Source organism: Gopherus evgoodei, chromosome 2 (assembly GCF_007399415.2).
Source record: "Gopherus evgoodei ecotype Sinaloan lineage chromosome 2, rGopEvg1_v1.p, whole genome shotgun sequence".
Classification (NCBI taxonomy): Eukaryota; Metazoa; Chordata; order Testudines; family Testudinidae; genus Gopherus; species Gopherus evgoodei.
Window position 1 is genome coordinate 78,551,085 of NC_044323.1, and position 144,179 is coordinate 78,695,263.

Genomic DNA, 144,179 nt, shown 5'->3' on the forward strand with positions numbered 1-144,179 from the left:
CCATGATCTGAGATGGAAAATCAGGAGGTCCACTGACTGAAAGCATCCCTCACAATCCCCTGATCTACCTTAGCTGGTGGAATTTCTGTGGAGCAAATGGATGTTAAAGTTGCCCTCACTTTGGAGGAATTTCAAGGGAGAAAAGGTGGCAATACCACTGTCCGAGACAAATCAGGTTCGACTAATTATTTAATTGAGTGAGGAACGACTAGATACACCCAGGTAAAGTTCAAAACCAGGCAGCTGTTTATTAACCAGACAAGCAACAAGGATAAATTGCAACTTGGATCAGAAAAAGAGGCAATTTAACAACCACAGAAGCTGTCAGAACAAAAACACACTCGCAATCTACCAGGCAACAAGAACAAGAAAAAATACCCAGACTGAACCATAAACAGGAGTAAATTACAATTCAAATTGAACAAGGCAATATTTCAATCACAAACAATGTCAGCAATTATATACACAGCTTTATACACAACTCTATACAACTTCATACAAAGCAAGGGAGGAAAACAAAGGAAGGTAACTAGGCAAAGATGGATTACAAACAAAAAAAATTAAACTGTTCTTACCACACTCCAGATGCAGCTGACCAGCAGTACAGACACCGAGAGCATGACGAATTGGGGTGAAATAATCCAAAAAACCAAAACGAAATGATACGACACGAGCTGGCAAAATCCAGAGGAGACCCTGGCTGAAAGGGTGATCAGGTCTTTCAGCTAACACGCGGATACTCCTGCCTTTTTTGGCCCGAGACTTAGTTTTATTCGAAGACTCTTATTCTTGTCAGGTCTGATTGGTCCCTAGCTCCTTCACCAACCAGGTTCCGAGCTAGTGCCCTCTACGTTAACAGGATCTGCACCCGGCACACTAAGGGCTGCACACGGCACACTTGTAGCACACGGCCCTGCAGTAGCACGTGGCATACAGGTGGCACAGCCCACTAGTAGCACACGGCCCTATACTGACCTTTTGACCAGACAGAAGGTTCGACAATAGGCACATGGCACTATAATGTTGCACATCACTCCATAAAATAGCACACAACACTACAGTGTTGCACGCAGTACCAATGTGACCTTTTGACTGACAATTGACCATGCAGACGCCATGTTTGAGCATAGGTTTAGGGTTGCGACAACCACATTTTACCCTCCTTAGAGGTAAATCATCCTTCTGGGACAAGGGGCTAGGCTGGCCCAGTGAGTGCAATGTACATCTCCATGCACCAGCAATAATTCATCTGGTCCATAGCATCTAAACCAGTCAAGAAATGACTCAGAAATGGGAATTAAAATGCTACAGCTAGACTAGCTGACTCACATACAGCCTTGATCAAACACTTTGTCAAACCATTGGTAATGGTACAGGGTATCTAAACAGGAGACTTCTCTTTTTACAGCAAGTTGTCACTGTAGTGTTATTTTTATCTATAGAAATGTTGTTATGGAAATCTTAGTGTGATTTTTAAAGGCTAAGAACTAGCACGCTGCTTTTAACTAGGCACTACCAATAAAAAGATATTTAGCAAGAGATATTACCTGGTGTAAACTTGAAGGACTGTTTGTTTTTTAAAGGTTTGTGATTGTGTAATACAAGGTTGAGGACATTGATTCCCAAAATAAAGGACTTTTGGTGAGTGAGAGGAGTCGGGGATGGAAGAAGGACTCCTCATCCACTGGGGAGAGTGTTGTTAAGTGGTTAGATCAGAGTATAAGGAATGACTCCTGAGTTATGTCCTCAGTTTTGCTAATGACTTGCTGCAGTCATCTAACCTCTTTGTAAAAGCAACGAAGAGTCCTTGTAGACTAACAAATTTATTTGGGCATAAGCTTTTGTGGGCTATGCCTAAAATAAAGCTTATGCTCAAATAAATTTGTTAGGCTCTTAGGTGTCACAAGGACTCCTCATTGCTTTTATAGACTAACCCGGCTACCCCTCTGAAACAAATCTTTTTGTGCTTCAGCTGATCCATCTCCAAAATGGGGACAATAATATATCTTTGTTCTCTGTTCTAATCTAGCACAAGGCTTCTCAATGTCCCTTTACTGTTGCCACTGTTATTATGTGAACTTTCTCCTCTGCAGCTCCTGCCGTCTTGAACAGCCCTACTCCAGGGATGCATTAAAACTACCTAGGTCTTAGATCCAACAAAAATTTGCCTTTCCTCAAATTTTCAGTTGTATCCCCAAATTAATACTTTGTTCTTGCAGAACCTATTGACATTTCTTTGTCTCCTATCCTTGAGTCCTTTGTCCCTCCCCTTTGGCTTCTCCACTGTCCTCTCCACTCACATGTCACTATGGGAAGCCATTAGGGGCCCTATCTCCTCATTCCTCAAAGTGCCTGTCATAAACAGATAGTTAAGGGTTAATGTCTCTTTTACCTGTAAAGGGTTAAGAAGCTCAGTAAACCTGGCTGACACCTGACCAGAGGACCAATAGGGGGACAAGATACTTTCAAATCTTGATGGAGGGAAGTCTTTTGTTTGTGCTCTTTGTTTTGGGCGTTGTTCGCTCTTGGGACTAAGAGGGACCAGACATCAATCCAGGCTCTCCAAATCTTTCTGAATCAGTCTCTCATGTTTCAAACTTGTAAGTAACAGCCAGGCAAGGCGTGTTAGTCTTATTTTTGTTTTCACAACTTGTAAATGTTTCTTTTTTGCTGAGAGGATTTTACCTCTGTTTGCTGTAACTTTGAACCTAAGGCTAGAGGGGGTTCCTCTGGGCTATATGAATCTGATTACCCTGTAAAGTATTTTCCGTCCTGATTTTACAGAGATGATTTTTACTTTTCTTTCTTTAATTAAAAGCTTTCGTTTTAAGAACATGATTGATTTTTCCTTGTTTTAAGATCCAAGGGGATTGGATCTGAACTCACCAGCGACTGGTAGGAGGAAAGGAGGAGGATGGTTAATTTCTCCTTGTTTTAAGATCCAAGAGGTTTGGATCTATGTTCACCAGGGAATTGGTGAAGTCCATCAAGGCAACCCAGGGAGGGGAAAGTTTTGGAGGGACAGAAAGTGCTCCAGACACTAAAATTCTGGATGGTGGCAGTGTACCATATCTAAGCTAGTAATTAAGCTTAGACGTGTCCGTGCAGGTCCCACATTTGTACCCTAAAGTTCAGAGTGGGGACAGAACCTTGACAGGGTCCCATATAGCTTCTCAGCTGTGTTCAGGGGTTATTTTTTCTATTCTTTTTTATAAACCTGCTCTTTGGACTTCCTTCTGGTAGGCAATACTGAGCTGTGCATTCCTGTCTCTCCCTTTCTGACTGCTTCCTCAAGCCTCAGCCAGTAACTTTATGTATCCCTCTGCAAAGCTGGGATTCTAGAGTGTAAATGAAGGCGTAAGAGACAAAGGGCTGGATGAGTCTGGGGGAGGTGCTGAGGGACTGGAGGTGTATTGCTGAAGTGTGGGGGATGAAGGTCAAAATGGAGTCTGGTGTGTACACGTTGGGTGCAGGGCTGAAAGGCTAGAGGTGCATCAGGCAGAAGAGCTGATGGGTTCTCTGTGGAGGATTGGTGGTGGAAGGGCTGCTGGGTGCTTTATCTTTTGTTTTGTGAGAGGGTGGATGAAAGGCACCTAGAAGACTGGCGGCTCAAGAGGAGAAGACCCCATGGTGGAGAACTGAGAGAAACTCTTACTCAGCAGCAAGATGAAAGAGCAAGAGATCCCTGGGGAGCAGAGTGGGAAGGGTGAGAGGTGGGCAGGGCCAGCGCTTCCATTTAGGCGACATAGGCAGTCACCTAGGATGCCAGGATTTGGGAGGGCGGCATTTTGCTGCCCTTGGTGGCAATTCGGCGGCGGGGGGTCCTTCTGCGCTCTGAGTCTATGGCAGCAATTCTGCGGTGGGTCCTTCACTCACTCCGGGACCCGCCTCCGAAGTGCCCCGAAGACTGGGAGAGTGGAAGGACCCCCCGCCGCTGCAGAATTGCCGCCAATGACCAGTAGCACGGAAGGACCCCCGTCTAGGGCGCCAAAAACCCTGGCGCCGCTCCTGGAGGTGAGAGACCCAAAGGAAGGAGTAAAAGGAAGAGAGACTGGATAAAAAGCATCCCATGCCATCAAAAAAGGAGGGTTGGCTAAGACCTGGAAAATGAGGAGATGGTGGGACTTCAGTGGAGAGAACTCCAAAGGGGCAGGGAAGAGAACTGAGCAGCAAGCAACGGAGATAAGGAAGAAGAGAGGATGGGATAGGAGTCAGAGGGTAGACTGGGAGAATCGAAGGGCTAATGGGGAGAGGGAGGCGACAGTAGAAAGAAGTACAAAAACCAAGGCAGATAATGTTATTCCTTATAGTGTTATAAAGGTTAGGTGCCAAAACACTGCAACCCTTCCCACACACACAATGTGTTTGATTTTATATAACAGGCAGCATTAGGGAATGTGATTCTGTCAAACTGAGGGTGGAATGGTGACTGGTTGTTAATGGGAGGTGACCATAGGAGTGTCCCTACATATGGTGTGAGTTTTTTTCTGACTGCTGTTTCTAGATATATCTGATGAGAGATCCGCAACAATGCTCAGAGGGGGCCCTTTGAGTTTGGTGGATGGTTGTCAAAATCTAACAAACCCTTACTTGCCGAACTGGCAAGCTGTGCTAATACAGAAATCTAGATAAATACCAGGAGAGTTTGTTTTTTTTGCACAAGGGATACAGGCCCTATTCTGCCTGGTCCTGTGCTAGAAGGAGGAGGAGGGCACAAGGAGCTCTCCCCATCTCTTGTGCTCCTGCCCAGGGACCAGCCAAATATGGTTAGGAAGCAGAAGCATTGTGCAAAGACCTTTATAATGCCTTTCCACTGAGGCTTGACTAGCTAAGAGACTGCCCCCACCTCAGTGCCTCCCTGCTGCTTCCTTGTTAACTGCTAGGCTGGCTGTGTGCTTTGGAGGCAGGTGTTCCTGTGTGTTTGCCATTCCACACTTTGTCCCTGGGCATAGATCCACTCTTTCTCTTCATCTTTATGTTGTACTCACCACAACAATGATATCTGCATCCCCTAATCTGTGCTTGCCTCTCTGTATCTTTCCTGTTTTGAAAGCATGTCTTTCTCAGTGTCTTTCTGTGCTCTTTTATATTTTAACTATCTGACTTCATTGTTTAACCCTGTAAATCATTTAAGGATACTGAAGTAGGAACAATGCTGCAAAACAAAGTACAAACCACACTGGGTTATTCTATGACTTAATGAATTAATGTTTGTAAGTCCTTTGAGATCCTCAGATGGAAAAAGCTAAAGAGATGTGACAGGGTGTTGTTGGCAGCTATAAATATAGTCCCTTTTGGGGGGCCAGCACCCTGGTCACTTAGAGCAGGCAAAGCACTGGGTGTTGCTAGAGTAGGAGGAAATTAAGTAGTCTGACTGGGTTTGGAAGCTTAGTGGGGTATCTTGTACACCAGAAGGGAGACTGATGAACTCATTAGCTCACCAGCAGGATAGCTAGGAGAAGAAACAAAGCAATGTAAAAGGCTGAGCCAGGAAGCGGGAGGGGGCCCCTTCTATCTGCTGCAATATTGTGTTGTACCTGGAGCATAAAGCAAGAACCAATAATAAAGACACTTCACGAAGGTACCCAGGTAGAATAAGTATGCTGTTTAAGCAACAGAAGGGTTTACTGGGTAGGGTTGGAGGAGGAGCCCACTTACAAGAAGCACAAATTATCACCTCATGTTATGATCTTAACCTAAGTGATTGGTGAATTTCCTGTCTGGTAGGGAGGCCACTGAGTAAATAGTGCAATTTGTGTGTCAAATAGCTCTTAAGCCTTTAAATTTCAAGCACTTGATTGTGTAGGGTCTTGCTTTCCCAGACCAACTTCATAACATTTCTGCTCCTCTATGTAAAGAGGTACGTTTAGAACACTGCGGTCAATCACTTCCAAGATATCGGGGGTGTTCTAGGCATCAATGGGCAGAACTCTACTGATTTGGGTTAAACTGGAAAAGCCTGATTCAGAGGAGCTTCAGAGGATTCAGCCAGCTGCTGGCTACACATATCCCAGGCAGCAGTTTAACTTGCTGTGTGGGGAAATAGACTCAAGGCTACAGACAAACTGAAATCAGGAGCCTTAGTGGGAAAGTTTTTAGGGGGAAGTGGGGATCTGGGTGGGAGGGGAAAAGTGGACTGGAAGGGGGAAGAAAGCAACAGGGACCAGGGGATGGGGAAGTGGTGATGGGAGAAGAGGGAAAAATAGCAGACGAGGGGCAGGTTAACAAGTAACTAGAAGGTAAAGGACAAAGCAGCTCTGTGCAGAGACTAGGCGGTGTCAGTAACCACCTATGACCCTCTGCTCTGGTCCTCCCACTTCTGGTCTTCATTGTCTCCACTGCCACCACATTGCAGCAGACAGAGGAATATTTCTGATGCCCTTGCTGCTGCCTGTACATCACAGACAACTGCTTCATGTGTAGCTCTCTCACTGAGTGTACAGCTCAGCCTACAGAAGGAGCAAAGCGTGACCCTCTACTTTTAAACACTTTAAAAAACAAATGTCCAAGATTAAAAGTGAAATAAGTGTAGCCTCAGGTGAATACTGTGAGGGGAACTCACTAGTTCATAAGGGGGTTCTTGTATGAACTAGACACTTTTGCTCCAATCCTGCAAACACTAAAGCCCATGTCTAACTTTACCCACTTGACTAGTCTTATGGATGTCAATGTGATTCCTGTGAATGAAGTTTTGCAAAGTCCTTAAGGATTTGCAAAACTGAGGCCTCTGAATGTTTAAAGGTGTTTGCAGATGTTAATGTTAATTAATGTTTGCAGCTGTAAAGAGCTCCTTTCTGGTAAATTGGAAGAACTATTCTGTCCCTGAATCCAAGTAATATTAACACAGGAGGTTTCAATAAAAAGAAGTATAGGACCTTATTTTTAGGATTGTTGAACATCCACAGCTCCCATTGAAGTCATCTTGCTTTATGGGTGCTCATTACTTCTTGAAAATCAGGCCTGTTTACGGTTTATCTGGAATTTGTTGTTTGTAATTAAAAGTGTGCAATCCCCCTCACCCCCCACACTTTCACACTTACCTGTCTTATTATTATGTTCTATTGAGTGTCAAATTATTTTGGGTCAGGTGACCCATGAGTAGTGAAGGGAGGGGAAAGGGAGTTTTCTGTATTGAACTGCAGCGGTCTTTCTCTTGCTACTGAAACATCACTGAATTCTCAGACTGGGGAGGAAAGAAGGGCTGTTAGGACTCAGCTGCTCACGTGACAACACTGCTTCTAAGAGACATTGCTGGGGGCAGGGCCAGCTTTAGGAAGTGCCAGGCCCAATTCGAACATTTTTGGCTGGGCCCCGGCAGGGATGACTTAAAAGAAAAAAATTGTAAAAAAAAAGCCTTTCATTTCTTAGCAGCTGGTTCCCTATAAAAAGTTGATTTGTACGTATTTTTTGTACCAATACGGTTACCATATGTCCGTATTTTCCAAGGAGGAATTTTTAAAATTTTTAAAATCCCTGATGGCAATTTAAGAACCAAAAAGCCTGACATATCTGGGAAAATATGGATGTATGTTAACCCTACCTAAAGTTCTTTCTTAAAAAGATGGGCCTGAACTAGAAATGAGCTCTGTTTCACATGTCTGGGTCCCTGCCACTCCTTGGGGGTGTGTGTGCACGTGTGGGTCCCAGCTGCTCCCTGCCGTCCTCATTGAAGCAGGTTTGCAGGGTTACTGCCCTGGGAACTGCAGGGTACTAGTGGACATGGGGCTGGCTGGAGGCAGGGCAGGGGCTGACTGGAAGTAGGATCTGGCTGCAAGCAGGACAAGGGGTGCGGGGCAGGTGTGGGCAGGGCAGGGGGTGTGGCAGGGGCTGGCTGGAGACGGGTTGGCTGCTGGCAATGGGTGTGGGGCTGGCTGCAGGCAGGGGCTGGTGGAGGCAGGGCAGGGGGTGCGGGGCTAGTGTGGGCAGAGGGTGCAGGTACAGGGGGTACAGCCCACCCTGTACAATGAGTGCCCCCTCTTCCTCCTTCCCCCACCGGGATAGCAGCAGCAGCCCAGGGCTTGGCGGCTATTTAAAGGGCCCAGGGCTCCTCTGCTTTCACCGCCCTGGCCCTGTAAATAGCTGCAGAAGCCCTGGGGAAGCGGCAGGGCTCCCACAGCTATTTAAAGGAGTGGAGCGACAGAGGCAGCTGGAGCCCAGGCCCTTTAAATAACCCCCGGAACCCCCCGCTACCATAGGGCTCTGGGGACTATATAAAGGGCCCGGGGCTCCTCTGCTTCTACTGCCCTGGCCCTTTAAATAGCCACGGGAGCCCTGGCAAAGCAGCGGGGCTCCTCAGTTATTTAAAGGGCTGGGAGCCCCAGACTTTTTAAATAGCTCCCAGAGCCCAGCAGCCCTATCCCAGGGCTTCAGCAGTGCAGCTCTGGTGGCAATTTAAAGGGCCTGGGGCTCCAGCCCCTGCTGGTAGCCCCAGGCCTTTTAAATTGCCCCCTGGGGAAGCCAGGCCACCCTGGTACAGCGCAGCAGCTCTTGACAGTATGCCGTACTGGGGCTTGGCCGCTGGGCCCTCTTAGGGGCAGGGCCCGATTCAGGGGAATTAGTCTAAAGCCGGCCCTCGCTGGGGGCACATTAATACCTTTCGGTTTGATCTTCTATTGAAATTGGTGGGAGATTTGCCATTGATCAGACAAGCAGCGGGATTGGGTGCTTAAGAGGTAGCTCAGGATTCTGGATATACTTATTATTCACAATGTTTTTAATAGTTTTCCCCCATCTACTATAATTAATAACAGGGAAGGGAATGGTTGATTTCCCTGTGGCTACTAGCCAAGGCTGTTAAACAGGAGATCTGAAGAGTCCCTTAGCCTAGTCTCTCATTCCATGAATTCAACAGAGGTAGTACATTCTACCCTTTGGGGGAGGGACAGAGAGACAGTGATCCATAGTTAGTGATCCCTGTGACAGAACTAAGACTCCTGTGGTTTTCCAAAGGGAAATTCCATACAGTCCTCCATGCCTAAGGAGGAGATTTCAAAATTCTTATTGTGGTTATTGGAACAGATGGACATAGGTGTGCCCAAAATTAAAGGCCCACTGAAGGTAGGGTGACCAGACAGCTAGAGTGAAAAATTGGGATGGTGGTGAGGGGTAATAGGAGCCTATATAAGAAAAAGACTCAAAAATTGGGACTGTCCCTATAAAATCGGGACATCTGGGACATCTAACCCAAGGGGACTTGAGAGTGAAGAAGGAAAGTCCCTGTGAAGACCAACAAACAGGAACCAGGGAAAGTCCATAAAACTGTTAATTCAACAGTGTGAAACCCCATATACTAAAAATAACCACTGGTTTCAAAATAATGAGATAGTTAGCTAATGAGCTTGCTTAAATTATTGTCATCAAGGGCTTCATATTCAAGCAATAAGATTTGCCAATGTATGTGTTGTTCTGGGGGGATTGCAAGCAACACTTTTTGTACCTGGGAGGTTACAAGGCTAGATCAGAGTTTGTTTCTGGACTCACAAGAAGTTGTGCTATTTCTCTCTGAATATAATGTGCCTGGAAATGTGTCTACAGGCTATTAGATAATGGCTCAATCTAATTAGAAATTGCAGGAAAAAAGTAAAAATCTCTCTTTTTACAGGTTGAAAAATGTTCCCCTAAAAGAGTGATATAAACCATAATCCAATATATGTGATTTCCAGTTCAATCTAAAAGATGCATGAAAATGTAAGACACAGTTAAAGTCAGCCTAGCAAACAATTTGGCTAGTAATGCTAATTGTTTTCTTTTAAAATGAAGAATATTAAACATCTTGAACTTTAGTGCTAGAAAATAGCATGATATCTCTTTAAATCAGCCCATTTGTAGCTCTGTAAAGCCCAGGTGGTATATGTTTTTAATCACCCTTAAATGTTGCTTGTTAAACAGAAGTGAAACAAAGGGGCTTTTTGGAGTAATATTTATTCTCTTATCTCACTCTTTTTTTTTTTTTTTTTTTTTACACACTCTAATTAAAATGCAGCGGAGGTGGGGAAATCCTGGGATGATCTGTCCCTAGAATACATGCTCATTCCCACCAATGAATGTGTATATGTTTTTTTTTAATCTGGGGGCAGAGGGGGCCACTTATATGCATGTTTATATGGATGTGACATTTCCTAGATTATGTTTATAAATAAGAGTAATCTAGAGAACTCAAAGCTTCCTGAAGTGTAGCACACAGAGTATAATTATTATGAACATACATAAACCAGGAGTACTACAGGAATTTGACTACTTTAAACAAATGTTTTTAATGTCATATATAAGCTTCCAACGAACTTCAAACACTCCATCATCTTCAAGCCTATGGGCAAGATCCTGCTTTGTGTTTAAAATATACTTTTATATATCATATAATATGCCTTCCTGGCTTCCAAAAGTATAAGTGCTTTGAAAGTTAGTTATTAGAGCAACAACTCCACTGCAGTTTAAAAGAAACAGATCATGTTTGTTTTACAAGGGCAATTCTGTGGGCCAAATTCATGTTTGGTGCACAAAAGTCAGTTGAGTTACTGCTTGCGGACTTTTGCTCCACAGGTTTATCTAGAGGATTTTATCCCCGCATATTTGTGTATTTAAGAATTTATGGGTCCAAATTCTAGTTTCTCAAATGTCTATTTTTCTTAGAAATTGTACTGTCTTTCCAGTATTTGGTTCAACGGTAAGAGTAATTTTAAAACTGATTTGTAATGCTATTTGAATATTATAAAACATTTAATATATATTGTTTGAAAATGCTTTGGGCTGATGTGAATAATAAGCAGGAGACATAGGATTTTTCAAGACAAGGATATTATTTTCATGCAAATTGCCCTTCAGGAAGAGAAACATAGAATTCTATAAGCAGAATTGTCTCTAAATCAGTTTTTCCACAGTTTTCCATCAACTGCACATGGGTCTTTAGTAACCAAATATTAATTAATCAGTCCAGAAAATGCCTGTATAATACTAGTGCTTATATACATTCAGAGGCTGTGATGCATCTTTGTTTTGTATGCTAATTTTATTTTTCAAGTACTTTGGTTGAATTGAGCTCTTAGAAGCATGAAGAGAGATATCAATGTTAGTGTAGATTTTTTTTAAATTTTGTAATTTACCACTTGCAAAATCTGTACAAAATCCACAATCGCTATATATATAACAATTACTCAATTTGAATGAAAAAGCCAAAAATTAAGCACAAGTCATTATTGTGTTTCACTGAACTGTTTCAGGCAGGCTTGGATTAACCAGTGAGCACTGTTCAACAGGGAGAAAAAAACAAAAAGACTATGATTGGTGCTGCAACTCCACGCACAGGTTGCAACGTCAGTCACTCAAAATTGTCCTGGCCATGCCCCCCATCCCCCATAATGTGATGGAGGGGTGGCCAGGACAAACCTGGGGAAAAGAACTGGACCTAGGCTGGAAGGGCATCTAGCCTGTGAAGATTATTAGAACCACATTTAGGGTGAGAACTTACACTAAAGAAACTGGTTACAAGTATTAAGCTTAATTTGCATGCTCTGTTTTATTTTCTTATTTTCTTTATTTTCTGCCTTGTTTTGTCTACTTCCTCTGTAACTACTTAAAATACACCTGCTGTAGTTAATAAATTTATTTCTGCTTTACAATATAACCGTTTGTGATTTCTAATGTGAGGGAGGAGGGGCGAGAAGTTGTGCATACCCCTCTCCACATTGAGGGAAAAGGCGAATTTCATATAATTTAGGATTTGTACTCCAAGGGTGGGTTGGACATCTGGGTGCTGTGGCAAGCCCCTTAAGCTGAGCCTCTTCAGAGTGGATCTCTGTCTCTCTGTGCAGCTGGGGGTGGCCCTGCCCGTGTGCTTGGCTGGAAAAGGCTGGGGAGTCTAGCCGAGCAAGACCAGGTAAAAGGGAGTCCAGGCTGGCAGAATAGTGTGCCTCAGTGGTGTCCCATTACACCAGCTGACATCCCAGGGAATCCAACCCATCACAGGCACTACATACTTAAATCAGTAACAAGCATAATTTAGTAATAAAGGGGCAACTTATCTTTCCCATTGTATTTTTTTTCTTTGTATTCTGTTTAGGATTCTGTTCTGTGGGCAGCTTTGATAGGGATGACAGGAGCAGAGACCTCACTCAAATGGCCTAAAATCTGTTCATGAGAGGAGAATGAAGCTTAAGCAGTGATTTTCCTCCATCCTTAACCTTGTAGAAGCCTGTCCTTACATATTCAATCTAAGTGGTTGGAGCTATGCAAGTTGTAGGTGGGGATGGCAAAGCTGAGGAAGATCCATGTTACATAGCAACAGTTTCCAGAAAACCCATGGGAAAACGGTAGTGGGAATTCTGGGTTTGTCAGCATTAACTCTCTTTTTCTGCTCTGGGATTTGAGACAGTGGGCTAGCATGGCTTCATAGGGAGCCAGATTGCCATGGGAATGAGAGGGCTTGATGATTGTCATGAAGGATATCTGACACAGATGTCCTGAAATATGTGGGGTTTTTCTCTGTAGATTTCCTTAATTTGCTTCAGTAGGAGTTGTGGGTGCTCAGCCCTTCTTAGGATCAGGCCATAACTGTTTTTCTTTAACAAAATAGTTTAAAAAAAGTACCAACACAGCCTTTTGTGGTGCAAAGCTGTCTTAGCAGCCTCAAACAGACCCACTATGATTTGTAGCTGTGTTCTCTTTCTGCTTTTATGCAGCACCTCCTGTCCTTCTCATTGTTTTAAGCTGTTGGTGTCATTTCAAAGGTGTATGGCCTCTCCTTTTTTTGCTGCTTTAGGTCATATAAAAAAGGCTCAAACATTATTTGTAATTTGTCTACTTTTTCACCTTATAAATCTCAGGAATATTATTTTTCATCTTTCCTTGATTTGCTGGAAGAGCAAAGAATGGGAGTGGGAGCTTTTTCAGCCCTCAATTGTAGGAGTGGTGAATCTCTCGCAAAGAAAGCAAATTTTACAAATGGTCACTCATTTTTAAGACTCTTACAGGCTATAAGACAAATAGGAAGTTAAAGAATTAGTTACCTTAAGTTTGGTTAAGGAAATATGATTGCATGTGTAAAAAAAGGTCCTTATTAGCAAACAGAAGGAAGGCCTTGAAAATAATAAGAGCCTGTCTTCACATACAGTGCTATAGGGTCACAGCTGTACTACTGCTGTGCTTTAGCGAAGATGCTACTATGCTGCCCAGAGAGCTTTTGTTAGTTAATCCACCTCCCAAAGAAGCAGTAGCGATATCAGCGAGAGAAACTCTCCTGTCAACACAGTACTATCTATGGGGGGCAGCTAAGTCAGTATAGCTCCATTACTCAGGAGTGTGAAAAATCCACACTCCTGAGCAATGTAGTTATCACAATATAGGTCTGTTGTGTAGACCTGGCCCAAGTTTTAAGGCCAGAAGGAATAGGGGAGGGAGGATGTCTAGCTCAAATAACTAATGAGATAAGGGGAAGATTCTAAAAAGATCTCTGATCGATAGAGATGACTGCAGATAGCTTTAAATTCAGTCCTCCAGAAAAAGGGTTAAATCAAGAGCTGATACTTCTAGCTAGAGGTGGAGAACCTCCTTACTCATCTAAAGGAGGATTGCTTTTTAAAATCTCTCACAAAAAAGGAAAAAAAGGCACAACAAGCCTTTTCTGTACCACATCACTTTTAAATGATCAGATATAGGGTTGCTAGGTGCCCAGTTTTCGACCAGAACTCCTGGTCAAAAAGGCACCCCACCTGCTCCTCTCAGCACAACTGACTGGGCTCCTAAAAGTCTGGGTGGCTGTAGTACCAGCGGGGTGGGCAGGCAGGCACGCTCTGTGCGGCTCCTGGGAAGCAGCCATCATGTTCCTCCGGCTCTTAGGCCACGTCCAGACTAGGTATTAAAATCGATTTTAGATACGCAACTTCAGCTACGGGAATAACGTAGCTGAAGTCGAATTTCTAAAATCGAGGTACTCACCAGTCTGGACGGCGCGGCATCGATGTCCGCGGCTCTCCGTGTCGATTCCGGAACTCCGTTCGGGTTGATGGAGTTCTGGAATCGATGTAAGCGCGCTTGGGGATCGATACACCGCGTCCAGACTAGACGCGATATATCGATCCCCGAGCAATCGATTTTAACCCGCCGATGCCGCGGGTTAGTCTGGACGTGGGCTTAGGCCATGTCCAGACTAGGTATTAAAATCGATTTTAGATACGCAACTTCAGCTACGGGAATAACGTAGCTGAAGTCGAATTTCTAAAATCGAGGTACTCACCAGTCTGGACGGCGCAGCATCGATGTCCGCGGCTCTCCGTGTCGATTCCGGAACTCCGTTCGGGTTGATGGAGTTCTGGAATCGATGTAAGCGCGCTCGGTGATCGATACACCGCGTCCAGACTAGACGCGATATATCGACCCCGAGCAATCGATTTTAACCCGCCGATGCCGCGGGTTAGTCTGGACGTGGGCTTAGGTTCCACAGTACCTGCAGATGCTGTCCTGAGCACTAGCTCCCCAGCTCCCATTGGTCATGGTTCCCAGCCTATGCGAGCTGCGGGGTCAGTGCCTGCAGCCTGGGGCTGTGTGTCGAATCCCCTGGCCCTCCTCTCTATTTAGGAGGTGGGGGGCCATGCTGCCACTTCCCAAGAGCTGCTTGAGATCAGAGTCACCTGGAGTCCACACCCCCTCACGTGCTCCAGCTCAGAACCCGCTCCTGCACCCAAACTCCCTCCAGAAGCCTGTACACTCTTCTGCACCCCAACTCCCTGCCCCAGCCTGCTCCCATACTCTGAACCCTCCGCTCTAGCCAAGCCTCCTAGTGCACTCCAAATCCCTCATCCCCAGCCCCACGCTGGTGAAAATGAGCAAGTGAGGGGGATGAAGAGAGTGGGGGTGGGGCTTTGGGGCAACGGTGTTCCCTATTCTGCAATTAGAAAGTTGGCAACCATAATCAGAGACCAAGACTCTCCCTTGTTTTTAATCTCCTTGGTGTGGAACCTTTGATTTTACTTCTCCTACTATCAAAAACTGACGGTAAGAGGAACAAGAGCCAGAATTCCTGCTGCAGCTTCCCATTTCTATGCCTGAGCTAAGAAGAGGGGTTATCTCTACTATCTTCTCACTAGGGTTGAGGTGCTAATCCTGTAATAAAACCCAGGACTAACGGAGTACTATAACAAAAAGAGCTCTGCACTATGTGTGCTTTGCTTTGGCTACATTAGCCACTTAGCCAGTAGCCTTATTTTTACACACCACCAAGGGTTCTAGGACGAGGTTCCTTTTTGCTGACACAAAAATGACGAGGTTTGTATTTTTTTGGGGTGGAGTTTGTTTATTTTTTTGCGCGTGCACAGATACAAAATGTGTTGGCTCAGCTGCCTCACGCCAGAAGACCACGTTCGGATTGAATTTCCAAGGCTCCTAAAAGTGCTTTCCAAAAACATTTCAAGCCGCGGAACCTCACCAGCAAACTGCTTGAAAAAAAACCCCACCCCTCTGATGAGCTAGCCCGGCTCTGCACCTGAAGCCCCTAAGCGTTGTTAGCGGTACCGCAGTTGCGTGGCGCTGATCGTGCTGTCACAAAGGTCCCTTGGCAAGCGAGGCGTTGCGAAACAATTAAGGTCCTGTTTTCACAGGGGTGTGCCCTAAATTAAAGAAGAAAACCAACAAACCCCTGGGCCAAACGAGACAGGCACCACTGGGCCTCAGGAGGTTGGTTTTCCAAGTTTTCTACAGGGCATCAGCTGCTCTTTAGGCCGGGGCAGCAGTGGGTGAGAATGAGTCACGGCCCCCTGCTGGGGCTGCTCATCCCCAGTAACTCCCTGTCGGTAACAGCTGCCCAGGGCTGGCTCTTACCGACGCCGGGCAGAGCCAGCGGCCCGATGGGAATCCCGCCTGCCGAGCCAGCGGCGCGGCGCGGCGCTTTGCAGAGCGCCCCCGCCGCTTGCCCCCTTTCCGCCGCCGCACAAAGGAGAAGCGAGAAGGCAGCGGGCGGCTGTCAAGAGCTGGCGGGGGCGGCGCTTGTCACCGGGGGGGGTGGGGAGGCTGCTTTCGCCCGCTGATTTGGCAGCCGGGCCGGGGGATGGGCCGCGGCCGAGGCGGCGCCCGGCTGACAGCGAGCTAGCGGCAGGCAGGGGGCGTGGGCAGGCGGGTTTCCTCCGCGCGGCCGGCGAGAGCGACACGTCCCCGGGGCCCCTTTCCCCGCGCGGCCGCGGGCAGCTCGGAGCTTGGGAGCCCGGCCCCATGGAGCCCACGGGCCGGAGGAGCCGGCCCGAGGAGGGGGATTGGCCCGAGGAGGAGGAGGTGGACCCCAGGATCCAGGTGAGGCAGGAGAGCGAGCCCCGGGGATGCTGCGGAGCCGGCCGGCCCCGGGGGCTGGCTCAGCCCAAGCCCGCACGCTTTGGGCGGATAATGCCTAGTCTCTGCTCCCTGAGCCATGGGCCTCAGCCTGCGGGTGGGACGGTCCTGCACGGAGCTGCGATCGCAGAGCGGGGGAGGGGTGTTCTGCTTGAGGGGGTCCCCTGCTTTGGTGAGGGGTCACTGCGTTTGCTCCCCATCCCTGCACAGGTCTTTCAGAGATCTTCTCCGTGTTACCCCCTTGCCACTCCGCCCCCCACCCGATGGGACGTGCAGCCGCTGTGCATCTGCCCGCTGAGCTCATTAGGTTTCTGCTGGGGTATTTCTGCGGATGGGTGGAGAGGCTGCTGGAGCACCGGGTGCCTGCCTGCTCCCCTTCGGGAGAGGGGGTTCAAAAGACCCCCTTTTAGGCAGCCCAGTGTGTGCTGGAGACAAGCCACCCCCACCCACACATAGGCAGCACCACAGTGTGGGGGCTTTTCTGAGCCTCCCAGGGCTTAAAGCAACCTGCCCCTTTCCGAACCCAAAGGGAAACCTCCTGTGATATTATGCTTGGGCTGCAAGAATATCTGAAGAGTGGTTTCTGCGGTGTGTGTGTGTCTGCACACAGACAAGACAATGCAACTGTGATTTTCTTCAGTACCATTCATACAGGGCGTCTTTCAAAGCGCTGCACAGTGGTTACAAGACCAGAGCTGAATCATTTGTGGCTTGGCTGTTAAGTAAGATTGGGTTTAGGGGTGGGGAACAAAACATGTTTGAAGCTGAGACCTGAAATAAGGTTGTTGGAGGGCATCATGGTCTCTCTTAGATTGATGCCCGCAGCTGAACAAGGACATTTGTGAAGTTGCATTAGTATGATTTAAGCTGTTTATGCTGGTTGTTTAAGATTATTATATTTTCCATTAAAATGTTATGTGCCATGGTTCTCTTCCTTTCCTTTAAATTAAAATTCTGACTTTTGCATTTTTTGTTGTGATTGAAAAATCAAACCTTATTTGTAAACCTACAGGGAGGGGATAAAATTCTTAATAATAATTAATAATGGTGGAATTTTAATTAAAAAGGAAAACACAGGCTTTGAAATACAAAACGTTACTTTCCTTTTACCTGTGATTTTAAAATGCTCTTGAATCTTTCTTTTGAACAGTGTTCCCTATCTTTCTCCCCTCAAATTCATGACTTGACCTATTTCTTGGTGGAAAGATCAGTATGGCCCTAATCCTGCAAAGACCTACACCCAGCCTTAATTTTATGCCCTGAGTAGTCCCTTAATGGGATTACTGGCTGTGTGTAAAGTTAAGCACATGTAGAAGTCTTTGCTGGATCAGGCCTATATCTGTCGTCTTTATCTCTTTGCGAGAGCTGTACAGATTTGTGGCAACATTTTCAGATGTAGGTGCCTAAAGATAAGTCTGATTCTGCAAACACTTCAGAGACTGAAGTGCACTAGTTCTTAATGACTGAAATTTTTTCCTTGGGTTCTTTTTTATATGGAATATGGCTCTGTTTATCTAATCAGCACTGGGAGTTTGACTGCATGCTGTTAATGAAATGGTGGTGGTGGTGGTTTTTGTGTGTTTTTTTTTTTGATCATCTGGCTAAATAAATGTCTGTTGCTTTAACATTTGTAGGGCAAAACCTTCTTACTTAGATAACTAAACAGTAATTTGAAATGTATTAAAACCTGCTATTAAAAAAAATAAAAACAATTGTCTTTAAAGTCCAAAATCAAATCTGACTTCTGTGGGTAACAAAGCTATATTGTTAGAACTAATATCTTTTCATTATGACCAGATTAATTAATGTAATTTGGTGGACAGTCACTCAATAGCTGATCAATTCATGGCATGCGTCCTTTAGTACAATTCAACACTGAGGGCTAAATTCTGATACTTCTGTTGCAGAAAGAGGGTATTGGTGTAACTGCTTCTAATGTATTGTGAGATGAGTCCCTTTTTGTACTTACTGTCTTTGCATGTGCTTGTTTCTATTACAGTATTGACACTATGTTCTAATCCTTGTCTTTGTGCCTTTGTCTGGGTGTATACCTCCTTCCCTACCACTGTGAAGACTAATGGCCTTGTTTTAAAAATTGTCTTACTGGGAACTAGCTGACATTGGCTACATTCTTTTAAGATACAGATTGTATGTCATATTTATTAATACTAAATAAGAATAACCCAAAGCAAGAACTGTACTTTATTAAAACTAGAATATAAGTGAAGTTTTTCAGCTTGTTTTTCTCTTTCCTGAGTAGCTGAATGCTGAGGCCATGGCTACACTTACAGTTTTGCAGCGCTGGTAGTTACAGCTGTGTTCGTACAGCTGTGTAGGGCCAGCGCTGCAGTGTGGCCACACTGACAGCTACCAGCGCTGCAGTGTGGCCACATTTGCAGCACTTGCAGCGCTGCTGTTGGGAGTGGTGCATTGTGGTCAGCTATCCCACAGAGCACCTCGTCCCATTTTGGCGCTGTGGCTTGTGGGAAGGGGAAGGAAGTGTGCTGGTCTTTCCGCTTCCTGTTCCAACGCCCCATGGTGCTTTGCTACACATTCCGAGCAGTTTGGCGGCATTGTGAGTCTGCAGCGCGATTTCTGAGATTTCTGTTACAAATGGAGCCTGAGCTGCTGAGGACCTTGCTGATGAATGTTGCCAGCACATCACGCATGGCAGTGGAGCTATCCCTTCAGCTGCAAAGTGACAGTGAGGAGTCAGAGGATGATATTGAAATGCCTGATGCTCAAGACACTCAATTGCTTGTGGCAGTAACAGATGTGCTTAGCACCATGGAACGGCGCCTTTGGGCTCGGGAAACCAGCACTGAGTGGTGGGATCACATCATCCTGCAAGCCTGGGATGACGAGCAGTGGCTGCAGAACTTTCGGATGAGAAAAGCCACTTTCATGGGACTGTGTGCTGAGCTCGCCCCTACCCTGCGGTGCAGGGACACGAGATTGAGAGTTGCCCTGCCAGTGGAGAAGCGGGTGGCTATTGCAATTTGGAAGCTGGCAACTCCAGACAGCTACCGATCGGTGGCAAACCAGTTTGGAGTGGGAAAGTCCACCGTTGGAATGGTGCTGATGCAAGTTTGCACAGCCATTAATCGTACCCTGCTAAGAAGAACTGTGACTCTGGGGAACGTGCAGGACATTGTGGATGGCTTTGCAGAAATGGGTTTCCCTAACTGTGGAGGGGCAATAGATGGGACGCATATTCCTATTCTGTCCCCACCTCACCTGGCATCAGAGTACGTGAATCGCAAGGGGTATTTCTCCGTGGTTCTGCAAGCGCTTGTGGATCACCATGGGCGTTTCACTGACATTTACTCAGGATGGCCTGGAAAGGTGCATGATGCACGCATCTTTCGGAACAGTGCCCTGTTCAGGAAGCTGAAGGCCGGGACTTTTTTCCCAGACCACAAGATCACAGTAGGGGACGTCGAAATGCCCACTGTGATCCTTGGAGACCCCGCTTACCCCTTAATGCCATGGCTCATGAAACCGTATACAGGGAAGCTTGACAGGAGCAAGGACTGGTTCAACTACAGGCTGAGCCGGTGCAGAATGACTGTGGAGTGTGCTTTTGGCCGTTTGAAAGCCTGCTGGAGGTGTCTTTATGGGAAGCTAGATTTGGGGGAAAGCAGCATCTCCGCTATTATATCCGCGTGCTGTACCCTCCATAATATTTGTGAAGGGAAGGGTGAAAGATTCAGTGAGGAATGGACCTTCGAGGTTCGACGCCTACAGGATGAATTTGCACAGCCAGAGAGCAGGGCTACTAGAGAGGCCCAGGAAAGGGCTTCAAGGATTAGGGATGCCTTAAGGGAGCAATTTGATGCTGAGAGCCAACGGTAATGTTTGGTGCCTTTGCTGTGCTCCTTTCTACCTTGGGGTACAATATTTACCACTTCCTGCAATAATAAAACGTATTGTAAAAGCCATAAAATCCTTTATTCAAAGTACAGTAAATAAAAGGCCAGTGGGGTTAGGCTAGTGGACTGTACATTCAGAGGTTTGAATATGTCCTGTTTGGATTACTGTTCAATGTCTGCTGCACTTCAGGATTACTATGCTGCAGAGTAATGGGGGTGGAGTGCACAGGGTAAGAATTGTAGTTATCAGGGCTGGTAGGTGATCGTACAGGTGTTGGGGGCAGCTGGGGGTAATAAAGAAACTGGCTGTTGGAGAACAGTGTTTTGTGCAAATACTGGGGAACAAGAAAGAGAGCTTTGGGAGGGGTGTGGGTTACCGCGGTACAGATCTGCCTGCATGGCTGCGAGAGACTCGAAAGAGTCAGTTTGGCGAGCCAGGAGGCTTATCATGTGCTTTGAGGTTTTTTTGGTAGCCAATTCCTTTCTCCTGCTTTCTGTTTGCCTCCACTCATACATTTTCTCTCTCCATTCCTGCGTCTTCCTACTTTCTCTGTTGTTGTGATTCATAACTGCTTTGATCAACTCCTCTTTTGATTTTCGTGGATTTTTTCTCAAGTTCTGCAACCGACGTGAGGCCGGTGATCCGGCTGCATTAGTCAAGGTCACTAAAAAAAACATAGATAGAAACATGTAATACACAGAGGCTACATTGTTTATTATCACACAGTGAAGGAGTTTGTAGACTTTGTAGCATCATTCCCACATGCCTAACATAACACAAAGAGGCCAGGGAAGCGAAGGCATCTCGAGCAATGGGGTGAGTGTTTCTGCCCCGACTTCACCTGGGAGGGGGAACTGACTGATGGCTCACTGGGGTTTATCTGCACTGGGTACAGGAGGTATCTCGTGGCCTGCACAGGGGACAGTAGGGAACATGAAGGTGGCGAGCTGCTGGCGTGGGGGGTGCGGTCCGCGGATCTGCCGGCCTGCTGGTGAGGCGGGGGAACGCACCGCGGGGCTGGCTGCCTGCTGGAAAGGGGAGTGGGGAGACCGGAGCACACCGTGAGGCTGGCTGCCTGCTGGAAAGGGGGGGGGGAGCTGGAGCACACTGCAGGGCTGGCTGCCTGCTGGAAGGGGGTGGGGAGACCGGAACGCACCGCGGTGCTGGCTATGTGCTGGAAGGGGGTGGGGAGACTGGAACGCACCGTGGGGCTAGGGGGGGGACCGCGAACCTGGCGCCCTGCACTCAAGTATCCCTAAATTCTCAACAGGGTTTCCTACTGCCAGATATATCACTGCTGCGTATTACCTGGGAAGAGAGGGAGGGTCTTCTACAGCAATGCGGATTCCGCCCTGGCCCCTATGCCGCTTGCCTGTGTGCAGCCATGGTCCCCCCACCCCTCGCTGCACAGTGGATCGGACGAGTTAGCCTGACTGGGACAAGGACCACGGTGGCTCTCCCTATAGACTTGCGAAAACACATTGCCCACACTCTGGCTGCAACTTTTCAAGAGATTACCGAGGCAGATTACAGAGACGTGATAGAGCAAATCAATGGGCTATTCCACGTTTAGGCATGCATGCAGGCAGCCATAACCCAAACCGTGCTCTCAAAAAACATAAAAATCTGCTTACCCTGAGCACACTCCGCAGCTTCTTCCTCACCAGCAACTTCCAGCTGCTGCGACTGGCTAGCCTCCTCCTGGCTTGAGAAGAGCTCCTGGCTGTATGCCTCCTGGGACTCCGGGGTGTCTCCCTCCACCACAGTAGCCTGACTCTTGGCTTCCTCTACACCTTCTCCCTGCTCTGAACTCTCCATCGTGCTCCTAGGATTGGCAGTGGGGTCACACCCAAGTATGGCATCCAGATCCTTGTAAAAACAGCAGGTTGTGGGGGCAGCTCCTGCGCGGCGATTGCCCTGACGGGCTTTGCAGTAAGCACTGCGCAGCTCCTTAATTTTTACCCTGCACTGTAACGTGTCCTATTCATGGCCCCTTCTCAGCAAGGACTTTGATATCTGCCCATAGATATCATAATTTCTCCGGCTGGAGCGCAGCTGTGCTTGCACAGCTTCCTCACCCCAAACACTGATGAGGTCCTGCAGCTCGGAACTGTTCCATGCTGGGGCTCGTCTGGGGCATGGAGGCATGGTCGCTGATTGATTTGATTGATTGCACTCCACACCTGGCTGAGCAAACAGGAAGGGGATTTTTAAAATTCCTGGGGCATTTAAAGGTGGGGTCAGCTGAGCCCAGGGCAGTGGAGTGTGCATGATTACCAGAGAGGCTTCTAAGGTATGCTGGGATACCTCCTTATACCCTGGAGGTCAATAAAAGCGCTGGTGGGCGTCCACACTTGCTGACCAGCGCTGGATCACCAGCGCTGGAATCCCTACACCCGAGGCTCAACCGGGTGTACAGCCAGCGCTGCAACCAGGGAGTTGCAGCGCTGGCCGTGCTTTGCAAGTGTGGCCACATTGTAAGTTGCAGCGCTGTAACCCCCTCACCAGCGCTGCAACTCTCTAGTGTAGCCATGGCCTGAGACTAGGGGTTTGGCTACACTTGCAGCTGTACAGCGCTGGGAGTTAATTTAAAGCTGTCTTCGTACAGCTGTGTACGGAAAGCGCTGCAGTGTGGCCACACTGACAGCTACCAGCGCTGCAGTGTGGCCACATTTGCAGCATTTGCTGTGGTGTTGGGAATGGTGCATTATGGGCAACTATCCCCGTGTTCAAGTGGCTGCAATGTGCTTTTCAAAAGAGGGGGGTGGGGTGGAGTGTGACAGGGAGCGTGGGGGCGGAGAGAGTGGATTTTTGGAGCCGACACTGTGTCAGCTCCCTGCCTTGCAAATTCCAACCACTTCCCCCACCCCTCTCTCATTCACTCTTAAATGCAAATAGCCTTCAAATCAGATAAGCAGCTGCTCTGAGGGGACCCCCCCGCGCCATGCTGTTTCTCTCCTCAAGCAAACACTAGCTGTGGACATTCCCTGCCTGCCTCTGCTGGAGCAAGCAATTGCTTTGTTTGTTTTTGAGATAAGCAGCTCCGGGAGCCCCCCCCCCCAGTTCACAACAAAACAAAGAGAGGCATCATAACAAAACAAAGGAGTTCTTTAGTTAAAAGCATTATGGGAAAATTCTGGAGGTCAGTAACAGCGTAGTAAGATTAATCACTGTTTACACTGGCACTGCAGCACCAGAGCTGTTCCCTTTGTTCCTCTCATCCATGTGGAGTACAACCAGCGCTGTAGCCAGGGAGATACAGCGCTGTATGTGTCTTACAAGTGTGGATGGGGAGTAAGTTGCAGTGCTGTAAAGCCACCACCAGCGCTGCGACTCTCCAGTGTAGCCAAGGCCCAGGTGCTAAACTCACAGACTTCTAAGGCCAAGAAGGAACCAACCATCCTGATAATATAGTCTGACCTCTGGCACATTGCAGACCACAGAATCTCGCCCACCTGCTCCTATAATAGACCCATAACCTCTGGCTGAGTTCCTTCAAATGTCTAAATCTCTGTTTTCATTTAACATTACAGCCAGAGCCCTAATGTGCTTTCTTTGGGGATGCTAGATGACATTTAATAGAACCTTTCCTTCTTGGTCATGTTGGTGTCTGATTACTCAGTGCATGCTTGTGTGTTTGCTCTTTTCTAGGGGGAATTGGAAAAGTTAAATCAATCCACGGATGACATCAATCGAAGAGAAACTGAACTTGAGGTAAGGAGCTACTTCTCATACTGTCCTTTCTTGTAAATAGGCTTCTGTGAGAAACATCTTTATTTTAATGGGATCATCCAATTCTCTGTGATAATTTGACACCAGATACCTGATGAATGACTCTGAAACAGTAGCTGTCTGGGTTTGAGCTGCAGTGGGTCAATTGTAAAGGGATGCTGTGAGATTAAAAAACATATTTAAAAAGAGAATTTCTTAGTTTAGATGATTGAAATTATTTTTAAACCATGTTCAATTCCACTGTTTTCTATAGTTTACTTTTTGTTTCTCATTAATCTTAGTCAGTGAAAATACACCCACTAGCTCAGGGGTCCTCAAACTGGGGGTCGGGACCCCTCAAGGGGCCATGAGGTTATTACATGGGGGGGTCGCGAGCTGTCAGCCTCCACCCCAAACCTCACTTTGCCTCCAGCATTTATAATGGTGTTAAATATATGATAAAGTGTTTTTAATGTATAAGGGGGGGGTCGCACTCAGAGGCTTGCTGTGTGAAAGGGGTCACCAGTACAAAAGTCTGAGAACCCCTGCACTAGCTAGCCCTTCATAATTGAAGTCTCTCCATTTTTTTTTCACTAGTCAGTTTCACTTATGTCATCACTTTCTGGTTGTCGAGTGGGAGAAAGTTTCTATGTTTGGGTTGCAAATATTGCAAAGGAAGGTGTTAAATCCAAATAAAATGTCTTCATGGATTTTTAAATCCCTCTACTAGGTTCTGGACAACTTTTAAAAAGCTAGAACTTAATTTTTGTACCTAAGCTACACGCCACTTTCTTTTATTAGGCACCAATGAAAATGAAAGCCTGCAATAGCATAAGATGGCTGTGCAGATGGAAGAAAATCAACATAAAATAAGTGATGCAAAAGTATCACTTAATTATATTTCACTATATTATGTAAATCTGTTTAATTCTGGATGGTATGTTTCACTTTACTTTTTTAAATGATTATTACATTTTAAAAATACAACTATGTAAGTACCTATCCTGTAAATTAAAAATTGTAACATTAAAAAAAAAAAAGACTGCTCCAGAATATCTCTCTTTTAGCCCTCAAAAGGTGTGGGCTGAGACAAATATATTTTGGGGTATATCTTTGCTTTCTGTTGTGACTTCTTAATTTATGGGATACGTGTCCAGAGCAATGTATGGGCACCTCCAGTTGTACGTCATTATTATTTGAATTTTAAAATACAAGATTACAGTAAAATGTACATTCAAAGTTGAGTAGACTTGCAAAGTTCTATAGTAAATAAGTGGTCCTTTCACATCAAACACTTATGCTTTTTTTCCCTCTGTCTGCACAACTATCTTACACTTTTCAGGCTTTCATTTTCTGTCTGTAAATCATGAAGAATGTTTGGTGAATATAATTATCAGTGTTGCAGAGAGCTGCCTATACGATGGGCAGAATTATTAATTCTGCAGTTGAAATATGCTTTTAAGTAGCTCTGCAGCATGATTTTAAATTTCACAAGTAAGCTTTTAATCCAATATATAAATAGTCAGTTCATCTCAACAGTCACCAATCTCCTTATTTCATGCTGAGGCACTGAAATTGAATGACATCACTATGAATGGTGGCTTGAATTTCATTAGACCTGTGGTACCCTGTGCCGACAACATATTATACCACAGGTGGAATAGTAGTATTGAACCACAACCTGTAAACGCTTATACATGTGATAATGGGACTACTCTCCTGGTTAAGTTATTCATGTGCTTAAGTGTATTCACAACCTAAAAGCTTGTTCCTTCTGTACTTCATCTGGTTGAACTATGCTTGTAGAAGACTTGCTGAACTCTAAAGTTTAAATTCATCCCTGGTCTACTGGCACCATTGGAATTCAATGAGAGATACATTTTGACACAAGGGTTAACACAATTTCTTTCCCTTCCCCTTATTTATTATAAGAAATATTCAATTTTAAACATCAATGGAAACAATTGTGATAGGCTTCCTGCCTCTGCCTTGAATAGACACTCGCTCAGGGTATGTCTGTAATGCTTACTGCAAGCAGTGTTTGACAGAATTCTTATTGACATCGTGTCTTTGTGAAAGTTTCTTCTTCAACAAAAACCTTCTTACATTGAGGCCAGTTTATGTAATATTAGGCAATCAAAATTTGATCCCAGAATTTTCATTTTTCTTGATCAGTTTAAACTTGTGACAGTTGACTGTCACAAGCAAGTAATCGCTAACATTTTATGTGCACAATGACAAAATTGGTCAATGTAAGATATATTTCTATATAATATTTTTTATTTAGAACTCCTAAAAAATTATACTTAGAAAAACCCTTATATTCACACTAAATAACAGGAGAAAAAAATCTACAGAGCTGCCTCATAGGCATAAATCTACAGTGAACTCTGGGGAAGAGATTATCTCAGTCTTAAATTTGAGGGTGTCATTCTACTTCAAGGATCCTTCAAAAGAGGGTGAAAACCTGAGAACATTATGTTCAACTGAACTGCATTTGGAGCTTTTGTTTGTTACCTGAGTGAGAGAAGACACCCATTCAAAACGTATCTGTTGCTGCCTCTTCCTACTCTAGAACAGCAGCTTCTGCTGCTGTTGTAGAAATGACCTGGTTAAATATTTAGATGATGAGAGATGACAGAATGTTTCTCTTTAAACAGACAGTGGAACTATATTTATCCTAGTCCTCCTTTCATTTTTCAAATTTGCCAGCTACTACCCTAACAACTTCAGTGGAAGTGAACATAGACCCTTATCTCCATTGAAAACAATGGGTCCCAGCACAGATGTAGGAGTTTGTGCAAGCAGATCTCACTGCAGATTTGGAGCCTTAGTTTGTTCTCCTTGCTAGCTGGAGTCTTGCATGTTTCCTCCAGTATTCAACCTTTGCAGCTGTGACCTTTCCCAGACTATCAGCCAAAAGAAGGGGCATACTTAAATATACTTGCAGTTTCCAAAGGGGCAACAGGTTTTTCCACAGCTACTGCTGTACTTGGGAACGCTCACCCTTTCCTGAGCTGTTTTTGGGAGCGGGAGGGTGAAGACCCAAAGAAACTCACTCTTGTTACTAACCTGTCATTATTACATTGAGTGTTGATTTATGAATATTGCTCCCAGGTCACTGAAACATCCGTATGGTCCTGATGCTCTTACTGATAAGATCTGCACCGTTCTGTATACTGTAAAATCAGCTCTTGTGGAGATAGAGTGGTTTTGACCTAAAATATGCAACAGTGTATGACTTCATATCCGCAGAAAAAAAAGATTGAGCCTTAAGCATCTAAGGCAAACCTCAGGAAGAAGGGAGTTTCACGCTGAAATATTAACCGACTGGATACCCACTTGACATTCTTTATGACCATGTTATTTTATGTATTTACTTTCATATCAGTTTCTTTTGGAATATTTAAATCCTGATCCTGTAAGGGGGCCTACATAGTTGGGCCCATATGCCAGTGCAGAGCTACTGATGTTGGTGAGACTCCACAGGTTTAAGGAACCATCTTCAGGGAACAGGCTGCAAGATGAGTACCAAAGTGAGTGTGTGGGGAGACTGGATCCTTATTTGAGGCACATAATTTTGGACTGTTGATTAGTTCTTTTTAGTCCAGTCATTGCTGGTGGGCTACTTAACTTACATCAAGGAAGTGAAGTGAGTCTTGTAAGTCGCATAATTCTCAGCGTTAAGTATTCCAAAAATAATCAGCAAAAGCAATTTGCTAGAACATGCCATCTTTAAAGTACTACAGAAAAATGTTGTGGCATGTGTTGTGTGTCTTGATTCACTATTGATATGCAGAAAGGCTGGCTTTCTGGGTGACTCAGTGGTTGGAGTCTTATGAATTCTGGGTTCTATAACTGGCTCTGCCACAGACTTTCTGTGTGACCTTGAGCAAATCACTTAAGGCCTGATTATCTCCCCCTCCCCCCAAGTGTGGCGAACACATCCAGTTCTCATGGACTGTAAAGGAGGTTACGGATGCTGACTACCTCTGAAAATCAGGCATTAATCTCTTTGCCTCTGGTCCTCATCTATAAAATGGCAAGAATACTGCTCCTCCACCTCACAGGAGTGTTATGGGGGTAAATTCACCGATATTTGTAAGGTGCTGAGAAACAATGCTGACGGAAGGGACAGACCCACAAGTACTCAGCTGCTTGATGTAGAGACAGCACTATTCATTCCAGAGAGCCAGTAAGAGGAACAGCCTGTTATTTTAGCAGCTGAGCCCCACTTCAGTTCTTATCCAATAAAGTAATTACATAACAAACAAAGCAAGCGTGTGATAGGATTTAGAAGGGTGTGAGTGTAAATGCTGTGAAGTCATTTTCAGTGGCTTTATCAGTTCTGTGAGGCTGTGAATAAGTATACCGTTTGCCCTCTCAACCACCCCCATTTAAACCCTGGGGAAAGAACTTGACCTGATGATGCCTACTGTTAAAGTGCATTCAGGATTTTTTTAGTCTTATAAAGGACACCAGGCTGCAGATAGTTACATGCTGGATTAATTAATGTACCGCCTATTAATGAATCTGTGATTAGGCTTGTTTTAAAATCTATACGTCTGCTCTCTCACAGTGGAACTCTGAATGTTACTGATGCAGCAAAGGATTATGGGGATCCTCAAAGCGATTTAACACTTGGCTTCTCTTATATTCTTGTTAATATTTGAAACATTCGTGAAGAGGTGGGGGAGCCTGTTGTAAATATCTGAAAGTGGCGATAGGAAAATAAATCTGACAACAACAAGTTAGAGCGCTGCCTTATTACTTTGGGGGCTTTCTTCCTGGGTCTTGGAAATGCTGTATCCTCCTGTCCCCAAAATCAGAATCGTAAACTATTTTAATGAATGCGTATAATCCATAGTATGGAACGCATTCACCACATAAAAGGATGTCCTTGATAAACTCTGAAAAGTAGGATGCAGGTATAAGGGACTCGGCTGACCCATGGGCAGCACTACACTAGCACTATGACATAAATATAACAAACCATCACTGGCTCCCAACAATCCAAATAGTGTCTTGCATTTGTAGCACTGTCTCTTGCACTGCTGTAGCTAAAGCCTTGCTGGCTTCTCTTAAGTTCTGTGGAGGGTATTTAATGCTCTATGAAAATGTGGGATTAATAGTGCTGCATTCAGCCATGCACGCCACAAGCTGGCACTGTGCAGGCTCCTCTACCCAAGCTTGCCAATGTCCTCTAATCCTTCCTGACCTGCAAGACCCCTTGCTGTTTTTAGTTCTGGGCTTCTCTTACAGAGACTGCCAATGATCCTGAATTGTAGGTTGCCTTTGTGCTGGTCACAGTTAGAGAGCTAGAATGCACATAATCAAAATCGCTTTCACTTGTGCACTCTGTCAGCATTTGAACTCCTCTGCAAAGATGAAAGGCTAACGCACTAATCTCTGTACCTTGAAGGAAAAATCTTTTGTCAACAATTTTATTATAAAATTTTCTCCTCATTTGTAAACTTGGTTTTTGGGGTGAGGGTTTCGATTCTTCAGGTGGGAACTTGCTGTACAAGGTTTTAGGCTAGGATCTCTACACCTCCTCCAAATTTTAGAAAAAGTGCTTATCAGCGGTGGCTGGTTTGATTAACGTGCAGAGCATGTATGTACCTGCTGTAAGAGCTCGTATCTTCAGAGACAGTATCATTTTTGTCAGTGCCTATATGAAGCATTTTCACAAGAATCTAGAAAATGGCCCAGTTGAAAGCTCAGTGTCTGAGACTTGTCTCCTGTTTGTTGGCTCTTTGGTGAGCACGGAGTGTGGTGAGATAGGATTTGTGAAAAGTTCACCTGTTCAAAAGTATGGAGTAGATGGAAATAGGGAGGGGTGTGTGCGTGCATGCACATGTGCTCACAATCCAAAACGTGGCTGGTATCCTGGGTCAAACCTCTGGCCTTCCAACTTCAGCCCCTCAAGCTCTTTCTGATAATCCATTAGTTTGTGGTGGAAATGGGCAATAGGCATCTGTACATGAACTGTTCTTTCCCTTCCATTTCTGACTGTACAAAAATGATTTCTTTCTGACTACCCCGCTTCTGGAAAGAACCATTGCCCAAGAGAGCCAGATGGTTTTTCACCCTCCCTCCTGCCCCCCCTCCCCCCGAAGCAGAAGTGTGCTGATGGCACAGGGAGTTAATAAAAAAAAGAGTGCTTAGAGAGACCACCCAATTTCTCCTTTTCTATAAAACTAAACTTCAGCTTGGCAGTGGGCCCTGCCTGCAACTGTTGTGGGGCGGGAGGCTACAGGCGATGCCCCAAATCTCTATTTTCTAGCTGGCAAAAGGAATAGATCACTGGATGAGTCAGGTGACATCTTAATCTCATTAAAAAATTAAGTATTAAGAGTTAATGGTTTTTCTTTTGAAAGACTGGCAGTTGTGTACTCTCCACATGACCTAGTAAAATACAAACCAGACAGCGAGGACCTTGAGAAACAATTTGATAATGCTCTGAGTTTTCAAGGGCCAGATTTTCAGTGTTAGGAGTGCACAAGTGTTTGTGTGTCTAATGTAGATGCGCAGATATCAAGCGGGCATGCAAATTGGGTACACCTGGAATTTGAGGGCATAAATTAGATATTGGTATGTCCCTAACTTTTGAAGGGCTGATCTTAAATATCATAGCAGCATTAGATATCTATAGCATGAGAAAACAGAATGAATGTTTCCTCTGGCCCTTGGAAACTTACACTACTGTAAAGTAACCCTAACCCTGAATGTATTTTGCAGTCAGTAGTACATTCCTTCCTACTGAATAATGGGTTGTCAAGAGGATCCTAGTTTCTGCATACTGCGTTGTGAAGAGGATATTGTAGCCCCAGCATTTGAAGTCCAGATGGAACTCTGAGCAATGAGTGAGTGAGCTGGGCCCTGTAATATCCCTCAGCTGCAAAGCTGTAGCAAATCACATTCCACAGAGCTCTGGATTTTAAACTGTTTTTAAATGCTGCATTTGAAAATACAGTCTGCTTGAAGGGCGGTCACCGAGGTTTGCCTGTCTTCTAGAATCTAGCTCCAAACCTCGCTTGTTGGCATTTGCATCAGAAAGGAACAAAAACATATTTGATCCTCTTAACAGCTGCTACATAAGTGCAAAATAGTATTGGGGGGGGGGAGGCAGGGCACCGGGGACAGTTAAGTGGGGAGCCTTCTGTCTGAACAGTCTATTGTCAGATATGGTCCTCTGTTGTAGTTCAATAGCAGACTACTGCTCAAAAGAAACAGTTATTGGAATAAGTATCCGAGGGGTAGCGATGTTAGTCTGGATCTGTAAAAGCAGCAAAGGGTGCTGTGGCACCTTATAGACTAACAGACCTATTGGAGCATGAGCTTTCGTGGGTGAATACCCACTTCATCGGATGTGTGTAGTGGAAATTTCCAGAGGCAGGTATAAATATGCAAGTGAAAATCAGACTAGAGATAATGAGGTTAGTTCAATCAGAGAGGGTGAGGCCCTTTTCTAGCAGTTGAGGTGTGACCACCAAGGGAGGAGAAACTGCTTTTGTAGTTGGCTAGCCATTCATAGTCTTTGTTTAATCCTGAGCTGGTGGTGTCAAATTTGCAGATGAACTGAAGCTCAGCAGTTTCTCTTTGAAGTCTGGTCCTGAAGTTTTTTTTGCTGCAGTTTGGCTACCTTTAAATCTGCTATTGTGTGTCCAGAGAGATTGAAGTGTTCTCCTACAGGTTTTTGTATATTGCCATTCCTAATATCTGACTTGTGTCCATTTATCCTTTTACGTAGGGACTGTCCAGTTTGGCCGATGTACATAGCAGAGGGGCATTGCTGGCATATGATGGCTTATATTACATTGGTGGACATGCAGGTGAATGAACCAGTGATGATGTGGCTGATCTGGTTAAGTCCTGTGATGGTGTCGCTGGTGTAGATATGTGGGCAGAGTTGGCATTGAGGTTTGTTGCATACTTTGGTTCCTGAGTTAGTTACTATGGTGCAGTGTGCAGTTACTGGTGAGAATATGCTTCAGGTTGGTGAGTTGTCTGTGGGCAAGGACTGGCCTGCCACCTGTGAAAGTGTGGGATCATTGTCCAGGATGGGTTGTAGATTCCTGATGATGCGTTGGAGAGGTTTTAGCTGGGGACTGTATGTGATGGCCAATGAAGTCCTGTTGGTTTCTTTCTTGGGCTTGTCTTGCAGTAGGAGGCTTCTGGGTACACGTCTGGCTCTGTTGATCTGTTTCCTTGTGTGGGTACCACAGTTTTGAGACTGCTTCGTGACGATTTTGTAGGTTTTGGCCTCTGTCTGAAGGGTTGGAGCAGATGCAGTTATACCTCAGTGCTTGGCTGTAGATGATGGGTCGTGTGGTGTGTCTGGGATTGAAGTTGGAGGCATGAAAGTAGGCATAGCGGTCGGTGGGTTTTCGGTATAGAGTGGTGTTAAGGTGACCATCACTTAATTGCACCGTGGTGTCTAGGAAGTGGACCTCCCATGTAAATTGGTCCAGGCTGAGGTTGATGGTGAGGGGGAAGCTGTTGAAATCTTGGTGGAATTTTTTCAGAGTCTCCTTTCCATGGGTCTAGATGATGATGTCATCAATGTCGTGTAGGTAGAGAAGGGGCATGAGTGGACGAGAGCTGAGAAAGCGTTGTTCCAGGTCAGCCATAAAAATACTGGCATATTGTGGGGCCATGCGAGTGCCCATAGCGGTACCACTGGTCTGGAGGTATATATTGCCATCAAATTTGAAATAGTTGTATGTGAGGATAAAGTCACAGAGCTCAGCAACCTGTTGTGCTGTGACATCATCAGGGATACTGTTCCTGTTAGCTTGTATTCCATCTGCGTGTGGGATGTTTGTGTAGAGATCCTCTACATCCATGGTGGCTAAGATGGTGTTTTCTTAGGAAATCAGTGGTGTCACAGAGATAGCTGGGAGTGCTGGTGGTGTAGGGTCTGAGTAGAGAGTCTACATATCCAGACAGTCCTTCAGTGAGAGTTCCAGTGCCTGAGATGATGGGGTATCCAGTTATTGGAACAGTCTGCTTTTCAAAAAGGACTATTCCAACAGCAGCATGTTGGGTAGGAGACTGGCATGCTCCCCAAAGCTACACTTCTAGAATCTCCCTATTGGCAGGGCCAGTGCAACCACTAGGCAGACTAGGCTCCAAGTGGTTGGGGGCGCCAAAAAGCAGTGCCCCCTATTTTTTTTTTTTAAACAACGGAGCCCAAGGCTGCTGCTACTCCCTGCCTCCCGGCTCTGGAGGGGCAAGGTGGAAGTTTCACCTAGGGCGCAAAATATCCTTGCACCAGCCCTGCCTATTGGCAAGGGGTAGAGGAGAGGGAGCTAAGGAATTCATAGTGGGGAACTGCTAGGACAATAAATATTTCCTTTGTGTTGAAGAGTAAACTCCATTTGTCCCCATTTGATACATATTGGTGCTGCACTTTCCAGTTTTTTTTCCATGTGTCCTGTGGCTCTCAACCTTTCCAGACAATTGTACCCAGCTTTCAGGAGTTGGATTTGTCTTGTGTACCTCAAGTTTCACCTCACTTAAAAACTACCTGCTTACAAAATCAGACATAAAAATACAAGTGTCACAGCCACTGTTACTGAAAAATTGTTTCCTTTCTCATGTTTACCAAATAATTATAAAATAAATCAATTGGAATGTAAATGTTGTGCTTACGTTTCAGTGTATAGTATATAGAGCAGTATAAAGAAGTAATTATCTGGAATTCTAGCTGTTAAGGGCTCCCAGTGTGAGGAGCTGGGTTTTGACCCTTTCCTTCGCCTCTCTCCACCATAATGCATGCAGAAGTGAAACAGCCTGACTTCTGTTGAAACTTAAGGAAAAACTTCTTACAGTCTCAATTGAACAAGGGGGGAGAAAGAATGAAATGTTAGGCACAGTTACTTAAAATCACCCTCTTACTGGAAATATTGTTATCCTACTAGCCTTACAAGGAACTTTGAAGGATAGTAAGATAACGTTTGGCAGACTCTATTGCCAAAAGAGAATGGAGGAAAAAGTTTGCTTTGCTCGGCTTGTTTACTTTGGCATTTGAGCAAACTGTACAGTTAGCTTTACTGTTCTCCATTCTATGTAGTTTGCCTTGTTTTATGCTCAGGGCATAGCATAGCAACAGGAGAGGGGAAAAACATTTAATTGTAAAACCACAAAAAATTGTCAGAGTGACTCATGAGCAGGGATAGTACCTGAAACTGCAGAGAAACTACTTTGAATACTACTAATTGATCAGATTTAAAGTTGATGAATGAATTTTAATTATTTTTATAAGGAACCGAAAGACCAAATATAGATGGGCAGAAAGAACTGAATCTCTGTGGGTTTCGTCTGAGCAGCCTTGCAGCACTCACGCTCCTGTGACTGCTTTGCTGTGTGCCCCATGCTGCACCATTACATTTTTTTCACTTCCTTTCCCCAGCAGACACATGCTAGGGCGTTAGATAGAGGCAGAAGAGGTACCTTGCAGTTAAACAAGGTAAATGCAAAACATGTACATCTACAGGACTGTAATGGCAGCTGGTCATGGAGAGCAAGGCAATAGATAATTTGAAGGTGCAGGTGGAGAAGAGTCCTCCCAGTGCACGTGATAGGCCTATCTGGTATATCTATCTCAGGTATTTATATGGCCCCCTTGACTATAGTATCTAAGCTCCTCAGAATCTTTACTGTATTTATCCTCACAACACCCCTGTGAGAGGTGGGAGTGCTATAATCCTCATTGGAAAGACAGGGAACTGAGGCAGAGAGGACCTAAATGATTTGCCCACGGTCACATGGGAAGTCTGTGGTAGAGCAAAGGCTTGAGCCTGAGTGTCTCAGGTCCCAGGCTAATGCCCCAAGTGCTGGATCATCTTTCCTTTGCAATGGATCTGGGTGCTTGGAATGCCCGTCCATTCACATAAGCTCTCCGAATGTTGAGCAAACACTCCAGGTGTCGTGGCACTTCTGAGCAAGCCTGGCCAGTGCTTCTGCCCACTCCAGCTCAATTCAAACTGTGTGGCAGAGCTGGTGTCAGTGGGCAGTGTAGCTGTTGCAGCTGCACTAGTTCAGTTGGTCCATCAGCACAGTTGGATGGTGGTATTCTATGCCCTTCACTGGCATATGGAGCCTGTGCTGTCATGGTATGTCCCTGCTCTGGGGAGTTGTGCCTGGGACTTTGGGCAGGTGGTACAGCAGATGTTGGTGGGAGTGGAATCAGTTTAGGCTAACTGGCTAGTGTAGATGCACTGAACTACAGGGACAAACAGTGCTGCAGTTGCTTAGCTGAAACGTTTAACATGGAAGTGCCTCTTGTGTTGAGAGGGCTAATGAAAAGTGAAAGTAGAGTGGGGGAATGAAACAGAGGGGTGGTAACCTCTCTGGGAGCTAGTGGTGCTTTGGGTTTTGCTAATGATCAAGGCACGTAAAAGACAAGAGTCTGCTGATCATTTTTTACCATTCAGAAGAAAGTTGAACATGCAGAATTAGGATCTTCTGTTTCTGATAAACAGAAACTTGAGGACATATTCTGGTTTAAAATGGGCTGTCTGGTTAAACCATAGGGTTTAAAAACAATTATCATCTAACCAACTTTCTCTTATTCATCAGAATTTCGTTTGGGTTCCTCATTGTGTGTCGTGTCTTTTTTTTTTTTTTTTTAAACAAGACCCCAATCCTCAGAACACTTGAACATAGATGTAAGTTTACTCATTGACTTGAATGGGACTATTCACAGGGGTTAAGCTAAGCATGTGCTTAAGTGTTTGCAAGATGTATGCCTAAGGTGCCAATTAGAGAGGCGCTTGTTACAGCACAGTAATTAGGAGGTACTTCATTGGATAAAGATCTGTGGCTTCTCACCAGATTTGCTCTTGGTTTGATAGTTCCCTGCTGTTTTTATTCCATGTGGAGATAGTCACATCTGCTTCCCTAAGGGATGAGAGTACATGTAATTAAACATGAATAAAACTGGGGAAGGTCTCAATGCACAAATTAGTCATTATAAGGAGTTTCTGTTGACAGTTTTCTTCCTTCCAAGAGTGTTTTTATGGAGCTAAGAATGAGGCTGTTGAGGGTCTCTTCACATGCATTAAAGACCTCTCACATTTTAACACACAACCCTCCCTACCCTCATCTGAAAATCTGGGGAAAGTGAAAATAAACTCAACTAACAATGTCCCTTAGAAATGAGTTTTTAATGGTAAGTTTCCCAGCAGGGCAAGAACATTCTCTCCCCCACCCCCTTTAAATATACTTTGCTATTTAAAAGTAATTTTTGTGCAATGAATTCATCATATTTGCTAAAGCAATTTAATTTCACCTATTTGTGAAGCTCACATTTTGAGTAGTGAACCATATAAAATCCATTAGTCTAATTAGAAATGCTGTAATTTGTTTAACTCTTCTGATTCAGAAGCTTGCTTATTTATTTCATACATGTATTGTCTGGCCATTATCTCATGATGCAGTTTGATACTAACTCTTTTTCTCCAAGAAAAGAGACTTAAGCTCGATCAGAATTATAAAATAGAATGGAACTGTTAAAATACTAAATTAACATTGGCTGTTGCCACATTAGCCATAACTATTAACATGGGGACAAAAAATATGCTATTGATCCTGTTAGGATTTTAGATAATACTGAAAATCAGCCATAATTGGGTGTACTAAAAATACATTTTAATAGTTTGTTTTGAATCTTTCCCTTCTGCCTTTATGAATATCAAGTGTTAGATTCCAATCTTTTTTTGTTAACCTTGGCAATGAATATTCAACTTTGTATTCTAGAAATCTCAGGAAAAAAGGAAACAGGATCTGAATTAGACAGAGCTCCAAACCAGCTGCTCTCATTTAATCAAAATGTCACTCCAGCAGTGTGCCTAAATCCTTCTTTCTAATTAGAATTGCAAGGTTTGTCATGAGCTCACATGGTCCTTGCTCTTGGTTCCTTTAAATATAGAGCCAGGTTCCAATCTCAATTGCATCTGTCAGTCTGGAATAACTCAGAGTTATGCTGGATGCTGAAATCAGAATCGGATCCATTCTGTTTAAAAAAAATAAAAGTGGAACAGAAGGAGGATTCTAATCACCTTATCTAATTATAAAGAGGGCTAAATCCGTTTGGGAATGACAGGAGAAGTTCTGGCTTTCTTAAGTATAAAAGAATAACAGTCAAATGACAAGCAACCATCTTCACTAACTGATGCAACTAGAACTGAAAAGGTTGTCTTTCATGGCAGAAAAATGAATTGAAAGCTCTACAGAGATGTTGCCAGGAGGGTGTGTTTTAAATCAACCTTTTTATCTGAAAATTAGCATACAGACTCTTTAAAAGTTTCTGGTGCTTTCTCCTGGAGAAAGCAGGTCCTTTGAATCCTAGTTCCAGTTGTAAAATGGTGTCCCTTCTGCGAAATACCATGAAGGGCCTTCAGTTCCTGCTGCAGTTAATGTCAGTTGAGATCTCTTAACACAATATGGGATTGGGCCTTGAGATGGCAGGACCCACTGTGACCCAGGTCCAGCTTACAGAGCAGAAATATTCAAAGAAGTGACCAGAATTCTGAAACTGCTTTGAAAGTCTCTTTAAATTCCTAAGTACACATGCAGCTGTGTATTGTAACTATTCCCAAGAGATGTCCGTATTCTTTCCAGAGGACACTTAAAAGGACAAGTCCAAATCTCTCTGATATAGTGCAGGGACGTGAATTGTTCTCTAGTGTTAGAACTGTAATACTCATACCTCAGTGGTTCAGGAGCCAAATTAATGATCATCATTACCCCAAGTAGCCATAGTAGTGTGACTTAGTTTCGTTTACTTACTTACATGTGTATATATAATTATTCTTATAGCAAAACCAACCAAGTATTAATATTTTATCAACTACGGTTGGTTAATAACATAGTAAAAGCATCCTGATTGGTTAATAATTAAATCACACTGTATTTTAATATCATATGCTGCAAAAAGTCGCAGGAGCACATTAAAGAGACACTTGCCGCTTGCAAGCTCAGTCTGAGTATCATCGTGGTAGAAAATCACACAACAGGCCAGGAGTATCTTTGTCCTTTACCTCCCTCTGCGCTCGGTACGCTGCTGCTCTTCCCCTCCACTCCCAACCACTGGCCTATTAAGAAATCCTTCCTGGCTTATGCTGTCTTGATGTTTTTATATATGCTGCTTTCTGAAGATACATTCTGACATCCAGAATGGAAATCTTAGCTCTTGGGTTCATTCCAGGGTACTGGGTGTTATTATGACGGAACAGTTCTAGCTTAATACTAACGACAGCCACTATCCTAACATTCTTGGCTGCTCTTTGACTCCTAATCAACATCCCCCTACTAGGAACAACAGACCAAGAGAAGTAAAATTACACAAACGCTCTAACAACATGAGATAACATAAGAACGGCCTACTGGGTCAGACCAATGGTCCATCTAGCCCAGTATCCTATCTACCGACAGTGGCCAATGCCGGCTGCCCCAGAGGGAGTGAACCTAACAGTCAATGATCAAGTGATCTCTCTCCTGCCGTCCATCCCCACCCTCTGACAAACAGAGGCTAGGGACACCATTCCTTACCCGTCCTGTTTAATAGCCATTTATGGACTTAACCTCCATGATTTTATCCAGTTCTCTTTTAAACCCTGTTATAGTCCTAGCCTTCACAACCTCCTCATGCAAGGAGTTCCACAAGTTGACTGTGCGTTGTGTGAAGAAGAACTTCCTTTTATTTGTTTTAAACCTGCTGCCCATTAATTTCATTTGGTGGCCCCTAGTTCTTGTATTATGGGAATAAGTAAATAACTTTTGCTTATCTACTTTCTCCACATCACTTATGATTTTATATACCTCTATCATATCCCCTCTTAGTCTTCTATCTTCTAATTTTTCTTCTATCTTTTCTTGCCTTCTTGTAGGATGCACGCCAAAAATTCCGCTCTGTGCTGGTGGAAGCTACAGTGAAACTAGATGAACTAGTAAAGAAGATTGGAAAAGCTGTGGAAGACTCTAAACCTTACTGGGAGGCCCGGAGGGTAGCCAGACAGGTGAGAACTCTCTCTTTTAAGCTTACGCTGGTAATTGGATCATGGTACGACACACACTGGAAAGTACACACTGGATGCATCACATGGTACTATTTATAGCACCCTAAGTGTAGGCATTTGGCTGATGTTTTGATAGATGTTGGGGGTTGCATGCTTGCCATATGAATTGGTGGCAAAATCTGTTCCCATCCCGCACAGCAACTGTGTGCGCATACTAGTCTGAAAACAACCACGTAAGCATATGCTATCAATAGTAAAAGGCTTGTTCTATTCTCTAGCACTAATAATGGCCTTTCAGACAGTAAAAGACTTACTCAGGTTCCTTCCTCTCAGCAGTTATAATTGCTCTAAAACCAGTTATAGAGCTTGAATTCTTGTCTCTTGATTCTCTCTCTCTCTCTCAAAGCTTAATGCTAAGTACTAAAATTGAAGGGTATTGGAATTTGTTCAACCTCACTCCTCTTCCCCCACAACCAAGAGAATTCTGCTGTGATTTTTCCAGATAAGTATAAACACACAATATTCTCTGAAATGGGTGAACATTCAGGGATGTCTGAACTCTCCTCTCTGACATGAATTATGGCACTTGTGTGACAGTTGTGGGCAATATCACCCAAACTTGGGTGTTTAAAGTTAGGCATCCAGATCTGTTAACTTCATTGCTGGGGCTTGAAAAATCCCAGTTGCCTGGGGCAGGTGAGTGGACTGAGTTGGGCTGGGGAGCAGAGTGGCTGGAGCTGCTGGCTGTAAAGGGGGTAAGAGCTCCTGGAAGCACAGAGGTAACTTTTCTCTTTCTCAAGATAGGAAGTGCATGCGCAATATTTGTGCAATACATATATTTTACATCAAGCATGTTTTTATAGTTCTACAAATATGACTTTGTCAAACCCAAACGTAAAACTTTGTAAGTTACTCCCTTATAAATCGGTGGTAGATGTGGGTGCTTTGTACTACTGAAAATTGGATCACTTTGTTAGGGATATAACTTCAGGCGCCAAGTTACAAAAATGTCCACCGTGACTGGAACTTGGCAGCTACTGCTGAGTCCCTGCAAATGACATTTTGTCTCTACTTCATTGTTCCCAAACTTTTTACTAAAGTGACCCACCCCCTGGGTTTTGTCTCTTTTTGTGATCCATCATTATATGCATGCACATTCTGCCCTGGCACCGCAACCTAATCCTGGCCCAGTGCAGAGGGGAGGCATTTTGGTGGTGCAGGGGTTTGGAGAGTCATCTCACCCTTTGGCAGTGGCTTCTGTCCTGCAGGACTGGCCTAGCTGCCAGTTCCAGGCATTGCGATCCCATGTGCCAGGATGTGGTGTCTGGAGTGGGGAGCTGGGCCCTGTCCCACAGAAGAGGGTGAGTGTAAGACGTTCTCACCCTCCAAACCACTAACCCCCACCCTGGCCTTCTATCCATATTGGGCCAGAAGTATATGTTGCTTGGAGCCTGGTGATGTGTGGATCCAGCCCTGGAGATGGTGACTTATCTAGAACCTTCCTGAAACCTATGGTGGGTTGAGAGCCACATTTAGGAAACACTGCTCTGCCTGTTTGCTGTCTGTAAAAGCCCTTTAGTTATGCTAGCTAGAGCATCTTGTGAAAGGAGAGATTTGCGCTCTGTTAAAGGTCTTATTTCCAAAACACATATGTAACCATTGTATTTAAAAAAATCTGGATAACACTGAATTTTTTTACAGGATTGCAATATTAATACTCCAGAAATGACAGATTCATCAGTAGAGATTACCATATTTATTCAGTTCATTCTGTTAGGCTCAAGTATGATGCTATCCTCTCCAGACTTGTCCACTCACTCAGACTAATACTATTCTCTGTTATTTAGATTCTTTGATACTGTTGCCTTTTTGGAGGCTTATCTTCTAGCTATTTATAGCCTGCTTCTCAACAAAAACCTTATTTATCATTTCTATTGTGGTAGAGTTGGGTGGTCCCAGCTGTGATCAGGGTCCCATTGTGATAGGGGCTGTGCAAACACAAAACAGAAAAATGGCTCCTTCCTTACTTATGGTTGTTTGCATGCTAAGGTCTTGTAACCTAACAGCTTTAGGGTCCAGGGGGATACTGTTCAAGAAATGTAATGAAAAAGAGAGAGCCATAAGATTACAAAGCATGTTATCAGAAATCATTTTTTGCCCCAAGCAGTTTATGATCTGAATGTTATTAAGTTTGTGTAACAAGATATAATTAAAAAAAAGGCAACAGGGAAAATGACTCAGAATAGGGGGAAGAAATCATGAAACATTGGGTGACTTCCTTTGCACTGGGATATTGATCCATTTCAGTCATCCAGGGATCTTTTTTAACTTTGATTCCCAGAGGTGTAAAGGAGTGATGGGAACTAAACTTACCCCCCGCCCCCGAGTTGTCTGATGCAAGCTGTGTTGAGTCATGATGAGATGGTTGGCTTCAGTAGTGCACTGACATTATTCTCCTATGAAAACATTGCTAGTGCATTTATTAAGGCAAAGCCAGTCACAATAGGGTAAGACAAGGGTCCTGACATGAAGCATAAAAAACAAATGAAATCAGACTTCCAATTAAGGATGAATTTACTGTTCCTCAGGGCAGCCTGAGAACCCTGAGACCTCCTGTCCCTACCCCATTGTGCAATTTTACACTGACAGGAAAACTCAAGACTAATGAATCTCCTAAGTAAGAATCCTGTAATGTCTGTATGATATATTTCAGGAGAAAGTCAGCTTTGTCTGTCTGAGACGAAGCTCTAGTATGATGTAACGATGATCACTTGGGGCTAGGAGTTGGGTTTTCTGTACTTCCAGTCCATTGCATGGAGCTGGGATGTAGATTATTGACACCAAAGCATTAACGTTAAATTCGTGATGGGGCCAGAGTGACCTGGCAAACTGAGGACCTAAAAACCTTGCGGGGAATTTTCAGGTCTGTGGCAGGGATGTTTTGCTATTTTGTACACTGTCCTACAGGCACATTAACTACTAAAATACATCTTAGTGAGGTGTCTTTGGGGAGGAAAATGTACTGCTTGGGAAGCTGAGCATATAAAAGGGTTTAGCACTTTTCTTCTGACTTCAGAAGAGAGGTTGGCTAAGATAGCAGCCCAGCATTTCCACTGCCTTAATCAGGAGCACCGAGATTAGATGATTTAGCTACATCATGGGCTAGCAAGTCAACACTGTCATTGCAACTCATCACACTTCTTTCCAATATGTGCTTCTTGTTTGTGTGAAATCTGTTGTTCCTAGCCTGCTGCCATAGATAATTGGTCTGAGAATGATACTTACTTGCAAATGGAATGGAGAAATGAATGGAGGAGAGGAAATCACAAGAATACATTAATGGTTTAATCACTGGGACAGGGCCTGATGCTGTGGAGAGTTTAGGAAGAGTTGAAGCTGCTTAGCATCTCTCAAGATTGAGCCCAGAGTGTTCCACTGTGTGAGGATTTTATGCAAGTCTTGTTTCATCAGCTGGTTGGGAATTTGGGAATGGTGTGTTGCCACCATAGATGTTGCTGTCAGTCACTGGGAACAACACGCTATGCAAAAGCAAGTGTGGTCACCCTAGTACCTGTGAAGCACAGGCTGTGAATCAGAGAGAGGTTTGATTTCCAACTGTTATGTGGCCATGAGCATATTAAAATGGTGATGCCAACCTCAGTGAGGTGTTGAAGCTTAATTTATTAATGTATGTAGAAGTGCTTTGATGCCCTTGGCTGGAAGATGCTACAGAAGAGTCAAGTATTATCCTGCATGAGATCCTCACTGATTGCCAAGCGAAGAACTAGTGACATGAACATGCAATAATGGGCTGCTCCACTTCTGATTGGAAAAAATTGTTTAAAAAAACAAGTTGACTTAATGAAGCTAACCAGAATAATAGAGAATAGAACCCTGGTAATGTCAACCCTGAGGGTAATGGGAGCACTCTTGATACCTTCTCATTCCCTGATTCTTCCTAACTCAGTAGTGATGCAGGGTGGGAGAGGAGCTGAACGCTGTGGCAGCTCTAGCATTGAGCTTGGTCTGGAGAAGCGTTATTCTCTGTGCCAGGTTGCAGTTTGTTCTCTGCGCAGCTTCCGCAGAGGACCGTCAGAAAACTTGTTGCTGGCAAAAAGAGGTGAATGACGTGTGCCAAGTTATATCTACATGTATCTCTCTCACTACAGTACCTTGCAGAAATGTTGGGAGGAGGATTCATTGAAAGGAATGCATGTTTGTTTCCTCTTAGGTCTTGGTTTTCTTCCCTGGCCCAGCTCTGCAATCAATTCTCTTGTAATATTCTTGGCTTATGTTCTTATGTACAGGGCCAGCTCCAGGGTTTTTGTCGCCCCAAGCGGTGAAAGAAAAAGAAAAAAAGCCGCGATCGGCGGCAGCTTCACTGCGCCGCTTTCTTCTTCGGCGGCAATTCGGCAGCAGGTCCTTCCCTCCGAGAGGGACCCGCCGCCTCCACAGAAGAGCCCGACGTGCCGCCCCAAGCACCTGCATACTGGGCTGGTGCCTGGAGCTGGCCCTGCTTATGTAACATCTCTTTGTTGCAAAATAGACCCTATGTGCATTAGAAACAGTATATACGGGGATCACTTCACCACAGAGTGCAACCGTATTTGCAATGTAAAACCTTGTTGCTTTTGTCTGTTTAGAAGGCAAAGAGCTGAGGTCCGTTCACATTGACTAGCAAACTTTTCTTGGCTAAAGGAGAGGAGGAGAGGAATTTGAGAAGTAAAAATTACATGTCAGCAAAACTGTGACAGACTTGTATTCATATTTGGCAGCCTGCCATGGAGTTAGTGAAAAGAAAAACTACTGGCACAGATGCAGTAGACAAACTAACTGACCTCTTCCGGTTGAAGGAGTGTGTGTTTAACCACTTAGCATCTACAAAAGAAGGAAATTGGATATGGTGAATCTTTAAATGTCCTGAATTTTTGCAAATCCTTTCAACTGGGGGGTGGGGGGGGGAGTATGACCTACATCCAAAATCCATGATGCAGCAGTATCATTGTAAGGTATAGTGTGTTTGGATAATTACTGTAATCTCTTAAATGAGGGATAACTATATTCATCTTAGATGCAATATTGCTGCTAGGAAGCTGCAGTTCTTCTCATATTCACAACTATTTAGCCCATAAAAAATGGATGCAAATAGCGTGACAAAGCCTGTGAGAATTAGCATTGAAACAGAATTAACAGCACCTTCTTGAACGAGCACAACGCTTGTGAAGTGATTGTGAAGGGCCCTTGAGAGCACTTCCTTGGATATTCTTTGTAAATGTTCTGTTCAGTAAAATCGACCGTGTGTGACCTTTCTGTTTTTTAGGCAATCTGTGAGAACAATCCACAACCTGCGTGTTGAGTCGCTTGGTCTATAGTGTGGCTGCAATAAGGGTTCCATATAGGAGTGAATGCTTGAAGGGAAACTGTAGAGTGGGAGCTGCTCTTGCAGACCTGTATTGAATGCTACAGACTCTCCTGCTAAGAAGTGGAAATAAATGGCTTCAGACTGCTGTAGCCGACTGCTGTAGCCGACTGCTGTATCCAACTGCTGTAGGAAGGCAGGCATAATAGTTTGAAAAGCTATTGCCTCGTCACCTGTGCAGAGGAGCCACTTGTGTGGCTAAGAAGTGGCTTTAGAGCTGAAGTGGATCTCAGAAGTGCATTGTGACCGGATTAGTAGTGGTATAGCTCCTTTTAAAAGAGGTCCTGCAAAGTGGGGAGTCCTTTCTAAAATGCTGGGTTCCTGTAACTGGAGAGCCCATATTGAGGGGGAGAGAGAAATCGGACTTGGGGTTCTTTTAACCTTTCCCTGCCACACTTGGCAGCTGTGAAGGGCAGTTGGAGCAGTTCTTTAGGCAGGACAGAACCATTCCAGGAAGTAGGGGCTGAAACAGCCCTGAAGGAAAAGGAGGCTTACCTCAGAGCCAACTTCCAAGTCTCTTTGGCCTATCTGGAAATGTAGGGGAGCCTGGCAACCAAAGGGAGTTGCTAGAGGGGGGGAAATCCATGTGAAGAGTTCAAGGAGAACAGTTCAGCTGGGTCTGCGTATAGCATCAAGGTTTCTGGAGTTAGTGTGGGCTGTGACTGATTCTTAAACTGGGCCTTTATTTCAGCTCTTTCTCTCCCATACCCTCCCAGTATTTTATTCCCTGTGGACCTGCTCTGTAGGGCAGTGTTTTTCTCTAGTGACTACTTTTTCATTTATGAAGCACGTCATTAAATCTTGATGCTCACCTCCTGACACCCCCATGGGGAATTGAGGGCAGGGTGACGTCAGTCTTCCTGTGAAACACGGAGTTCCATTGGCACAACCATGAGGGAACCTTCAGCATAGATTTGTCTCTCTTCTTGTTTGTGAGACTCAGGGCGGTGTGTGCGCTGGCTGTGTGACCAAGCACCAATTCAGCTCGAAGCCCAGGATGAATTATGGCAAGAAGGGGAGTTTGACATGATAGCACTATTTAGGGAGGGCAGTCACTCCCTTAGCGGAAAAGCAAGAATAGGGTAACTAGAGAAGCAGTGTTTATTTCTAAAGCAGGATGCCCTCTGGGTTAGGGAAAGGAAATCTTTTGCCACACTCTGAATTTGATGGAGTGCCTTTTGTGCTGCCTTAGAGATATCAGATCAACCTCAGTTAATCACTATATAGTGTATTCTGAATACAGGAACCAGTCAAGTTTCAGTGTGGTAGTTCCCATCCTGCTTTCAAGCACATCAGGCTAGACACGTCACAGTCTCTGGTCTGATCATTCCTGCATAACATTCTGTTTTGCTGCTGCCTCAGGGCACAGATATGTGTGACCAGAGGAAAGGGAGGTCACAGAGACTTTATTTGGTCAGACAATTAGGCTTTGGGTGACAGACTTCACTTTTCTTTAGGCCTTGATTTAACATTTATTCATTGGGTTTGTCAGCTGCCTGAGTAGAAGAATACTGAGTGTCTTGGACTAACTGTTTTAAAACAGACAATGGATACTTCCCGGTGAGACTTGAAAAGTCACCACTGGAGATCAGCTTGGTGAATTAAAGATCCTGAATATATTCCTCCCCATTAGGCGGTTGTTATTGAGTAGGAGGCTGCTCTGACTGGCAAGTACGAGTTTTATTTATTCTTAACATAGAGGCCATGCAAAGAGTGGCCCAGGATAGAAAGAGGAGGCAGAAGCTAGTTTGTGCCCTATGTGTTTGGTGGTGCAGGAAGGGTTGAGATTTGGATATTGAATAGTTTGGCTGCGGCAATAAAAGAACTGCAATTTCAAGGAAGATAACTTGTCATAACATCATTGGAAAGAAGGTGGTAAATGTCACTAGCAGGACTGTGGAAGAGCTGTCCGTACATCTTCCCTCCCCCCTCTAATCTTTGCTTAAGTTTTGATTAGGTAAAGAGTGTTCTGGGCTGCTATGACGTTCTGGGTTGCAATCCAGACCGGTGATGGGCTGTGTCTCCACCTGTGTGCAACCTTGGGTGCCTCACAATGCCTAGCTGATGTTACTCCCAGCCTGGGCCTCTCGCAAACAGCCTACCGGCATGCAGATCACACTCTGAGGGCTTGTCTACATCAGAAAGTTGCAGCGCTGGTGAGGGAGTTACAGCGCTGCAACTTTGAGAGTGTCCACATCTGCAGGGCATCACCAGCGCTGCAACTCCCTGTTTGCAGCGCTGGCCGTACTCCCGTTTTGTCTCGGGTGTAGAGGATCCAGCGCTGGTGATCCAGCGCTGGTAATGCAATGTAGACACTCACCAGCGCTTTTCTTGACCTCCGTGGAAGGAGGAAGCCTCTGGTAATCAAGCTGGTTTCCTTTCCCGGTTTGCTCTCTCGGTCCCGGAGCCAGCCAGCAAACCGCAGGGAAGGAGACCTGCTTGCTCGGGGTTCCGGGACCGAGAGAGCAAACCGGGAACGCCGCGGTTTGCTCTCTCGGTCCCGGAGCCAGCCAGCAAACCGCGGGGAAGGAGACCTGCTTGCTCGGGGTTCCGGGACCGAGAGAGCAAACCGCGGCGAAGCTGGTTTCCTTTCCCGGTTTGCTCTCTCGGTCCCGGAGCCAGCCAGCAAACCGCAGGGAAGGAGACCTGCTTGCTCGGGATTCCGGGACCGAGAGAGCAAACCGGGAACGCCGCGGTTTGCTCTCTCGGTCCCGGAGCCAGCCAGCAAACCGCGGGGAAGGAGACCTGCTTGCTCGGGGTTCCGGGACCGAGAGAGCAAACCGCGGCGAAGCTGGTCTCCTTTCCCGGTTTGCTCTCTCGGTCCCGGAACCCCGAGCAAGCAGGTCTCCTTCCCCGCGGTTTGCTGGCTGGCTCCGGGACCGAGAGAGCAAACCGCGGCGTTCCCGGTTTGCTCTCTCGGTCCCGGAACCCCGAGCAAGCAGGTCTCCTTCCCCGCGGTTTGCTGGCTGGCTCCGGGACCGAGAGAGCAAACCGCGGCGTTCCCGGTTTGCTCTCTCGGTCCCGGAACCCCGAGCAAGCAGGTCTCCTTCCCCGCGGTTTGCTGGCTGGCTCCGGGACCGAGAGAGCAAACCGCGGCGTTCCCGGTTTGCTCTCTCGGTCCCGGAACCCCGAGCAAGCAGGTCTCCTTCCCCGCGGTTTGCTGGCTGGCTCCGGGACCGAGAGAGCAAACCGCGGCGTTCCCGGTTTGCTCTCTCGGTCCCGGAACCCCCCTTGAAGCCGCCCAACAGCGCTGCAGTGTGGCCACATCTAACACCACTTGCAGCGCTGGTTGCTGTAAGTGTGGCCACTCTGCAGCGCTGGCCCTATACAGCTGTACTAATACAGCTGTAACAACCAGCGCTGCAAAATTTTAGATGTAGACATGGCCTGAGTGTCTGTGTGTAGCTCCAGTCCTGGTCCAGCAACTCTGGTTCCAGCAGCCTGTCAGCTACATAGCAGCCACACCTGCAGCAGAGTGACCCCAACATGCTCCCAGGCCCGGATTTCCCCCAAAACATGTGTTCTGCACTGCCCAGCCCTCTCCTGGACAGTTTGGATATTAAAGGTCCGTTGCTGCTGTAAGGGACGGGGTCAGTATCCAACAGTTTGCTGCTTTAATTGGAGTTACCCAACAGTTCACTTTAAACACAGCACTGGATTAATTTTGATTAAAGAATAAAACAAGTTCATTTAACTACAAAGAGAGAGGTTTTAAATGAGTTCAGATACAAGGTATTATAGTCAGAAATGATTACAAGAGAAATAAAGATAAAACGCTTCCTAGGAACTAAAACGCAACAAACTAGACTTGATTCAAGGCTGAAACCTTACCGTAGGTTCCCAGCAATGTAGCTGACCAAATTCTCAAGTCAGGATGGGCCCTCAAAGTCCAAAGGGCTGGGTCCTTTGTCATCTTAGATGACAGAGAGAGTGAGAGAAAGACAGAGAGTCTCTGGGGGAGTGTTTGCCCCTCACTTTTATAGTCCAGTCATCTGAGGGTTAGTTACCTTTAGATAAAATTCCTTCCCACTGGGAGGATGGAGGCATGGAGACTCATGGTGAAAGAGGTTCCCTGTTGATGTTCATTAAAATGCTAATTGCTCTGCAAAGAATGGCTGCTTGACTGGTGATGGCCAACCAACTTTGATGCTTCGCTAGAGGCATCAGCTTGTCTTTTGTCTTCGAGAAATGGGTGTGCCCTCCTCCCCAGACTTGTCTGGTAAGCAAACTTCAGTCATAATTTCAGCTTATGTTCATATCTCTTAATATGCATTGTGTCCATACATTTCACCATATTATTGACCAGCCAGTTTTTAATTTTCAAGTGATACCTCACAAGGCATATTTTTGTACAAAGGTCACTACAATAGCATGTAGGGTGGAATATAGAGGGTATTCAGTTGCAGCTGCTACTTAATTTTTTGTTTTTGTTGTTGCTGCAAACAATTTAAAATCTATCCTTAGGTAAGTGTCTTGCAACTGCTGCTATCCAGGCTCTTCACTACTGGTAGGTCTGCTTGTATTCCTGACCCACTCTTGGACCTCTTAAACATCTTTTATGGTCTGTAAGTACCAACCATCATCTTTGCAGTGGAGTAGAATTGCACGTCAGAGCACGCCCTTGCTGCTCCTTACCCAACCAAAAGACTGGGACACTGTTGGTTGATGTGAGGCTTTCCAAGGATGGAGTACATGTCCTTGTAGGTCTGGTCTACACTGGGGAGCGTGAATCGATCTAAGATGCGCAACTTCAGCTACGTGAATAGCATAGCTGAAGTCGAAGTATCTTAGATCGAGTTACCTACCGTCCTCACGGCGCGGGATCGACGTCCGCGGCTCCCCCTGTCGACTCTGCTACTGCCATTCGCATTGGTGGAGTTCCGGAGTCGACAGGAGCGCGTTTGGGGATCGATATATCGCATCTAGATGAGATGCAATATATTGATCCCCGAGAAATCGATTGCTACCTGCTGATATGGCCGGTAGTGAAGACGTACCCATAGTTGAGACTGGAATCCCAAAGTCTTCATGTTTCATGCATTTTTCTTTTTGCTTATGCTATGATCTCTCTGGTAGGGAAGTGTTTACAGATCCTTAATGTCAACCCTCTGAGAACCTGCTGCTGCTTTGATGATTAAATGAGATGTGATTATAGTGTGCAGCCTAGTTCACTGAACGCTTATTATTTCAAGTAATTATAAAGTGAAATGTACTATGGCAGTCCACTTAAATCTTGCAGCATCTGTTTTTAGGACTTCAGTACGGAGGGTTGCTGTCAGATGCAAAGCAGCATGTTGGCTGGCTCCTGTGAACTTTAACAACCAATTGTAAAATACAACTTTAGACTTACTGTATGTGCTATAGAGATTTTGTCCTGCAGGATCTTATAATCTAGATGAAGGACTCCATATTTCATCCTGGGATTCTAGCTCTCTTCTTGACGATAAGGATTTCTTATAAAACTGGCCAAGTTACTGTAAACCCAGCTTTCAAAGGGAGGGAGGGAGGGACAGTTCTATATTTTATTTTTGGCCATGCTGAAATACCCCACTAACAGATGGTGCTGGCTGCACAAGAAGTCAGTCCGTACAGTATTAGTGAGTATAGCATGGCAGGCTTTGGTGCCATAGCCATGCTAAATAAGGGAGTAACTGCAGTCTGGCTTGCAGCCGGGGACAATCCCGCTCTAACAAGCAAGGACTGGATGTGTGATGCGTCTTCTGGGATCTCCATATATGCCCTATTCAAATGCATCACAAATAATGTAATTTATTAGACAATGAAGTGGGGAAAATGAAGCCTGAGTTTTATCAAGCAATCACTAACCGCTTTTGAATGGCTAAGAGAATGATGGAGGGGAATAGGCTTAGTGGCTTATCACCCACTAGGGTAGGACTGGAGAGCTTAAAGCCTTCATGAGAACATCTGAAACTGGAGAGCTTTCAATGATGTTTTTGCATAGGTGCTGTCATAGGACAAGGGACCTGCAGTTTATAAAGTCCCCTTCTTCTCAGGCATATGGCAGTGCCATGTGATTGATGCAGGCCTCCTCTGTTACTTGACTGAATTCTTTAAGTACACTGTTTTTGTCCAGATTAAAATTGTTGTTGTTTTTTTTTCTTTAAGAGGCCCTGGAAGATCGTTATCTCTTGTATGCAGTTGCTTTCTTGCATTCATGATGTAAGCAGAGGCGGCAGGCTGAATTAGATGCCACACTGGGTTAGTGTGTGAGCCTTGTTATTCCTGGAAATGTGGCTTCAGATTTGGGCTAGGTGATGAGGAAATTGAATGTGATGATCTTGGCTTAGGCCACGTCCAGACTAGGAATTAAAATCGATTTTAGATACGCAACTTCAGCTACGAGAATAACGTAGCTGAAGTCGAATTTCTAAAATCGAGGTACTCACCAGTCTGGACGGCGCCGCATTGATGTCCGCGGCTCTCCGTGTCGATTCCGGAACTCCGTTCGGATTGATGGAGTTCCGGAATCGATGTAAGCGCGCTCGGGGATCGATACACCGCGTCCAGACTAGACGCGATATATCGATCCCCGAGCAATCGATTTTAACCCGCCGATGCCGCGGGTTAGTCTGGACGAGGGCTTAGTCTGCAGCAGACATACTTCTCTGTCGAGCAGAGGTGTGTGGGGACACTTTGCCTTACAACCATTGCTGTAAGCAGCGATAGAAATCTCTCAATTTGCTACATTGCCCTTGCCTTCCCTGTCCCATCTTGCAAAAAGTTGCGATGGATGTAAACACGCTGAGGTCCAGGGGACAATTGGAGCTGTAACAATTCAGCCTCCAGAAGAGAGAATAAAAACCAAAATATTTAACCCAAAGCCGGAGTCCAATAACAAAGTAGGGACAGCTGGTCATTGTATCCCACGGGCATTTCCATTATTTATGGAGCAGGGAGGAAATAATTTGCTCCCAAGATGTTGGAGGTCTAACGGCTGGGCTGAAATAACTCTTTTGAAAGGTCCCTAAACCCGTCTTTGAAAAGTCAAGTTTAACCTCTGTGCAGTGTAATAGCTCCTTAGTGGCCACTTCAAAGATACCGAAACGTTTCAAGCTCTTGATAGGAATAGCAGAGAAATTGGATGTTCTGACACTAATGCAGAGAATAATTGTAGACTTCTTTTTTATGTAGCTCAGTAAAGATTCTTGTAAATCTGCCATTAAGGGACAGGCTTTGAATTTTATAAGCAATTGATTTCCGTGTGTGTGGGGAGGGGTGGTTCTGTATTTGAGATGACTCATCCCAGTCCCTCTAATCTGACTCCTCTTTTTGGCTTTGTTTTTGAGGGGGAGAGGATGGTTGAGGAGAGTATTTTTTTTCTTTTAAGCACACATTGTGCTCTCTGAAATGTTTGAAGGTAAGAAGGATGCTGTAGAAAAGTAACGTTATCATCTTATATGAACAACGTTTGACTTCAGTGTGAAGTCTGACAGCACATCTGTCCAAAATAACAGACATTGATTGGCTGCTATATTCAGTCAATAATTCTGGTAGCTAGAAAGAGTGCTTGTTTGCTTAGGACTCACTGGCTGTCAAGTAGGTAAACCCAGGTAATTAAGAAGGGCTCACCATGGTGCAGATGTAGTGACTGCTTTCACTGGTCAATGAGTGTGCACCAGGGATAAAAGCCCAGCATAGTGCTAAAAATAGCCCCAAACCAGTTTGGGAGTGACCCTGCCCCATGTTGCAAATTAAATATGGCAACTCCGGTGGTGATATAGTAGAGTACCTAGTGTTCTCTCTTAATCAAGTGAGTAATTACTTACTTAAGAGATGACTGCCTAAATGTAAGTAATGAAACTTCCTATTTGTCTCTGAACCGTCTAGCTGGGAGCCAGTTAATTATTTTTGAGTAGTAAGCAAGTATTGGCTAGTAGCAAGACAAATTTTAAACACTTGTTTAAAGATTATCAGGCAAGAAATACATGGGTTTCACATTAACATACCAAATAGCTTAGAGCTTGGGCTGTAACATGATTTCCCAGTTCCTTAGGTAAAGAAATAGTTACATTCTCTTTTTATGTTTCAGTCAAGGGATTTTTATAAAAAGGAATTGTGTATGCTCTTCACAGTAGAACCACAAGGTTACAAACACCTCAGGAATGGAGATTGTTCATAACTCTGAACAAAATGTTATGGCTGTTCTTTCAAAAGTTTACAATTGAGCATTGACTTAATACAGCTCTGAAACTTTACATGCAGAAGAAAAATTGTGGTTTCCCTTTTATTTTTTTAGTAGTTTACATATAACACAGTACTGTGCTGTATTTGGTTTTTTTGGTGTTGTTTTTTTTTTGTTTGGTCTCTACTGCTTCCTGATTCTGTACTGCTACTGGTTCCAAATGAGCTTTGTGGTTGACTGGTCAGTTTGTAACTCTGGTGTTCGGAACTCTGAGGTTCTACTGTAGTTGGGATATACTGTAAGATCCAAAGTAAAATGACTGGCGAGTAGTGCTATAAGGACCTACACAGTGTACAGGTTGACTACACTGTACCTTTGTATTTTTTCTTAATTTTAATACACATATTAAGTTCTCTGCAGCATCTGAATTTGCAGATTGGTGTCTGTGAGGAAAAATCAAACTTGCATCCTTCTTACTGACCAATGTAAAACTGGAAGCTGCTTTAAAAACATTTTAAAATAATTTATCTGCATTGACCGTAATGGAACCCTTGCCTGTTGCTATATTTGGTCCTAGTCCTGCAAGCACTTATGCACACAGATTACTTGAATGAGTCCTTTACCGTTACAATGTGTGTAAGTGTGCACAGGTTCAGGCCCTTGGTGAATAAAATTGGCCAAGGAGGAGAAATTCTGTCACAGTACAAGCAGATTTATCCCACTCCGCAGCCCTTTCTGTGCCTCTTCTTGGCAACTCTTGAATTCTGCCATTAGCTAAGCACATATAGTTGGAGATCATAGTTGTTGCAATGTATCCTTAGTTGTCAGTTAACCTTGAAGGAATACTGTAGCTGGGCTGCATTATGGCTTTGCATACACGAATTGGTTTGCTAGCTTGCAGTGTTGTGCAACTTGGAAGGCTTAAAAAAAAGTGTGGATGAAAGAAAAGAGAAGAATGAATATGCTATCTTTGTTTTAATATTCTTAATCTCTGTTTTTTGTGTTGGTGGTAGTTGATGTAATATCAGTGTCGTATTAATTGGAAAAGATGCCTTATGTGACAATAATAGGGGCATTTGACTCCAGTGGTAGAGAAGCCACTTAGGATGTGGGATAAACATGGGCCAATAACTGCATCCTCCAGCACAAACATTTTGGAAATATCTTTTAATTTGGAAGAGAATTGGCAAAGAGGGAGGGCATAGCACACCGACCCTTTAATACAGGAGGAGAAGTTTTTAAGAAAAAGTGGGGTGGTAGTGGGGGAAGAATTTGACATACACAAAAGGATAAGACTAGGAATAATGACCTCAACCTCCATCTTGAACATTCAAGTTATGATGGTAGAATGAAGAAAGTTCTCCACCGCAGTTTGGCACTGGCTTCTAGACGAAGCTGTGAGGCATAAAAGCTAGATGGATTCAAGAGAGGATTGTATTTCGTACTGAAAGAAATAGAGCAACCCATCCTTTTGCTTGGGGAAGGACTGGATGATTTCATCAGCCCTAAAGTGCACCTATGATGAATGGAGATCTCCACAGATGGAGCGCTTTTCTCAGTGTTGAGCCAATTTTATTTTAAACATATAATGAAAGGAGATATGAATGACTGCAGGACCATTAAACATTAAATGTGTTGCACAGGGCTTTAGTAGCTCAGCTTCTATTACAGTCGGTGGGAGAATTGTGCAGCTAAAACCCTTGATTCTGGGCTTCAGAAACCTAATTCAAAACATTACTTTACTGGATTAGCCAGGTGAAATTCTGAGAGCCCTTTATCCCACACATGGCCTTCTAGAAAGTGAAAACCTTTTTTCCCAGCACCCAGGGTCAGCTGTCAGCCAACTCTTTATGGAGAACTTCTGACCTTCAGTTGCAGTGACCTCTTTACCAGGACAGACCAAACTTATTGGAAGAACAAGTAGTTACATCTTCCCGGTAAGCCGCAGAGGATATTTTTGGGACTGAGATTTATGCTCCTCTAGTATGTTTTATCAAAGGCTCAGACCCAACCTTGTTTAAAGATCATCTGAAGATTTTGCTATATCCACTAGATACTAAAGTCAAAGGCAGATAGCTAGTTGCTTAATTTAAAATATTACTTGCCCACAGGGGTTTAAGATTTATAAAATGCGTTTATTCACTCCGAGTGAGCAGCTGGAGTTTTTTAGCTGTCTTGAGCCTGCCTGTCAGACTGCCTTACAGTGAACTGGCACTGGGCTGGCAAAAACATTGCTTGTCCACTAATCTTGGCACAAAGCACAGTGTGTTCATGATGTGCACTTCTACCATAAATTAAATGCTCTCTAATGTTTTAGGGCTCTGGCAGCTAAGAAGACCTGTTTAAGGACTGTAGGTTGTAAACTGACTGAAAGCAGCAAAGGGTTGGTTGGATAGATCTGTGTGCATAAGAAGTACCTTACCATAGCTTCGGAAAGCAGTGTGCCAAGTCTGCTCAGAGCTGGTAGTGGTGAGGGTAAAAACACATTCTTACTGTTATGGCTTCTGATTTTTCTAGGCTAGTAGAGAAGCTCCAGCATGAATATATTTATCCACTGTCACTGTGCGGTAAAACATATTTCTGAAGTGTGATATAACAGGGAAAAGGTCGAAAGAGCTTGCTACCATTTCAGAAGCTTTTGAGGGGAACTGAACGTGATTTTTACTTTTTGAAACTCCTGTTTAAATTAGGTGATACTTTGTTCCCCTAGGGAGGCCTTGTTTCTGTAACTACCTATATAAACAAGTGTGAAGCCTGATACATCTGGTGCTGAAAACAAGCTCTTTCAAAAGATTGCTGTTATACTTATTTCATATTCTAAAGCAGAGATTAGCAGTCCTTTCCTAAGTGACCACCTTTTTCTGCCTGCAAAACCAAAACCATCTACTTCCCCCACATGTGACTCTGTATTCCAGAATCCTTTGCACTATTTCAGGTCCAACCCCTTTCCAAATGTTAGAGACACAAGGTGGGTGAGGTAATGTCTTTTATTGGACCAGCTTCTGTTGGTAAGAGAGACAAGCTTTTGAGTTTACACAGAGCTCTTCTTCAGGTCTGTGAAAATGAAAACTTGTGGTTTTTAGGGTGTTCTGTCAGATCTGGTCAAAGCTGACATTTTTGTTCAGTAGATATAAATTAGTTAATTTCCTTTAAAAACTTTTGTAGTGTAACTGAGAATTTCATCTTCCCCAGTGCTGTATGCTAAAGAAACCTAATGCAGTTGCTTATGTTTGAAAGGTTTTCTTCTTAGGCAGAAGAGCTGGAAACCTTTTTTTCATTAAAAAAAAACAACTTAGAATACAAAAGGCTATGATCATCAGTTAAACAACAAAACTCACACCCTAAAAAGGGCTTCTAATGTGGTATACCAAATGGATGTTCATAGGTAGGTGAAGGTAAGTGAAATTGTATTGAAAGATCATTACGCTTCAGTTATGAGCTTCTGATAAATACCTCTAACCTTAAAAACAACCTAAAGATCAAAACCCCCAGATACCTGAGTTGATTCAGGGATAACCATAAAAAATGAGTATTCATGTTAAAAATATGGAAATTTCCAGTAACTTGAAACTAGGTTTTTTAAAAGGATTGTTTCCGATAATTTATCTTCTTAAAACCAACCCTCTCTCTCTCATAAACATTTAACACAAGTCATTGGTGCCAAAATATAATAGTACAGGCTGATGAACATGTAGACTTTTATCTGGTAACTGTATTTCATAGGAATATGCAGTGATAGTGGCTGTATTTATATTTTTTTGGTTGCCATGCCACCTATTTTTTCTCCCTGGTCCAGCCGCATGTGCAAATGGTTGCTGATACCACATTGGCTAAGGGTTTTTGGAAGACTGATGTGTAGTGTGTTTCAGACATGAAAACCAGATGGCTCAAAACGGACCCTGGATTTGAACACTCCCTAATCTCAAAACAGTTTTGACTGGGATTACAATATAGTCAGTTGGGCCCAGTTCTTTTAAAAAGGTTAATCTGTAAAACCAGCAGCTTTTTGAAATTTCTAAGTAAATGTCCTCAAAAGTCAGATAATTACAATACATTTGTCCTGTGATGTCTCTAACTTGTATTTTCATTGGTTGGAAGTATTGTAACTTAATATCTTGGCAGGATACTTGTATGGGTGGAGTGCTTAAATGAATCCTCTTGCTCTTGGAACTAGAATTTAGATCATTATAAAGCCAGTTATTTCATAGCTCTCATCAAGACTTTTAAATACTATTAATTCAAACACAGCTGTTGACAAGAGTGTCCCTCGGTTTGAGCAACTGACCCAGGACTGGAGGCTGAACCAAATCAACATGTCCACTGAACATTGGTCTACACACTATGAAGTACTGCACTTAACAGATTGGCTACCTCCATTCTTCCCTCTCCCCTGTGCGTCAGACCTGGGACCTGTAGTGCCTACTCTACCCCAGTCATAACAGAGTAGAAGAGAATACGTAGAACTGGTTTACAGATCTTTTCCCTGGAAAACTGCATCATGCTGTGTAATAACGTAACCTTTCAGAAATGCTCTTCTGCTTGGTTAATACTGCACTGCAGTGACTAAAAAATTGGTATTGACTTAAATTCTGCACTCGCAAAATGTTGCTCCCCATTGCATTCTTGTGAAATTAAACACCAAGCTGGCTATGGAGAGCAGAGATATTAGGAGTTTTTTGTGTTGTCTTGCTGCCTCCTGTTTCTTCTTGATGGATTAAAGCTGGTTCACACAGTATTTCTCCGTCTGTCATCCAAATGCTTATTATGCAGAACTCTGATCTTCTGCATTCTGGGTTCATGAGATATGAACAGCATGGTAATGCTTTACAGAAGACGTGTGGCTCTGAACTAGCAGTGACCCAGGCCAGGAAATATGTATGTGCTGCCAAACAAAAGGGTGGGAAATCAAAACACCGGAGTGTTTTTGTCCTTAAAATCCTGGTCTTAGTGTGGCAGTTTTTAAAAATAGTTAAGTGTTCCTTGATGTATGATTGCCGTGTCTGTCTTTTAGGCACAGCTGGAAGCTCAGAAAGCGACTCAGGATTTCCAGAGGGCTACTGAGGTGCTGCGTGCTGCCAAGGAAACCATTTCACTCGCTGAACAGAGGCTGCTGGAGGATGACAAGCGTCAGTTTGACTCTGCTTGGCAAGAGATGCTCAATCACGCCACCCAAAGGGTGAGATCAATAAGGGGCTGCTTGCCTTGTGTCTTGCTCAGTTTGAGTTAGCTGCTTTGCATGCCACAAGGCCTACATTCTTTTTGATTTGTGCGAGGGATGATGCAGAAGGGCTGTCATTCCACTGGCAAATGAATAGAAGTGGATTGTGAATCAGGAAGTTGGGGCACTATTAAAGATGAAATAAGATGGGGCTTCCTGTGAGATGGTGAAGAAAGCAGCTTGCCCACCTCTGAGAATGGTTAAGGGGAGCCACTTTGGATAAGCTAAGAGCTGCTCCCACCATGATTGGAGGGCATGGAGAGGGTGAACACAGTGGAGTCTGTGTAGGGTATTTTTTTTTTTTTTTTACCATGCCTGACGCTATGGTATGTGAGCCCCGGGCCAGCAGCTCCCTTTCCCGATTGTATGGTGAGGAAGAGGAATGCTGAGTCAGATGTGCAAGTGAAGTTGAGTGGGAAGGAACCAGAATGGGGAGACTCTGCAAAGGCTAGAAGGGAGTGTGGGGGAGGAAGCAGCTCCAGCGTGTCTCAGGGCCAAGAGGCCTCTTGGGGTATGTCTGAACTGTAGATAAAAACCTAGGGCTGGCCCATGCCAAATGACTGGGGCAGCAGAGTCACTGCCCGAGGGAAGGCCCCTTCCAATGAGGTGTCCATGGAGAATAAGATTAGTATTTTGAGAACCAAAGCTGCTGTTTGAAGTGCTGTGAGCCCCACAAATGTTAAGAGTGCAGGGTAGAACTACACTGAGACATCAAAAGCCTACATGTGGGAGTAGCCCTGGATTCCACTCAATAGACCAGAGTTCTGTCTCTGGCTTTGCTGCTGGCCTGCCGAGTGACTTGGCCTTGTCAATTCACCTCTCCATGCCTCTGCTTCCTCCATCTGTAAAATACGGATCATTACACTGACCTCCTTTATAAAGTGCTTTGAAATCTAGAGAAGGCAAGTATTGCATAAAAGCTAGGTGGTGGCAGGAATGTTAAATGCTTGTTAGAGAAATGCATACTCAATTTTTTTATGGTTTCTTCCCACTTTCTTTCCTGAAAAAATGGCTTTGGGTTTTTTTTTTAAGAACATACAAGAACCAAACCAAACTTAAAACTTCTCATGCCAAACCTCTCCAGATGTGCCAGGAAAGCTTAACCCGCTATTCCAAGCTGGCTGAAGCAATAATGTAACATTATCTTAGTCCTGAAATCCTAATCCTTTTGTGGAAACTGTATTTGATTATAAGACAACATAGTCTTCATGTATAAATTGTATACATCAGCGCTGCCAGATGGTGCACGGTACCAAAAGAGCAACAGGTGTGCTGTGTGAAATGGGAAACCTGGTATGTGAAAACTGAACATTGCTGATATTGTTGTCACCACTGTCGTGTGTTTAAGGTTCCTATACTACAAAACTGCATGACGAGACTAGCTCCACCCCTTCATTGTGATTGCCGAGAAGGGATCAGCTGTAGCCCTTATTTGAAATGAGAAGTCTACTAACACACTAACATTTTTCTTTCTTGAAGCATGAGGATGAAAACTGGATGCTTTTGCAGGTTTGCAATGGGCTATACAACAGTGCCTCTTAAAGTCCATTTAAGCTTGGTAGTGACCAGTTACTAGTGTGAGCTGTGCAGTTTACATGTGTGATTCAGGATGTCTAAGCCAGCAGCGGTATCAACCAAAAACTGTTCCTGGAAAGAATCATTTTGGCATTCAACTGAGAAGTGACAACAACTGGAAACGAACAGCTCCATCTCTGCAGAGCTTCCAGCAGGGTTAAATTCATATGTCCCAAGTTTCTAATGTTCCACTCAAGGCCCGGTCTTCGTTCCACTCCTTTCTTCAAGGGCCCACCCCTGCTCTGCTCTTCCTGCTGTATTCATCCCCTCCCCCAAGCATGTCCAGCCCTCGCTTCTCCCCCCCGGGGCCTCATGCACACCATGGAACAGCTGATCGTGGTGGGCAGGATGTGCTGGAGTGGGAGGCACTGATTGGGGTTGCCAGTGGGCAGGAGGTGTTGGGGGCATGGGAGAGGTGCTGCTATGGGGGCTGCTGGTGAGTGCTAAGCACTACCATTTTTTTTCATGCGTACTCCACCCATGCAGTCTGCACCTATGGCTAAATTTCTTTGCCATGCCCAAGGAAGGGAAACCCACTTCCTTGCTGTCCCAGAAGAATGCCTATCTTAAATATGACACTTCCTTGCCAAAGACAGGCTTGTTTAACTCAGTGGTTTTCATCTTGTGGTCCACGGACCCCTGGGGATCTGCTGACTGTCTAAGATTTTCAAAGGAGTCGGCACCTCCATGTGAAATTTTGTAGGGGTCTACAAATGAAAAAAGGTTTATAACCATTGGTCTAATGCAGTCTTCTAGGAAAGGTCAAAGCATCATTCTAGCTTTCTAACTGCTGCACAAGCTGAGTAGCAGCAAAGAGATCAGCTAACGTGCTGGATGTAGAGCAGAATCTATCTTGAATATTTTATAATTTTGACCTTTCCTCCAAAGCAGAGAGTCTTATTTATATATGCAGGCAGCTGAGGGGCACTAGAGCTGAATATATATTCTTGGATCTAGTCAGAGCCTATGAAAACTATTCTTTCTAGGTTAGAGGGTTCACAATAAAATGTATATATTTTTGGTTGCAAAATATGTAGTACAGATAAGGGGAGTGTGGCCTTAAATAAAACTTCTCGTTATTACGATAAGTGAAATTGCTAGATACCAAAATTTAATTTCATCGTTCAGTCTTTCATGTAAGCATCGAAAGGGGTAAAGCACAGGTTTACTCTGAATGCAATGGAAAGCAAAGGTCAGTTGTATACTTCACGTTGGCGGCATCTCTTTGCGTGTTTTGAATATCACTAACTGTTTGGCTTGGCCTCCAAGAGATACTGCTTATTTGATCATAGGGGAACACAGCAATGCTGATGAGACTGTTATTTGAAAACAAAATTATTTGCAATTGATTTCTCTCTTCTGAAATCAGAGCCTGCTACTTTGGTCTGAGGTAGACTGCCCCTTCTGACACGTGTTGGAATAGCTCAAATAATGGAATATACTTCCAGCTATTTACTTTGGAGTTGGGGAGTAAATTGGTTTGCATTCTGAATTCTTGGAAAAGGAATATCGCAGAAAACAGGGTCCCATCACTTTCTGTAACAATGCTTGCTCATGAGAGAGCCTGCGTATCACCTATGCAATGGAAACTTTCATGTCTTGTCAAAATGTTTGGGGGGGGGGGAAGAGAGTAATGATGACTTTTAGTTTATCCTCTGGCTGGACCCTGTAATGCAGTTCATTTCACTATTATGTTTTCTGCCTGGTAGTACAGAAAAATGGATGTCCTAATTTGCCATGTGGCTCTTCAAATTTGCAAATCAAAAATAACCCTGATAGGATTGCTGGCATCATAAACGAAGCAGGACATTCACTGGAGCAGATGAGGATATTTACAGCAATTAAAACAAAATTTACACAAATTAAAGTACTAAGGCAGTGAGCATTATTTATAAATGTTCAAATGTTTGCTTGACTTGTACCCGAGCCATGGCCCTGTGTGTATTGGACTGGAAGTGTTTGTGGAAAGCATGATACACTTAACCTTTGGGCCAGTCCTACACATGCATCTCTAGCTGCCTAGTCAGTGTGGCAGCATTTGTGATGGCTTATCATCCCAGCCAGAAGAGGAATATTCTGTAAAGGAAATAGCTCACTTGTGGAAGAGAATGGGGAAATAACAGGGATGATATGGTAGCTCAGAATGGAGCTATGCTGGTGGATCTTGAACATCTCACTGGGACTGCAGGGATACTGAGCTCTCATGTTTGAGGCTGCTTATACCAAAGCTCCCCCAGAATGCACTAAGCAGCAGTATGCTCCTTGTGTTGTTAATATTTTATTTGCTAACCAGACATGTTGCTGTTTCTTCCAAGAAGGATTTTTCTAAGTAGGTTAATTGAAAGAAGATCTCTCTTCTCTTCTGTATCTCCCCTCCACCCAGCTATACTCTGAGAGGTTCAGAGAGGTTATGGAAATGCTATTCATTTAAAATTATATGAAACTGATAAGCATGTGACATGCCTGCTACAAATCAAACCATTTGTTTCCTCTCTTGAAGGTCATGGAGGCAGAGCAGACAAAAACAAGAAGTGAGCTGGTGCACAAGGAAACAGCAGCCAAATACAATGCTGCCATGGGCCGGATGAAACAGCTAGAGAAGAAACTGAAAAGGGCCATCAATAAATCCAAGTACGTGTTTTAGCTGGTGGTGCGTTTACGTGCTAAGCCTACTTGCATGGGGTGCTTCACGCACGTGGCTTTCAGGACTCTGTCTGTGCTGAACCTGCCAGGGGGCTGCACAGATAGTGTAGCTGGTGTCTGACTTGCAGCACAGCCTACATGGTGATAGAACTTCACACTGGCTAAGAAAGCAGCCAGGCTATTGATTAAAAACTTCAAAGGTGCAAGACTACCTCAGAGCTCCATGTCATACGTCAGATTTGTTCGCTTTCCAGAGCCTTGGCAAGTCACATGAGAGCTATTCTCATGGAAAGGCACACGCTTCAGAGGGCATAGCTAAGAAGCATGTGTGATAAATGATGATAAAATATGTTCAGTGTGTGATTCTCTTCTACTACGTAGAAGTCTATGCAAATGTGGTGGTCGTCTAGAAAAGCTGCCTTTTGTAGTACTCGCTCACTGCCTCTGAAGAAGCTTTAGGTAATCTCCAACTAATATTTTTTATTTTAATTAATTTCCATTTTCTCTAGTTTGACTAATCCCTCAGTCTAAAAATGACTTTATCAATGTCTGTTACTATTTTGCTCAATACATATACAAGTATTGGTGCTTTCCAAGGAAACTCTGAGCACGTGTTCTCTCTCTCATGTTGCCACATATCTGTAGCCTGCAGCCATTCCACCTTGTGCTGTGTGTTTCTATGATAAGCTAAGCTAAGCTAAGCTAAGCAGGGTGCCAATATTGGATAGGAAACCTCCATAGGTGCTGAAATAAATATTCTGCAGTTCAGTAGATGGCGCACTCTCCTCTAGATCAGAGTGGTGGTAGGGCATTAAGTTACCAAAAGAACCTTTATTTGAATGGGATGGAAAACGAAGGTCCTGACCACTCAACATTGAGGACCTTTTAATAAGAATAAGGGTGTTTATCCTGCCGCCCTGACCAGCTGTTACCTTGGGTACATTCTGCTACCCTCGATTCACCTTGCAGTGTCAAATGGATATAGCTTTCTCACTTCCTGCCCCAAACTGTTTGTGTAAGGATGCTGTGTCCTGCAACACTTCACATCAGAGCTTTCTATGTCAGTGGTGAGTGGAATGACCCTGCTACATGCCGTGCCAGTTTACAAAGGAGTGCCAAGGCTTAATTAGTTAACACGGCAAAACTTTTTAGAACATCAAACTTTTCATTTTTCTCATGCGAGCTTCATAATTTAAACAGAAGACAATCCCACCAATTTTTATGGGGAATAGGAGTCTACTGTCCAGTTTCTTCCCATGAATTTAGGTAGAGGGGCTGTGAAAAACAGACTTCTTCCCCAGGGAAAAGCTGCTCATATTCTTTATCTGAAAAATGGAAACAAAAATTATTTCATGCATCTCAGCGATATTGAGGCTGAGCTAATGACTCTTCAGAGTGCTAAGATACTATGGCAGTGGTAAACATAAAAAAAAACCTACATAGAAAATATTATAAGTAAGGCTATATTTTAGTCATGTTTTTAGTACAAGTCAGGGACAGGTCACGGGCAGTAAACAAAAATTCACAGCTCGTGACCTGTCCGTGTTTTTACTGAAAATACCAGTGAATAAAACTTGCGGGGGCTGCCTGAGGGTCCCACGGGTGGCAGGGTTGCTGGCTGCTTGGAGTGGGGTGGAGCCACATGGCCTGGGACCCATGCTGGGGGAGGTTTGGCGGGGCTGGCTAACAGGCTCCCTACCTGGCTCTGGGCCTCTCTCTCTTCCCCTCCACCCCCAGCAGCAGAGTTTGGGTGTGGGGCATGGGATGGGGTGAGGTGGTCTCTGAGTGGCGCTCACTTGGAGGCTCCCAGGAAGTGGCAACATCCCCCTCACTCAGCTGCTAGGCGGAAGCGTGGCCAGGCAGCCCTGCATGCTGCCTCAGCCCAGAGCGCTTGCTTCGCAGCTCCCACTGGCTGGGAATGCTTGTGTGGGGACGAGACTGCCCCAGCAGTGGCCGCTGCACCTGGCGAAGGGGCTGCCTGAGCTGCCCCTAAGCAACGTGCATCGGCCAGTGTAGAAGTCACGGGTCCGTGACAAACTCGCAGCCTTAATTATAAGGCACTGATTTTCTCACACACTAAGAGATGGTGAGGTGCCCCAAGGAATGAGACCAGGAACCAAGCTTGGTTGCTCCCATGCAGTAGAGAGAGAACTGTGACTTGACTGGCTTGCGTTGTTTAGCCTAAAATTAGGGTGGAATCCAGGGCCTCAGGAGAAACCTTCACTTTGAACCAGGCTTGTGTATAGATTCCATATAATGTGTTTGAATTTCAGAGTAGCTTAATCTTCTTCATAAGGCTCAATTATGTGCGGAGGCTAAATGGAAAAAGGACAATGAATTCTTTGTTTTTGGAGCCAGCTTGTGAATCCCTGCTTCTAATGGTGGGCAGTTACTGCCATATGAATAGTCGTTAATGGGCCCACCAGTGGAGTAGTGACTTACCTGAGGGTGTAGAGCCGTAGTGCAGTCCTAGATGTTTTTGATAATATAGTAAACAGAGAAGTGTGTTTCACGTGTTACGATAATGGAGCGAGGGCCCTTGAGTTACAAATATCTGTTGTGCACAGTGGGCTGTAGGGGACTCAGAGTGTGCGATGCAGCTAAACAAAGAATTAATGACAAATACTGAATTTTGGCTATTAAGTGCAGGTCAGGTTTTATTAAATGAGCTTGAATTATGAGCCAGGTTAACCATATCTACGTGTCTGGTATTTGAAAGCTGGATTTTGGCACCGTTACATTCAATAACACATTGCTCCCCGAGAAACTTCAGTGGAACTGTTTGCAAGTGAGGTGCTACTCAGTAGTAGATGGTATCTCAGAATCTAGCTCACAGTATGGAAATACAGGGTAGTGGCTGAAGTCTTGATTGTACGTGAAGACGTAGCTGACGATTCAACTGCCTGACCTTGACTGGGACAGCTCCTGAAATGTGCGAGCGCTTGGAAGGTCTGTCTCAGTTGAGTAAGATGATTTTATTATTGCCCCGTGTAGCATCAAATTGATGACTCTGTCTTCAAAGCTTTGGAATAGAACTTGCATTCTTGGCTCTAAACTGTGCCTTTTGTGTACTTGATATCTGCTGCTGCTATAAATAAAGCAGGAAGCAGCTCAAGTGTAGCATCTTTCTGCTTTGTGACTGAGCAAGGACAAAACCTTGGAGTGTCGTGCAGCTGGAGGGAAAAAATGTGCAGATGTTCATCTGACTCCTTCCTGCAGTCTGGAGAGAGACAGGCGTTTTACTTCCAGCGTTCTTAAAAAAACCACCAAAGATCTGTGTATGTGCCCCAAGAATTGTGTTTTAAAAAGAAGAGGAGGGGAAAGGGGGAATCTCTACCCATTTTTAGAGGGTTAAGACACTGATTCTACAAGGTGCTTAGATAAATGCTTAACTTGAAAGCACACTGCTACAGTGTGACTATTTGTGCTTGAAGTTGGGCATGTGCTTAAGTACTTAGCAGAATCAAAGTCTAAAAGATTTGTATTCAGTCAACTCAAGTAATCTGTATTGCTCAAGAATATAACTTTTAGAACAAGGGTCTTGTTAAAAAAAATTGCTGTGTGCAAACAGGCAAGTCTGAGGATTAAATTGCTGGCATAAGACGTAACTGCTTTAATGCTTTGGACCAGAGCCTCTCTCCTACTCCAACCCCTGGGGTTATCCCAGCAACTGTAACAAATTATTCTTTGTTTTTCCACAGGCCTTATTTTGAACTGAAGGCAAAGTACTATGTACAGCTAGAGGTATGTATTTAATTCAGATCTAGGAATGACTGCTTGTGGTAACATATTTTTTTAAAAACAATGCAAAGGGCTACTGTAATCACTCTGCATTTCTGTACAAAGTACATTCCATTCCAAACGCTTCATGATGAGGAATACACTTAAGTCTGTTATTTTTAAAAAAGGTCAAAAAAAGACTTTCTACATGTGAAGTAGGCAGGCCCCAAAACCCCATTAGAGCCCTGCTGCTTATTGCTAGAGCTTAGCAAATAATGTGACCAATTTTGCCCCTTTCTGCAGAATCTGAAGTGTGTTAATTTCATTTACTTTCTGGTTTACAGTTCAAGTTGTTTCTTAAGTGTTCGAAGTCACACAATAGTGTTTCTCCTCTGTGATTGGATGAGAGTTCTTACAATCGAGTTTCCGGTTGCAATACTGCAGAAAGCAAACCTGAGTAAGCTTTCTATCAGTGCTCAGATATGAGCTTAAAATTTGTGCTAGGATAATGAGCTAAAGAGGGTGCAAACACATATATACAGTGATTGGTTGGAAAAAGTAGAATATTCACAGAAAAAGTGGGCAGTATTCACTCATCTCTACCTGTTCTCCATGAAGTGTCTCAAGAGCTGTGATCTGTGGCTAGATTAGCAGTTCATTTCTACTGGTGATAGTAAGGAGGCCAGAAGTGTGTCATGTGCATGTGTGGAGGCAATGGAGGATGGTGGAGGGATTGCTGAGTACCTGTGGGGCACGCAGGAAAGGGAAACAGCTATATTAGCAATGTTTCTATCTGGCCCAGCAACCAGCTGTGCAGGCACCAGTCTGTAAATGGACCAGTGGGTCCCACGTGCTTCTAAGCCAACTGAGTCTGGTCTCTGTTTTTTAGCTTTGGGACGGAACCCTTGAGCAGACCCAGACTCAGCCCTCATCTAGGGCCCTTCTTTGGGATGTGGGACACAGCCATCTGGCTCCTCTAAACCCTGAAATCAGCTTCTGAGCTGTTCAGGGTGCCCCCTTGTCACTTACATGTGCTCACCCAGAGCTCCATCTAGGCAGTGAGCCCAAATTTAACCCCTTCTGGGACAGGGTGGCAGGAAAGCAAGGGACACAGGCTCAGCAAAGGAATTGTTTTTAACCACAGAATACTGGAGCGCACTTCCTCCCCTAGTCCGAGCTCCCCCTTCCTATAAGTCTGTGGTTCGTCAGCAGTTCAGGCTGGGCAGAATCCCTCCTGTCCCCTCTCTCCCGCACGTTGTCCTTCTGTGTAGCGATGGTCAGTCCCCTTCTGCACAGAGCAGAGCCTTGCTGAGTAACCCCATTGCCCCTGTGCCAGCTGCTCAAACTGAGAAGCTACAGACACCTTCCCCCCCACCCCAGTCATAAGCCCCTGTGCAAAGAAACCATAGTTCCATGGGAGTAGGGCTAGTGGTTGAAAGACAGCAAAGTTGGTGGCCATCGATTGCTCTCTTGATGGTGTCTTGATGATAGTTCTTCAGCTCGGTGTTGTCCAGTGTCTTTCACAGAGGCAGGGCACATCATGTTCATGGCAGGCACATGGAGAAGTTAGATAAAAACAGAAGTGCTCTTGCAGGAAGGTTGCTACGTAACTCTACTTCATTTCTTACTATTCAGAACAATAATGTACAAGAGTCAAAACCAGGCCAGGCGGCTCCCTAAAACAGAGGCACAACTCACCCTCCCCTTACTCTAGGCTGTCTATTCAGACTGATCACATGCTTTCCTACAGAGCCCTCTAGCCTGCAAGCAGGAGCAGGAACCCCCTGAAAATTAAAGTGACAAGTTGTGATTTTTACCCCAGGGCAGCTGTCGAAAATGCAGTACAGTAGGCTGTGCTCAGGCAAGTTGTTTTGTGTTCAACATACAATACAAAATGGAGTTCATAAATTGATACTGTCCTATCCTACCTGTCACAAGCTGTATTTATTTTTAGTCTTTGTTGTACTCCTTAACACCAGTCTTCTCTCCTAGCTGTGGAGTGGGGTTTGTGCCTGGAGGGGGGAAGGGCAGTTAAAGCTGCACACTACAATATTCAAGGCTTTGAAGCTTGCTGCCCCCTGGGTCTGAACTCAGGCGTGCAGTTTTAGTGACCAGGAAGTGATGAGTTAGTTCTGTTTCTACCCAGAAAACCACCTGCATCTGTTTGGAGCCAAGTGAGCAGTTCAGCCTTTCCTATTCCCTTATCCTGCAGGGGGAGAGGCAAGGACTGTTAACATTCATGCTGATAGCTAGTGAATTGCTGAGGGTATATGCGATAGCTCCGCTCAGGCACATTCAGATTTAGGCATTTGTTCCAACATGTGGCAGTAATGCCTCAAATTGCTCCAGAGCCCAGTCTAGGTGATCAGGAACTTGAGACCTGTCCCAAATAGTTTTCTGCTAGTTGTGTATGTCCATTCACTTCAATAAATGATCAGAATAAACAGAGTCTGTTATTAAGCACTTTCATTAGCTCTTCATCTTAACATGGATCATCCTGCCCTCCACTAATAGAGGCTTATGCGCCATTCCTGGCTATGTGACAGAGAATCCTTTCCAATGCACTGGAGTATTCAGTCAAAGTGGAACACCACAATTGTTTGTTTTTTTCCCCATGTATCCCCTCACAACTTCCCTGGCTTGTTGCATAATCGGGGTACTTTTCAACTAAAACCCCTCTCATCATCTGTGCACCAAAATTATTAGTTACATTTTAACCTATACACTCAAATTATTTAAGTATACCTAGCTCTAATATACTACCTTTCATTGGTAGATCTCAAAGCACTTTACAAAGGATCCCCATTATGCCCATTTTACAGATGAGGAACTGAGGCACAGAACAATGGCAGAGCCAGGAATAGAAGTCACCTGCATCCTAGTCCATTGCTCTATCAACTAGGCCATGTTGCCTGCTTAACTGGGGAAATTAAGCCCCCTTTTCCCTCCTTACATAATGAGAATTTGTTTGAAATCCGTAATGGTTTAAAGAAACCCCATCTGCCTTCCTCGTTAGCAATTCAAGAAGACTGTGGATGACCTGCAGGCAAAGCTGGCCCTAGCCAAGGGAGAGTACAAAACAGCCTTGAAAAACCTGGAGATGATCTCAGACGAGATCCACGAGAGGAGACGGTCTTCTGCCATGGGACCCCGGGGGTGTGGTGTGGGTGCGGAAGGCAGTAACATCTCATTGGAAGATCTTTCAGCATGTAAACTGGAGTCGGACTCCATCTCCAGTAAGTATAAAGTTGTGTGTTCAGAAATTCCCATGGGCAAGTGTCCTATACGGGGATTGGGGGCTGAAATGAAGGACCTTGTTTGTATCGTACAGCTGGTGATTAGTCAGATACTTTACAACTTCAGTTAACTGAGTTACACCTTCTGTTAACCCCACAATTTACCATGCACTTGAGAATTCCCTTCTCAGGGGGAATAGAGAAGAATGGTCAATCAATGGCTATTAGCCAGGAAGGGCAGGGATGGTGTCCCTAGCCTCTGTTTGCCAGAAGCTGGGAATGGGCAGCGGGGGATGGATCACTTGGTGATTACCTGTTCTGTTCATTCCCTCTGGAACACCTGGTATTGGCCACTGTTGGAAGACAGGATACTGGGCTAGATGGACCTTTGGTATGACCCAATATGGCTGTTCTTATGTGTGCATAAACCTTTGGCAACGTAGGCCCCAATCCTGCAGTGACCAAAGACTGGAAACGTTAGCTTTAGCAGGATTTACTGTAATGCACAAAATAGAACAACTCTTACTGATTTATTGCTCCCCATGCCACCCTCTCCCACCCCCACAACAAGGAGTCTGTGGCTTACTTCAGCCTGCACTCTTGCGATGGTTAATGCTAATGGTCATTTTGCACACAAAATGAGCGAGGAGATAGATTTTATGCTGCTTAGTGATCCCTGTGCCAAGGGAGATTCTAGTGCAATGGCTTTCAATGTATTTACCATTGTGGGCATCCAATACTACTTGTATGGCCTTGAGAATGTCACATGGGCTGCAGCTGTGTGGTGATTGGGCCGTGGGTTGAGAACCACTGTTCTAGTGCGTCCTGTTGGATTTTAGCTGCATAAGCACTAAGATAACATGCAGTAACTAAGCTCCCACCTTCTGCCACATCTGGCTTTGAAGTATTACTTCAGATAAATATTGACAAGCCCCAGTCAGGTACCCCATTGTGATGGGTACAGTACACTTAGTACAGAGAAAGTCACTGTCCCAAACTGCTCTGTCTAGCTTACAACAGACTATAATAGGTGGACAAGAATACAAGACACACAACTGGGAGGGATAGACTTGTTTTTATTTGTACTATCTTAACACAATGAGTAGTTGTTGTTGTTGTTAAGCATTGGATGGTACATCACGTTAGCTTGTTTCTCCCAAAAGCGTCTCAAGAAATGGGAATATTTCCCCCTCACCCAAGGCCTGCTAATGAGATGCAATGTTAATAGACTACAGAGAAATAGTGAAACTCTGTGTAAATGCAGCCTGTAAGATAGCAATGTACATCCTGCTGATGGAAAAGCAAACAACTGAAATTGCATGTAAAAGCTGCTTTGTGGAAATGGGAAGGCTAACTGGAATTCCCCTTCAACGTTCCAGTGGCTTCTGAAGTGTTTGAGGATGACAACTGCAGCAGTTTTGTGTCAGAAGAAGATTCTGAGACCCAGTCAGTGTCCAGTTTCAGTTCTGGTCCTACAAGTCCCTATGAGATGCCCACTCAGTTTCCTCCAGCAACACGACCTGGAAGCCTGGATCTACCTAGTCCTGTCTCCCTGTCTGAATTTGGGATGGTGTTTCCTGTACTAGGTCCTCGAAGTGAATGCAGTGGGGCATCATCGCCTGAATGTGAAGTTGAAAGAGGTAAGCAGAGCTGGATTAGCCCAGGACCATTTTATTATGCAGCTTTATAAAGGAAAAGAAGAACTTGCTCAGCTCCTCCAGGGATGCTGTGCTGATTGGGTTCAGACACATTATCTGCTCTCTGGATGCTTGGGGAGTGGTGCCAGAGCCACCTTCATCCCGCAGTATTACTGTCCTTTGAAAACTGAGTTATTTATTCCCTAAAATGAGAAGTTCCCCAGTTTCACTCCTGCCTGAACCCATGTTCTATACAGCAATGATGTTAGCAGCATAAGTAACTAACTGATACATCAGTTGCTGCCTTCCAATATTTGGATTCTGATATTACATTATTTGAAGGATAAGCGCTGAGCTGCTTTTTGGGCGGAGGGGGAGGAAATGATGTCCTGCTTGAGGAAAATCCTGATTCCCAATAGTTCTGACCAAATAGGTGCCAATGGAGAAACTGAGCTTAGAGGATTAATCACTCTCCTATAGAAGTCTGTCAGTCATTGCATTTGGTGATTCAGGGCACAAGACAAAACTTAGCTTGGAAGGCCAACATCCATTATTTTAAGGCCTTGTCCACACTAAAGGGAAAAGTCGATCTAAGCTATGCAATTTGAGTTACAGTAACTCCTTGCTTAATGTTGCATTTTTCAGGAACATAACTACAACTTTAAGTGAAATGTTAAACAAATCCCATTTCCCCATAAGAAGTAATGTAAATAGAGGGGTTAGGTTCCAGGGAATTTTTTTTCACCAGACAAACTATATATTGTATAGATACACACAGTATATGTTTTAAACAAACAATTTAATACTGTTCACAGCTATGATGATTTTGAAGCTTTGTTGAGGTGGTGAAGTTAGAGGGTGGAAGAGGGTGGGATATTTCCAAGGGCATGCCTTGCTGCTAAATCATGAACTATTACTCGACTGAGCCCTCAAGGGTTAACACATTGTTGTTAATGTAGTCTCACACTCTACAAGGTAGCATGAACACGAGGGAGGGGACACAGCATAGCAGACAGACACACACCTTGTGTGGGAGGGGGGGAGAGAGAGATGCACACTGCCCCTTTAAGTGCATTGTCTTTTTAAGTGGATCAGCTGCTGCCCCAAGCTTTCTCTGTCTGTGTCCCCTCCCTCCTCTATATGGAGAAGGGTTAAGCAGGGTGCAGGAGCAGGAAGGAGGGGGACACCCTGACATTAGCCCCCTCCTTCCCCCCCCCTGCACAGCAAGCAGGAGTCTCTTGGAGCAGCTCCAAGGCAGAGGGCAGGAGCAGCACATGGCAGTGGGGGGAGGGACAACTGAACTGCCCAGCAATTGCTAGCCTGCTGGGTGGCTGCAGTGCAGGAAACTTAGGGGAGCGGGGAGCTGATGGGGGGGCAGGGGAAGGGGGCTGCCAGTCCACCCTGGTTACAAACCCCCACCAGCTAGCTGCAACGGACTTCTCTTCCTGCAAGCAGTGGACAAAGCAGGTGGCTGTCAAATGATGTTATAAGGGAGCATTGCACAACTTTAAACGAGCGTGTTCCCTAACTGATCAGCAACGTAACAACGAAATGTTAACTGGGACAACTTTAAGTGAGGAGTTGCATTGATTTGAGTTATGCTATTCACATACAGTATCTTAGATCTACTTACTGTGGGGTCCACACTATGTGATGTCGATGGGAGATGCTCTCCTGTTGATTCCCCATAGTCCTCTTGATCAGGAGTCGAAGGGAGAACGATTAGCAGTCGGTTCAGCAGGTCTTCACTAGACCTGCTAAATCGACTGCTGATGCATAGATTGCCGCAGTGTCAATCCTCCAGTAAGTGTAGATGAGCCCCAAGTATATTACTACTTGTCCTAGGTTCTTAAATACTTTGGCGAAGGAAGCTGTCCGAGTGCCCACTTGACCAATGTAGCATTCTAAGACTTAAGGTTCAATAATATTTTAATTGTGTCTTTGCAGGGGATAGGGCAGAAGGAGCTGAGAACAAGATGAGCATCAAAGTGAACAAAACTAGGAGCAGTAGTGGCAACTCCACTGAGGGTCTGGCTTTAGATAACCGAATGAAGCAGCTTTCACTCCAGTGCATGGAAGTCAAAGACGGGATCATTGTGGACAGAAAAGCTGTACAAATTGGCTGAGTCCTCCTGCTGCTCTGGTTACTGGGAGTATAAATATACATGAACTTCAAAATGTCTGAAGAACATTGTGCCAATAACTATTTAATATATGCCAAATCTTAAGCGTTTACTCTACAAATTTAAAACTGCACTAAAGAAGTTTAATTGATGTTGAGGGCTGAAGTTTTTTTCAGTAAAATCTTTGTAGGACAGACAAGTTGTCAAATGTGTAAGTTGTGCTCGCTGTATTTCACAGCCTTTGTAAACTGTTTTGTAGCAGCCTGGCTGAAGCAATAACTAGCATTGTTCCTGTATAAACACATGCCAGTAGGGGTGTGAAATCCAAGCCAAATGCTTGTGGTAAGCAGTTTGGCTTCAGTTTTGTAGAATGAGATGCACTTTAGATACAGTGGATCTCTGAAGTGGAATTGGCATATCCTTTAAACAGCCGTTATTTGTCTGTTATTTCAAACTGTAGAAGTATTTTGTATACAAGGCAGCTGTTGCGTGTGAGAGTCTGGAAGTCTTCGGTCTGCCTCCAGTGCTCATGAGGAAGCTAGTCATGACCTAAAGTATTGGCCCGAGAGGGTGGCAGAAATGTGGCAGCATTGCCCAGTAGTTGTGTGCTCTTTCTAGCCCCCTACTTTTTGGGATGGGGTGTGTGTGACTTTTCCAGGGTGAATACAGTGCCAAAATGACAGATTTAACTTGTTTCTAAGAATCTGAGTATCCTTTTTCAGCACCTTAAGTGTTGTTACTGTAAAACGGCATGAACCGGTGTGTGCCAGAGAGAAGAAGTTATAGATCTCGACCTGCTGAATATTAGAAGCTTGTCCTTAAGATACGCATGAAGAAAAGGAGTTGCTAATGTGGACTGATGTGTTAATTTCTCTGTAGGTTGTAACGTGTGGGGTTTTAGAACTGTTTAAGGGACTTACAATTTTAGTATCCCCTAGAGAAACTGTTCACTAAAAACAGAAAGGGAATGGGGGCATGTTTTGGCAGCAGCTGTTAGGCAGTAGTGGTGTCTGGTAGTTATGCTAATAAGTGGTAGCAAAAATCCTTGGACTTCTGAGTTTTGGTACTATATCTAAAGTATTCAGTTTTTTGTTGTTAATTGGATGGGAATTTAGCATCACCCAAAGTATTTTCTTTCCATGTTTTGCAGTCCTGGTGTATTTTGTCCTGCCCCTTGGCTTGTGTATCTATTCTCAAGTAAATGTAAAATTCTTCACACTACAGTAAACATTTTGGTTTTCCACATTTTATTTTGTGTTGTTCAGTATCAGTGTATTTGAAGTACTAAATATTTCAGTACCTATTCTAAACGTAGTTCCATAGTAAAATCATAGTCTGATATTGAAGCCTCTTTACAACTAAAATGGGCACATGGTCCACATTCACTCAATGAAATCATCATCTCTTGCCATTCTAATGCCAAATGCACTGGCAATTACTGAAATGAAAACGGAGGCTTAATGCAGTTCCAGAATCATGTACTGGAGAATACCCAAATCTGGGATGGTCAATTTTCAAACAAGCCCAACACTGGGAACACCCTGCAGTATATGGACAAGTATTGTCTCATTACAGCGTTGTAACTAGATTTATATTCATGACTCATTTGGTATTATGGATTTCCTATGACCAAAGATTCGCCAACTTTGTATACAGGGTTGCCTTTTTTGAAAGCTCATTTAGTGTACAGCAGAGGAAGGTCTTGTATGTTGTCTAACGCTTGTGTGCTTCATTTCACTATCGAAAGCTGTAACAAAGCAAGGCAAAGTCATGGGGAAGGAAGCCTGTTCTCAGAATTAATGGCGATTCAGTGTGTTACAGCTACTGATCATTTGAACAGAGATGGGCATTCAGTGATCTGGAACTTGCAGAACAAAGGTTTAACCCCTAGATCATTAGCCTCTTTGAGCGAGACCAATACTTAGGAAGAAGTGTTTATATCCCCAGTTTATGAAGTAACAAATACTTTGGGAAACATGGATAGACCGTAGCTTAAATAAAATACAGAAGTGTCTCTTACTAAAACTGCGTGTTTTCACCTAATCTTTGTAACTAAACCAATTGTCTATTCTGCCTCTAGTTAGGTAAGCAACCAAGCAATTAAGTGCTGAATACATACTTTTGCAGATATGCCAACTCTCAGTGCACTTGTTTCCTACTTCCCTTGGCATCAAATCCTTCCTCCTATTAAAAGGTAAGTTACTACTTAAAGATCCAAAACACCTGCACTCTTGGAAAGTTTACTTGTTTGTGCACCACAGGTCACCAAAACAAAGTTTTCCTTATTAACCAGTGTACCTCCATGAAACTTCTAGGCAGATTCCAGTAGGGTGAGACATTACTAGCAGAAAGTATGCTGGGAGGTGATGTGGCCCAAGAAACTAGGAGCTGGTACCCTGCAAACTTACAGCAGAAGGGCAAACTACATTTTAAAGAGTAAATATGTGGAAGGGCCTCTTCCTCTGGACACCTCAGCATTCAGTAGCTAACTGTGCAATTGAAGTGTATGTGCATAGTTTGTTGTGTTCGGGCAGGCTTTGGAGAGCACACAGACACCAGTAGAAATGAAAAGCAGTTTCATAAATAATTGCTCAAATTTTATTTTTAAACTTTTTATAAATGCCAATTCTGTATATCAAATGCATATTGACAAATGAATACAAATAGAATATTACCATGAAATACCAAAGGAGCAAGTTCTCTCGAGTTACCTTTCATTAGACTGCCCAAAAATCCTTTCATTTACTATTACAGTAGCTGGCAGTGTGGTGCTGAAAGTATAAAAATAAGCCTTTGACATTTAAAGCATGTTTGGTAACGAGTTAGCAGCCTTGAAGTGAGATGCAATGTAAACGGCTTTACCAAAGAGTGGTGAATTGATGGCTTATCACCTTTTAAGCTTCATTATACTTTTGGTAATATGCACTGTAAACTGGTACTCGGTGAATTTTTGTTTTTAAATCTTAATTTTTTTCATAGGCTGTTCAACATGTTTCTGAAAGCCTTCTGTATGTGGCATGTTCACCTTCAGGTACAGAAGCCTTAGGTATTTCTGCTGTACAAAATACGCATAGACACAATTATGTCAGACTGCGTAAAAATGTTTAAAATTAACATTTTTCTATGTGTAGGAGAAGTCTAACTTCTAATGGCGTGTCTCAGCTTTACTGTGTTTTAGAACCACATGGATGCTGCTAGTACTCCCACTGAAAGGTAGCTATGTGGATTAAGTCTGTCTTTCTGAATTCTGATGGATTAAGTAAAACGAATGATTAACCTAATGGCTTTTTAAAAAACAGAAGGCCCAATTCTGGGCCCTAAGGAGGTAAATAAAGCATGATGTCCTCAGCAGCTCTGAGGTAGGATTCACTAGCAAACTATGTAGCATCTACAGTGCCTAAAGTGAAGGATATGTCAAAAATTCTTTTGAAGGATACTGAAAACAGCTCTTTGTAAGTATCCTTCCTCTCAGTGTGTGCAACCCAGTAAACAGTTATTCCTCCTCTTAAAGGATCAAAGTAAGTATCATTCCTTTTATTTAAAGACATTTCTAGGCCAATTCGTTTGCATCTGGTGACTTATGATCCTTGTATACACAATTCCTTAGCTGTAGCACCTTCAGTATGTATTAGAGTAGTTTCAATCACCAGCTAGCTAAGGGCAGTACATACTTACAATGTGGATCTTTGTAGTTCTATGCTTTAAAACAAGTTTGAGTTGATACAGTTGCATACAGAAGGGAAGTAGGAGTCTCATATTTGACTGTTTGTTGGAAACATAGCAAAATAGCTAATTACAGTGTGCAAATTCCAGCCCAGAGTGTCTGATCCATCATTGTGTAGTAAGAAACTTTGACAAAGAGATATACTGATGTCTGTAAAAAGTTGCTTGCAGTCAGTCTCCCATCTCTTCTATAAGTGTTAGAATGGAGCATTCCAGAAGGATTACCTCAATGTCTACAAATATTTTTAATCCTAACGATCAGAAGCTCTGAATGGCAGTGGTGGAGATTTAGCTGAGCAGTTTTGTTTTCCTGGCTGTGCAATAGGGTCATTTCCCAATAACTTTTTACATCTAATAAATCTCTCGAACTAGATTAATATGCAATAGTTGGATTGCTTTTATTATTAGTTTTGTAATCTGCTGCTTTTCCTCTTTTGACGATATTCCTTAAATGAAGTGTAAAAAGCATGTCCTTTGGGCATAAAGCTAAGGCTGGCATGCACAAAAGGTAGCATATACATCTGTGATGCTGTCTGAGGTTCTGTGACTGAAAATTTCCTTCTCATGCTAAGGTGCTCCATGCCCCAGATAAGTAGGGTGATGTAAAATGGTTCTAAACTGTCAGAACACCAAGACTGCAATGTTTTAAGGATATAACTGACTTTCGTATTCTGCATACCTGGCCTCAAATATTAATGGGATCTGGACAGTCAAATAGGAAGGCTTCGTTTTTGTAGCACAGCTGTAAATGCCTGCAGTGTACCAATCTACCCTTTTGTATTCTCTGAGAGGCACAGCTTGCCCTGGCATCAGGGACAGTTATAAATTTGTAATCTGCATAGAGATTGAAGATTGTTCCTTTATTTAATCTATACTAAATTCTGTGATCTAGTGGCTGGAAGCTGAAACTCACTTGTACAATTTCAAGTCAAATTACTGCTATAAAAGCCAGTGAATTAGCTTGGTCGTAATCAGAGGGAAAAACTGACTTCCTGTACAGTATCAGCCAAAAGAGAATGACATAACAGGTGATTTGGGCAAGTCAACTTGCTTAATTCCCTGTCAGCATCCCCTGTACAGAGTTTTGAAGAAATAGGACTTTAGCCAATATTATTTAAACGTGCAAACAGCAGCAGGTGGAGCAACATTCACAATTCAGGCCCCTTAACTGTTTCTGGCCTGTGAATGGAGCAAGTGACCTAAACTGTAGCTGCAGGCCTTTGCACGTGCACAATAAGGGCTGGTTTAAGCCTGAGCTGAAATCTTCCCCTACATCATGTTTTAAACTGGACATACAGCTCTGTAGCTGAACAGCTGTCCTTAGCGCATATAAAGATCAACTTACTGCAGTTGGACATCATTTAGGCTATATCCTCAAACTCCATCCTCTCCCCCCCAATCTGCAATGGGACAGCTCTTAGATCAATGCCTTTGTCCTACAATACAACTTTTTATCTTAACTTCCTTACCAAGAAGCTAAGCAGTGAGTTAGTTAATTGGCATCAATGCAGTTCTTAACCCAGCTGATCTTTCAGAGAACTGCACTTAAGGCACATCTTAATGTTTTTTTTCCAAACTATTTTCTCCTCAGAGCTGCTGTCTAACCAGAGAAGAACAAACAAAGAAGTGTACCTGTGCTATTAAGCTGCCAGATACATTTGCAGCAGTAAACTTTAGTGGGAGACAATCTTACTGCTTAATCTCCCCAAACTTGTGCACTGGTGCTCTTTTGGGGAAAACACACCCAAAGTTGCCAGTGGGGTGGGTTGGTTGGTTGTTTTGAGGCTTGCTCCCCTCAATGTCAATGTTTTACCAGTGACTACAGTAGAAGTAGGGTCAAATGCTGTGGCTAGGATTGCCAGTTTCAGCTGGATGTAGTCCTAGTGGTTTCAACACATGACAAGAGTAATGCCTGAGGACTGCAGGACAATCCTGGACAGTTAGCACCCCTAGCTGCAGATTTAGGGTCTCTTCTTGGCTGGTTACAGCTTAAGAAGGTTCCTTCTCTAACTGAATGCTGCCTTCCACAGTCTTCTGTCTGTGGGGCTGTAATGCCAGTGCTGGAGATGTGTGGTTTATTAGAGAGAAGGGAGTAGCCTCTTATTTCGAGCATCGTAACCCCCTGCTCATACAGAAATGAGCTAGCACCTAAATGACAATTTTGTTGAAGCTGGTCAACAGCTCCTGCAGCTAACTTATTCAACTACTGAAGCAGAATACAGGTATGTTATACTGTTTGTACAGTGTGCTCCGTGGACTGGCTCTTATCAGAGAGGGCCAGTATAAACAACTCTGCTTTAACATCCAGAACAGCAGCCCCTGGCTTTTACTTCATTCCTCTAAAGCAGGGGTTCTCAAATTTTTGTACTGGTGACCCCTTTCACAGAGCAAGCCTCTGCATGACCTCCCCTTTTCAATTAAGAACACTTCTTTACATATTGAACACTATTATAAATGCTGGAGGCAAAGTGGGGTTTGGGGGTAGAGGCTGACAGCTTATGACTCCCTGAGGGGTCCTGACCCCAGTTTGAGAACCCCTATGCTAAACACACACAGTACACACCACCTCTTCCTTTTTCTCTACAATGTTTACTGTAAAAGTTAAGCAAGGATTGTTAGAACTAAGCTACCTTGTATGTGGGGAGAGGAAAGACTTTTCAAAACTTGATGAGGTATAAAGTGCCAAACTGCAGTAAGCTAAGGCCTGCCATTCGTTAATATGATTGATCAAGATTTACATTCAAGCATTTCACGCAAAAATTTACCATCAATCAGAATTTCTGAAGTGTGTTCTCACCTTCATGGTTGCACAGCAAAAAGCATGAACAAACTCTGAAGTGGCTAATGCAGTGAGAGTGGTGGCCCAAGCCCTGGGCTGATACTTTTTCCAAGTAGAGTAGGGTTTTATGATCTTGTGTCAATGGTTGAGAGATGTATTTCCCCAGTTCCTTCAGGAGATAGCATTGCGCTAGCTCTTGACTTCTTCCCTAGAGAGTAATGTAGAGACTCGCCCCCTTATTGCAGTTGTGATGTCTTAAGAGGAGTAGTGCTATTAAAGTCCAAGAAGAAAGGACCCTCTTGCTGAGGCAGGAAGGTGCTGGGAACAACATTGTAAACTCCAGCTGGGACATTCTCCACCTCCATGTAGCAAAATCCACATCTGATTAAAAAAATACAATGCCAGCTTAAGAAGGTGTATTTAAAGGAGAAAGGAAAAGTGTATCTGATCAAATTGAGCATTACCTGTAGTCACCACTGTTCTTCTTCTGAAAGCCAGAGGGACCAGGATCTCCTATTGTAGAGACTGTGACAAGTTCAAACCCCACACTGTACTGCCTGCATGTAAAGAAAGATTTCATTACCCTTGTTTTAAATGTCAGTAGAAGATTTACCAAATTAAAAAGTTGAGCTATAACTGGAAGACATCTGCAAGCAACTAGCACATCTGCAAGTTATTTCTCTTCTTAATTAGAGCAAGGCTATTTTTGCCACTTAACTACACTTGTCAGCACATACTAAATTTGTCTCTGCAAGCTTCTGAATGTATTTGGCTGCAAAAAAGGTTTCAGCTCAAGAAGTGAAATAGGTGGGAGATGCCAGTTGTGCTGCACACATCCACTACGCTAAGGGGGTTAAGCTTGTGGTTGTATAGATCAGTTCAGGTACTGAATAGCAGAGACCACAGAACAAAGTAAAAGTTACATGGGTCCAGATTTTATTGACTTCCATGGAATTTCCCCCAAGTTCTTCTATAACTGAGGAAAAGTTGGCTCCAGGCACATCAGAGGAGGTGCATGCCCCTTCCCATTCAACATGGAATCAAATCCCAAGGAGGAGGGGTGCCAGAAGGGAAGTGTCAAGTTATTGTTGCAGCAGCAGGCTAGGGACAGGTAAGTAACCTAGTCTTGCCTACATGAAACTGCTTCTACCGATCCTCCAAGTGTTGCTTACATATTCATGCTTCCTCAGGGTGAGTGCTTTGCCAAAACCAACACCTACCTACTTATACTGCTCAGTGACCAGACCCTCTAGTGTCAGTTAGGAATGATGTAGTGGGGCTCGGCTAGAAAGTGACAGTGGGGGCCAGGCTTGCCACTCACTGCTTCACCTGTTACTGAGTGAAGACATGAACAGTCTTTCTGATGGGATTTTAGGCAGAGGCCCTAACATGACCATGCACTGTCACTGGAATTGCACTGGTTGTAGCCTCAGTGTCTACAGTAATCTGCCTTCCCAAATTCCTCCTACGATTTTAACTGCACAGGTTGTTCTTAGGAAGTGGAGTGCAGTAGGGGTGGTGCACAATTACCACTTGGTACCTCAGAGGTGAGTGCATTTCACTGATGGGCAAATGCCCCACGCATGCTTAATAAAATACTTTGGGGGGCTTTCAGGATGAATGGTGCTCTAGGGCTATACACATGCCTCCCTCAATACATGCTGCTATTCGGCTATAGCACAACCATGCTATTTAGCTACATGCAGCTCAATGTTGGTGACCGTGTGGAGTGGAACAGCCTTAAAATATGAGCTGTAGCCTGCCATCCTGAGAGAGCACATCTTCTGTTACACCTTTGGGGTGAGCTGAGGTTCTCCTGCATGTTGACTCTGCTGCAGGGGTGAAGGGCCCCTGTGTCCTGCTATGCAAGGTGCAGCTGGGGGCTGACCCCTAGCCAGCAGACAGAAAGAGAATTATGGCATATGAGGAGAATTCAAGAGGGGAAATAGGAGTTATCCTTAACATTAAAAATGATTCATTGTTTAACAGCTGGGTGAAGAGTGGAAGCTGCTTGAAAATCATGAGAAAAGGGAAAACACCATAATGAGGATTGGTTGAGCTGGAAATTAAGTGGCCTTTAAAGTTCAAGTTTGATATGACAGGTTTTAAAAAAAAAAGCTTACACTTGATCTGTCTCTTGTTCTAACTGTACTGATACACAACATTTATTCTTCACAAACCTTGGTCCTCTTAATTCAATTAGCAATGGCCCAGTCTTCTCCAGCTGAAATTGGTAAATGGGGTTGTTTTTGTAGGAGTCTCTGAAGTTTCCACAGCCTCCAGCACTATGACCTTTCCACTGCCCATTAACCTGACAAGAAACAAAACAGATGGTGCCCTATTTATTACAGGCACATCTTGCTCTCTCTCTCTAGTTTCAATACAGAGAAATTAAAAAAAAAAAGTCCTGGATTCTTCTCACTTCAATTGACTACGTATGTGACTCCACTGATTTCAGTAGTTACTCCTGATTTATACTAGCATAGCCAAGATCTGATTTTTTTTTACATAGTGCCTTCCACTTCAACAAATATTAAAGCTATTTAGATTAAAGCCTCAGATCCCTTCTCATCTGGATTAAACAATTCAGTATCCAAATTTTCCTTGATCATATTCAGGCCACTTACCTTTGAGTTCTAACAACCCAAAAAGAGCAAGAGTTTCTGGGTATAGATGAAAGAAATGAAGCTCACAAGTTATTCTAACTCACACAATACAGACATTCTAAGTCAAGGCATACATTTGTGTTTCATCAAGAGGCTCACTTTGCATGGAAAATACCCAACAAAATAATGTGAAATTAACTAATACAAAATTATATAAAAACTCCAGAGACAGAGAGGGGCCTTCTTTCTAAACGTCAGGAATTTTAAACGCCCATAGCAGATTAACAAGCACTGATTTATGGAAGAAAATCCAATTTCTTACCCGTTTGGAGATGGTGTATGGAGTAGGAATCTTGGAAAAAGTAAACTTGCATACTGAATACACCTACATTGTGGAAGGAGAATTCAGTCACACAAATCAACCAAGCATTTACATTATGAAACCATCACAAAATACCATTATGGGCAAAATGTGGCTTTATGTGCACAGCAGCTTTGGAGATCTTGAGTCCCCATCTGCCTCCAGTAGGTAAAAGATGCAGACTGACATCAGCTAATTCATACAAGATAATGCGCTATACAAAAAAAAAAAAAAAAAAAAAGAGAACATTCCCTATTCCCCTTCCTTGCACTGGGGGAAAAAAAACCACAACAGATCCTTCAAACATTATTAACAGTTGGAGGGCACAGAGTATAACCGGAATCGTGGGCACCCGTACTCCTTTCAATCATTAAGCCCTAGTCCCCTCACCAAAGCAAACTGTGAATACCTGAAGTGGTGCTTTAATTTGCTCTCGGATACTTAGCACAGTGCATGCTCCCCTAAAGCTCCAGCTAGCTGCTCCATGTGTTTAGTGTAGAGCAGAGGGACACCAAGCAGGTTACGTATGGACAGGAAAAGGCTGGTGATATTAAATGAGAACCAGAAGCACTTTCTGCCCAGTAAGTACTGGGAAGCAGCAGATACCACCCACAATAACATGCCCTTCAAAGTTTGTGTATTTGATATGTAAAGTCACCATGGGGTGACTGGGGCTACAGTGCTTGGGCTCCAACCATTATCCTCCACTGCCCTACTTTCCCCAGAATGCTTTTGGGTAGGGACTGAGATTAATATTTGAGTAGTGAAATAAGGGGCAGTTGTTTGTTCTGAACTGTGTCCTCCTCATACAATACTTGGTTGAGAACACAGCGCCTCTCATTGTTTGTGAGCAGTCTAGTCATTTTAAATGCAGAGCTCAACACAGGTGCAACACAGTAGCAGTAGAGTCCTCAGTTTCCACCACTGCTTGTCAAAGCGGCCTGTAGTGAAGTCCAGTAAGCCAGCGGTGCACTGGAGAAGCATGACTGAACTGCATCCAATTCCGTATCACACTTTTATAGTGTAAAGAATGTAGGGGGAGAGGGTATGAACTGTCTTATTTTCTGTAGTGACAAAGGAAACGCATTAACACATTAGCATGCATTTGTCAGTTACAGGATGACGACTGTGTATGGAGGATTTAGAGAAGAAAACACTTTAAACCATCTTTACTGAAATATGTGGTGGATGAAGGCTGGGTAGTGCAATGAGCAGCTAGTGCTAGAGCCTTTTACCATAAAGCAGATGCTCAATTTTAGCAGAGGAAATAAAACAAAAATACTTTCATCTTTTTAACCTAGTCTAATTATAAAATTATGCTCGAGAGGGCTTCTGGACTGCGGTAATGTAACAAAGCACTGCACGCGAGAACTGACTCTCTATTGCCCCCACTAGATGGAAATCCATATATGGGTATGTCTACACAGCAGCTGGAGATGAGAGTCCCAGCCCAGGAAGATACACACATTATAGCTCAGCTAACATTAAAAATAGCAGCGTGGCCAGAGAGGTGGGCAGTGGCTCAGGTTAGCCACCTGCATATAGTCCCACCTGACCCCCTGGGTATGTTCTCGGGCAGCTAGCCTGAGCTGCTGCCTGTGCCATCAGGGCCACTCGGCTATTTTTAGCACCTTAGCCCAAGCTGAGCTAGTGTCTATTGAGCTGGGAATCACACCCCCTAGTGGCCCTATAGACATGCACGAAAGCACCTACACAGTGCTCCCCTTTCTCCTGTGCGTCCCGTCCATGATTCACATCTTCCCCCGACCCCTTCCAAAAACACAACTATAGTCATCTAAAAATAACTACTTTGAATATAGGGCAATCAACTTAAAAAAATCTGAAAACCATAACCAGGATCAACAGACACTTCCCATCACTCCTGCCAATGGGGAGGATTTTCTCTTTGCTATGTTTTCCCACTGGATTCAATACTCAGCTTATAATATTATTGTAGTTTCTCTATAGTACATACCCTGACAGTATAGTGGATCGTGTTCTGTTTCTCATACTGGGATACCACCAGTGTAAACGTATGGGACCCTGGAGATGTCAGCGCTATCTTGGTCAGATAGTGGGGACTGTTGATCCGAATCCCATCAATGTATGGGGCAGGATCAGCTGGAAAGAAATAGATGCATGTTTCCTCATCACCAAAAACGCCCCCAGCAGTGGGGAAAATCTCTATCCACTCTGCCTCTTCACTGGGCTTTATGCCAGGAACGTCATTCTGCTGGCACCACGCTGGTGACACAGGAATACAAGCTACACTCAGACTAGCTAACTGTAAAAACAACATCTTCCACTTTCACAGATGAAACACTCAGAAGGCTTTCAAGAGCAACTCCAAACAAACAGTGTTTGGGAATTAGGTATGATATGGTATCCACTCATTGTGCCATAGTTGCCTTTCCAGGATGCTTTGGGAAATGCAACCTAATGCCCTTTTCTTGCATCACAGGCCTCATCTAACTTCCAGTGACTTCAACGGGAGTAGATCAGGCCCAATCCCTCTACTCTAGAGAGTGTCCTACTGTGATTTTAAGTAGACATTTTAAATAAGACCCAGAATCTTAAATTAAAATATATTTGATGGGAAGAGATCCGCAAACTTTTTCCTGTAATGAGTTTTGGAGGCTCCCTGCTGGGCTGGCAAGGCAAGTTCAGGAATCAAAAGACTGGATCTGGGCTGTGGAAGTGTCCAAAGCTTTCAAGAGTAAATCTTCCTAATATGCTATGTTTTCTCTTGTTCAATTCCCCTTTTCCTCCCACCCACACACTCCTAGAAGAGAGGACAGAGTATATTTCTAACTCTGCAACTGTAGACTGTATTCCATTATCTACCCACATAGCTGCAGTCTGAATATTTGCTTTACTATAGCTACATAACACAGTGACATAATCTGACAGATAATGCTTAAGAACCTTTCAGGAATATTCAGCCTCTTACAGGCACCTTGGTTCTTTTCAGGATTTTTTCTGTTCCATTGAAATCAATGGGAATCTAGTCACTGACTTCAATAGGTCCAAGATCAGGCCCTTCGCTCTCTTGAAAAGGGACTCTGTTCTTTTTAATGGGGGGAAGGAGGGAAAGAGATTAATAGAAAACAAATTGAAGCTTAGCATTGGGAAATCCACCTCTCCATTCCAAAGGATTAAACTGTATTTTTAACAGATGGGTGAAATAATATTGCAGCTTTACAAATCTGTTGCAATTCCCGGTAAGAGTGGGTGTTTTAAAGAAGTTTGATGACTGTCAGTTAGAAAGCTCAGTTAAAAAAATGGGGCCATAAAAAACAAAACAAAAACTGGAGAGATCATTTGTTGGAAGTAAGAGGTCAAACAGCCTCTTTGGAAAATCTCTCGTAGATCTTTCAGACACAGATTTAACCTTCAGTTCCTGCACTGTACAAATGCACTGACACTCGACGAGAATATTTTTTGGTCTAATACGCCATGTAAGTGCTGCTGCTAGTGCTAGTCACATCAGAAGCACGCCTCCGATGCAGTAGAAAGGAACACGAACATGTTTAATGAGATCAGCTCTTGCAAAAATGGATGACAATCTGCCTAGGTCCCAAAGGACCTTCACTGCTGAAACACAGCCTGGAATCAAAGAGGAACCTTTTGGCAGAGTTCACTGAACACGCTGGCAGATGGTGGGCTCTGCCCTTACTAACAACTGCTGCAGTCAAACCAAGGCACCAGAGTTTTAGTATAATTAACCTTTCCTCTCAAGGGCACGAAGAGCCACCAGCAACCCAACCTCAAATCCAGTTTTACACAGGGAGCTGCCTGAGTGTAACCAACAATGGGCCTAGTCCTGATTGCCTTACACTGTGTTCACTGCAATAAGAGGTGGGGTTTGTACACTGAGATCACTAGCTTGATGTCAGTGCAGAGGAGGCACAGGTAGTTTCTACCTTGAAGGATCAAGTCAAGATCAACTTTAGACCCTCCCACTTGAGTTGGACCTTGACTTGCTATATCAAGGTGAAAGCTACCTGTGCCGCATCGGCTCTAGGGTTTTACAGTTAGCTACCTTGGTACAGAAACCCCACCTACTACCACAGTGAAGACAAAGCCTGACAAATAGTCCCACTGACTTCAAGGCAAGCAGGAGTGAGCCCATAGTGACCTCAGCCAAGACATTCAATTTTGGGGGGCTAAAGTTAGGCAATGAAAATCCACAGTTAACTCAGTTAACTGAAACACGTGACTATCTCAGAGTACATCCTCAGGTATAGATTTAAATGCTTTGCTGAACTGGATCTTTAAATAAAAAGGTATTTATCAGTGGTGCTGAGCACCCACAGCTTCCACTCAATGCAAATAGCCATAAAAAAGTTCCACCACTTCTTGTTTTTTATTTCACAAAAGAATGATTGTGCCTTTAGATAATCAGGAGCACGTTGTCACTTCCCTTTTAATATGCACCACCCTCGGTCTGTGCAGGCACAGCAGCTAGTTTTACAAGAGAAAGAGATATAAAAACTGTGCCTGTTTAAGTGGCAATGGATTTCTGTATATCTGAGGGCAGGACTGAGCCTCTTAGGACTCTCCACAATGGAAGTAGACCAACGTTGACCATTGACCATTATTGGTTGGTCAATCAGAGCCCAACTGACCACACTGAAGTCTGAATCCTCCCTCACCCCTTAGGACTTGGGGTTTCCCATTCATGAATGACTAATCAGCTTTTTAAAAAAATTAAAAAGTCTTTATCCACTTGTGAGTATCACTGACATTTAAAAAACACACATACTTGGATAGTAAACTTTTTTCCCATCAGTCTTGTACACAACCATTGTGATGAATTCCCGATTGCGTGCGAAGTCATCCTAAAAAGATATTAAAATGAGTTGAACACAGATCCAAAAACTATTACTAATGTATTGTGTAATTCAAATTCATGTTCCATTATTGCTTTTGTATTAGCAAGGTGGCATTTGGCATTTATATTTACTGAGGTGCCTATTCCAGCTCCCACGGAAGCCAGTAAAGAATTTGCCAATGACTTCACTGAGAACAGATCAGGCCTCTGGCATATTGCTCTTAGGCCTGATTAGGGATGGATTTACTAGTGATGGAAAAAAATCTCTTTCTCTAGCAGTAACACGTCTACACTACAGCGTGACAGCTTACAGGAGAAGTAATTTCACAACAAATTTATTTAAAAATATATGAATGAAAACTGTTAGAGAGATTACAAACATCCTACCATAATGAACTAATTAAACCCCATGATTAGGGCAGAACAAAAGCTGTGTGACATACATTTATGTACCATGATCTGAATTCCCCACTACTTCTGCAGTTGAAAAAAAAGACATACACTGAGGTTCACTAGGATCTAGAGAATCAGACAGCCAATCTTGTACCCAGATCTGACTATATTCTCAATTGTAATAAATCTGCGCAGGAAAAACAGTATTATATTAGTCAGAAGAATTTAATACCTTGTCTGTAATGTGTCTGCTGAGCAGAACCCAGACAGCAGCTCCACCTTGTGGACATTGTACTTCCAGTTTGTACTGTGGATTATTAGCCAAGCTGTAGGCATCTTTCACTGGGCCCTGTTTTGCATCCCAAGTACTAAAAGTAATAATAATAGGTTGATGAAGAAGATACCAATTCATATTTCTAAAAGTAACCGCAAATCCTGCATGGAAGTGATACCACTCCTACTTAAGGAAAACTAAGTAACAGAAGCTAAATGATTAAACCTGCATAACTTCTAGCCACAAGCATGACAATGGTTACAAAGCACAGCTGTGAGAAACACTGACCCTAACACTTTCCTTTACAGATGGCTGTGCTGCAGTATGCTGAATAGGAACAGCACAATGAATAATGAGACCAGGCACAAAACACTATAAAAGTGCAAGCCATGATTTAGGACACACCCACAGAGGTAATGCGTTATTGCAATGTATGGCATAAAAGCTGGCACGTGGAAGGGAACCTGTGCTTTCGGTAACTGTAGGACTGTTTAAAAGCTATTAAAATACGGTTAGATCCAAAATCTACAGACATTGGTCTCTCCAATTTTATGTGGGGGGCGCTTTTTAGTTTTAATTAGCAGCTCCACTTTTGGACCAGCAGCAGCTTGAATCATAATTTCAAAGCTTTCACACTACCTCATGCGTTGCCTGGAGGAGGATGCTTGATGTGAAAAACAACAGAAGGGGATTAATGCTTCATTTAAAAGCCTAGAACATTGTGGGGATGAACATGGAGACACAGGCTCTTTTCTTGTCTAGAATTAATTTTTTCCACTTTACTCAGATGTGATCCATGGAATGCTGCATCATCAACTAGCAAGTCCCAATTATTACTGTTACACCTTTATGGTAATGGCCATTATGTGCCAGGTGCTTTCCTGACACAGGAGGAACAGTCCACAACAATAAGGACAGCCAGATATTTGGGAAACTGGAAACAATAATTTCCTATTTTACTTAATATACACATTGAAGAGTCTTGCTGTAGGCAGCACAGCAGAAGTGGGTCTTCAAGACTGAGTTAAATGTGGATACAGCAAGAGCCTTTGCAAAAGTTGTATCAGGCAGTCAGAGAGTGGCACAGAAGAAGGCATGAAGGGGTTTGTGTGAATCTGATACATGGGCCAACAGGGCGAGAACATTGGCAAGGTGGAGCTGGCAACAAAAAGTGAGGAGTTCAGAGAAGTAAGAAGTGAGAGTTACACACATCTTAGAAAGGAGTGACAAGCCAGAATTTGATGTGACAGAGGATGGGGAGCAATGTGATCAAATCAATGGACAAGGAAGATGACTTATGACGGTGAATGTTGAAATGCAGAGTTATGGGTAAGGTCATGGGATTCATCCATCCCAAGTTAATAATTTCAGTGATTTTTAAAAGTGCAAATATTCTCAGTTTATCTGGGAGAGACTGCGTGCATTGCACAGGCTACATACCAACTTCCCAGGGACATGGGATAAGTAAAAGTAACTGCCCTATTCTTCAAGCACCCCTCAGCAGACTATTCAGGGAAAGCATGCATGGAAGATGCAGAAGGCTACAGCAAGTCCAGTCACCTAGCAGTCAGCACTGAAGTCAGTGGAGTTGCGCTCGCATAAATGCAGTGTAATGAAGAACAGAATCTGGACCATGGATTTTAAAGTGGGATGTCAGGCTCTGAATGAAGAGACTGGTCTCTAGCCAATACTCATAAATTGGGGACCAATGAGGAGAATGGAGAGAAGGAAAATGCCACATCAATATTGTTGTTTCAAATAATATATATATATGACTATGTTGTAGATCTTAACATTTCAATCTTTTCTGTTGGACCAACCTGTGAATACACGTTGATTCTTTAAAAAGACTTGGGTTCCAGCTCAAATAAATAACATCGTAATACCGGCAAAGATCCTCCCAGGCAATCCAGAAAATTCCTACAAAGAAAACACATTTCATTGTTTGCTTGCAAAATAACTTTGCTCCACACATTTTGCAGGACCCTAATTACATACAAGCACCAAGGTTTGTATAAAATCCATTCCCATAAACCCGAATACAAATGTCCATGCTGTTCACCTGCCCCGTCTACAACCAACCTCCACAACAGGCCAGTTTGGTAAACCAAAGAGATTGAAGTTGACCTCCAGACACATCTGGTCACTGTCTCTGCTGATCAGTTAGGCCTTTGCTTTTCCTCAGCAGAAAGAATATTTTGCATTTTTAAGTGATGAGCAAAAGCCGCAATCCTTGTGCCCTCTTAAGAGCAGCAATATTAACCACTTCTGTGTTGCCCCCAACTTTCTTAGGATTCTGAAAAATTAGATACAATTAAATAGGTAATCTCCAGTTTAGGTAATCTAGCTCACTGTTTTCTACCTATTTAACTGAAGGTCTATCAGAGAAGGGACATCACTTGTCCAGCAGAACAAGCTCTTACTCTGAGAGGAAAGTACACATGGCATTGTTTGAGATCTTCTCCTAGCATTCCACTTAACATCCATTTGGGTGAGCTCCAGCACACTGGAATTTGCTTTACAATATTATACAATCTTTACAATATTCACTGGCAATTATTATCTTCTCCCCAGCACACTCAATTGCAACCACAGCCAGTGCTACTACAAGCTATTGAAATCCTGCTCCTTGAACTCTCCATGTGCTCACAGCACTGTAACACAAGCTGCTAATACAGATGTATTTCAGCCTTACAGTAGAAAGAATATCCAGTGTCATGGCAACTGTACATTCTGATACCAAGACTAGTCAGATACCAATCCAATCATAAAAAGTAACATCTTTACAAACATACTTCAGAATCAAGGGATTTAAATCCAAGTACTGTCAAGTGATGCATTAATAAATGAATAACTAGCTATCCTTCCTGAAGATTATAAAGCCAGTGTCAGGATGGAATTACTTTCTGCTAATAAATAATGTTTTTCCACCTAGAGATTTACATCACTCATCAACATGGAATCTCAGTGCCTTTGCATCCATTGTTTTGTAAAGAACGACACCAGACCAAAAAAGGGGTAATTAATTACAGTGGGGAGATAAGAGACAACTGGTAGCATAGAGGAAAAAAACAACGTATTTCCAAAATGGAGCAGCTATTGTAGCATTTGGGAACTGGCTGATCTAGTGGCAGCATTTTGCCCATGCTGATTTCCTTGATGCAGTGCATTAGTTCTCCCTGGGGGAAGATGGGGCAATAAGACAGTGCTTGGTATTGCTCAAGCCATCTCTCTACATAATTATGTAGTAGTCCTGTTGGGCTCAAAGAAATATCTCAGCAGCTTATAGTCATCCAGTCAACAAGTGCATGCAACTACAGACTTGTGTCCGTTAAAGTGTAGCACAGGGAGAAAATCTTGAAGTCTCCATTACAGGCATCATGGATCTCTTGGTGAAAGGAAACAAAACATTCCTTACAAAGAGCGTACGAACGTGTAATTCTGAATGCTAGGAGAACTGCTAATGAAGTACTGAAGAGTACACTCACATACTAGTAAATGGTATTATGAGGTCTCTCAGTCCGTGTTATGAAGTTCTAAGGATGGCCAAAACCACATGATTAAAAAAAGGAAAATAGAAGCTAATACTAAGAAATAACCCCTTACATTTAAGATATATTAAAATGACCCACTGTACTTGAAATCTAGTCAATTTTGAAACATGTTTAAAGTAATTTCAGGTACTTCTTCCCCGCTTTTGCCTTTTTTTGTTGCTTAACAGTCACCCCATCCCACTCCACCCCCCGTTGCTGTGTGAATGACCCACACAAACAAGGAAACTGACAGCCCCTCCGCATACCTGCTCTCAATTACTCATATGGACAAGAGATCTTTTTTCCTAATCTTCTAGTGATAGTATCCTTAAATGTTACTTGTTACAAAGGTAAACAACAAAAACAGTCAAACAGAAGTATGATTCTTTTTGACTTGACATCATCCTTTTAATTCATTTTACCATTGTCTATTTTTTGAGCTGTTCGAGGATCAAAGTTTAAGTATTTTTGTAGGTCTGGGGTCCAATTTTTCACATCATTTTCACTGTATCTTCCTTTCCAGCGTAAGTGACTCCAGGGATTTTTCAACTGAAGGAATCTAAGCCCCTAGAGAAAGAGTAAGTTAAAAAAAAAAATTGCCTGGTTTATCTTCTCAGGATAAGAGTGAATGTACTGTTAATCTTACCTAATAGGTACACAAACTGAACACTGAAGGAAATACAGTGTTAAGTTTTTGGAATAACTTGATAAAGTTCTTGAGCAAGATAAAGATTTCAAGCCCCTTCTTGGAGCAAAACTCCAGTCACTGGACAGTCATGTTTAAATCCACCATCCATTACAACTGATGACAGGTATGTAAAAAGCACCCAATACAAAGCTTCCTGTTTTACTGGATACCTTATATTCTCTAATATCCAAAACAGCATAGGCATGGGTTGGAACTAAACCCCATTTCTCTCCTTCCTCTTCAGACATCACTCCAGTTGCTGTTGTGATAAGGACATCGCCTTTGTGAAATCTGGAGGGGAAATTAAGGAAACTTAGTTTAGGTTATGAGCACATGTAAAATAACTAGTCTAATAATATTACATTTATCGAACACTAAACTCTCTTTTTCCAAATTGTCATATTGTTAAGACCCAACTTTGCAAACCTGGAGTGCAAGTAATCTTTTCTGAAGGAGACAGAAATTATTTGTACAAGCTCAATAAAAGACAGTATAATTGTTACTTTTCAATATTTAAGATCAGGCTCTAGTAGGAAAATTACTGTTGTCATGAAAACAACGCATCAGATTAAGTCTTACACTGACAATATCATTTATTAAAGACGCTCAGTGAAATAAATCTTCTACCTAACACACTGTTCGAATCTTTGATGCTAGTCAAATTGCTATATACATCAAACTGAAAATTATAAGTCCCTGCACTTATGACCTTGGGGGCAAATTTTCTAAGAACCAGAGGATGAAAAGTACATGATTCCATATTCCTACACCAGTTTGTGTGCACAAATGCTGGTTTAACATCAGCGTAGGTTTGTAGCGTCTGAAAATTTAGCCCCCCAATGTCTAAATACAGAGAAACATCATAAGAGTGACTGTCAACCTACTGGGAGGTCACAAATCTGCAGAAGAAAAAGTGAGTTTTTGTGCTAGGAGTACAGCGTTTGCTTGTTTTAATGCTTTGGCCAAGCTGAGATCCCTTTCCCATCATGTTGGTGCTCTGCCTTCCTTGACAATGAGGAGAAAGTAGTTGGCTAAATAAGACTTTTTTTTAATTTGGAGATGGGAAAAAGGACCACCACCTGCAGCTGAAAAACATAATTAGGCCACACTTATCACGACAGTAGGTTATACTAAGTCCCAGGTTAGTATCATGGTCCTGACAGGTACAGAGCACCTCTGTGCTCCTCCACAGGAGATCTACTGGTTGGGCAATTAGCAAGGACTCTGGTGGCACTGTTAGAGCAACTTTACCACACCTGTTTCCACTCTGAAGTCAGCCTCATGCTGCATAGTTGGGAAATCCAACCTCCTTTCTCTGGCTCCTGCTTTCTCCTGAATCTAGCCCATGAGAGGATTCTAATTTCCATTCCTCATTTTCCACTTTCCCTTCCTCCCGCCCCACACCACTGGCAGTGAAGAAGAACTATTATTTTTTAAAAATTATAGTTCTTCTAGAGATGGGGATCCAGTTCTCCATCCATTAACAGAGCCCCCTTGTTTCTCCATTAGCCTCTGACGTCAAAGCCATTAATAACCTATTCATCCAGTGGATTTCAAAGGAGAGTGCAGAGAGGGGCTATGAAGGATCAGATGTAGTAGGACCATGATGCTTGTGTTGAGAGCTAGTGATAAAGACCATCACATTTTTAGACACTTTCATATTATTAACACATCTGTTTCACGAACAGCATCTTATGTCACCAAGGAAGAACAAATTTCTACCTCTGATAGAGCATTCTGAAAGAACCGTCCTTATTGAAAGCCTGATTGTCTGAGTGCATAGCAATCCTCTCTGGTATCCAGCCAGTCAGTGCATGGAGATCAATGTTCTGAAATGCAAGCATATTTGATCATAAAAGACACATTAAGCTACCTTTAAGTGTATTTTAAAATGCCTTCTATTAAATTAGTTTATCTTGTACACACAGAACTATTTTGCACCAGCCCCGTAACACTTATGAGAGCAATTTTTCATTAGACTAGCCTGTGCTTAAGCATAAGAAAATGATTTTTTCAAACAAGTGGCTTGATAATCAGTACTGTTCACTGGTATCTTTTTAAAGTACAATTAGTATTTCAAGCTCATGGTTTCAAATTCCCAGCACTCGCAGAATGAGGTCCCAAAACAAGCCTCTCTCAAGTCTTGCCACAAAGTGCACCTTCAGTAGTTAAGCTTTTACTCTAGCTTGTCTCCAAGACACAACTAGCTTTACATGGTGAAAAAGCACAATAAAAGCAATTTCAAGTTAACTAGCAGTGGTGCACTTTACAAGCACAATACTGGGCCTTCACTCCTCCCAAAATACTTAGGGAAAAAGACTTTTTCCTATGCCCTCTCCCAATTAAGCAAGGTTATGAAAGCACAAAGAAATGCCTCCCAACTTGTCTAAGGCCAGTACTGACAGATAGGCCTTGGAGAGCAACACATCTGGTGCAGGCATTGAGAAATACTTCTCTGATTATGCAAAGGAGGAAACAGTGTCAAGAGCTGAAGTTTCTATGTTTCATTGAAACAAATGCTAGAAGTCAAGTTGTTCCTTGTCATTGACAACTTCCCTATTCTCTGAAATTGTGTGTCATGGTAGTGACTTGAACAACCTTAGAAAAATCTACACTATTGTTACTCTATACAAGACCAAATTCAACGAGAAAGTCCCTGATAACCAACCCAAAAGATCAAAAGAAGATGAGTAACCAAAATAAAAAGCAATGAAGTCTGGTTTTCAAGACATCATCAAGCGTGAACCTTGGTATGAACTGAGAAATATGCTGTGAGAGTTCAAATTTTAGGAAGCATTTCTTCATGTGATTAGAGACCAAAGTCTATGTGGCTCAGCAAAATCGGTCCTGTTCTTGTTGCAAGTATTTTGCTTCTCAGATTAAACTTGAGCATTATATAAATGTCACGGTTGCTAAAGAAACTACTATATGAATATCAAGTTACATAACTATGTATGTAAGTACTATTCTATCAAATAATACTAACTTATACATGTACCCATTCTCACCACGTGCACTAAAATGATTGATGTGCTCCTCCCCTAGCCAACTCCTCAACTTAATAAGGGAGACTGTCTCTTTTACTTATTATACAAATGGCAGTAGGCACCAAAAGGGTTATTAGTGTAAGGCACAAAACTATGGTTTTATGAACCATACAAGAGCCCTAATGAAACTTCTCAAAATAAACACATGTACTTTGCAGGTTTGGGGCCTATTTTTTAAAAGACTTACTCAGGTCTAACTGTACCCACAAGCAGTCTCATTGAAATCCAGTTCCCTCCTTTGGATGGGACTATTCCTACTGAGTCCAGTTAAGCACATGTGTAAGAATTTGCAAGATCGGAGCCATGATCTCTAGCACATGTGATCTGAGAGATGCTAAAAGCAACTTAATTTATATTTACTAAAATCATCAAAATAACTTTTAAAATCTATATATAAAAATAAACCCAGACAACAACATACAAGAGAAAAGTCATTCCTCTCCTCAGATAATTCATTTAGATCTCTTCACTATTCATTCGAAGGAAAGCTGTGCGCTATGGGATGATGGACATTTTTGCCTATTGCAAAGAATAATCTGGTACTCACAGAATTTGATCCAGGAAAATCATATCCACCCATGACCTTCATGTAAGCTTTTTCTATCAGGGACACCCACAATTCACTTTTATTGTTGGAATAAGAGCAGAGGAGTTCTCCACTGTGATCTACGGGTAACTGGTCATCTATTATCACCTGAGCAAATAAGCAAACAAAATCATCATAAAGGTAATAATTCAAACAAACTTTTCTCAAAAGACGAAAATCCTCAGAAGCTCATTCTATTTCATATAGCTGCTTTCAGACTGTGAGGAAATTAAACTTCATTCCCTGACTTAAAAACACAACAATTCATAACAGCAGCATAGCCTAGTGGATAAAGCACCGAACTGGGACTTAGGAGACCTGGATCCTATTCTGAGCTCTGCCACTAGCAGGCCGGGTGACCATGGACAAGGCACTTCACTCTGTGCCCCAGTTTCTCTAGCTGTAAGATGGGGATAATAGTATTGACCAACTGTGTAAAGCACTTTGAGATCTACTGATAAAAAGGTCTATACATGAGCTAGGTATTATTATTAAATGTATAGAAAAGTCTAACAACCCCTCCTCACCCAGTCAATCAGAAATATGAATAATTATTTGTCCAAAGGGAAGACGGCCTCAGACTTCTTCACTTCTGGTATTCCAGTTCCTTCATCCCTGACTGATTGTAGTTTTTCCTTTTCTTGAAAGAAGAAGCCACATGATGGTGGTTTTGAAGCTATTAAAATCTAAATCCTTACTAATTGCCCAACCAGTAGATCTCCTGTGGAGGAGCACAGAGGTGCTCTGTACCTGTCAGGACCATGAAGCTATTAAAATCTCTTGTTTTAAATTAGGCAGAATAGTGTGTGAGGTTTTTATTCTAAAAATGGTCTGTAATGGCTCCACAAAGAACATATCTCAGTCTCATCACGACACTAATCTGTCATTGGTAAGACCATTAATGAAGCACAAACTTATGGTCCAACCTTCCCAACTTGCATGTGAGTAATCTTACTCACTATTAACTCACGGACCCTTAATATTCTTGTGTGATGTAGGGTTAACCTACAACCATGTATACAAAGGTGCTGGAAATGCGTAACTAAAATGTGTTTACATCAGGCACATCAGGGAAAGTTGATAAACAGGTTTTTCCAGACAAAGGAAAGGGGATGCCACCTCTAGCCAGGTGTGGCCAAGGACAGTGGGCTATTCATTTGTATTGGAGATTGCAGAAAGATCATTTGCACTGTAAAAATCACAAGCAGAGGGTGAAGTCACCACGGTGTCTACGTTAAAAAGCATGGTTTCTACACTCAGCGAGGGAAAGCAATTTTATCTGGGGGTACACTTAAGAATATATTTCAAAGGTTTACTGAACCCTTAAGTTATCCTTCACCTAAGGAGGCAACGAAACCAAGTGCTTTGAGCTCCATGTGCTGGGTCCTAGCTAAATAATGGGCCAAGCATGCTGGAAGAATGACAGTGGTGAAATAAAATTTTTTGAACCAAAGACTCTAGTTGCTGAGTTTTAGTCTGAGAGGTGTATTTTCATATGTTTGTTTTAAACTAGTTCTATCCTAACTTATACTTGGCATAACTGAAACCTATCTCCATTTGTTAATAAACTTGTTTTATTTTTACCACCAATGAATAACCTGCTGTGTACTGTCTCTTTAAAGGAGCAGCAAACGTGATAATGTTTTGTGGTGATACCGTAAGAGGGGCTGAGCACTGCAGAGAAAGACGTTTTTAGGGAGAACTTGGATCTGTAAAGGTGTTGATGTCACCCTCCAACGAGCAACCACAGTGATGAAAGTCAGGGTAAGGCTACTGTGATACAAAGCACACTGCTGGAATCAGGGCTCTGAACGAAAGTTGCACAGAACAGCATCACCCAAGGTTACAGGGCAGGCGATGGCAAAACCCCTTACTGCTCTGTGTTGAACCCCAGAGTGTCACAGCATCTTTACAGGGTCAGGCATCTATGCTACATTACACATTATTATGTAACCAAAATGAAATGTAGCAAGGTGTAATAACTGCATATGCTTTCCAACAAATGTATATCTAGAATTCTTACTGAGAAATAGAACACAGCTTCACATTGAAACAGCATGAACTTTCAAGGTAGTTAGCTTATCCAATAACCATACTACTCTCCTTAAAGCTAATTACCTTTCTAGGGACACCGTTGATATGAAGTTTTACCATGTACTTTCCACATGGATTATACTCTGGTTCTCCTTTTTTATTCTGAGGGTAAATTATGCTATTAGAAAAAGAAAAAAATTATAATGTATCTGTGAACAATGTGTTGTATGTATACATACTGTCTGATGTTTAAAAAAGCATTACATTAATTAGATCTATTTTTTGAATTTAAAAATGCCTGCTACCATCTCAGATTAGTAGAATGTCTGTGTAAATCACAACATGAGAAATTTAACTAAATTTTCTTGTTTTAATTTATATTTCGAACAAGATCTGTATACCTCATTCTTTCTGAAGTCACCCACTCAGTCAGCTAGTCATTCATAGATAATCGAACAAAATAAATGCATCCAACTGTGTATTTTACCATTCAAACAATGTTATATATCTTTCTGAATACATACATGCAAACCAAAGACCATGAGTGAAGATGTTAAGCTGTTAAGCGACCATTGCCAAGGGATAAGGTAATAAAAAGACAAATGGCAGTGGTTTGGGCAAAAAACTGCTAAAAAATATTTTGATTAAACCAAAAATTTCAAAAACTCTTAGGCCCTAATCCCACAGTGGGCTCCATGTGACAGACTGCTAAGCCCATGTGGAGTTCATCACAGGATAAGGCTTTAGTTGATAACAGTATCTCAATTCTATTTAACATCACTGCTGAAGCAAGAGGTAAAATGTGGCACGTACTGCCATAGTAAAGAGTAAAATCAAGCGAATGAAGCATGATTAAGGAAGATAAAAGTGAAATAAAAAAATCCCCCCAAATGGCCAAATTTTCCAAGCGTGGGTGTCTAAAGTTCAGATTCAAAAACCATATTCAGCATGTATGAAAAGGTGGGTTCATTTTCCGAAGTGCTGAGCAGCACAAATTCCAGTGACATCAACAGGAATGGCAGGTGCTCTGCACCTATGAAAATAGGGATGTTTTTATTCAGGTGCCCAAATATGACTTTAGGAGCCTAACTTTAGGCAGGTAAGCTTGAAAATTTTGAACCAAATGTCTATATTTGGACTTTCTACAAAATGTAATATCTCAGGTTTATCTATGTTTATAAGCAAGCTTAACGTAAACCTATGTTAAATCGTCACATCCATAATATAGCCTTCTATCTGACAAGATTTTAGACAGGAACAGCCATTTACCTTGTAATCAACTTTTTGTTGTACCGTCTCTCGTATGCTGCGCTGATAGCTAGTGATGCCACAAAAGAACAATCCGATACTATTGTCTAGAAGTAAAAGACACTAGTGAGGGATTACCAGTTATTAATATTTAACAGGAAAAAGTTCAATTAGAAGTGCTTCCAACAAACAAAAGGATTTCCGAATCAAGAGAGGCAGAGGCACTCCCAAAGGGTTGGGAACCCTAAGTTTCCTCGAAACTAAAACCTGATTAACTGAGACTGAAATAAGAAATTAACTGGATGAGGACCAGAGACAGATGATTCCTAAATGTCCACAGTGCAAACAATGGGAAAATTTCTTACTGATTTCAGAGCACTCTGGATCAGGCCCTATGTGGCTTAATGGGACAGATTATATATAGTTTTGCCACATAAACCCTCCATCACTCTTGGTGGTCTAACTTCTATTTCCATGTAAAGTGGCCTAAATTTAAATGTACCGACGTAGAATTTGGCTAATCATTTGTCAGGACCAATTAGTTTAGTCTGACTTCAGATTGCAAATGGAGCAATGTCACAACTATTTGGATTGGTAAAGCAAAAATTGCCAATTACAAAATTCCACCAACCTCAATGTAAAGTTATATCTTTGGCAGAGGAGAAAAATAACTTACGTTGCCACTAATTTTCCTAGCAAGGGTTAAAAAAAACAACAACAAACGAACAGACATCAAATTAAACACATGGTTTAATATTACACATGTTTTAATAAGCAAGTGTGTAATATGCTACTGTTAGGAAACAGAGGGGCAAACCTTACTTCTGCTATTCTTAAATCCATAGAAGCAAGTGGAGATTGAAAGAGATTAAAGCTAGCTGAACACTGGGCCCTGACATCTTGTGGCTGTTTGCAGGATAGAACAGTTTGTGTCAGGCTAGACAGTGCAAGCTCTGAAACTCATCTTACTGCTGCTCAAAAAACTCACTGCATGTGGCCCCCCCATGTATGGTGCCAAACACTGTTTTTATTTTTACGGTTAACATGTCAGAAGCTACAGTGCTCTGCCCCTTGTCCAGTTTTACCTTGTGCATCCCATAGTTAACAGATCAATGATTCTTGATTCTTAGAGGTCTGAAGAAGGCAGATACCTTCTGAATCTATAATGAGCTGCTCACTGGAATACATGACTGCCCAGTGTAGGTTTTTAAACTAGATTCCTTTGGATATGGAGATCTGAGGTGTACAACAGTTACGTTTTCCATTCCTACCTATATTTTCCCTCTGTTTATTCTTACACTCATAAATAAAGTAAGGCTGTCAATTGCAATTAATCATGAGATTAAAAAATAGTCTTGATTAATCAGTTTCAATCACATTGTTCAATTCACCTCATACAATATAGTGCCATCTCTATTGTGAAAGTTCAATAACAAATATAGATTTTTTTATTCTATAATTGCACAAAAACAAAACAACGTAAAACTTTAGAGCCTACAAATTGAAGCATGAAGGAGCATATGAATGTTTAGCATATTTGGCACATAAATGCCTTGCACTGCCAGCTACAATAGTGTCATGTGGATGTCTGTTCTTATTTACAATGTCACCTGAAAGTGAGAAGCGGGCAGCATTATCTCCCACAAACGTAACAAACTTGTTTGTCTGAGCAATTGGCTGAACAAGAAATAGGACTGAGTTGACTTGTATGAGGTGAACTGAAAAATACTATTTCTTTTGTTTATCTTTTTTACAGTGCAAATATTGTAATCAAAACAACGAAGTGAGCACTGTACACTTTGTATAATGCTCTAATTGAAATCAATATTTTGGAGAATGTAGAAAAAATATCCCCAAAATAGTTATTTTAAATTGGTATTCTATTATTGTTTAACAGTGCAATTAATGATTTTTTTTATCTCGTTTATTTTCTGTTAAGCGCATGTATTAACTGCAATTAATTGACAGCCGTAACAAAGTCAAATGGTCCACAGTGAAATCAAATGTAGGACCATTAGGACCTCTAACTTTGACCTTAGAAGAGGGCAAAGTTCTCCTACTTGCTAGGTTTTAATGAGCACCCCAACATTACTTTAAAAGACCCCAAACTCGTTCTGCAATTATCAGAATAGCTGATGTAAATTTCATTTGAGAAACAACTTACCTGCTTTATGCTGAAACTTGACACAGTATAGATCATTGTAGGGTTATTTGTTAGGTCATCTGGCCGCACCCACTTGGCAAACATTGCCTTTTGTTTGGGTGACAATGGTAACTTGCCACATTTATCTCTGGATTTAAAAATAATAATAAAAAAATAATTCAAAACAACCCAAGACAGATCAGAAACAACTTTCCATGGTATGTCCCATTTTATTTACAGCAGTCACAGACATCAATCAATGAGGTCCATTACTCAATAGGGGCGGAGGGAGGATAGACACTAACAGAAAATGTGGAAATGTTAAATGCCTTTTTTGTTTCAGTTTTCACCAAAAAGGTGAGTAGCGATTGGATGTCTAACAGTGAATGCCATTGAAAGTAGGATCTGAAGCTAAAATAGAGAAAGAACAAGTCCAAAATTATTTAGACAAGTTAGAAGTCTTCAGATCAGCAGGGCCTCATATCTCTAAAGCCTTGTCTACACTACAAAGTTTCTTTTGGCAAAAGCTACTTTTAGCAGCAAAACTCCTCTGTTTTGCTTTCAAAATAAAACCACCTCAACGAGACGCATAAAGCATTTTGCGGCAAAGTTAAAGCATCAAAGTGTCAGTGTAGATGCTGCTTTTTGTTTTGTTGACGTAACTGGCTTCCACCAGCATCCCACAATGACCACTCTGCTCACTGTTCTGATCTCTGCTGCCCTGCAGGCATGCGCCCCTCCCCTTTCAAAGCTCTGGGAAGTATCTGACAGCTGAGCATGCTGCTATACTCCCAACAAAGAGCAAATAATTAATGTGGAATGCTCCTGTTCTGTCCTGTACTAGAACACAGAGGGTGTGACAGGGACTACTGCCTTGCTGCTTGGACATTCCTCAGCACTGAGAGCTCACAGAGCTGCTCAGGATGCTGCTCCTGGAGAGCTGAGGAGGCTGTGGGAGAACTCTGAGGGAATCACAGAACCATAGGCAGGCAGGCAGCATGGGCTGCTGCTGCCGCTGGGGGTGAGTGGGAGTTGAGAATGACGGCTGTGCTGATCAGAACTGGGGGGCTGACGTGGGGGTGGATGCATATATGTTTGGAAAACCTTCCCAGAGCATAGTTATCAGTGGTTCACAGTGAAGCTGGAAGGACATATCAAGTGGGGTCCCACAGGGGCCAGTTCTGGGTCCGGTTCTTTTCAATATTTTCACAAATTATTTAGATAATGGCATGGAGAGTACACTTATAAAGTTTGCAGACAATACAAAACTGGGAGGGGTTGCAAGTGCTTTGGAGAACAGAATTAAAATTCAAAATGATCTGGACAAACCGGAGAGAAATGGTCTGAAGTAAAATATTATGAAATTCAAAAAGGACAAATGCAAAGAACTCCACTTAGGAAAGAACAATCAGCTGCACATATAAAAAATGGGAAATGACTGCCTAGGAAGGAATACTATGGAAAGAGATATCGGATTATAGTGGATCACAAGCTAAATATAAGTCAACAGTGTAACATTATTTAAAAAAAACAGGGGTGGGGGAGAGAAATATTCTGGGATCTATCAGCAAGAGTGTTATCAGCAAGACATGAGAAGTAATTCTTCCATTCTACTCCAAGCTGATAAGGCCCCAGCTCGAATACTGTGTTCTGCTCTGGGCATCACATTTCAGGAAAGATGTGGATAAACTGGAGAAAATCCAGAGGAGAGCAAAAAAATATTAAAATTCTAGAAAACATGACCTATTAGGAAAGACTGAAATAACTGGGTTTATTTATCCTTGAGGAGAGACTGAGGAGGGACACGATAGCAGTTTTCAAGTACATAAAAAGTTGTTACAAGGCAGAAGGTGAAAATTTTTTCTCCTTAACCTGAGGACAGTAGAAGCAGCAATGGGCTTAAATTGTGGAAAGGAAGGTTTAGGTTAGACATTAGGAAAAACTTCCAATCTGTAAGGGTAGTTAAACACTGCAACAAATTGCCTAGGGAGGCTCTGGAATCTCCATCATTGGAGGTTTTTAAGAAAAGGTTAGACAAACACCTGTCAGGAATGGTCTAGTTATTACACAGTCCTGACTTGAGTGTAGGAGTCTGGACTAGATGACCTATTGAGGTTCCTTCCACTCCCACACGTCTACGATTCTATGACATATGTAAATAAAGTAGTTTAAGTTAATAGCCTTACAAAGCTAATAATTATTTGGGACATATCATAATATAAAACACTAAATGTTGACATTTCCCCCCATATAAAACCAAACAGGAGAGGGGAATTCCAAAAGCCATCTTTAACAACACAGACCATTTTTTTTTTTGTCACTGGTGTTGGAGAAATTTACTCAATGCTGGAAAGTGCTGAGCTAGTCCACTCGGGGCCTGGCAGATCTCAAGATACTGGACTGTAATTCATAATTTCCCACCTACCCCATATTATCATTGAACTTTACCTTTATAAAACTTCCCAACAGTTTCACATAACTGAACTAAAAGCAGTGTCTGTCCCTGCTGTGGTCCCCTCTTCCAAGGAAGTCCCCTGAGTCCCAGGTTGCTGCTCTCATAATAATACCTAGCTCTTATACAACATGCTTCAGCAGTAGATCCCAAAGTGCTTTACAAATAGGTCAGTATCAGTATCCCATTTTACAGGTGGAGAATAGAGGCATAGAAAGGTGATGTGATTTGCCCAATGTCATCCAGAAAGCTAGCTGCAGAACCAAGAATAGAAGCCAGGCCTCCCAAGTCCCAGTTCAGTGCTCTACCATTAAACCAGGGGTTCTCAACCTCTCTTTCTGAGGCTCACCCAACATGCTATAAAATTTCCATGACTCACCTGTGCCACAATAACTGGTTTTCTGCAAATAAAAGCCAGAGCTGGCATTGGGGGATAGCAAGCAGGGCAATTCCCTGAGGCCCCATGCCACAGCACCATGCGATGGGGCTTCGGCTTTCTGCCTTGGGTCCAAATGAGTTTAATGCTGGCCCCTTGACTTCTGGTTAAGAACCAGGGCACTAAATCACGATTTTCACTCTGAAGAGAAACTAAAGCTGCCCTCTGACATTATGTGGTGAAGATGTCAGGCTTATGCCCCCCCAAGTCCAAAGATTTCTAACAAGCTGGAAGTACAACTGAATAAGACAAGGTGAAAAAACACAGCACAGTAGGATCAGCATGCATTGAGCAGCACCACATTCAGACAGTACAAAGGAGAGCAAGGATTTTCAATTAACAGATGGTTTGGGGTATTCAATTTGAGACATTTTAATGGGGCCTGATTTTTAGAGGCTAGGAGTTCAGAACTTTCGGGAAGTCAGCCTCCATTAAGGTATCAAGTGGAGCATTCAGAATTTGAGGTACCCCAAATCCATGGTCACTTTTCAAAATCATGGCTGAGTTTTAAGCCAACTTCGCATGCAACTCCTCAGTTTTTGCTGTTAGACTAACTTGGTGCAAATGGCACACTCTCTACTGGCTGGCAACAGTAAAAGTTGAGTTACAGCCTTACTTGAACAATTTGGATTTTGAGAAAGGAAATGCAGTGAAGACACAGGAAAACTTTGAGAGAAAACAAGAGCAAAAATAACTGGAGTAACTCATGATCACTTACGAAAATGGCATTGGAAAGGCAAAACGCTCCCTCAGGTCAACACTCATGAATGGGACATACTCTATACCATTTATCTTTGATGTCTTTCTGCATATCACAAAAGGAGAACATGATCATAAGTGTCAAAGTTGGAACCATAATATTCAAAGCTGTTTTGTTTTACCAACTTCCAGAGCACAACACCCAGGAAATAACAATGAAGGAAGAAATGAAAAAACAGAAGCCAAGAAATGGTGCACTTGAGGACGAGTGACATTCTGCCTCAAATAGGGAATAACTACAAGTTCTACATTTCTGAAGCTGGAGTACTTGCAATCCTGCAAAGATATGCACAAAAGCAGCCCAATGGTCCTCTGTAGAGGCACAATGGTCTGCTGCCCGCACAACAATCTGTAGCATTGAGGTCCAAGGTCTTAAAATACGTTTGTTTAAATATACTTTCAACGATGTCTTTAGATTTCTATTTTCACAAAGTTTTTTATTTTATATATATATATATATATACACACACACACACACACACACACACACACACACACACACACACACACACACACACACACAATACACTAACAACTTTTTAGAAATTAACTGATCAAAAGTGGATGAATATGAAAAAATAGCCAGAAGTATAGGTTCAAATGATAACACTGGATGTATTTATTAGTGTGTTTACAAAGAGATAGTCAAGTGCACACAGAGCTATAGATGGGGGCTATTTTAGATCAGGAAGAATCAAGAAACATGTACAGGTCAGATGTGACCATAACAAGTTTCAGTGACCACTGCTGAACAATAGGTAGTCAAAACAAACAACAACGATATTTTCAAAACAAAAAGATATGTAGGATTTAAAGCAATGTGAAATTCTCTCTGAAGCTTTAGAAAAGTTTACATTTCACAAATATCAGTTAAGATAAAAAAGGAAACTTGTTTTTAAAAGGAAACTGGTTCATTCAACTGTCCAACTTTTCCTGCACGAAGATATTTATATTGTTAGGGCCTGATCCAAGCCCATTGAAGCCAGTGGAAAGACTCTCACTGACTTCAGTGGGCTTTGGATCAGGCCTTAAGTTTTTAGGACCCAAACCTGCACAGAGCTGTCTGACAAGGAGCCATTTGTGTTCACTTACAAAGAGTTTTTTTGGGGGGGGGGAACATGTTAGCTTTTAATACAGTAGAACCTCAGTGTTATGAACTGACCAGTCAATCACACACCTCATTTCAAACGGGAAGTATGCAATCAGGCAGCAGCAGAGACGGTTTAAAAAAAAAAAAAAAAAAGCAAACAGTACTGTGTAAACCATCAATTACTAAAAATATAAAGGGAAAGAAGCATTTTTTCTGCATAGTAAAGTTTCAAAGCTGTATTAAGCCAATGTTCAGTTGTAAACTTTTGAAAGAACCATAACGTTTTGTTTTGAGTTATGAACAACCTCCATTCCCAAGGTGTTCACAACTCTGAGGTTCTACTGTACTGTGGTAATGAGTGCTACAGAAATATTTCTCCTACCTCCTTAAAAAGCAACCAACAAAACTAAACCAAAATCACCCCTCCCTCTTTCCCCTCATAAAACCCAGTTATGTCTAAATCTAGTGCTTTGCAGTAGATTTACATGGATAATAAAATTTGGGAAAATTGGACTCTATCTTACCTGAGCACTTCAATCTCCTCTGTGGTGTATCTCTGACCTTGAGATTCACTAGCTTGCACTGTTCTGATTGTCTGTGGTTTATCATTCAAGGAAAAATCAGGTCCCAATGGAAAGAACATTCTGACTGGCTGATTCGGTTTAGCTGCAGTTTGTCTGTCTTTCTGAGAAGACTTTGACATAGATTCTTTCAGTGCCTCTGCTCTAAAACAAATATTCTATGATTGTTTACAGCAACAATAAACGTATGGTTTAATATTTGCTTGTTCATGATTCCATATAATTAACATCAGATGGAAAGGCAAAATTTGATCTTGCTGAGGCAGTCACTTCATGTAGATGTGAAATGCACACTCAGGAAGTTCCTGATGCCAGCATCACTCTCTACTTTCTCCCGTAGTAAGAATGGCAAAAATACACCAAAAGTAATTAGCATATAAAACAATTTAGGCACAATTCATTTTCAAGCTTCTGTCACTTTTAGAATTATGCTAGTTGGAGGATTTACGTGAGACTGTAGGTATGTTTTGGAAGCTAAACATAAAAATCAAAATCCATTAGGATGTTCACTATTCATGTGGATATGAAGAGATTTAATTTATCATGTTGAGATGGACAAGGGTGTTGAAATAACATCTGCCAGAACTCAGCACACTACAGACCTTATCTTAATCTCAGCTACATTGTTGATTTATGTAGAGTTACTCTGGATTTATACCTGTGTAACTGAGATTGGAATCTAGCCCACTAAATCTACTATATATACACACTGATATACAGATTAATTTAAAGGGTTCAATTTTCCCCTGCATCAAAGCTCCACTCAGTGCAGGGGAGCGGTTGGCTCAGTGCTGGCTCGACCCCAGCATTAGTTAGAGAAGCCAAGGGGCTGCTCTAATTTATGCTGGGGGGGACCTAAGGGACCTAGTATCAGCAGAGAACTCACATTATGAAACCACATTCCACTCTTAACCTGTCCATTCCCTATGCCAGCATAACACCATACCCCTGGAGCAGTAGACACAGAAGCTGCTTCTGTCAGCTTTATGCCAGTGGGGAACTCTCCTCCAAAAGGAGAACTCTTCATGGGCCATTTCAAGCCAGAATCCATCCTCTTTGTGCTACTTGGGCAACACAAAATGGACAGAGTGGACCAGAGAATCCAGCTCAAAGTATGCATTGTAACCCGATACCAATCGTTTGCATGAGTATTTTGTAAATATTCACCTATCCAGCGCTTGTCTAGCCAGCTGTTTGAGTTTTGATTGAAGGATTGCATCTGAAGTTTCATTAGCCTTAAGAGAAAAAAATAAAATAGCAGGCACTGTAAACCTCAGCTGTCAATCTAATTCCAGATGTGCAAGTCATACTGCCAAATATCCACTAGTTATTTTTCACCTGTAGACTTTAACCTCAGAATTCCTCCAAATTTGTCTTTTTTAAACCAATCAATACTTCCTACACTGTTTAAAAAAAAAAAAAAAAAAGCAAACTCCACATACTAAGATAAATAAACCTGCTTCTCTCATTGTCTCATCTGAGTGGGTGTGCACAATATGTTAGAATGCAAGGTACTGTTTTAAATTTTTCAACATGGGAAGCACTGAATTCACACACAATGCTGCGGGGAAAATAAATCAAGTTAAAATCTACACTGGAAAAAAATACAACTATTAAAGATGTTACGTTAAAACATTATTGAACTTGAGTGTATCCCTTTAAGTTTTCCAACTGACTTTTCTGACACCCCCACCCCAAATCAGAGAAACTTATGATACAAGTAAAAGAAATCAGAATACTTTCTTCCATTTTTAAAAAACTCTTAAGCTTACAAGTTAAAGTCTCATTCCCAATTTTTCCTGGCTGGAAGGGGCGTGGGAACAGAGCCAGTGGAGGTTGAGAGTGGGGTGGAGAGTAGGGTAGGAAGTGACCATGGGAGAAGTGATAAATGGAATATTCAGGCTGGAACAGATAACTTCTCCCTGCATATAGCCTGCACAGAAGAACAGACTGGTCTCTCCACCTGGATATGGTGGACAGAAAGCCCTCTAGCTAAGGAACTAAACAGAACCACCGTAGCCAAGAGAGTGAACGGACAGTTTGTTTGGACTTTCTTTTACCTTGGAGGGAGAGAGGAACCTTCTTGCACTGCCTGCAATGCCAAAAGCATAAAACTATCACCTTGCTAAAGCAACAGATTACCCAAGGTGAAGGGAAACTCAGACACCAGCTGCATCTAATGAGGGACCCAAGCGAAAAGAATGGTTAAAGTGATATTAATTGTATGCACAATATTTAATCTAAAGATATGTGACAATGCCTGGTAACAGAGAGCAGGATACAGCAAAGACAACAAAATGATATATGACATAGGCAGAAAGGGCCCAGGGCCAACAAATCAAAGGGAAAAACATTTAGTCTTTGATTAGACCCTCATCCTGCAAAACCGAATGCAAGTGCTTAACTTCATAGCTTGTGCGGTCCTTCTGAATTCTGCGGAACTATTTACCTGAATGAAGTCAGGCATGTGCGTAAGTATTTGCAGGATTCAGACCAAAACGTTTTAATGTTTTATGTAAATATTACCTTGAGAAATAGTAATGTTACCCTCCCAATATATCACATCACAAAAAATGGGCAGAAGAAGATAATCAGACTTGGTGAAGTTACATCATGATGGTGAGCTCTTCCTCTAATGAGTTAGACTTGGCTACTGGACTTAGTATGAAAAAAGCAGTACCTGTAATATTATTTAGTCACACTTAAATACTAAAAGTAATTAGGCAATTATTTATTTCTATTTTAATTGGAATTAATTTGTACAGTGTTAATGTCATAAAAGAAGTTTAGTGAAAATCTGTAGGAATACTTGAGTTATGTTACGTGTTACTTAAAAAAAAAAGCATTTGCTTTTAATATATTAACAAAAAAATGTCTCCAATGACACATTAGAGGACCATCTTCTTGGAAGAAAATTACACTTTAAACTGTTTTAGCCTTCTACTGGCCACAGGCCATAGATTCCAAAAGAATATTCCAGCAAACTTATATGGTTTATATACATTTTAAAGAGAGTTTAGGAAGAAAAAACCCATATATCAATTTTACACTGTTGAATAACAGTGCAGGACCAAGTGACTGTAGCCAATGTATGCAAAGTATTTCTTCAATGGGATGTAGAGAATAGAAGGCAAATAAAACACCAAAACAAAACAAAACAAAAAAAATAAAAATACAGGTACTACATTTTTAAGCCAGCCTCTAAAGATCAGTCACCTGTGTAAATGGAAGAATTTCTTACCAACACATAATTCCACTAAGTTAACTTGTAGCATAACATACTGTTTTCAAACAGAGTTCCACGGCTTCTGTGTACAATTCTATAGCTTCCTCTGCATTGCCCTTGTCATCTTCATCAAAAGCCTGTGTAACCAGGAAATGGGCACGCTCCAGGTCCAATTGCTGTTTTGACTTCAAGGGGTCGGTGTTCTGTGACTGAACTAGATTTAAAAAAAAAATAGCATTTAGCTAGCTATGATGGTTGTTTGGGTGGAAAAATCTTTATTACAATGGGCAAGCAAGAACACAATGGTCACATAGCTTATGTTTTGCTCACAGGCCAGAAACCAACACCACTTTTAAACATCCTGTCAGATTTTAAGCTAAAAGACACAATACAAGAAAGGAACAATATAGGAACTAGAGACATTGTCCCTCAGGGTACTCTGAATTTGAAATAAAAATAATATTATATTTAACTTTAATACTATACATGGATTAATTGTGTCTATAAAATATGGTGAGATCCTGTACTTCTTGTGGAAAAAACTCCTGTTGAGATAAATGAACTTGGTAAGACTCAGTGGGAGCTGTGTGTGTTGTAGGCCCAAGCACCAATACTGCAATGAAATCACAACTGGACCCATGAACAAACAGCATTCCACAAAAGAGCAGGAGTCCACTTATATAGATTTCAGTACAGACATGGGGCCTAAATGCACGTGTTAAGTGTTATTTGTTCTTGGCTTTTTTTTTTTTTTTTTTTTTTGCGTGCTATGGCTAAACCATTTCCTCAAATTTACCATGACAGAAGTGCTCCATTTCCTTATGTAACAATATTTAGTAAAGTCTATCCATGTTAATATGAAATAATTCCCCCAAATAAGCTTCACTTGTGATGGACCTTAGCACTCAGCTTACTCATGTGTTGGGGGGTTCTGGATATCAGATGAAATATAGTAATTCAGCTATATGGCTGACAGGACCATACCTCTTCCCACTCAGTGAATCTAATCTAAAGTCATCAGAAAGCTCTTCACTAACCTGCTGAATACAGAGCTTGAACTCTCTCCAAGTACTCATTTATCTTCTCTTGAATATTTTCCAAGTTTGAGCCTGCCATTCCAGCATAAATCAAGGCTTGGGCAGCTTCCTGGTGGAAAAGTTATCATGCAATAAATCTGCTTGCTGTAGGAATAAGTCCTTCCTGCAAGATGGGGTTATAAGCTTGCAATGAGCTCTATGCAGGTGAACCCCTGGGCCTGCAAAACGCCACAATGACTTCAAGGAGGATCTGCCTGCACAAAACTTGTTTCAAGTCACAACTGAGGCCTCTGTTGTTTTATCTTCCACTTAATATTTTAGTGCATGGAGTGACCTGCAAAATTAAAACGAGCTTCCTGAGAGTCTATAAAGCTATCTTTTAGGATTTGTCTATACTAGATCAGTGTCCACCTTAACCACGGCCACAGAGAGATGAGGGGCTCCATGCCTACAGATGCTCCAGGTAAACAAAATGAAAGTGTATTAGATATCCAATTCAATGATTCCATAGAGTTTAAAATAATCAAATTTGGTGTAGATCCATTTATAAGCCGACCTCCGCTCTTTGATGCGTCACCTTTTTACCAAAAATATTCGGCTTATGAACGAGTATATACGGTAAGTATAATGAGGTTTGCACAATGAGAACCTGCAAGATCAGGCGCCAAGACATTTGTGCCTACCTGCAGCCTCGTTAATAATAATCAGACCATCATTTCTGATTAGGCAAAAGTCTTCAAAAGATAAGACTGATAAGCACCATTACAGCACAAAGGTAGCTGTTCAAAAGATGAACATCCCAAGCTATTTTATTGTAACTATAGAATGGTCATGCTGTCAGAGTTACTACTGCTAGTCAATAAAAAGTCTAGATAGAAAACAATCAGTATTTTATAGTCAGTCTTTAGAAGCTTATTTCCTACTGATAGGACAAGTGTGCACCAAATAAAAAACAAAAAAATAGTGTGGATATTCTATAGATACCATAAAGCTTATGTATTACATTTGAACTGGACTAGAACTTGCCACTTCAACATAATCAAAATAATTCAGAAAAGTGTTGTGCAGTAGCTGCAGTCAGAGACTGGAAGTCAGGATTTTATTCTGAATGGCACGAATGTGACACAATACCATGGGCAGGTCATATAACCTCTCCATGCTAACCTCACACAGCTGAACAGCTGCTATTAAAACTGAGACCTTGGAGTGCAGTTAGGTTTGTAAAATGCTGTTAGATGAAAGGCTGCATAAGTATAAGCCAAGAATCATTATATGGGAATACACAAGTAGTATGTGGTTTGAACTCATCCCATTAATAACCTTTTGCATTGGGGCTTCGCCACTTCGGTTACTCATCTTGTCATAAACAATACAGCTAAGACTAATTGCTGCTGTGTATAGTACTTAATAGCCCAAATCTGTTCATTTGCAATTTTATAGCATACTTTGTTCTTAGATCTCTGACCTTAAACAGATACATCTTCCCACTTCGCCACTGACCAAAAGCAAAAATGTCTTTGAGGGCTAGCTGTGAAAATCACCACAAAAATGGAAGAAAAACATTGTATTTCTCTTCCTTTTGCAATGAGATCACATTAAGTTTCCTAATGTGCAATAATCTATAATCTATGAGGTTAAGTTTCTGTGGGCTGGAACTCCATCCACTCCCATTTGTAAGCAGCTTCCGGATGACAAGTCCAACCAGTTTTAAAACACACAGGTAGTTTATTAGTTTCCGCAGTCTAAAAATAACCTAGGGAAATCATATTTCTGAACTTGTATTTAAGAACACAGGTTACCCAGATCCATCATCACCCCTCACACCAAATGTGTTTTTCTAAATCACCTCTGATCAAGCAAATGTCTCAAAGTAACAGCAAAGCCCCCCAGTCCTCAGGAAAGAAAAATGGGTGGGGATGAGATCAAAAGGAAACCCACTGCAAGCATAGCCATTCACTTCCCTTCTCTGTGAAGATGGGCCACAAGTGTTTAATACTCTCTGCTCTCAGGAAGGCTGTCTAAATGAAGGGAGGGAAGACAAACAGCCATAAGATCTGATAATATATTTTCTCCCCTTCCAAGCCATCATTTTAAACCTTGGCCTGCACTCAAGGAGGAGTCCCCCACTAAACAAACCCACACCCATCTGCCCCTCCATGCCCGCTTGGCAGCTATGACTAGGGTGACCAGATGTAACCCGCCGCAGCAATTCGGGGGAGGATCCTTCAGTCGCTGACGGTCTTCGGTGACCTTTCAGCAGCAGGTAATAAACGTCGCCGCCAAAGACAGAAGTACTCAGTGCCGAAGACCCAGACGGGTGCTACGGTCAGGTCACGGGACAAACTGCTTGAAATTGGGACGTCTGGTCACCCGAGCTACGACTGGTCAGTGCCAAAAGCCCAGGCGACCTTCCAGTCCCCGCACAGTCGTGATAGGACTAACGCCCTGGGTGGAGGAGGAGCCTCTCGGTGCGGGGGACACAGCTGTGAGCAATGTGTGCGGGCGGGGCTCATCCATGCAGTAGACGGAAACACCCGGGGCAGCTACATGAAATCCGGGCGGTAGGGAGCTCCCGGGAGGGGTCCCGGGGCGAACCGGACTGAGGCTGCGGTGGGGGGGAGGGGTCCGGGGCGATCCCGCTGCAGCTGCGGCGGGAAGGGGGGGTCCCGGCACCTTGTAGTAAAACGCCGCCTCCTGGTAGCGCCTGCCCTGGTCTCGCTGCACCGCCAGCTGGGCGAACTTCACCGCGTCCAGCTCTAGCGCCGCCGCGTCCATGGTCGGGTCAGACCAGACCCACACTCGCTCCCTTCTTCCGCTTCCTGCGGGCGCCAGCTCCCGGCCGGCTCCACGCAGCGGCAGCTCCGCCTTGGCCGAGGCGTCCCCGACTCCGCCCAGCACGCGTGCAACCCGCTGCTGCGCATGGGCGGTTCGGTTTCTCCGGCTGGAGGCGGCGGTGGCGGCTGCTGCTCAGCGTGCCCGGGGAGGAAAGCCGGGCGGGACTCCCCCGCCGGAGCCGGTCTGGGGGGCGGGGGGCCTTCCGCGTGTGCTGCCCGGTCAGCTGCAGGCGGGGCTAGGGGGGCAAAGCGCTGGTTGCAGGTTACCGACTGGCCTGGAGCTCCCTGCGATTCAGTTTCGTTGGAGCCGCCAGTCAGCCCGAGTTTATGCTCTTTTCTATTTTGCACTGTAGAATGCAACGTCTAGTTTTCAAAGGATGCCTTTTTGCTTTTAATCACTTCTTTTGCTTACTGGTTTAGCCATGAGCACTCCTTTTTGGTCCTTTTTTTTTTTTAATTTTACCGTGTTTTTAAAAAGTTTCCGTGCAGCTTGCAGGCATTTCACTCTTGTGACTCTTCCTTTTAACTTTTGTTTAACTAGCTTCCTTATTTTTGTGTAGTTTCCGTTTCTGGGGTTACTGTGTTGGGTGGTCATGCCTTAAACAGAATACTGATTTTTACAAGACTATCCAGCTGAGAAAGCTAAATCTAGTGCTGATAGTCTTGTTTGCTGTATACATTTTATTGCTTTGGTCATGTTGTTAATCATACAGAACAGTCACTTTAACTAAAAATATTTGGAGATATACTAATCTCCTAGAACTGGAAGGGACTGGACCTAAGGTCATTGAGTGCAGCCCCCTGCCTTCACTAGCAGGACCAATTTTTGCCCAAGATCCCTAAATGGCCCCTGAACCCTGGGTTTAGCAGGCCAATGCTCAAACCACTGAGCTCTCTCTCCCATATAATCAACATTAGCATTGCAATTTTATGTTACCCATTTAATTAATTTTTCATACAATATTTACTGTATAAAATAACTTGAATATGTATGATGGGTGATGTTTGGAAGGTCTATGCAAGCATTTGGAATTGCATGCAGGCACTATGTTAGCGATTGCTAATGAAATTATGTTACATGGCATTAAATAATTTCCAGAACTATGATTGCCTTTTGCTAACTCAGCATGGAGGCAAAACACTATGGAAAATAAACCCGTATTTCAACAGTAAGATGTCAATCCTGTTTCAGCTTGTGTCACAATGGCTGCTTCTATTCTGCAAACGATTGCTGTAGACAGTAATCAATATGTTTAATATATTTTGGTCAACTGGAATAAGAGTTGGTCTCTGTGTCTTGGTTGATCTGTGGCATTCAGTCTGCCTCAGTGTCACTGTGCATGCACAGAATTTATGTCTCCCCCCGCAGATTTTTTTGCTTCCCACAGAAAGGGAAAGCAAACAGAAGCCACGAGTGGTCATGTGACCCTCCCAAGCAGTATCTTTCAGGTGCTGTGGGCTGAGAGATAAATCACTGTGGGGCAGGAGTTGGGACCTGTGAAGACTCCATCTGGTGGCTTTTATGCTGTGTTGGGCTCAGCTACTAGTCATGGTGGGCTGGGGAGGATGGGACTTCTTCCCCTGCACGGCATCCAGGGCCGGGTCAGACCCACCCCCAGATTTCTCCCCGGGCTGTAGGAAACTCAGCAAATTCTCCCCTGCCCACTTTCTGCACCCATTGCTCTTTGGGTGGGGAGGGGAGGGAGGGATTCCTGTACAGGGAGCTGCTTCCCCATCTGCCCAACCCCCATACATCCAGACCACCTCATACCCAGACCCTCCCACTAAGCCTCACTCCCTTCACTCAGAACCCCCCGATGAGCTACATGCACTGGGATTCCCACCCCACCAAGCCCCAACCAGTTGCAACTTGGATCCCGACACCCTAAGCCCCAATCCCCCAGCATCTGAACCTCCCATTGAGCTCTAGCCCCCTCACCCAGACCCCCTCCCCGCTGAGCCCCAATCACCTTCACCTGGACCCCCCTGCAGAGTCCCATTATTGTTACACCCAGAACCTCCAACAAGCCCCTGTGCATCCAGATCCCCCCCGCCTTGCCCAGATCCTCAACTGAGCCACCCATATCCGGATTGACCCACATTAGATTGAGAATCCTCTCAACCCACAGCTAGATTCCCCCACATTAAGCCCCTCCACACCCGGATTCTGCCTTGCTGAGCCTGCCTGCCCACACAGAGGGGCAGGGCCCTGGAGTGTTTCTAGGGCAGGCCCAGCTCTTGTGCTGTGTCAGGGTTGGGTGCAGCCTCACCATCAAGTCTATATCCCGGGGGAAGGGAGAAGGGCTGCAGGGTGATCTCCCACCTGCATGCAGCAAGTGACCTGTGCTCACCACTGCCATGCTGAAGCCTTCATCTTTATTTATTGACAAAAATTTGCGGAATTTTAAAATATCGTGCACAGAATTTCCTCAGGAGTAATTAGTAGACACACGAATGCGTCTGGATCATCATTGAACTGGAACCCTTTTTGTAAGCAAGTTAAATAATATCCTTCCTTACACAATTTTCACACAATCAGATTAATGCTTTGAAACATCCTGCATACATGTAGACCGCGTGAGTACAGTATGTTTCTGTTTAAACTATTACAGACCTCTCCAGGTTTTTTCTGTGAGTAATACCTTTCAAACCTAATTATGCACTGGATCAAAGTTATCTTAGGGAAGAATTATTGATGGGTCTTTCTAGTATATATTTTGAATAACTTGTTGCTATTGTATAGATATATCTGTCCCAATTGGTTTTGAACTATATGCCATTAGCATGTTGTTATTTCTGGAATCTGTACTAGAGCTGGAATCTTGAGTTTCAGTTATGGTCAGAGCCTCTTTGGTGAGTGGAAGTGTATACTCTGAACTATTAATGTTTTTCTTCTTATCTGCCAGCCAGTATAAATCATTTTAGAGCAGTTACTTATAAAATTCATTATCCTGTAAGAAGTTGTTTTCTTTGCAGTAAATATTTCCTACTCAACAAGATTAGGGGTTAATTTGAGCCTGTATTGTATTAAAGTTTCTAGGAACTAAGAAACATGCACTGAAAATAGTGCAGCCTCCATCAATTATTTTGATAATTTTGAATCACATTCAGCTGGTATTACTGGATAATTCAGTTACTGGCTGAAGAATACTAACATTAAAGAATACTAACATTCCTCAAATTAAAAAACAGAGAGAAGCAAAGAAGAGCCACTGTGGCTAAACAACAAAGTAAAAGAAGCAGTGAGAAGCAAAAAGGCATCCTTTAAAAAGTGGAAGTTAAATCCTAGTGAGGAAAATAGACAGGAGCATAAACACTGGCAAATGAAGTGTAAAAATACAATTAGGAAGGCCAAAAAAGAATCTGAGGAACAATTAGCCAAAGATTCAAAAAGTAATAGCATTTTTTTTTAACTACATCAGAAGCAGGAAGCCTGCTGAACAACCAGTGGGGCCACTGGACGATTGAGGTGCTAAAGGAGCACTCAAGAATGATAAGGCCATTGCAGAGAAACTAAATGAATTCTTTGCATTTGTCTTCACGGTTGAGGATGTGAGGGAGATTCCCAAGCCTGAGCCATTCTTTTTAGGTGACAAATGTGAGAAACTGTCCCAGATTGAGGTATCATTAGAGGAGGTTTTGGAACAAATTGATAAATTAAACAGCAATAAGTCACCAGGACCAGATGGTATTCACCGAAGAGTTTTGAAGGAACCCGCACTCCTGGAGTGCGGGTAGCCTGGGCCCAGTGCCAGAAGGGCCCAAGCTGGGGCCACGGCACAGGGGAAGCTGCAGAGCGGGAAGCAGGAGGGGGGGAACCAGGGGATGGAGTGTGGGTGGGGCCATACCTGGCTGTTTGGGGAGGTACAGCCTCCCCCAGCCTATGATAGCTGCTGCCCATGCTTCCCCTGCATCAAGCTCACCTGTGCTCAATTGTCATGACTGGCTGGGCTGCACTGCACTGAAAAACATGTTCTGGCTCACTGTCCCCCTGGATACCCTGGTCACCTGTTCCCCATAATCCTCCTCTTCCTCATCCACCTCCTTCTCCTCCTCGCTGTTCACATTTGAGGCCTAAGACTTGGGCTCCTCCTAAGTATCCGTGGGCTCTTGGGGGTGGTGGTGGGGTCTTCAGCAAGGATGGCATGCAGGTTTTTGTAACAGTGGCAGGTCTGTGCTTCCACACCAGATCTATTGTTGGTCTCCCTTGCCTTCTGGTATGTCTGTTGCAGCTCCTTGGCTTTCATGCAGCACTGCTGATGGTCCCTGTTGTACCCCTTCTGCACGCCCCGAGCATCTGCTTGTAGATGTTGACATTTTTACATCTGGATCAGAGCTGTGCCTGCACAGCCTCTTCTCCCCACAGACCCAGGAGGTCTAGCACCTCCTGTGTATTCCAGGCAAGAGCATGTCTGCAGTGTTTAGCTGTCATGGTCAGCTGGGCATTGCACACAATGGAGAGCTGCTAGCTGTGTTCGCCAATCCGGGCAACCAAGGAAAAGGAATTTCAAAAATGTGTAGGATTTTAAGGGGAAGGGGCAGCTTCCTGTCCATCTGGCCCCGGGCAGCGGAGTTCACAATAGTGACCAGAGCGGTCAGGCTGGGGCATTGTCGGACAGTTCCTGGAGGCCAGTAATAGTTGATGTATGTAATGCAGTGTCTACACTGACACCATGTCAACCTACCTACATTAACCTTGACTCTATGCTACTCGGGAAGGTGGTGTTAAGTGGACGTAGTGGGGCAGTTTCATCAGTGGGAACAAAATTTAAGTGTAAACACATCCACAACTAGGTTGATGTAAGCTGCCTTGCATTGACCTAACTGTGTAGTGTAGGTCAGGCAGTAGGAAGTATTTCTAGCTGTGATCTGTTCACTCTGTTTCCCTACAGAGTGTTAGAGGAAGTAGCCTGCTCTTGTCTTGGCTGTCCCAGTGGTTAAGTATTAACGGCCTGGAACTTGACTTTTCCATTGTAAGACAGGGTCTTTCATTCATGTGCATAGTTTCCAGCCAGTTCTTTTTAAATGGTCTGATTCCAAGCAAAACGGTTTAGTGACTCAAACCCATAGCCCTTACCTCCCTTGTCCCAGGGAGAATAACCCTTTCCTCACAATGGGTAGCAGTAAAAAGTAGCCACCTTGATTTAGACGGATGGTTAAAAAATATTACTGAAACTTTCTGCCTTCCTCACAGTGCACAGCTCAGCGTATCATGGACATAAATTCTGGTATCTGGTATTCTGGTATCTCAGTAGTTTTCCTACAACAAAATGGACAATGAATTTGTGAAGACAAAATGTACGCTATTCAGATTGCTTGGTCCTTTGTAAAACTTACCTGTAGTGTTTACATAATTCCCCAATGTTTCAGGGTGCCTTAATATTATTACTATTATAAAACCTGATAAACCTGAATTGCCAATGGATAGCTGGTGAAGAAAACAAAAGCCTACAAACATTACAGTGGCACTGCTGCACCATTGTAGTGCTTCAGTGTAGATGCTACCTACTCTGATGGGAAGGGTGCTCCTGTCAGCGTAGGTAATTCACCTCCTCGACAGAAAGTAGCTAGGTCAAGGGAAGAATTATTTCATTGACTTAGCGCTGAGTACACTGGGGGTTAGGATGGCTTACCTGCGCCACTTAAGGGTGTGGATTTTTCACATCCCTGAGCAATGTAGTTAAGCCGACTTAATTTTCTAGTGTTGTCCAGGCCCCAGTTTCTTTTAAAAATGGGACCTAAGATCCTAAGTGATTTAGTTGCTTTTGAAAATTTTATCCACAGCTTTATTGTCTCCTTCCAGTAGAAAAGGCTTGCATTCTCCTTTACCTGAAACAGGGAAAAGATGTGTATCACTCCAATAAAGAATGAATGCTAGACATGGGCATGGCATATTATCAAGTAAGCTAGTTAAGAGCTTAATTTTAAAAATGACCTCCCAATATGAACCTGCAATTTTGCATGTGCTCTTGTTGGTGGGTGCAACTAACAAAATATTGCAATCGAACTACAAGATTCATGCCACTGCAATTTTACTAGTTGTGCATGCTAATAATTGTGCATAAAGAATTAAAGAGACATTTATTTCAGATAAAACTGAAGGAAGCAACAGGTTGGAAAGCAAGTTGAAGACTCTTTGAAATTGTTACCCTATGTATGGGGCTGGTGTCTGTACCTCATTCTTTAAAATATTAACTGATCTTAAATTTAATGAATAGACTTGAGAATATTTATATTTTAATTCCTGGTTCCCTATTTCTCACATTCATTAAGTGAAAAAAGTCATGAATTTAGAGCAAATGGAAAAATAGCACATGCACACTAGGCTTTTGAACTCAGTCACAAAAAAAACACGCTCTTTTTATATAAAAACAATTTAATTTATCTGCTGCTTTTGCTGTGAGAAAGGTCATTTGCTTGATACATTCTTTTGAAAAAATGAGTCATCTCATTCGTCATAGGGAACATTGCAACTGATTTAGGACCAAACCTTACAGTTCAATGCAGTCTTGCATGAGTAAGATCTGCAGAATTTGTCCTTAGACTTGGGAATGTTAGTGGCTTTCTTTGAACTCAGTTCTTCAGGTATTTACTGTACTATACAGTAACTTTCTTTTTCCTCGTAGTTTGTTTCACTGTTGTATCAACTTAATCTGATCTGAAATTCCTTAGGAATATTTCTACAACTCTTTGTATCATAAAAGAATGTTTTTGTTCCAATTAAAAAAAATGTAGTTCATAAACTCCCATTTATCTACTATCTAACTTGCAGAAGTTCAGCCAAAGTACTCCTTCTTTCACTTTCCACACAGACTAAATTCTTCTGGTCCTGCTTATCTTCTCATGTCAGTTTTATCTTTTTTAAAATCTGACCTTATTATCTGTGTTGCATCAACTTATTTGCCAGAGATTTAAATCCTGGCAAGCAAATCCTTTAGACTTGTCTGAAACAGCAGTTTTGCCATAAGACTTGTACTTGGGGAAAAATTATTTTAATGTAATCTACCTATGGCTTTCCAGTAGCATGATGATTTAAATAATTGTCATCTGATATAAATTACAATATAAAAGAAATATAGTAACTCAATGATATTTTATTAAGTATTTTAAGTTATTGAAACGAAAGAGAAGCAAATTTTGCCTCAGGTAGACAGAAAAGCAAGAGAAAAAAATGATTTGGGGAACATACCATATGACACAGATGCTGTTTAATTGTGAATTCAACCCCATTCTTTGATATGGCCAAGTAAATGTTGCTCTACGTTTACAACTAGGGTCAGTTTTTCTGACATTAGTTTCCAAGTTGCATCAACAATATTGGCACATGCAATGTGTAAATGTGCCTTTATGGGCAAAGCTACCTGTTTTACAGGTGGTGAGTGCAGACGCAATCAGGTGTAAGTGAGACTCCACCGTCTGGGAAAACTTAGGCCCTGATCCTGCAATTGGAGCTGGACTTGGTAGATGTCAGTGAGCCAACCTATGTAGCCCTCAGTGAGAGCAGCAGTATTTCATACTGTTAAGAAAAAACATTTTTGTGAACTTTGACTTAACAGCATTTTAAACCCTTCTGGTAGATGAACCCATTTTGATAGCGTCTATACCTTTCAAACACAGAAATGGATACTCGTGCAAACATTTTTACTGTAGTGTGAAATATGTCCAGTAGTGTGGTAGTATGGAGGGTCCACCAAAGATTACTGCACTGCCTTAGCCCAGCAAAGGGGCTTAGCCCAGACTGGCTGCTTTGTGAGGGCCTCTTCACTACCTGGGCATCACAGTAATGTGTCCTGCAGGGCCTGGATATGCTTGGACATATGGGAAATGTGCATGTAGGTCTGGGCAGGAATGGGCCATGGAATATGTGACTACAAAGATCCAGCATTCCTGACACACTACGTAGGGCTGAAAAGGGGTAAGAGCTTCTCTGTTAGCCTCTTGTGATGGGGCAAGGCCAGATGGCTATAGAAAAGTAGTAAGAAACAGGTATGTCAGTCCCAGGCTAAACAAATCCCTGTTACCATTGTAACCAAATGGCAGTTGTGCCAGGTTAATCAAGACACCTGGGGCAATTAAGATCCTTCTAGAAAGCAGTGGAGATACACCTGAAACCAATCAAGGGCTGGATGGAACTAGTTGGAAGTCTCCCAGTTAGTCAATTAGAGGTGTGTGTCAGGAGCTTTAGGAGGAAGCTGCGCTGCTGGAGAAACTGGGCAGTACAAACCCTATCAGGCACAAAGAAGGAGGTCCTGAGGTAAGGGTGAAGTAGATTTTGAGACAACAGAGACTGTATGAGGGAGGGTTTCTTCTTCCCACCTCCCTTGCTGGCTTGTGATGAAAATGGCTCAGTAGGCTCTGACCCTTGCCTTTAGAGAGAGAAGGGCTACATGGAGGGTCATAGTGAGCCTCTGAGGCTAGTGTAATCTGCTTGGAAGCGCAGGACCCACTGAGACAAGGTTGGAGCTTTGTGACACTATGTACTGAGGAGTTGTGTTGAAGCCCCAGAGCCTGCCCACAGAAGGATGGTGATATAGATAATGAGAACGATAATACACCTCTATCCCGATATAACGTGATTAGAGATAACACGAATTCGGAAATAACGTGATAAAGTAGCGCTCCAGGGGGGCGGGGCTGTGCACTCTGCAGATCAAACCAAGTTCAGTATAACGCAGTTTCACCTAGAATGTGGTAAAATTGTTTGGCTCCCGAGGACAGCGTTATATCAGGGTAGAGGTGTATTGTATTTGAATATATGACTTGAAATAATAGTAAACTGCCCTGTCTTGTAGGTTCTTTCTTCAGTGTGTTGCGGATCATGTATAACATTAGCCTGCTGGATTAGAGAACTACCCTCAAGTTCCAACATGATGTTTAGGCAAGCCCGATGAAACAAAGTATTTCATCAATGTGATGTTCTTGTATTGACCCTCCCATCGTAGCAGATAACAAAGTTGGTATATAAATGAGCTCTTTCCCTTGTATCCAGCCTGCTTCTCTTATCTGATGTATTGACTGCCAGCAAGAAGCAATGAATATTTTATTTAAAAAAGAGAACATCTTTCAAGCAACAAGTAAACTGTCACAGGATCTCATTGTATAGCCCCACTCTTAACTGTTGTCTTCCAGGATCAGCAAGACATCATGTATCTAAAATACTTGTTCTTCTTACCTATATCAATTTGTCCACTCATCCAAGAGCACCTTCATTGCTCTACTAATAAAACTATGGGGATCAACAAAGATCAAAGCAACAAAAGTGTCAAAGACTAACCAAGCAGTCTTGAAGACAACTTTTTAATAAAAGTATCACAATGTCCTTACACTAAAAGTTCAGACTAAAATTGCCAAAATAAAATTTATTGGAAAAATACCATAGGAATTACTCCAGGACCATTTAAACAGCTGTTTCCTCTACAAATAAAGTTAGTATCTCATTAATTAAGACAGACCACTGGCTTTACTGCATTCCAACTAAATGCAAAGCCTGTCTTTTTTAATCTTCACTCAATCAATTCTACCCACTTGCTGATATACAACATGTATTAACTAATTGAGCTGTTTCTCCTACAGTCTGGATAGTAAGAGAGATTATTATTTCAATGTTTAAATATTTGGGAAGTACTATATCTGTATCTGTGTGTGTGTATTTACAGGTGAAAGTTAAGGATGGTATGTAAACACCAATGTAGATAGGCAGATATGGGATCTCAAAACACCGATATTGACTTCAGATGGTGATACTGCCAGACTGGTATTTATGCTTCAGCGTCTGTGCTAACATTCCAACTTGCAGCAATCCTGCCATACTGCACTACAGAAGAACACAACAGAAAAAGACTTAAACTCTGCTGTGTGTTTGGTGAAGATGCTCTATGCCGATGGGAGAGAGCTCTTCTGTCGGCATAAAAAAACCACCTTCGCGAGCGGCAGAAGCTATGTCAGCGAGAGAAGCTCTCCCACAAACATAGCACTGTGTATGTGAGTGCTTATATTGGTGTAACTTACATTGTTCGGATGGTGGTTTATTCACACCTCAAAGCAACATAAATTATGCCAACGTAGGCTGTAGTGTAGACAGAGCCTTAGTCTCTGAGCCTGCAATCATTTATCCATGTGCTGAACTCTGTCCCTATGAATAGTTCCAGTGAAATGTTCTCAGATGGGTAAATTACTCCTGGGCATAAGTGAATGCAGAACTGAGGACTAGCGAGAACCGAAGCTGCTGGATGTGCACTGTTTTGTATCTTAGGCCTGGTTTACACTAGGAAATTAGGTCAGTATAACGATGTTGCTCAGGGATGTGAAAAATCCACATCCCTGAGCGACACAGTTAGACTGACCTAACCCCTCGTGTAGACAGCACTAGGTTGCCGGGAGAGTTCTTCTGTTGACCTAGCTACTCACTCAGGGAGGTGGAGTGCTTATACTGATGGGAGAACCACTCTCATTGGTGCAGGTAGTATCTTCAATGAAACCCTACAGCAGTGCAGCTGTGCTGCTGCAGCCTCAGTGTAGGCAAGCCCTTAAACTCACTGGGAGCCTTGGTGCTTGATGACATGGAAAAAGAGAACAAGAGCTGGTCTGATGTGGAAAGTGGCGAGGGATATAAAAAATGAAAACGAAACCAATCAGTTAAAGCTGAGTAATGGCGTACACTGATTCTGAGATTTAAAAATACGCACGAAGCTGTTGCTTTGGTCTCATTTTTATGAGGTAATCAAATGGAAACATTACATTTTACATAAACAAGCAGAGCAAATCCTCCATCTTCAGGAACTGGGCAAAAATTATTTTATTTCAATTTCCTTTCCTCGTTTTGTACCAAAACCGTGATTGCTGGAGGAGAAAACACAAGGTTTGTAGCAGAGGGTGTGGTGCTTCTGTAGAATCTCTCTATTAACAACAGTAACTGGAATTTTCACCAGTAACTACCTGTCAGAGGGCTGGCCCCTTAAGGGACTCAGCTGCCCAGCTTACCTGTGACAGGCTCTGCTGAAGGGAATGAGCCAACCCAGGTCCCCCTGGAGACAGTTTATTACCTGCTTTCCAGGTGTGTAGGCAGTTAAGAAATGAGCACCTGGGCCTAATACAAGGCCTAGGGGAGCTCAGTTGAGGGGAACCTTTGGAAGAGGAAGGATGCCCTGGATTGGGGAGAGATGCTTCTAGGGAGTCTGAGCTAGGCAAAAACTGTCCAGCAGGGAAGCCTGAGGGAGACTCTGACCGAGCTGGGGAACAACGGCAGAGCTCTCCAAATAGTGAAGAAGCTTGAGGCCTCACAGCAGAAGGAGCTGCTGAAACCCAGAGGCTTTTGATTTGGGACTTTGAGGTTTCATCTGGGTAAGAGCCTCTAAACACTTGCAGAAGTGCTCCTTTCAGGAGGCTTTCTTAAAGGGTGCAACCCTGCTATAGAGTGTTTGTTTGGCTTTTCCTTGACTGGGCTGTCATTGTCTCCTCAGGAAGGAGGGGAAACTGAGGCAGACCATAGCAGAGCCACACTCCTCCATAATGGGCTGCTCAGGAAGTTCTGGTGCCCCACCTGCATCACCCTTCAGTGAATTCTGTTGAGTATCACATTAGTGGGTTGCTTTAATAAATACCATTCCAAAAGCTAAAGGATGGTGTTAAAATTTGCTATTTTAACTCACCCCCACCCCACCAGTTCTAGCTGTAGAAATTTTACTCAAGCATTTCCTGGTTAAAATATTTAGACTTTTTAACTGGCCTTCTACAGCAGGGCACTGAATAAATGTGGTATATTTAAAATAAAATAGAAGCACAATTTCTTAAGTCAATATACACACTTCTAGCTCTGATGAATACAGTTTCTGCCCCAGACTTGAAGGATGGATACACATTGTTATGGTGTAGTCTTGTAGGTTGAAAAATGCAGTGATGGCTGATACTCCAAAGAGTTTTTATTGGCTTAACTTTTGTCCTTCCATTAATGTGTGTAATGCCAACAGACCCTGGTCATCGTCCGCTGGGATCAAACCTGAGACCTCTGGTCTGCATGAGCCTCTACTGCACAAGCTGAAAGGTGTGTGTCTGTTAGCCAAGGCTGTAGCAGACTCCTCAATCTCTAACTGCCACTAAAGTGGGACAGTGGGCCACACCAATCAGACATGGGTGACATGCACAAAAGACTATATTACCTCAAAAGTGGTAGGCCAGATCTGGGGTTGAAGTTAATTTTTTCTGTAAAACTTGAAGTGAATCAGACAAAGCTTCATGCATTATAACAACCTAAAAATGGGTGTTCAGTGTAGTTCAAGAAGTTTTCCAACTTGGTTGACTCATCTGTGTTTGTTTTTTAGTTGCTCCAGAAAAGTAAAACTTAATCTCAGCCAGGGGGATTTAAAAGACTAACTGCCCAGCACCTTAATTTTGTTGTTCAAAGTCTATTTTTGAAAATTATTCACTTCTGAAATTGGCAAACTGATGGTGGATGTGGCCCCCATCAGTGTTAATACAGTACATGAGTGCTGGAGATCTAAGCTTTCATTATATTCTATTTAAAAAAAAAGTCTCTAACTCTTTTCCTTATCTGCATTTTCGGGTCTCTTTTTCACGTTGTCTTCAATGGGAGCATAGTGAGGTTAATCTCACCACTCTTGAAAATCCATCCTGAATTCTCACTTAAAAAAAAATAAAAATCTAACATTCTTGAAAAGTAATGGGTGTTCAGATCACTGATTTGTGTCTAATAGCTTCATTTTAACAAGGACTCTTTTGTGGGGGATTTTCTGACTATAAGGTGGCATTGGTTTCCTTGGTCTCACTTCTCCTTTTCCATCCTTTCAAGAGAGGGTGCAAGTGTGTGTGTGTGTGAGCCCATGTAATTCACTGGGCCCCCACTCTGGGCCTATCATGTCATCTCAACACTGGTATACTGTCTTTAAAGCTGCTGGCCAAGCTGCCAATGTACTGTATGAACATAACTCAATAGTTCTTATTACTTGTTAGTACCTTTGAGGCAGTATTGTTAAACTCCAAACTTCAGATGCCACCGCATGTGTGCATATGCGTCTACAACTCATGGTCAATCAGAAGAACATGTATATTCTTTCATCAGTGCTGAGAATGTCTATGTGAATGGAGTGAATGGTACTTGTAACCAGACTTCTTAAACTTTGATTTTTATGGAGGATTTTCACCTTAGTGACAAGAATGATTTTCTACTGAGTGACGAATCTTCTGCTCTAGACCATAGTATTAAGGAATTGCATTAAGCAGTGCTAGGTAACGAAACTACCACAAGATGGCAGTGTTTCAGTAGTTTACTGTTCAAAGTGCTATGAAGCAGCAGCAACCCTTTTCTATAACCCAGGACCTGGTTATATCCAGGGCTTGGTGGACCATTGCTGGCAGTCCTCAAAGTCTTTATGTAACCCTTCTTCCAGGTGGAATTGGTAGCAACCAGGGCTGGGTTCAATATCTAGGGGTTCCTTTTCAACAATACAACACAGAATTGGCTTGAGCCCCCACCCAGTAACCTGGGAAAATTACACACCACCCCAGGGTGCCTCTAAAAGGCAATATTTCTCCTCACAAGCACATCATCTATGTATAGAAAAGAAACTCTTAGTGAAAAGAGAGAAGTCACTTAACAATTAGGGAAAACACAGGATTCAACTGTGAGCAAAACACCCACCCCACATTATATTGGGCAGTGTTTTTGCCTCAAGTTCTTGAGATCTACAACTAAAAGTTCCTTTAACATGCCCTTCTCTGCTCCCTCACCACATCCCACTAACAGTGATTGTCTTTGGTCAGTGAAGACCCAGAGTTCAGTGGGGCATCTGTGTGAGTTCACCTCCCACCCAGGGGTGGGAGGGTGAGGGCACCTTGCTTGCTCCGCCAGCTGCTGTTCCGTTCAGCTCTACTGGCTGCCCCGCCCAGTGTGGGACCCAGATTTAGGGCTTTTCATACCAGCAAGAGGGAAAGGCCTGGCAGATGTTGCTCCTCACAGCAGGTATCATACCAGGTAGTGTGGATGGGATACAAGCACTGGTTTAAGGGTCCAGGCTGGGTCTTTCAGTGAGGGTATAATGGAGTCCCTATTCTGTTGCCCTCAGCCCAGGAGAAGTGCAATGTATGCAAGATATAAGGCTCTGTTACAGAGGTCCACAAAAATAAATCTGTTAACTTTCCTCTAGGTCTCAGTGAGTATTGTCTTGTCTTTCAGCTCCTTCGGATGGTTCTTTGAAACTGTGCCTCAGGCTCACCTCTCGCTCACAGTATGGTACATCTTCTATCTGGGTATACAGGAAACACCTTCTTTCAAAGTTAGATATAGGGGCTGGTACCTATGGCTTCGTGGTCAATCTCTATCCGGTATAAGGAATATTGGCGTTCTTAGTCACACTTAATTCCTGTGGCCAGTATACACTGTAAATACTGAAAAGATATCACATTGCCCTCTGGAGGGAGGCAGTGCTTTACATATCTCAACTCTCCAGAGGAATGAATGGCGCTTAGGTTTTCACAATGATTTTGAGCCAGAAGGAAGACATAGGGCCTTCATGGGAAACTGGGGATAAACTATATGGGAGGGTGGTGGTGAAATGCAGGAACCTTGCATTAGAAGCAGAGGGGAGAAGAGGAATTGAGCAACTTTATTTATTTGATAGGTAAGAAATCTAGGTTATGGAGGAAAACACTGCTTCCTTCCTGCCTCTTGAGGGTGAAAATAAGAGTTAGTAAAATTTACATTGTACTACTTAATAATGGTGTTGAAGCTTGCTAGAGTAGTATTCACCTCTATGTGCAAACTGGTGAGAAATGGAGAACACCCACATTAATTCCCCTTCTAGGGCTCCCAGTTTCCAAGTTAAGTGTAAAACCTACACTGAAGAAGTGCAGCCTTTTTCAAGCATACCCCTGAACATTGGGATTTTCATTAAAAAGAAGTAGGTGGTTCAACCCAGACCAGTAAGGAGTTCTCACTGCCTACCCTGCAACTCTGGGTGTCTTAGATCATAGAATCATAGAATATCAGGGTTGGAAGGGACCTCAGGAGGTCGTCTAGTCCAACCCCCTGCTCAAAGCAGAACCAATTCCCGACTAAATCATCCCAGCCAGGGCTTTGTCCAGCCTGACTTTAAAAACATCTAAGGAAGGATAGTCCACCACCTCCCTAGGTAACCCATTCCAGTGCTTCACCACTCTCAGAGTGAAAAAGTTTTTCCTAATATCCAACCTAAACCTCTCCCACCGCAACTTGAGACCATTACTCCATGTTCTGTCATCAGGTACCACTGAGAACAGTCTAGATCCATCCTCTTTGGAATCCCCTTTCAGGTAGTTGAAAGCAGCTATCAAATCCCCCCTCATTCTTCTCTTCTGCAGACTAAACAATCCCAGTTCCCTCAGCCTCTCCTCATGAGTCATGTGCTCCAGCCCCCTAATCATTTTTGTTGCCCTCTGCTGGGCTCTTTCCAATTTTTCCACATCCTTCTTGTAGTGTTGGTTCCAAAACTGGACACAGTACTCCAGATGAGGCCTCACCAATGTCGAATAGAGGGGAATGATCACATCCCTCGATCTGCCGGCAATGCCCTTACTTATACAGCCCAAAATGCTGTTAGCCTTCTTGGCAACAAGGGCACACTGTTGACTCATATCCAGCTTCTCGTCCACTGTAACCCCAAGGTCCTTTTCTGGAGAACTGCTTTCTAGCCATTCAGTCCCTAGTCTGTAACAGTGAATGGGATTCTTCCGTCCTAAGTGCAGGACTCTGCACTTGCCCTTGTTGAATCTCATCAGGTTTCTTTTGGCCCAGTCCTCTAATTTATCTAGGTCTCTCTGTATCCTATCCCTACCCTCCAGCATATCTACCACTCCTCCAAGTTTAGTGTCATCTGCAAACTTGCTGAGAGTGCAGTCCACACCATCCTCCGGATCATTAATGAAGATATTGAACAAAACCGGCCCCAGGATCGACCCCTGGGGCACTCCACTTGAAACTGGCTGCCAACTAGACATGGAGCCATTGATCACTACCCGTTGAGCCCGATGATCTAGCCAGCTTTCTATCCACCTTATAGTCCAATCATCCAGCCCATACTTCTTTAACTTGCCAGCAAGAATACTGTGGGAGACCATATCAAAAGCATCGCTAAAATCAAGGAATAACACATCCACTGCTTTCCCCTCATCCACAGACCCAGTTATCTCCTCATAGAAGCCAATTAAGTTAGTCAGGCATGACTTCCCCCTGGTGAATCCATGCTGACTGTTCCTGATCACTTTCCTCTCCTCTAAGTGCTTTAGAATTGATTCCTTGAGGACCTGCTCCATGATTTTTCCAGGGACTGAGGTGAGGCTGACTGGCCTGTAGTTCCCCAGATCCTCCTTCTTCCCTTTTTTAAAGATGGGCACTACATTAGCCTTTTTCCAGTCATCCGGGACCTCCCCTGTTCGCCATGAGTTTTCAAAGATAATGGCCAATGGTTCTGCAATTACATCTGCGAACTCCTGTAGCACCCTCGGATACAGTGCATACGGCCCCATAGAATTGTGCTCATCCAATTTTTCTAAATAGTCCCGAACCACTTCTTTTTCCACAGAGGGCTGGTCACCTTCTCCCCATACTGTGCTACCCAGTGCAGCAGTCTGGAAGCTGACCTTGTTTGTGAAGACAGAGGCAAAAAAATCACTGAGTACATTATCTTTTTCCACATCCTCTGTCACTAGGTTGCCTCCCTAGTTCAGTAAGGGGCCCACACTTTCCTTGACTTTCTTCTTGTTGCTAATACCTGAAGAAACCCTTCTTGTTACTCTTAACATCTCTTGCTAGCTGCAACTCCAAGCGTGATTTGGCCTTCCTGATTTCACTCCTGGATGGCTGAGCAATATTTTTATACTCCTTCGTGGTCATTTGTCCACTTTTCCACTTCTTGTAAGCTGCTTTTTGCATTTAAGATCAGCAAGGATTTCACCGTTAAGCCAAGCTGGTCACCTGCCATATTTACTGTACATCGGGATGTTTTTTTCCTGCAACCTCAATAAGGATTCTTTAAAATAAAGCCAGCTCTCCTGGACTCCTTTCCTCCTCATGTTGTTTTCCCAGGGGATCCTGCCCATCAGCTCCCTATGGGAGTCAAAGTCTGCTTTTCTGAAGTCAAGGGTCTGTATTCTGCTGCTCTCCTTTCTTCCTTGTGTCAGGATCCTGAACTCGACCATCTCATGGTCACTACCTCCCAGGTTCCCATCCACTTTTGCTCCCCCTACTAACTTTTCTCTGTTTGTGAGCAGCAGGTCAAGAAGAGCTCTGCCCCTAGTTGGTTCCTCCAGCACTTGGACCAGGAAATTGTCCCCTACACTTTCCAAAAACTTCCTGGATGCTGTGGTGCTCTGGCTCACAGCCCTGACACCAACAGCCTGACTATAAGCATGTAGGTCATAGCCTGGTTTTCATGGCCCATTTATGTTTTGCAGTGTAGCTTCAATGCCCTCTTTAGTCTTGAATTTCCCCCAACCATCAGCCTCTGTAGTGTCTAGCTCTTTCTCCTGGAACGTATAAGGAATAAAGACAAAGGGTTCCAAGCAAATAAAAGGCAAAGTATTTTGCTAAGACTAAAACTGAACTTCAGCAAGTTACAGTCTTTAGCTATGCAGGTTATTCACCTTAAACTTAGTTCCCAGAGATTTGAACCCCCTTGGCTGAAGGGCCTAGCAGTCTGTGATTTCAAGAGCTCTGACCCCTTGAGTCCCCCAAATGAAGGACAACTCACTTATATCACCACAAAGTTCCTCGTCTCTGTTTCAAGAGTCAAGAAGGCTTTTTGCTGTTCTTCCCTTCCTGTGGACTTGATCTCCCTGCTGACTCATATGACAATGGAGCTTCCATTGTTTTGATTCCACACTGCTTAATTTACAGTGGAGACAGGTAAATAGCTGCTTTCCCTCCTGTCAGGGAGAGAACCTGCGGCCAAGAATTCAATAAGAGTCAAAAGGTCTGATCCATTCTGGTAATTTGTAAATTCCTATGAAAACATTTAGTGGAGCAACTGACTGCAAGCAAATATTCTGAATTTAGAAATGCATACAGACAAGACACCATTTGTACTAGCTACTGACCACTAAATAATGAGAATCCCCACCTCCAAACACACTCATAGACTTCCAAACTCTAACATATAACATTCAGTGGATCTTATTTGTCCCCAATCCAATTCACCCCGTGCAGAAAGCCAGCATGAGACCAATGCACCACTGGGGTTCCACTTAAACCTATTTTTGAGGAATTCAGTGGTGCGTAGATCTTGTGCTGGCCTTCTGCACATACGTGAATATCTCTCCCTTACAGCTAACTGTAATAAAATCAGTGGAGTTACACTTGGATGAATTTATCTATAATGGGCCAAAGACAGGTTCTTTTACAAGCATTATTAGTACTAGAAAAAGGGAAGACTTGGCAGACATAGAAATAAGCAGAGCTGTAGAGATTCATGTTTCCTGCAGGTCAGTTCTGCACAAGCTGTATAAACTTTCTCCAGTTACACACACGGTCTGAAGGCGAAGATTTTTTTTTCCTGAGAAACATTAAATATTCTCTTTTTCTGGCAGCATCCACCAACCACTTATACACAACTCCCTTTAATCGTTTCTCGTTTCTTGACCCAAATGCACATCTGCTTGAGGATGCAGAACACCATGTTCTTAGACATTTTATTATACACACACATGCTTCACAGTAGACTTTCATTTGTGCCATACATTTGCTTACACACTTCCACTACCGTGTTCTGTCTTTTTATTCTGCCTAGAGGTAGACAGATAGCGGTTATATCAAACAAAAGGTAGGTGAAAGGTTGTGTTTTATAATCAGTAGACTGCAGGCGAGGGGGAATACGTCAATTTAGATTATGCTTTTTAGACCTACCCTTCATTAGCAGTCACTATTGAGACGCACAAAGCTGGGCCTCAGACAGATGCATGCTTAAGAGGACGGCACAGGCTGCACCATCCTAAGGGATGCTTTCCACCTCCCTCTATACCTTACCTGCTATAATGGCCCCGAGTGCTCAGAAATCAGGAGACTTGCTTAAAAATTGTGACATTTTTTAATAAATCTTGAGTTCTTTTTGCCTTCTGGTGTGTGAGCCCTTAGGCTGCATTTGATCATGTTTTCAAGCTTTTCTTCACAACTGTGAGGACCACCAACTTACCTTTTTAAAAAAAATGACAGCCAAGATTCTCACCTAATCACATGCTTCCAGGAGCTGGGCTTTTAAGAAAACCACCAAATATGACAACGTACAATAATATTGCAAGAGTTGGCAACACTCAAGACATCCTCCCACAGAGCCCCTTCCCACATGTTTTTTCCATGGTATGTGTGGAGGAGAAATGACATGGACTTAACAATGTTTGGGGGGACTAAAAGAGGGTGACTGCAGTGAGCAGGGTCAAAAGGGCCTTAGGACTGATGAAAATGAAAGGGGATTTTAGTTGCTCAATGAGGGTGTGATCCTGCAAGATATTGAGCATGCTAGCTCTGATGCAGTTAAGTTGAAGTTAGTGTCCATGCTTGTGCTTAAATTTAAGCATATTGTTAAGTGCTTTGCTGGATTGGGGCTCAACACCTTGCAGGATCAAGCCCAAAGAGCTGATTGTTAAGAAAGTGAGAAGTGGCCAGTCTTGGGAAGAGGGAATTTAAGTTCTAATAAATGTGTGTTGTAAACTGTGGAAGCTGAACAATTGTTTAACAGGGAAATGGACCCAGATCAGATCCAGGTTTAGGTAATGCCAGGAACTGGTTAATTTCCCAGCTGGAGCTGCCTGCCCCTACAGTGCTAGTGGGGGAATATATAGAGGAAGCTCAAAGAGAGATCCCATTCTGAAAGAGACAGGCATCCTGTGTACAAAAACAGGCTTTCATGACATGAGTCTAATCACACTGAAAGGGAAATACCTCAGGGCAGAGATTTCCAAAGAATTAACAGAATCAAAAAATAATATGGTAATACTACATTCTATTCACGAGGCTTGATTTTCAGTGTTGCTTAGAGTATGTGTTGCCACTTATATCTTTGAATTAAAAAAATCTCATTTGGTCTGTACCAAAGGTTTGATGTGACATTGTGCCGTGCTCTGTAGTCTTTCTCTTATAAATAGATTTCTTGGCAGTGGAAAGTTTTGGAAGAAATACAAGGGAAAGGAAATTAAAGATATAGAACAAGATATTCAGCTCCATGCATATCAAGACTACAGAGGAACTTTTCTGAATTAACATAAATGTATCATGGTATATTAAATTACATAAAACATCTTGTTTACCATTACTGAAATGCAGCTGTGACTAGGGTTGCTGGAGGGGTCTCACTGCGATTACTCAATCAGAGCATACCACAAAGAATGGGGTAGACAATCCTTAAAACTGCTGGGCTAGTCTCATAATTAGATTTACCAACTTCAGGTATCATTGCAGCCTCTGCTTGAGCATGATGTGCTCAGACAGTCTGGGCATGTAGCTGAGGTGTCCTAGCTGCAGACTGTATTGTCGCCCCTAAAAGTGTTTAGACAGACATGTCAACTGCGCATCGAAAAAACAAGTCAAATGCCTGTCTAAAAGTTTGTGATCAGTGGCAGTCTTACATGGACAAGGGGCACAGGTGTAAAGGGAGACATTGTAAGCAGTGTCAGGATTTGATCACCGGTGATGTAGACCGCCACTTGTGTTTTATGCATAGCATTCGAAAGACCAAATAATCAGAAGAGTAATTTTTTCATGATTTTTAATGCATGCAGGAGACTGGGTTGCATGTGCCAAATTAAATTTTTGCTATGTTCCTAAAGCCAGAAAAATCCTGGGAATTTAAGGGTGGTGAGTATCTTTCTACCTTTGTTAAGACCTTTATTGGCAAAAAGTTCCACGACTACACATTCCTAGTGCACAATTCCAAAGATTATGATGTGTACTTCATTATTAGACAATTACTGAAGGAAAATATGTGAATAGAACTGATAACTCAGGGCAGTAAACTAAAGTGTGTGAAAGTTAAGGCCCTGGGTGTTTGTTTTATAGACTCTTTAAACTTCTTGTCCATGAAGCTTAATAAGTTTCCACAGGCGATGGAGTTTGATGGTTGCAAAGGTATTTCCCACATTTTTTTAACACTTTAGAAAACCAAATTTACATGGGACCTATGCCTGGGATGGAGTACTATGGCGTAGACAGCATGCTGCCTTGACTGGTATCGGGACAACTGATATGGGACATTTGACTTGCAGAATGAGCTTGCATATTATTGTCAGCAGAATGTCAACATTTTGAGATGGGCTTGTATCCTGTACAGAGAAGAGATCATGAAAATGACAGAGATGGGAGATACTGTAGAGAGAGGTCCTGGTAAATTCACAGAGGCAAAATTGTGTATAGATCCTTTCTGGTACATAACGCTGGCATCTGTCTGCATAGCTATGTACGGGTTTGTTTTTTGCAGCCTAACACAGTAGCTATTCTCCTTCCAGACAACTGTCAGAAGCAATAGAAGAGATATTAGACCTCTTCTATTCAGTGGCTGTTGTATACTACTCACAAAGAAAATATACAGGTATGGCATGCTTTCCGGGGTGGGCAATTACAGGTAAGCCCCTACTTTCTAGACAGTTACGCCGTCGTTGACAGGGTACCCACAGCCTTTGAATTTAACAGTGTTTTTTCCAGGGCCATGTCACCTGTTATTGTGAAAAAGCACAGAACCCTATGACGGGGACAACTTTTGGTTTCTTTATTACAAGATGCAGCTCGAGACTGGCTCTCTGAAAAGACTTGGTTATGTAGCGAGAACCCTCTGGGACTACGAGTCGGGGGAGGTGATAGAAACAGACAGGGAGCTTTCAGATTTCTTAAATGAAGCCCAGCTACCTCAGCCTCTCATGCCTAGGGATGCTTTTTTGCTGGGGAGGACTAATGCTATCTGCCTATATTACAACCCTAACCCTGGTGAAGAAATCCACTATTATGATTTTACCAGCCTGTACCCTTTTGTAAACAAAACCAAAGAATATCCTATCGGACACCCCAATATAGTTCTTGACAAATTTGGACCCCTTGCAAATTATTTTGGAATTGCGAAAGTTAAAGTGTACCCCCCACGAGGCCTCTTTTTCCCATTGTTACCTGTCAGAGTGGGTGGCAAACTTATGTTCCCACTATGCCGAACCTGTGCAGAAACCAAGCAGTGGATACTGATGAGGAGAGGACCATCCTGGGGACTTTGTGCATGGTGGAATTGAATGCGGCCATACAGAAGGGGTATGCGGTGACTAAAATCTTTGAAATCTGGCATTTTGAAGAAAAATCTGACAAATTCTTTTCAGAGTGCATAAAATTACACCACCACCAAAAGCAAGAGGCTTCAGGGTATCCCAGCTGGTGCACAGACAAAGAAAAACAAAATAATTATGTTAATGATTTCTCCTGGAACGAAGGTGTGTATTTATGCCAACATGAACCCTACTAAGTCGAACCCTACTAAGTGCCAAATCACTAAACTGTTTTTAAATTCTCTGTGGGGTAAATTTGGCCAAAGAACAAACCTACCCAATACCAGCATCGTGAAATACCCTGACGAACTCTTTCACTACCTGTTTTCCCCCAATTATGAGGTTTCATCCTGCGAGTTTATTGATGATGAAACAGCGTGCGTGTCTTGAAAGCACGCAAAAGACTGCTACTTGGTCTCTGGGAATACCAACGTCTTCATAGCCTGTTTCACTACCGCTTATGCCTGCTTGGTTTTTCACACCCCTGAGCGAGAAAGTTGCAGCGCTGTAACATGCCAGTGTAGACAAGCCCTGAGATTACTCAATCAGAGCAAACCTCAAAGAATGGGGAAGTCATTCCATAAAACTGCTGGGCTATTCTAATAATTTGATTCACCAAGCCAGCAACAACACAACTTCTACAATACCTTACTGGTTACCCAAAAACCAAGACCACAGTTCCCACCCAGACAGCAAAGTCAAATATGGTGAGTATTATTTAAAATCTTGTTCACCATATATCCAGTGCTACCAATCCCAATGGATCAGACACATTATCCACCAGGTCAATGGATATTTCAGATCTTACCCAAATACATGCTTCTAGTCAATTCTTATTAACTAAACTAAGAGCTCTTAAAAAAGAGAGTATTGTGGTTACAAGATCATTATACGTGCAGCTATGCATAAAGTTCTTAGGTCAGTTACATAGTAGAGATAGTGTGCTGCTGATTTGTAGAAAGCTCTTCCAGAATCAATTCCATAGGTTACAGTTCCATAGGCAGTCCATCACTGGAGTTTGAGAGCAAAAGAAGATGCAGAGTCTGTTTAAATTCTTCCATGAGAAATAATCCAGACTGGAAACGAAGATCTCAGTCTTGTGACTCAAACTTCCTCTGGTAAAACTCAAACAGACTTGAGATGAAAAAAGGATCAGGTCTCCAAGTCCTTTTATGGGTCTCTGGCAGGCCATGATAGCTTCATGACAGCAGGTAACACAAAGACTAGGAAATGTATATTGTTGTTTTGTTAACAGTCAATTCCTATTTCCTATGTATACACAGATAATTAGTTGCATTGATTAGTATAAGGCCATTAACCATCCAAAGACTGATTGGTAGCTTACTACAAATTTCAAAGAGAAATATAAAGACAATATTATTATTACACCAAAGTTTCATCTAAATGTTAATATGCTCTTTTGATCTCTGAATCAATGTAATATAGTAACAGACAGAAATAGAAGTTTACCATCTACAAGCTAATAAAATTACATATTTGTCTTCATTACTAAGCAGATGTTTGGTGTCAGACCCTCAGCTATGGACAAACAACTCAGGGGCAAGAGGAAGCTTACAAAGCTCATCAGAGCCCTCCAGTGCTGCACTAACAAAGCCACCGAAGGCCATGTGTGTGCAGGCCATGTCTTCAAGGGGCATTGCAGAATCTTCTGGGTTGGGAGCAGAAGTACTGCTCGTTCCAGAGGTAAGAGGGGGAACCTCACCCTTTCCCAGGGAGAACAATTTGATGCAAACTCAGTTTTTCTCATTCCAGATCTTTCTTGTGGGATTTCTGTGTGAGTGAGCGATCCAGGCTGATATTACAATTGTTATGCTCCTTGTACGAGGACACCTTTGCACCTAAAAGCAACCCTTGATAGTATGTATCAATATAGTGATTGGAGCTGGTCTGAGAAACGTTGACAGAACCATATTCCATTGCAATATGCAGCTCCATCCAAATGCTTCATAAAATCAGATCGATTTCTTTAGGGCTTTGATTAGGAAAAAAATCGCAAACTATTCTAACAATGTCTGAATTTCTTGTTTTGACATGTTCAGAAATAGCAGTAGTGATTTTTTCTTTTGATTTACTTTATTATATATTAGACTATGTAATACAATTTTAAAAAGCTCAGTATTGAAATAAAACATTTTGAATGACCCTAAATAATTTCTTTTATGAATTTTCCTTTACAGAAAGTTTTTGAAATGTTCAGTTGTAAATGAGAGGAAAATCAGGCCCCGTGGAGTCATTTGGGTCAGTAGAAGTTTTGTATTGTGGGGATTGTACGAGCAGGTCTTTTGTATTAAAAACAAATATATGATCAAAATTGTTAACAAAAGAAGAATGTCAGTTCTCTTTGCAATTTTTCCAAAACACTGTCTTATTCTTGAGATCACAATTCCCATGACTTCCACCTTCTCTTTGGCTTCTTTCTATCTACAGCAACTACACATTTTCCATGGGCTCCTTATAGTTGTTCTTTTGATCTCAAATTCTTAAGTGAAGACTTTTATAAATGATTGATTACTTTGCACCAAGTTTCTGTATGCGATGGAACTAGAAGTAGAGTATTTCTCTTTGCCAAATTACTTTGCATACTGGAGAAACTCTAGAGAAGATGAACTTTGAGACAATAATACTATAAACTGGTTTATATCATACTCCATTCTAAACAAACCCTTTGACCTTGCTTGATTTGTCCTGTCCTGTCAGATCTGAGCTATATTACAAATGTTACTTTCAGATCCAGAAATCATAGGAGACCTTGTCCTCTTCCATCATTTTTACACAGCTGACACAAGATTTCCCCATTCTATTACTATGTAACCCTTGTTTTTCATTTCTATTATAAATAACCAACAAAGCATCATTTTTATTTGAAATGCTTAAAGTAAAGAAACAAAGGAAGAGTGTTTCTGTGCTGATTCATGTAAAAGTTAATAAATTAGAACTCTTTAGCAGAAGCTTTAAGGCCTGTAATTTTGGTGAGCAGCCACCCTCTAAAAATCCTGTTTAGATTGGCCCCTTTAAGGCATCTCCATTTGCACAATCACAATCACAAGTCATTTAGAAAAAAATTGGCCTTCATTTTGTTAATATTACAGCAGCACCCAAAATCAATAATCAGGGATCACAGCCCCATCTGGCTGGGCACGATACAATCACATAGTAAGATTGTTCCTGCACTGAAGAACTTGCAAACTATGGCCTTGACCCTGCAATGAGCTATGCACAGGCATCAATGTCCCATCCCTCATGGGGCTCGTTGCAGGATTGAGCCCAAGAAAAAATGGAATATGGGCTGACTAACAGACTTCGGGCAGTTTTAAAGTTTTACCACAAGCACAAACACAAAAGCACAGATACTCATACCAAGGCTCCCTATGGCACAAAGAACCTTTCAACTCACATAGGTCAGACTAGATCAGTGATTCTCGACCATGGGTACGTGTACCCCTGGAGATACGCAGAGGTCTTCCTGAGGTATGTCAAATCATCTAGGTATTTGCTTAGGCTACATAAAATGCACTAGCAAAGTCAGTTCATATTAAAATTTCATACAGACAATGACTTGTTTATACTGCTCTATATACTATGCACTGAAATGTAAGTATATTATTTATATTCCAATCTATTTATTTTATAATTATATGGTAAAAATGAGAAAGGAAGCAATTTTTCATTGATAGTGGCTGTGACACTTTTGTATTTTTATGTCTGATTTTATAAGCAAGTAGTTTTTAAGTGAAGTGAAACTTGGGGTACGCAAGACAAATCAGACTCCTGAAAGGGACACAGTAGTCTGGAAAGGTTGAGAGCCATTGGCTTAGATTACCATGATGGTTCCTTCTGACCTTAAAATCTATGAGTCTATGATCTCAAATGGTAACTCACTTTTAAAATCTATGAGTCTATGATCTCAAATGGTAACTCACTTTTAAAATCTATGAGTCTATGATCTCAAATGGTAACTCACTTTTACATCTGTTCCTTGTTAGAGTTGAGTCTGAGCTGCAAAAGACAGATGCAGATTATGATTAATATCCCTGTATTTCTGTGGTTTGACTCATTATGGTGCGAATATCTAGCTGCTAAACTTTAACTTGGATCTGGGTTCAGAGTCTGAAACAGGGGCGGTTCCAGGCCACAGCACGTCAAGCGCATGCTTGGGGCGGCAAGCCGTGGGGGGCGCTCTGCCGGCGCCGTGAGGGCAGCAGGCAGGCTGCCTCCGCCGTTTGCCTGCGAAGGTCCGGGAGGTCCACCGAAGCCGTGGAACTAGCAGACCGTCTGCAGGCAAGCCGCGGAAGGCAGCCTGCCTGCCGTGCTTGGGGCGACAAAGTTCCTAGAGCCACCCTGGTCTGAAACTCCCACGCCTCCCCTAGGGAAGGTCAGCTGGCTTGTGACAGGGAATATCTGTCCCTAAAAATTAACAGTTTTTCAATCTGGGGCTTTAGCTCAATATCGTGAGGCCCTTCAGTCTTAATTTTGAAAGATACTATCCTCCTGTAATTCAGTCATTAGGCCGCTCTTTTAAAAGAAAAGATAAACATAAAAATCCTTCAGCATCAAGGCTTTAGTGTGTGGTCCTTCTGTGGGCTGTTCTGTTTATACTAGCAGTAGCATAGGAACATACTTTTTCAGCCTCTTGTGTGCAGATACTGTAAGGCAAATAGGAGAAACTATCAGCTGGTTTGTGTTCACCTTCAAACTCTTTTATCTGTAGGAAAATATTTAAAATGGACAACTGATATTAGATATGAAAGAGTAGAATTTGCTAGATGTAAAAACCGCTCTGCATTATAAACCTCAATGCTTAGCATACAAGATCTGAAAGTAGCATGCTATAATAAAGAAGATTTGCCAGGTAAAGTATTAAAAATGATGAATCTGAAAGTCAGTGAGAATCTATCTGATTTTAGTTATCATACCATTTGGCAAGAGAAATGAATATTTCAGTACTTTGCAATAAGTAATCATTTTAACATGAATGAATTAATGCAGCAAAAATTTTTTTTTAAAGTCAAGTCAAATATAGGCAGGATTAAGGCATTCCCAATCTAATTTGTTTAAGAATTCCATTGTCACCCCTTATGTATGGAACATCACAACTGAAGGCGAGTCTGTGTAACCATATTTTTCCTTTCACTGTTACGCTCATCCTCTTTCCCCCGTTCTCTGTAACTGTTTGTTAAACTTAGCTGTTTCACCTTGTCTTTTAGACAAAGCAGGGACCCTTTCCACCTTTGGATACTCCAGTCAAATCTATAGAAAGTGGTCTCACTTCCTTTGCCTGCACTGATTGGCTGTTTCCTCCAATCTTACCAAGTGCATGCCTGGGGCGGCAAGCCGCGGGGAGCGCTCTGCCGGTCGCTGCGAAGGCGGCAGGCTGGTTGCCTTCAGTGGCTTGCCCGCGGAGGGTCCGCTGGTACCACGGCTTCAGCGGACCTTCCACAGGCATGCCGCCAAATCCACGAGACTGGGGACCTCCTGCAGGCAAGCAAAGGCAGCCTGCCTGGCGTGCTTGTGGCGGCAAAATACCTAGGGCCACCCCTGTCTCCCTCACAGTCTCTATCCTAGCTTCACTCCACACCTGCCCCCTCACTCTCTCCTCTGTCTGCCCTGTCCCTTTCTGCCATCTTTCCTTCCCTGCCTTTCCCTTTTCTTTCCATTTGGCTGATCCCATCCTAAGTAAAATCACCCACTTGCCAGGGAACTAACACCATCACATTGTTCATTCTGCTTGTGTGTTCTATCTCTTTCTCCACCTGGTAATCTGCCCTGTCTATTGAGATAATATTGTCTCATTGTTTCCTTGTACTCCCCAGTCAGTCAGTCTGTCTGTATCTATCTATTGTCTATTGTCTGATACTTGGATTGTAAGCTCTTTGGGGCAGTGGCTTTTTGTTCTGTGTTTTTCCAGCACTTGGCACAATGGGGTCCTGGTCCATGACTGGGGCTCCTAGGTGCTATAGTAATATGCATCAGAATAAAAATAGTCTTAAATTAGATTGTAAACTCTTTAGGGAAGGATTTCTCTTATGTGTTCATATAGCTCCTAGCATGTGAAGTGGAAGCTAGGGTCTGTTAGGGGAAGGAAAGGCCCAGCTTGAGTCTTCTTCAAAGTTTGTGTGAACCTTGAAGAGTTCCTGTTTCTGGTCAAAGACAGGTACGTCTTCTAGAGTTTAGTAATTTCTATCTGAAAGTTTCCCACAGCACTGTTCTCATATCTCATGAGACATTGCATCATGAGTCTGAAGAGTCTCCCATGCACAAAATCTACCTGTTTATGTTCTTACACTATGCCCATCACTGTGGTATCAGAACATATTATACAATTTAAATTACTGAGTAGTCTACATAGAGTCCTCTCTCTTCTTGTCCAGAGATACATAGGATTCATCATGTACCTTCATCTCTCTCCTCTTGATCTTCTGTTACTCTCTTACCCAATCTCAGAGCAAGCAGAGTAGAGGGTTTTTCTCCTCCATTTCCGTTGGGATTCCCTTATGAACACCTGTATGAAGGAATAAAGCATGAGAACTCTTTGAAAGACAAATATGCAGGTCAACTGCGAACTAAAATGTCTCCCAAAATGCAAAGTCACATCTTGTAGAGTAGTCACATGAATAGCTGATGTGTGCTACCCTTGAAATAAAAAAGCAGTGTGAAACTGCCAGAAGGGTCCAAACATGTCTCAGTAAAGAGAACCCCATATTGTCAAAGCTTATCCCTGCATTTACTTTGCACTATGCTATGCCTGGCCCAGGGGGTAGTAAAACACACACTGTGACATGTCATTGCATATTCTTTATGAAAATATGCTTATGATATGAATATGACATAACTGAGATATACTTTATGCAAGATGGCTTAGGTGAGATGTCATTGGAAAGGTTATGATTTACTAAATGTGATTATCCAGTTTGTGTCCCTGTATCATTTCTGTATCTGAAGTTAGGGATATTGATTATGTATCTGTATTTCAACTATGCTACTTTTGGGTGACGCCTGCTGCTAACACTTCAGGTACAACAATGGAAAAGCCAGACAGGGAGGAGGGCCCAACAACGAGGACAATGGACTGTGAAAAGCTTGGCCTTCCTGTGGACACTCCATACTGCTACTGACACATGGATGCTGTGATACTACAGGGTCAGGTGGTCTTGCCACATGATGGTAAAAATCACTGGGATGACTTGTAACTTTCCACTGTAAGGGAAGGGGGGTGGTGTCAAGTTTGGGAAATTTGTAAATCCTATTTAAGGGTGAGGAGGAAGGCAAACAGGACTCCTCTCCATGGTGTGTCTGCCCAAGAAGAAAGACTGCAAAAGGGAAGGCGGGGGGCAGGGATGGGAGTCCAGACAGGGTTCAAGTCTGAAAAGGAATATAACTGGAACTCTGAGCCACAGAAATTTGCAGACTGCCTGCAACAATATCTAGGTTGAGAAATACTATTTGTAACCAATTTATTTAGTGAAATTAGCTTAGTTTGCGTGTTTGATTTCATTTGCTTAGTAATCTGCTTTGTTCTGTTTGTTACCCCCTTTACCACTTAAAATCTGGCTTTTATAGTTAATACAATTTGTTTTGTTTAATAATAAACTCGGTTACTGTCATTTCTAATGGGGGTGAGGAGGGACGAGAAGTTGTGCATACCTTCCTCCACATTGAGTGAGGGGTGAATTTCATAGGGTCTGCACTCCAAGAGAGGTGGACATCTGAGTGCTGGAGCAAGTCCCTTAAGCTGAGTCTTCCCAGAGCTGATCTGCAGCTGGGTATGGCCCTGCCTGTGTGTGTGTGTGTTAAAGGAGGTTTTAAGAGCCTGGCTCAGCAAAACGGGTTAAAGGGGACCCATGCTGGCAGAACAGATAGACTCAGTGGTATTTCAGCACATCAGGTGGCTTCCCTCACACACACTAATTTAACTATGTGTTCCTAGTACAGATTGATGCTGTTGTCTACCATTTCTTTTAATCACTACACTAATAATGAGCATTCCCCCATGCCTGTTTCTGAAGCTTCAAAAACTTTGTTTCATGATCAAATTTGGCATTTTAAAGTAAAAACAAAGGCTGAAATTTTCAGAGAAGCCTAAGGGAGTTGGGGGGTCCAAATCCCATTGAATGTCAATGGGACTCTTAGACTCCTTTGACAATCCCAACCAAAGCTTTAAAACTTCAAAATGGCTTCAGAGGACTCCTAAATGGCTGTATATTCACAGCAGGTCCGCAAATGGAAACACCATATAGACAGGCAGCAAATCAGAGCGCAGGCCACCACTCCACCTTTGGTTTGTCCAGCTGTGCTATTTATGGTCACACACATGCTATACAGCCCCATTCTAAATGTCTGTACCCCTTACATTAGCAGGACACATACTGATGTCTCCATTGCTCTGAGGTTCTGGTACAATCAATAGAGAATGAGCTAACAACAATTATTAGGGGTATGGAACGGCTTCCGTCTGAGGAGAGATTAATAAGACTGGGACTTTTCAGCTTGGAAAAGAGATGACTAAGGGGAGATATAATTGAGGTCTATAAAATAATGACTGGTGTGGAGGAAGTAAATAAGGAAATGTTATTTACTCCTTCTCATA

The 144,179-nt window shown here is 42.9% G+C and overlaps 2 protein-coding genes across 7 annotated transcripts; one reads left to right on the forward strand and one right to left on the reverse strand.

The window, feature by feature from the left end:
- The first annotated feature begins 16,110 nt into the window (after positions 1-16,110).
- SH3BP5 (SH3 domain binding protein 5) lies at positions 16,111-73,882 on the forward strand. The gene is made up of 9 exons (XM_030551081.1): positions 16,111-16,272; positions 23,833-23,895; positions 38,790-38,918; positions 57,492-57,656; positions 61,774-61,904; positions 65,618-65,660; positions 68,653-68,872; positions 70,252-70,512; positions 72,457-73,882. The coding sequence occupies exons 1-9, from the start codon at positions 16,195-16,197 to the stop codon at positions 72,633-72,635; spliced, it is 1,269 nt and encodes a 422-aa protein (XP_030406941.1). The 5' UTR covers positions 16,111-16,194; the 3' UTR covers positions 72,636-73,882.
- A 1,325-nt stretch (positions 73,883-75,207) lies between these two features.
- On the reverse strand, positions 75,208-113,309 carry CAPN7 (calpain 7). Of its 6 annotated transcripts, none has more exons than XM_030551074.1 (21): positions 113,136-113,309; positions 110,463-110,571; positions 109,482-109,639; positions 107,367-107,434; positions 106,143-106,343; positions 104,488-104,574; positions 100,903-101,029; positions 98,760-98,845; positions 97,575-97,668; positions 95,418-95,564; positions 93,546-93,652; positions 91,994-92,114; positions 91,558-91,702; positions 89,423-89,522; positions 87,561-87,696; positions 86,867-86,942; positions 84,077-84,222; positions 82,063-82,125; positions 81,315-81,445; positions 79,599-79,691; positions 75,208-79,515 (listed from the first exon to the last, which is right to left on the reverse strand). In XM_030551074.1, exons 1-21 carry the CDS (start codon positions 113,235-113,237, stop codon positions 79,371-79,373), a joined length of 2,442 nt encoding a protein of 813 aa, XP_030406934.1. In that variant the 5' UTR covers positions 113,238-113,309; the 3' UTR covers positions 75,208-79,370. The 6 variants fall into 6 exon arrangements, with proteins under 6 accessions (XP_030406934.1, XP_030406936.1, XP_030406935.1 ...); XM_030551076.1 differs by having other exon boundaries at positions 110,463-110,567; positions 113,136-113,213; XM_030551075.1 differs by lacking the exon at positions 104,488-104,574.
- Between the last annotated feature and the right edge of the window lie 30,870 nt (positions 113,310-144,179).

Coding starts and splice junctions, on each gene's coding strand:
- CAPN7 (XM_030551074.1), bottom strand. CDS start 113,237: ATGGACGCGGCGGCGCTAGAGCTGGACGCGGTGAAGTTCGCCCAGCTG. Junction 109,640..110,462: donor TCAAGCTCTGTATTCAGCAG/GTTAGTGAAGAG, acceptor TTTTAAATCTAG/TTCAGTCACAGAACACCGAC. Junction 79,692..81,314: donor ATTGAATTAAGAGGACCAAG/GTTTGTGAAGAA, acceptor CTTTACATGCAG/GCAGTACAGTGTGGGGTTTG.
- SH3BP5 (XM_030551081.1), top strand. CDS start 16,195: ATGGAGCCCACGGGCCGGAGGAGCCGGCCCGAGGAGGGGGATTGGCCC. Junction 38,919..57,491: donor CCCGGAGGGTAGCCAGACAG/GTGAGAACTCTC, acceptor TCTGTCTTTTAG/GCACAGCTGGAAGCTCAGAA. Junction 61,905..65,617: donor AGGGCCATCAATAAATCCAA/GTACGTGTTTTA, acceptor GTTTTTCCACAG/GCCTTATTTTGAACTGAAGG.